Consider the following 144,179-nt stretch of genomic DNA (forward strand, 5'->3'; position numbering starts at 1 on the left):
TCCCAGTCAGATCTTGTGAAATCTCCCTTTGTACCAGGCTGTCTACAAAATGTACAGTGCCTCACACAGGGAAGACATGTGGAATGGGAAGAGAAAAGCAGGAAAAACAGCAGTTCCCTAATACCTCACAGGAAATTAGTGTCATAAGCAGAAACTGAATGCTGAGTCTTAGTCCCTGCTGAGTGCTTTTTCACCTGTTTTGTCATGACCTCCACAATCTGATGGTCATTCCAACATGCTGTAACAGAAGAAAGAAGAAATTCTACTACATGTGTTACTTTTGTTGTGAAAATATCATCAGTTCAGTTAACCAGAAATTATGGCCCTGCTGCATGCCTTAACGTCAGGCATTCCCTCCCTCCTGGAAAAAGTGCCTTTCAGAAGGATGGCTGAACAAAATGCCTGCCTGTCCCCAAAATGGCTTTTGTCAGCCAAGTGCCAAGGGAGGAGAGGAGCTAGAGCCACAGTTTGACAAGAGTTACGCCCATCCTTGTGGCCCCACAGAAATACTGGCTCCACATATGGCAGGAAATTCAGCGTTAGTTGAAGCTATCAGAGATGATTTAATTCTGAGTGCTCTTTGACCCCTTTCAGAGTCCCAGAATGAAGCTGAGGTCAGCGACTCTGACTGCCGGCTACTAGCCGTGCCATAGTTGCAGGAACAGCAGCTTATACTCATGTAATGTGGATCACTGAATCTCACCATAGGTCAATGATTTGAATCCATGTGCTCGGATTTCCCATCACCAGTGTCAGGGACTGAGATGAGGTATATATAACTGCATTGAAAGGGAAAATGTGCCTTTTGTGCAGTAAACTGATCTGCCTCTTCTGTGTGGACTTCTACATAGAATGGGCTGAATCACTTCATATTGAGCTAGAAGATCCAAACCCATTGATGACATTTCAGAGAAGTGCAGCCCTTGTCACAGTAATGGTAAAATCTCCACTGATTTTATGCATCTTCCTTGCAGAGCTCAGTTTATCAGTGGTAACTCTATCTCTGCTATTCTGGTGGTGTAGCTTTCACACACCTTATATGCAAGCAATATGTTTGCTGTACACCCATAACTTCATACAGTGAGGAAAGGGCTGGTCACTGGGAAGCCCTACTAGTTTATGTCAGCAAAGTATTTGGCTCTGTAAAGACTTTTATTTATCAAAATATTGACATTGTGTATGATTATCTTATATAGAAAGAATAAAAATGCATTTTGGTAATAATTTTCCTGGAATTGGTTTAGATATCAAGTGTTCACGGGTCAGTAATAAAATTTTGATCATTTCAATGTCTGCAGTAAATCAAAAGCTTTTCTTCAGAAGCAGCAGCTCAGATGTTATAATTTTAAATAATGTTATAAATGCACCCACCTTAATGACTGCAGCATGATTTCCTCATATACACAGAAAGTAGCCATGATGATCAATATTATTCTTTATTGCTTTTGAATTGAAATAAATTTAGAAATGTATTAATATGTGCTATTACAGCTCAATTATTAATATATTTTATGGCTAAAAGGGGGGATTTATATCAGTTTGTCTCACCTCTTTTACAGCAGTTTATACAGTTTCCTTACAGTAGTCTGCTCAAATAAGTGTATCTCACAGCTGGAATTTAGGACCTGTGTTTTATGTGGTCTTTACCTGCCTGTTTTTAGCAAGTTCCTTATGATTAGCCAATAATTTGTCACTCTCTGTGTTCTGACTAGCTTATGCCAAAATTTTTGCTTGCTATATTGACTCCACCAAGGATTCCTTGTACACTTTTCCTCTAAACTATGAGACAGGTATATGTCTTTAATCACAATATAATCTTCTTCAGTTGTAACTCTTCTTTTCTTTAGATGCTGACATGTTTTACATCAATGGTAAAACAATAACTCATTTCAGTATAGCCAAAATTTAATCCTAATTTGCATTAGGTGACCAGTACTGTTAGGCATCTGCATTCCCACAGTCAGGGCTTTCCACTAACAAAGCTAGTGAAGGCATTCAAAGGCTACATGACTGCATCAACAAGTAACAGGGATTTTTCTCTCAGACCTTAGCTACAGAGAAGTTTGTCATGTCATGTGGACATAAAGCATCTTAGTTAAGAATTAGGTTAGTCTCTTCAGTCAGAACTGGCTAAAGAATCATGAATAAATTAGACAAGCTCTTGGCATTGCAAGCATTTTGTCATTTCAACTGCCCAGTCCTGTTGCCACCAAGCTCAAACCTTTATGAGTCCAGGCCTCTAATTTGCTGTTTCCTTCTCCTGTGTCTCTTCCATGTGTCTATAACTGGGGCATATTTCATATATGCAGACTCGATTCTCCAGAACTTAAGCACATATACAACTTGATGTAGCATGGATTATTCCATTGACAGCAACTAGATATCTCATACATGTGAAGATGATTGTATCTGTAAATATTAAGAGAGGAACTTCAGTTTGGAAACTCCCTTCCTTTAGGGATGTGTGTGTGTGTGTCCATCCCTTCACTTTCATTAGTAATTCTTTCAACAATCAATTAGTTTCCCCATTATTTCATAGGGTTTCTATGATTCTATTCTGTGTGTCGCTATACAAGATGAGGTGACCACTAAACTTTTATGTAAGTTATAATACAATTAAAGAAAAGAGACCTGTTCTGTTCCCACCCTGCCATTCAGTGCATATTAGTCGTGTGGTCACTTTTGCCTTATAGAACATATATTTTACTTAATTAAAATTCTTTAGCATAACAAACCTATGTGGTTCTTATAATAGTGATTGTAGCTTCCCACATAGAAAAGTATTCAGAACTTACTCTGTGTCTCCACTGGAAAAACCTGTCTTCAGAAATCCATGGTGCTCTTCTAGCACTGTAATCCTAAGTAGCCCAGAATCTCAGGATGGAAAGGTGTTGCTAGCTGTATTAAATCCTATTAAAAAGCAATACAAGGAAAAATTAAGCATAAACAAGATTTGCAGAGCACTTTTACAGATTTTTTTTTAAGTAATCCTTATTCTATTCCTTATTCTATGTTTCTATGATTTTTACCATTAAGGCTACTTTTGTTTTGCTGCAGACTTTAGCATTGTGAAAATGAATTGTCAGGAAAGAGTAAAAAAAATGTCAAATTATCCAAGCCCTGAATTAGTGCCTTTATGGTTATAATTTCTTTTACTTCAGTTGGGTTTCCCTGGAACAGCTGCAAGGAAAGCTCTACCCTATTAAATAACAGAGAATCCATAGTACTAAAACCAAGCAGGTATGAGCTCCTCTCTCTATTGGCAAGCAACCCCTAAACTGTGCTAAAGAAGTCCTGGTATTTTGTTAATAAATATTTCTAGAATAGATGAAATATGCCATAATTTTGTAGATACTTACTAAGGGCACATACACACACACATACACACATATATAAAATATATATACACAATTACACATATACGTATGTGTGGACACCTTTAAACATCTGTCCCGGTAGATAACAGTGGAATTTGTTGCATTCATTTGTGACTCCTTTGGGGCTCTGGAATTTCAGGATCTGACTTCTCATGGGGAATCTCTAGATGTGCTGTTTCAAATGCTGGTGTAAACTTAAAAAAGAATAAAAAAAAGCAGTGGCAATGCAGCACATCAGTATAGTAGGTTAAATATAGACATGGATTACAGAGCCATTGTTTTCACTCCTGCTAAATAAGACAGCGCTCTTAATATGGAATGCCACTTGACCTTTTGTGTCTCATCAGTCTGTGATTGTATTTAACTGATGCAGGGAGGAAACATTCCCCCCCTGGAACTGTCCCTCGTTGATATGATGATCACTGCTGCTGGGTAACACCATGCACAGGGGGCAGAAACTCTGCACTCCAGAACACAAGGGAGATCCTGCAGCTCATGGAGGAGCTCCGTCCATGTCCCACAATGGCACACGCTCTTTTTTCAACTTCTCTCAACTTGCACTATCCTCTGGCAATCTCAAGCCACCACAAGTGCTCAAACATTCAAAAATCACTTACTTTGAAGTGGAAATTCTTGATGTGCAAAGCAAGAAGCAGATCTGCATTGTGGACAAGGTGAGTATATTATTCAGGAATAGTGGGGTTGTGCTTGGCTCACATGGTGCCAATTCAGGGACTCGGTTTTCACTCTGTTGTCTTATTCTGTAATAGAAATACTTTCAGTATTTTTTCTGGGAGATACTAAAACCTTCTCATTAGTCACAATCCACAGCTGTTTTTCTCCCTGATTTTTACAAATAATCCAAAACAGGTTTCTTTGAGACCTCCTGGCTGCTCTGTGGACCCAAGCTATGTCCTCAGGATGTTTCTTGACACTTAGATGGCTATTTCAGAACATCATACATGAACGTCTACTTCAGAATGGATAATGAGTTTTAATACATTTCTAAAGCTTAGCATCTCTGCAATGCTGTGGTTTCTCGTTAGTATCTAAATGTATTCTACTGTGCTCTACTTATCAGGTTGGGCAGGAACCTGGCAATTTTAAAAGGTTGTATTTTGAATCAAAGTGTTTTAGATAAAGAGGCTTTTTTTTTTAAATAATGTGAATTTGAAAAAAATATAAACTACAGTCTAATTGTGTAAGTAGGACGAGAGGACTGGGTGGGAAAGAAGTTTACAACACAGTAAAAAGCAGCTGAGAAAATGTTTCATAAATATTTTCATCATGGTTTTTGTGATTCATTGTCCCTCAGCAGAAGAGCTGAGCTCTTGCGTGCCATGAAAATGTGAATCCTAAACTATTTGGAATCCAGAAATTTTCAGTAACATGGTAGAGCTTTGAGACTTACTGTTTTGCTAGGAAAAAAAAAATAGTAAATAATTCCCTTATCCTCACTGGCAACAGCTGGAAACTGTAGATAAGTTAGCTTCAAATGTTGAATTTAATGCCTTTGAAATATGCTGGGTGGAAGACTCCCAGATTCCTAGTGTTCTTGACTGTTTAAAGAGTGTTTTTTTCTATTTGTATGCCTAAAGGTAAATGTCTCATTTGTTCATTCTTAATGGGGCAAAACAGTTTTTGAGAGTTTTTTTAACCTAGCCAAAAGGGAAACATGCACAAAATAGACAAACAAATATGATGACTATTAGTACCAGTCCTAATGATAGTATTTGCATTATTTAATTTATTGAGTGGTATTTACTCAGTTATTAAAAATGAGTTACCTAAATCCTATACTGAATATGATTTCAAAAAAACCCATAGACTGCTTCTTAACTCAAGCTTTCCTATAGTGTCATTAAAAGAAATATATTAAAAGAAATAGAAGTAGGCAAAGAGCCACATTTCAGGAATCCTTCTGTGATGCATGGGAGAACTGTAGTCTGCTGGGACAATGGTAGACCTGCATTTTAATCTTTGTTCTGGATTTTGATGGACCTGAATATTTTCTGCACCCTCTCAAAACCATGGACTCTGCCCCTGAAGTGGTAGAAAGAGAGTTACAAGTGGTGACTGTGAAGTACTCTATACAGAGGTAAAATACACACAGAGGAGCAATAACTGTAAACTGTAAGTGTCTGCTCAGGAATCTATGTTTAATTTACATGTTCATGGCCAGCAGCATGGACCTTCTTATTTTTTACCTTCACAGCACTAATAGATTAGTGCAAGTATGGTACAAGACTGAGATTTCCAAGACTGCCTAAAAACTTTTGATTCTGAATGCACATTCACCTGGCTGTATAATTCCCTTAATTTGCTGTGATAATCCCTTCCTAAAGCAACCCTGAAAGTACAGAAGTTCCTTACTTCCATGATCACTTGGTAGTATTGGTGAACTTCATTTCAGTTTGTTATTAGAGCGAACGAGAACATTTTATTGGATTTTGCATAATCTTCTGCTTAATTAAGTATAACACTGATATAGACCTAACATGGCACTTCTAAAGCTTGTTTTCTGTTTGTAACACAGTTATGAGAGTTGCATGTACTTATTACTTGTCAGAATTTAGAATAGAAGAGACTAGGAACCATAGATTTTAAAATGTATGTATTTATACTGTTATTGTATATTGTTAGTAGTTCAGATTATTATGATTTAGCAAATAAATTTACACGTATACATTAATAAGTCTAAAGGGGCAGACAAAACTGTAACAACAGAGAGAAGACTTCTTTCTTTCTACACCTAATAGAAACTCAGGCAGAGTGACTAGATGGTTGATGCTATATCATTAAATACCAGTTACTGCTTCCAGAGGGCTAGTTTCTATGAGACCCTTCCTTGCATATGCATATGAATCCTATTCAGATTAGTGGAAGCTTTGTAAAATCTGCAAAATGATGATATATCTAACTAGTTTTGGTATTTTGAAAAAAAGATGTTTTGTGCTCAGTGTGGTGCCAGGGATTTAAAGAGAGGTGTTTGGCTGTTTGATCTCAAGCAATCAGTTGACATCTATAGGCTTTGAATCGAGCATAAGTGACTGTGAATTAATTCTTCATCTGTAAAAGGAAAATAACATTATTTCCTTTGGCTTTCTTATCCATCTCATACTTTGGGGAAGGGTCAGTCACATTAAGTGATCTGAGTGGTTACCGTAAGATGCTGCCCATCTTTAAGATAGGCTTAAAGAAAGAGAATAAATACATATTTGCCAGGTTTTTAAACCTGTAAGGTACATTCACAGTGTACTGTGGGCTTTTCCACTGTCAGGAAAGGCAGTAAAAAGAAAGTAGTAGAAGAGGAAAACCCCAGACATTTTGTCCCATAGTCATTCCCCCTTCCCCAGGAGCAGGGTCCTGAAGCAAAATACCTAATCTTGTAAAACTTGAAGTAAATTCAGAAGAGTCAGCAACACTGGCAGTTCATTTTACACATGCGTGCTTTGAACATAAGATTATTTATAGGAGTATAATTGCTTTTATTTAATGTTGTCAACCTACTCTGGAGACTTTTTCTGTTATGGATATGACATTATGCTAGCAGTTTGGTGCACATGAGTTTTTCCAGTGAGTTACTTAAAGAATTTTAAAGAAAAATGAAATTGTGGCTGCTCCAACCCTGGCAGTGTTCAAGGTCAGGTTGGACGGGGCTTTGAGCAACCTGGTCTAGTGTAAGGTATCCCTGCCCATGGCAGGAGGGTTGGAACTAGATGATCTTTAAGGTCCCTTCCAACCCAAACCATTCTATGGTGCTATAAATAATAGCAGTATGAGATCTTTTTCCCTGCATTTGTTCTTGGTACAGAAATCAATTCTGAGGTGAGATGTCCTGGAAAAGAGGCTTCAAAATTTGGGGGATGGGGAGAGAAGGGAGGAAACACAAACATGTCTCAAAATGTTTTTCCAGTTACTCTACAAAATGTCCCTGGACTGCTTCTGGCAGGACAGCAGGCACCAGCGATTTATAGACAAAAGGGGCTACATTTAACAGCTGAAAAAAGGCACCAAAATGGAGTTAGTAGGGAAAGCTAATTTAAACCTCTGCTACAAGCCCATCCATTTGTCCTTAAAAGCGGTATATAAATGCTCAGAGGAGGTACACTGGGACTGTACTCAAGTGAAGAGAACCATCCACACTCTGATCTGATAGCAGCAGGCAGACGAAAGGCATTTACGTTTTGAGGAGTGCTCTGTGCACTGTCCATGAGAGGGCAAGAGTCTGGGTATGTGGGCCAGTTTGAATGAGAGAGTCCAGGGTCTTCCTTCCTTCCTGCCCAGGGATGCAGGCATGTGTCCTCGCACACAGCACAGCTCGGCCATACACAGAGCCATGAGAGCCTGACCTGAGATCCTTCTACAGCCCCGGAGAGGATTTCTCAGAATAGAGAGGTCTTTACCCAAGCTTGCACAGAGCTCACAGGAGCTGGTGGCTGAAGGCCACAATTACGCAAATTTAGCCAAGAAATTTGGCCCATACTTGACAGTCAGTCAATGGGTAGTAAGTAACAGCTGGGCATCTTCTGGGTGAATCTTCAGTCTCTTCAACATGCACATCAGTACTGCATTTTTTTTAACGTGTTCTGTAGTAGAAACATGAATCATACAGATTTCTTGCTCAAGGTATGAAAGAAGCATTTAGTAAGGAATAAATCTCTTCTTTGGCCAGTGTAAAACAGTAGGTGAGCCTAGATGATCACAAGTCCCTTTTTCCTTCACAACTTATTAATTTCTGTGGATGAAATCCCTGTCTGTCTGTAAAGAGGATAGGGCATGCAATTAGTGATTTCTTGTTAAAATATTTTCAGTTGAAGGGAGACACAAAATGTCTAAGGATTCTGACTTCTGTATTACTTCCAAAATGCTACAGAAAACAACATAACATACAAAATTTATTAAGTCTTAAAAATGAAAGAAAAATAATCCCTTTCTGTATTTTTTAACAAATAATCCACATTTTTCATCATCAGTCTCAACTTATAAAAAATACATAGTTACTCAAAATCTGGTTTACTTGTGCATTATTCCGAAAGCCTGATGTAGGTTAGTTTTAAAATTACTGATGTGCCACAATTTGATTTATAAATGCTGTTAAGGCAACTCATAACTCTTTCTGTTATAGCATTCATTGTATAATGTTTTTTTTTTCCTTCAAATTTTAGTAAAAAGTATTTTTCCACAAACATAGTGCAATGCAATTAATTTTACATGAGCTGCTTTTAAGGCAGAAAGTGTTACACAACATAGTTTTTACAGAATAAATCACCTTTGGGAAAAACCAGGAGGGAAAGCTTTTTCCCGTCAAAAGCCTTAGAGCTCAGTAGTTTCATGCTATGCAGTTTTGCAAGTTAAGCTATAAGCAGAAGTGCAAACTCAGGTTTTGGCTATTACGCAGTGGCTTTGCTTTCCAGAGCACTTCTTAAGACCTACAGAAGAGAGCGTGCTTCCCAAGGTGTGCAGTAAAAAGCTTTTTTAATTGGTGTTCTGCAAATATGATAGAAAGTAATTTCCAACTGTTCCTTAAACCAGCCCTCATGTACCCAGTGCCTTTTCCCATTGAAATCTTTTTGGAAAATCCAGTTATTGCTAATTAGATATTTCTGGTTAATGATATACTGTAGGAACATTTAACTACATGTTTGTGCGTGTAGATACGCTGTGCAATGCCTACAATGAAATTCATGTGAACATTGTTATTTTTCTCAAATTAAAGGACCCTTGCATATAGCCTGTGCTTTTGTTACACATTTTTTGTCACACCCAGCAAAACAAGTCTTTACATCAATTCAGTCACTTGCATATGTAACTCTTCTTGCAGTTAAATATTAATACATTATATGTATTACTGAATCTTTTGCCAAAGATGAATTAGGGCTTATTATGGTTACTCTGAAAGGCTTGACTGTTTCTGAAAGAGTTCACAAGCATTTTTGTTTGCAAAACATCTAAAACAAGTGTCCTTGTATCTGTTCACTATGGCTTCATAATACAGTGGTTTTACTCTGGAATGACAGCAAAATCATATAGAATTGATATCTCCAGTACCAGAAATCTATTACTCTTGCCTGTGGCTTGCAGCTCTGTCACAGAAAGTGAGCAGCTAAGAACAGTCATCACTATCTCTCTTTTGCATAGCTATCTCTAGCAAATAAAAATAACTTATCACATCATAACTAGGAGGTTAGACATATCACATTCATTTTAAGTGAGCAAATACAATCATTAAAATAGGTAATGTAACTCTGCAAAGGACCTCTTTGCAGTACCAGGAAATTGCCTTTTAACATCAGACTCCTCATTTGTTTCATTCTAGGGAAGTATGTTAAATAAGTCATTTCCCAAGAAATAAATTAGCCTTTTTTTTTTTGCCCTTTTTCTTTTTCATTTTGATGTTTTGGTTTGGTTTGTTTTTTTTTTTTCCCTAAATCTTGCAATTATAATATGTCACTTCACAGGACTCTATATTCTTCTTGTGAAGAATTCACAGAACCTGTGCACTTCCACAGTGACCTCATTTCATTGCATTTCATTTTTAAGATCATCATCTTTCTCATTCAAGCAATCTAGTATTAGAGATGTCCTGCCTCTGATGCGAAAGATGCCCAGAGGGACTGAATAACCAGCCGGGTTAAAGGAGGAGGCTTCCCTGGTAAGACTACATGTGGATGTTGAGTTCCACAGACTAGGAATTCCCACAGCAGTACGGGTAAAGGAACACAGACATAAAACTAGCTGGATGCAGGCTTATTGCTGTGGATGTCCTCTTTCTTACTTTCTTTTCTTGGTTTGTGTCTTTTACTGTATGTTTCCACAGCATCCAGCACAATAGGGATCTGGTTCCTGCTGGGATGCACTGCAAGGAAATTCATTACATGTTATAAAGTCTATGCATTTTCTTGCCCTTAAGAATTGAATCTTATGCTACCCCCAAGTGCTGGAGGTGATGACAGTACTATTTTCTTCCTCAGTTGTTAGTTACACTTGGTAAAATAGGTAAACAGATTCAAATTCTGTTAAAGCAATGCATTACACTCATTTCTTCCTGTTCTACTACAAATTTACATAATTTTAATGTCAATATAGCTACAGATTGTTTCAGATAAAGAGAGGCAACCAGACATACTCAATTCTGCTTCATCTTTGCTGTCACCATTCTTGTTTCAATATAGCTTTTTAAATGGAATACCTGAAAAATGGCCTTTGATTTATCCAGAAGTGAGAGACTGAGGAGAGGAGAAACTTTTAACTTTAGGGCATTTACCATTTGTAAAGGAGTAATTTGAAGAATTAGAAGCTACTACAGAAGACTAATGCTTCAGCTGATACTGATTTTCAAAGCTTAGAAGTGCCTTTAAATGACAGGTTTTATACATTTCTCATTTTAGATAGAAAACTCTAATCCTGGGGGAAGAAATAAATAGATATAATACATGATTAAAAAAAAAAAAAAACAACAAAAAACCAAAAAAACACCTTAATTCAAAGTTCAATGAAAATAAGAAAATGCATTTTTGAGAGACCAGTTGTGCTCCAGTTCTTCGTGAACATAAGCCTTTCTGGCCAATGGTAAAATCAGCTGTGCTACCAGAGCAGTGAATATTGCCAAATGAGTATCTATAGAGACAGATTTCCACCCAATATGAAAATGCCTTCTTTTCCAACAAAGTTATCACATTTTACCCCAGCTGCACATTTGCCTAATTTATTGCATCAAAGATAATTCACTGATTATTGCAAATTGTGAATGTACTGGAGCAATACAAGACCACAGGGAGCTGTAGGTGTTTTATTAGTCTAAGAGTTAGTCAGCACAATCCATGATGGAAATTTAGGCATATAATGGCATCTCATATAGGCATTATTGTAGCATTAAAATACTCCTGCCCATGATTTATTGGTCTGTCAGAACATGCTTCAGGTTATTTCTGAAATCAGACCTATGATTCTACATGAAATACCTGAGCCATGTAGTAATAGGCCTGTAAATGTCTAGCAGTATATATAAGTGCTATCTTTATAACAAATCTCCCTATGTTTAAACAATTAAACCTTAAAATGCAAGCTTTCATTTTTTAATACATACAGATCTTGTGTTACAAGAGAACAAATTGTGACAGTTGGGAAATCTGTACCAGAAGTACAACAAGCAACTCTTTATTGTATTTGATACTGTGAAGAGTACTTAGATTTCTAACCGACCTGATGATGTCTAATTGTTCTCATAGATCACCTTCATTTCCCATTCCTTTCTGCTTCTCAGCTTCCTGCTTCCCCTGGACCACAGGGCTTGCCGTCTTTCCATCTTTCCCTGCCTGTTCTTGCCAACATAACCTTGGACCTACAGGCCAAATACATCTGCAAGAAGGTTCCTGCTTGTTTAATGGCAGCTGTGTTGCACAGTTTTAAAGCAGGGCACACAGGGACAATGCAGCTTTCACCACTGCTGTATGCCAGCAGTCACTTCAACATGCACCTTCTGACCAGGTTGTCAGTAAGTGCATGGCAGCAATACAGGTCCTGTTTCTTGCCCTGTGAAAATATCACGGGACACAGGCAAGGTTATGGGGTGGCTGGAAAAGGCTTTGAGGTCCTTTATTACTAGAAAGTAAGGCTTTAATAACCCTGCTGCTCATAGGACCACTTGTTTTGCCAATTCATGTTCTCCTCTCCAAATTTTCCTTTGGGTTGATCTCACTCTTGATTTTTATTTTCATACAATCCCCTAAATAGTTTGTGACCATCCTGTGCTAAGTACTGGTTGTGTTTCTTAGGTGAACCGCTTGACTTTAAACCTTATCAGTCTGTGTACAAATAAAAAAGCAAACATGAATCTCTACAGGCATTTGATAGAAAAGGGAAGACAAATTCAGAGAGATTTCACAGCTAAGCTACATACTTAATCTTTGCTAGAACTGGTAATCAAAATCCAAACAAACCCCTAAACTTCTTCCTGAGAGGAACTGGTCAAATGTGGTGGTTTTTATAAAGTGTATATCCCAAATATTGTTTCCTTTGCAAATTACCATGAAAAAAGTGTATTGATTTCCCAATGAGGTAAAATCTGGGAAAGATTCTACTGCAAATTAATTTTGGAATACTTCAATCAGTTATGACACAATAAATATTTCAAGTACAATTTCTTTTAAAATTTAATAGTGCATTTATTTGAATATTATTTCCTATTGAGTTATTTTTCATGCCATGAGAGTCATGTGCTGTATTATTTTACACTATCATGATTGATGTGCCATAAAATAATGCAAAAATAATGAAAGTTCCATACTGGTGAGAAATAAAAAGAAATGAAAATAACACAATGAAATGAATTTTCAGTGTGTTCCTGAAGCAGGATTAAAAAAAAAAAAAAAGCCAAACTCCCCCCCAAAAAGCCAATATTTTCTAATAATTTTTAAAATTTGAAGTCAATACAAAACTACACGTCCAGAGTTTTGCCAGAACAATTCATTTTCCTGTAGAGAAGTGGTGTGACAGTGACTGGTTCCACTGTTAAAATGCTAAAGGTGAATACAGCAACTTTACTCATTTCCTTTTAAGAAAAGGTCAGAAGGCATGGAGATGTACCAATTCTAGTCAGATTTGTTCAGAAATAGGTGAATGTGATGAATTCTGTAAATTGAAGGATGGCTTGCACACCTTCTGTCTGCTAATGGTTTGCATTTTTTTTTGCTTCCACTCTCATCTTTAGCAGAGGTAGAAAAAGCTCCTTCTGGTGTCTGACACCTTTTCAGAAACTTTCTTGGAAAAAGGAGGATTTTTATATATATATATATAAATACCCAGCTAACAGTACAAAACCAACACAGAAGCTTTAGAGACAAACCTGGTTAGTGATAACTGACATGGCTACAGCCAGCAAGCGTATGGTTATGTGTATTCTTAGATAATTTGACCCATAATCATTGAAAGATTAGTCAGTTGGATTATCTCATATGCCAAGGTTCATGTGACCACATATTAATGTAGGAGACTGCTAAGCGACACATCCCTCTACTCACATAAAGTGGAACTGATGAGCTAAAACCATAGTTCTGAATATCTCCAGTTTCTGTGAAGTCTGGCTTGAGATCAGAGCCAGCTCTTTGGCAGTTCACTGCAGTCTACTGAGTAAAATATTAAATTCTATATAATGCCTTCATGTAGTGGCTGACATCACTTGTCTGCATGTAGTTACTTCTGTGTCATTTCCACAGTGAGCTCACGTGTTTGTATCTCTTTCAACATGACCAGCATACTGGTTTGCCAAGCTAACAAGAGTGCAGTGTGGGACATACTGAGGAAGTTTACAGTAAAACAATATTTTTAATACTGTCTTTGAAAATAAATTATAAGAAAAAGTAATCTGCTCTAGAAGCCAAATTCACAAAACATGGAGAGCAATTATAATGTTTTCCTGATTTACTTTCTGTGAAATGTTGCTGATTTGTAATAGTAAGGTATGGTCCCAAAGCAAGGACAGGGTACAAAACCAGCAATGATGAAGTATTTGCTGATTGCTGAATTTGGAAATTACCTGGCTTTCCCATTAGCTGGCTATCTGTATTGGGGTCAGACCCTCAGCTGCAATAAGCTGATGTCACCCTTTTGAACAAATTTACTCTGGCTGAAGATGGGTAATCTTCATTTGATTAATGAGCAGCTGGAGTGGCAGAATTTCTGGATTTCTTCAATTATGGAAAATGAGTGCCTGTTGGGAAGCAGGTGGCTCAGCAGTGCAGTGGTACCAGTATGTCACAAAGAGAAAAAAATATTCAAAGGGAAATATTGAGTGAAAGATCACTTATTTGCTAAAATTCTATTATTCAAATTCTTATTGATATTCTGCTAACCTCTAACCCCTAAAATAAATACTGAGTGCAAGAACTATGTGATGTAATTACACACAGATCATCAGATTTGTTATAATTCCTTGACTTATAAATGTGAAAGAGGTATGAAGTAGATAACTATCAGATTCACTCTTACTCACAAAAGGCAGTATTAAGTTCCCTTATCTTTCACTTACTGCTCTTCCTTGAGTGATGGCCTAAGTTACTAATATGGTATTTTAAATCTTACAAAAAAAAGTGATGCTTTGTGCATTGCTGCATAAAGGAAGGATAGAACTGGTATGGGTGACCCAGAAAGGTCCTTTCATTCTTGAAATCCTAAAAAAATGAAAAGCTGCCTTTAATAGAAAAGTAAATGTATTTTGCTATGAAGATACAGGAAAAATAGGATTTGAGGTTTTTAAATAATCCTTTTCTGAATGAAAAGTGCAGTGAATGCAACCCACACCTGTAAAATCTGCATTTCTTCATAACACTTTTTTTTGAAGAAAAATCACTCTTGAACCTTACACATGAGAACAACCTACTAGAAAGTTAACTATATTTAAAATCTGGTGTTAGAGTGAAAGTTAAGTTGGAGGAAAAATTGGCTTGACCATCAGACATAGAACACGTGCCAAGTAAGAGGGTTTTTTACAAAGAAATTAATCTTGTTTTAAATAGCTAAGGATGGTCTTTCACTTTGTTTTCCCTTTTCGTATTTGAAAAGTGCTGAAATAGAGGAAAAAGAAGGTTATAACACTTTCAGAAATAATTCAAATGAATAAAAGAAGAGTAAGACTAATAATTACAGAGAAATGTTCCAGGGTTTTTTATGCAGTTAGCACAAAGGGTAATAAGAGCAGATGCTGTTCCAGTCTGTACAATTCACTAGCTAGTATTGATGTACAATGAAAAGAACAAAAGATAATTAATGCTCTACAAAGAGGACACTCTTAGTAGTAAGCTGATGTCTCAGCATCCATCTTCACATTGATCAAGATTAGAAACCAACTTCACTGGTTGTTTTATGAGGTCTTTAAAAAAGGACACAGAATTATCAAGATCATAAAAAAATGTATTCCATTCTTTTGTGGCTATAGACTCATTTATTCTGCCTGGGAAAGGACACTGTGATTCCTCTATGTCATTGCCTATTGAAGAGGAAAGCATTCATGTTATTTTTCAACTTACGATCTGTGTAGTTTGTCCCAAGTGGAAAGGTCCTTCTCTAATCCAGCTGGTCCATAAAACAAATGTCTTCCTGCCCTCCTGGCTGGATGTGTGCTGCAGGCCTTCCTGCACATGCAGCCTGTACAGTGTGGTGCCATGCAGAACTGCCAGATTACGACTAACCAACCAAGCACATGTTCTGCCTGGGCCTTAGTTGGCAGCACCTAGACCTGCTCTAGCCTAAAGCAGCTTGGATGTACTCAGGCACAGCAGGGCTCTTGCTAATGATCTCTGCCTCTCTCATACATGTTGTACAGGGCACAGTACCCTCCCCAGCTGCAGCTACATGGTTCAAACACCAGCTTTGGACGTAGGGGAAGTGGTATGTGGTGGTTCACATCTCACCATGTGGATACTTTGACTGGTTTCTCTGCTGCAGCAGGCTTTTGTAAACACAGAGCCTGGCAGGCACTTTGTAACTTTTAAAGACCTAAGGCATATGAATGGTTCTATAGTTAGACCTGAAACCCAAGCTTAGACTAATTTTTTGACAGCTAAAGATGCCACATACTCAAAAGTACAGGAGATGGAGACCACAGGTTGTTTTGAGCTAGCACTCTTCTGTGAGCATGCTAAGCTTAAGTCTTACAGCTTCCCTTGACTTAATCAGATGATCAGTTCTCCAGAGCATGGGTTGGCCTTGGCTTCAAACTTTCCCAGAGCACATCATGGTGAGATCTCTTGTAAGGGATGCAGGCCTTGCAGTAATATGGCTTATGCTGTATTTAGAAAGCCACATCATTCTCCATCATGTTGGAAAAGACCATCCCTGTCCTTGAGCTGCAGCTCTGAAAACCTGCACATCTGCCCTGCACTAGGACACATGACACATTTTAGTCTGCAGTCTTGAGTGCTGTACAGTCATTGCCAGCTAACAGCATTTGCATCTGTATCTGAGGGATTCTAGGCTCCAGATCTCATGGGTGTGAGATTACAAGGTTCAATTTCAGATATTTTTAGAGGTTTCAAAACCAGAACCTGCCTCTGTCTCCCACATTCAAACCCACGGCAGCTGTACACATCAGAAGAAAAGACACATGTAGACTATGGGAGATGTGCTGTTCTACTGGATGTTGCATGGAATGGCTTAAGTACAGTGAACAGAGATAAAATGTTTTCTTAGCTTCTTCCATTATTCCCTGTAGGTAGGAAGAGATGAGACCCAGCTGGCATCAGGGACTCCAAGGGCAATGTCCCTTTCCTGACCTAGTACTGTTCAACATTGTTTGGGTGCAACACACATCTTGGTGCTGTTGGGAATGGGGAAAGGGTACATTTTTGGCTTCAAGGACCCCAGCCTTTGATTTGTGTGGAGTTGGTATTGCTTAGCAGCTGCATCAGAGACACAAGTCAGTGTTTAAGTAGAGATTAATCTGTAACAGTTTCTGCAAATAAGGACTTTTCCAGTGCCCACTAAAAACCTCTGTAACTGTGGAAAAGAAAGCATTCCAAACCCAAAGAAAAAGTTAGGAAAAATCTGACCTTTGCATACCATTTAGCACAGATATAATTTTACAGCTTTTAGTCATTGAAATCTGTATTGAGCTCTCCGCCTGTTCATGTTATTACTAGAAATAAGTTAGCTTACTGCTAAGCACTAATAGCACATATATTGTATAATTGTGTGGGGTAGCAAATTATAGAAGAGCAAAACTTTTCTATGTTAATTTGTTGCTTTGGAGTCAGCAATTTTATTTTCTTACATCAGTATTTCTCCTAACTCAGTCTTATAAGCTGAACCACCTATGTTAACATGCTGACTGATCACTACCAGCAGAATTTCTTATTTTTTCTGTACTTTTTTTTTGCATGGTTATTGTCACAATTCACTAATATCACTAACAAGTACAATAGCTTAACATCACTAAAAAGTACAATAGATTAATATCACTAATAAGACAATAGATAGATAGATAGATAGATAGATAGATATCACCAATCACATTTGGAAGAAGTAGGGCTACAGGCTAAAGATGGTGCCAAGATCCAAGCAAGGCTCACTAAGTCAATTAGTGCTTAACTGTACAAGTTCGAACTAATGCAATGAAACAGAAATTGGATTGCCCAGCAAACACCGTAGAAATCTTTAGGTGGGAAGATACAGACAAGCTTCTGCAGAGCAGAACCCCTGGGGTCTTCTGTAACTACCAATGAAGCAAGGCAATGTCAGGTTACAGACACATTCTGATTCAGCTGGGGGAATTTGGAGATAGGGTGACCCACGTGATGAGTGCCCAGACAGTGAAAATGGTGCTATGGCTGTTCCTCTACCTCAACCCAAAGAAATTCTGCTGCTCCTCAAGATTTTGCTATATGTCACCACCACTTCATACTGGTATTAGCCTGTGCAGGTGGCTAGTCTCCAAGGAAGGTGTTTTTCTGCATTCTGTTGTCTGACTGCAGCAATGAGGTCTCTTGCTAGAGCCAAAACAGATCCCCATACTTAAACCACACTGCAACTTATTTCTCAGTCTCTGTGCTTAAATGAGCAATACAGAATATTAAATCAGTGTCAACAGCAAAGGATAGTCTTGTTAAGACCAGATCCTTACCTCTTGCCACCTCAATCTCAAGCTCAACATGCTACTTCCTGAAATGTTCCATTGCCCTTCTTTGTAAATGCAAGGTACTTCTTAGTCTTTTGCTCTAGTAAATTGTAACTCTGTTCTCAGATACTTTCTACAAAGTGTATTAAGAAATCAATATACATAATAAAATAGAGCCTAAAAGGCCTCCAGACTACCATCTAACACTGTGACACCTGAATTGCTTCAGTGAACATGAATAACGGCGTACAGAAGCAAATTTATTTTAGGCGGAAAATACAGAACCTGCCACCTTTGCTACTGGCCCCTCAGGGAAACTCTTTCATGTCTCCAAGTGACATGCACCAGTATGTCCAAATCTAACTTTAAAGATAACCCTTCAAGTTTTTCTTCTGGTTTGATCTTGGGGACAGTTATTGCCTCAAGCAGGGCCAGCAGCTTTCCCTTGACCCTTTTATTAGACAAGCAGAGGTGGACAATTTTTAGTAACATATCAACATGTGAGAGCAAATTTGCTGATTTGCTTCATTATTGCCTAAGGAAGTTACAGACAAATTGAACCATCTTTTAATTAGAGGTGGGAAGAAGGGATGCCAGAGAGGAGAAGACAGACAAATTAATCTGCATGCATTTTGTTGTTTCTTTTCCAGGTACCTCCATCATCTACCCTTCTTGATGTGAAACACAAATTCCACAAAGTGTGTAAGTACGACAGCAGCAGGCTGGAGCCATGGCTAGAAGGTTTCAGCTTGGAGAAATTGTCAAATTTATTTTTCATTAAGTCTTGAAAGAAAGATGAGCCTGGCCTGACAGCCCTAGTGCTATGTAGGAGCACTGTTTGGGCTAAGGTTCTACTGTTAAGCTATCATAGATGTGAGAGGCTGGAAGGAGGGGAATGCATAATTTATCACCCCCAGCCCATTAGGGGCTATACATTTCTATCTTTTTAACATTACACAGTGTCAATTCAAAACCACAACTGCATTTGCCCTCCCAGTGTTATATTTGATAAGCTTTGGTAACATGAGGTTGCTTCAAGCTGGCCACAGACAAACCCTGTAAACTAAAAAACTACCGCAGTGGGAAACTCAAGCACAGAGAGATTAAATTATTTCTCTGGGACTGTGCAGGCAATCTGACAGGCTTCTCAACTGACTTAGCCATGTCCAGTTCCTTAATGGTCAGGGCCATCTTCCTTTTTCCTAGTACCACTTTTCTTGGATTTTGCATCCATGAGGTGGTGAGAAAATAGAAAGGGAGAGGTAATTTTTGCACATACAGACTGCAGACATGGGCCTTGTATATGAGAAGAGATTAAAGCAATCACACTCAAAAAATCCACGTTTTCTTCCTGCCAGAGAGCAGAGCAGTTTTGCTGGAGGCTTCCCTTTTGCCTCTTCCTAGTTACACACCTCCAGTTCTTACTGGAGGGAGGTTGTTGGAAAGATGGAAGGAGGAGCAATGGAAGTAGCTGAATGCCAAAGTTTGGTGCCATTTGCCTTTGTCTATTGAATTGCTAGTCAGGATTTTGAGGAGTGGGGCCAAACATCCCTGAACCCTGCCAGACATATACATGTATGCAACTGAGATCTGAAATGCTAAAATACTGCTGTATCTGCATATGTAGAGATCCTAAGTGTTAAACCCTTGCTCCTAGACTGTGAAATGTTTCTCCCACTTCTGCTTGTGGGAAGTAAGGTGTTACTTGTGATGAGGACTGAAAAAAGTGACTGTCACCCACATTTGAGATGTACAGGTCTATGCAAGGCCTGCTATCCTGAAGTGGGCTTCTTGAAATTGCAGGAGTATTTAGCTGAGCAGAAAAAGTGCAACAAGAATTGAGGGTTGGAAGTGAATGCCAGAGAAACCCAAGTTATGAATGAGGTAATGAGGCATTTGTTTCCAAGAGAGGACAGTTTACTGTTGGAGTAAGCATCTTAGATGATGGACTTTCATTATTTTTACAAAAGGGGTATATTCAACTAAAGGCTAGACGCATTTTATTAAAATAAGAAAAGGAAGGTGCTTAGGCAGACACTAATACTCTGGAGTTCAGAGTAGGGAAGTAGAAAAAATATTATGCTTCTCCTCTGTCCTTAGAATTTAATAAAACACTAAAGCTGAAGGCTTTTGTGATTGCACAAAGGTTCACTTGATGAAGCAAAAGGCTTTTGACCTGACTGCTCTCAAACTACTTGTTTTCACTCCCTGCAAGAGCTTGTTAAATGCAAAATGGTAAAAGTTAAAAAAAACCCTCACAGCTAAATATGAAAAGACTGAGTGCATAAGTTTTGATATTTCAGTAAGAGTGTGTCCTTCCATCAGTTTATGAAATGCAGTGCGTTTCTGACTAGACTCTCTTAAATCAATTGAAACTGGATTTATATTGATGCATCTTATATCAGCTGAAGATCACTGGCATAGAGGTTTATCCCAATTTAACTGTAATGAGGTTTTTAATGGATTTGGGCTAAAATGGTGCAAGTCTGTTGTATGAGACATTTTAATGGCTCTGTATTCGTATTTAGAGATATCTTACTCCCAGTGCAGTACGTGAAGCTGAGCATAAAGGAAGCAATACAACAAAGCATGGTACAAATTATGAACTGAAACTCTGACAGTGCAAGGTTTTACAGCACATGGAAGGACTGGCATGTGCCTCCAATACATTTACAGTTCTCAATTTTTTTAATATCAATTCCTCACATTCCCAGAGTACACTGTAGCAGTGTCCTGTGTCCTTCCTTTCCATTCCAGCTCATTGCTTTGATCTCTCTTTTCCAGTTTAGCCTGGAAGTTGTTGTCCCATGAGGTTCTCCCTCCTTCGCCTTCTTTCCCACTTGCAAAGAACAAGCCTTCACTTTTTTATTTTCATACAGTTTGGAGGATGACAGCTAATAGAATACAGTTCTTTTAGACAAGAGCTGATAAGGGGCTGAAGTTGATCTGTGGATGCCTTTGGTTAACATGTTATTTTGCACTAGCTCATGCATCCATTTCTGTCATTTCGTGTGTGCCAGACTCACATGTTCCTCTATAATCTCTTGCTGAAACACACTCCTACGCACACCCTTTTACAGTCTCCCCATTTTCATACATTCTCCTTTGATCACGCATGTAATTAAGCTTTCTGCTCAGCTGGTATCTTGTCAGCCTTTCAGTGAGAGGAACCCCTGTGCAGCCATTTTGCAAGCATCATTTCTGTCACTGATCAGTTTTTACTGCCTGACTGAAGAAAGGAGAAAAAAACCTGAATTATGAATTACTGCACAGGAGGATGCTAATCATTAAAATAAAAAACAAAACAAAAAAAATGCAAGTGGCAACATAATATATTACTGCCAAGTAGTGTTTAAGTCAGTCAAACATCAGTTTAGATCTGTGTTTGTATGAAAAGCAGAACATGAACTCAGAAGTCCAGAAACAAATACAGAAATACTCCTCAGCTTTTTCTTGACCAAAACTGTCTCTACTGAAACAACCCCAGTAAAACCTAACCCTGTGTTTTCTGTGGCACTGAGTTCTGGGGGGGAAACCCAGTTTTATCCCTAGAGACCTAGGTAATCCACCATCTAAAGTAAGCTGTCATTTCCATGGGAATTTAAAGGCTTTCTCTTTTTAAGTGGTTTTGCATCAACCACTGGTTGCTGTAGCCACTGCCCCTTTCAGGGTCCAGCAGCACCAGCTGGGGTCCACGCAGAACAGCAGTTTCCCTGTTGCAGCTTTCCAGCCCTTGGCTCTACAGGGACTTTTTGTAACAGATGTTAAATCCAGACTGTTGTTCTTAATAGCAATCATCACACCTGCCCACCATGAATCTACCTAATCCTTTTTAAACCTACTTACAATTTTGACCTCAGCGAAATCCTCTGGGAAGGAGTTACACAATATAAGTACATTCTGGACAAATGTCTATACTTCTGCTGCTTGATATTTTCTACCAGAGATTGAGTGGCAGCTGAGTGACTAAGTCTTACTGGCCATTACACTGTATTATCTAAGGTATGGTCAAAGAAGCCTCAGATTGGTGCTGTACACTAGGGGACTTTACTACTATTTTCCTCATTCTTTTGGCTAGCTGGCAGAGGTGAAACCAAGCCAAAACTTAAGTGTGTAAGAAGCAAGGCTCTTGTCCCATTTTTTGTCAGTTGCTTATAATGATGTAAGTACCTGGAATTTTCTTTATATTGTAGGCTAACTTTGCAAGCTCTTGTCCTTAGCAATAACTCTTCACCTTTAATTAATTTTTATCTTTTCAAAATGCATTGTACTACTGGGGAGAAAATCTTACTGATAGAAATAAAAAACTTTAATAATAATGCTAATTCAAGTATCAAATAACAAAAATAAAATACCTTTAGAACAGGTAATATAGTGAAGCCAGAGATCATTAAATACTTTCAAGATTATTGAAAAAAAGCTGCTGAAAAAGCTCTTGAAAGAAGAGGAAGAACAGAAAAGAGGGGGAAATAATATCTCAGCTATACCGTAACAAACTCATGGATGCAACCTGCACAAGGAGGTAGCAAAACCCTTTGAAGTCAGAAAAAGTGAGCTTAGAGAGGCCAGAAATTGCTACCTAGATGGAAGGAGCAGGCAGAGGAGGAAGGGCAGATGAGCGGAAGACTGGCGGCAGGTGAAGGAAAAATAGAAGTTGAAGAGAGAACTGAAAACACATGCAGAGTATCCCGATCTGCCAAGAGGAATGAGGTGCTGAAGTGCTCAAGCTGCCAGCTGTCCCAGTAAAAAAACTAACTCCTAAACCATCAGCTCCAAAATTGCAGGCCCCTCCAACTAAGCTAACAGATGTTATTTGGGACATTTAAAATAAAAAATGTCTATGAAATTAAATCACTAAGAAATTGTCAGTAGATGACACTGAAGAATAAACACCATCATTTCTGGACTCTATGAAACTTTAGAAGACTGCTATACCATCTTACAACTGCTTCTTACAGGTATTTCTATAGCAATCCTAAGAGCTACATTCCCTAGAAAACCACTGAGATATCTTCTGTTGCTTTCCTCTAGAGAGAAGACAAGGAGAAAGCCAGTGGAATTCCTTCTTCATGGTGGGAACCAATCTCTCCTTTAGGCTCTTCCTTACCAGGCTTGTAGGCTAGTATGTTAGGATGCATTAATCTGCCAGGTTTTACCTACTGCTCTCATCCTGCATGTTCCCCAGAAGCCATAGGAGAACTGGCAGGTCCTTAGATGTCATTACCCTGCAGACCTCTTGGTCACAGCATACCCTGTCTGACTCCCTGCACAAAAGCAAGATCAGAGGCTTCTGTGCAGCCCCGTCCAACACACCATTTCACTGAGTCTATCAAACACACACACTGACTTCCAAATGCCTTGAATATGATCTTTATAGCTTAATGTAAAGAGATACCTTACCATCTCAGAGGACAAATGTAAGCAGAAGTGCCATATCACACAATTCTTTTCCAGCTGCATGGAAGGCCTGTGCATATTCTCCTGCCTTCCATTTTCAAAATGACCCATTACTGCCTCCAGCTTGCTTCTTTCCCCAGTTGCCTGTCAGTTGTACTCAGCTCAGGCAGCACTGAGCAGCTGGAAGGAAAGCAGCATTTTGAAATCAAGAGGCTCCTGTTTGCCCAAAACTCTGAAGCAGATCTTCAAAATACTGATGAGCAGAAGTCATGCTGGACAAGTGAAGAGCAAGAAGAATCTTTTACTGCTAAGAAATCACTAGGCAAGCTTTGTGAGAGGAGCTTAAGGCACATGAGGTACTAAAGCTAATCCTTTAGTGGAGGAGGTCTTTTTCCTTTTTTAATTTTCTCTTTTCCAAAAAGTCTGCTATGGGTTTTCATGCTCTGAATCTGCAACTTTCCTGTTTTTGATGACATCTGAGAGCTAGCAGCATGATTCCAAGAGCAAGGGTGTAAGGAAAACTCATATTTTGCCAGGACTATGCAAAAACATAAGAGCTGGATGCATAGTTGTTGCTGGAAAAGATGACTGTTCATACTGCAGCACATAATTCCCTTCTAGAGGCTGGCTGTAATGTTAAACTTCAAGGCTCAGAGAGGTGAGAAAGGATGCTGAGGGGATTAGTCATTAAGAGCAGTACCAGGGAGAATGGTGACTGCTAAGCTAGTGCCCTGCCTACCAGCTCTATATAATCAGGACTGTCTGATAACACAGCCTTGCTGAGAACGTGCCGTTCCTCTGATTTCTCCACACTGTCTATTACAGCTGGATTCTCAAGTTGAAAAAAGTTAATGAAATCTGTCAATTTTGATGCCTGGAGAGACTCATGTGTCTGATGAATACACCTGCTGTGGACTCAGAGAAGCTGAATTATGCTATTTATGTCTCTCCCAAGCTGATGGCAGTCTTGGCCTGTCAATCAACTAGGAGCCCTTCATGTGTCTCACAAATTGAAGAGACCCAAATAAGTTATATCTAGGGCATAAAGCCTTGCAGAGGGATCTTTCTTCTGCCTTACATTAGGAGATCAGGGTTTGAAAAAGCCAAAACTTTTGAAAGAGGCCTCAGTCTGATCCTGCCATGAGTTGCCTTGAGCTGAGTGCATTCCCCAGGCAGAAAGGCAGCTACAAAGTCTATGGCTTTTAACAAATCTTAAACTCATTCCTCTCCATTTTTATCCTAAGTAGTGCATGCTAGCCCAGAGTAACAATTCAAATCCATATATGGATGAGTATTCAAAGGGACAGGCAATACCCAGCTGTGCAGGCTGTCTGACTGCGGAGCTCATAGACCCAACACTACGTCCCCAGTGCAGATTTGCAGAGCACACTGGGCTGGCAGTCACATCCAACTTTTGTTTTCAATAAATTTTCCCCTGTCTGCATTCATAACAACTCAATTGGAAATTAACAGTGAAGGCGAATCACTAGAGAGGAATGGGCAGATATTTCAAATGGGCAGTAAGAAGTACAGCGTTTTCATCTGGGTAAATGGCTTTTCCATCTGTCTTGACTTTGTAAATGACAATGACTAGATTAGGAGGAAACATGATGATGTTTATATCATCTTATAATTTATTTTTCCTTTGTCTTAGTCACAGAGCAGATAGTGGTAGAAGACTAGTTTACAGAGAATTCCAGTACCCCTCAAATGACACAATTCTAAACTTCTTTTGCTTCTCTATACCTGCCAACACAACTCAATTTATTACATGCTCCTTGAATTTCTTGTTACCACCACAATGAGGCCTGCATATACTTAAAATACTACTTTTTGTTTTGCAAGGCTAAGCACAAAGTAAGCAACAGCTCCTGCCATGAGTTTCAAATTAGTTGCACTATCTTCTTCCCCAGCTCACGATCAGAGATCTATGAGTAATAAATGCTTCCTGCCACTGCTGTGTGTGCATGTCAGAATAGCCCTGGCATGCTGCTTTAACCAAGAGGCCAGCTTGTCCAGTAAGCTTCATTTCTGATCTGTACAGGAGGAAGTATCAGGAGGATGACCTCCTCTCAGCTTATTTGTGACATATCTGTGCAAATCTCTCCATCGAAAATAGAAGAGTCTGCTGGTACGGATTTGTGTACCTTGAATTTATGGCTTAGCTGTCAAAATAATTGAAGCACACCTGTGAAAGCAGGGAATACTTTCACTTATTTTGTAACAGCCAGTCAGGAAATGAGAATGGCTTCATTGACTTAACACAGTTTAAAAGAAAAAAGACAAACTGATTTAGCATCATGATTTTAATCTTCAAAGTGACTAAAAATTTACCTTAGACTCCAAAATCTCTCTCTCTTCCCATCCCATCCCCTCCCCTCCACCCCCTTCTTGGTCGGAATTACAGAAAAACAATTCTGGCCAGTTTGCAAAAGGGACAGACAATGCATGGAATGCTCCAGCTGAAATCACAGTTGTGTAGCCATTGGGCAGCCCTCCAAAAGGTGCCATGCACTTCACAGACACTATTTTGCATCCTGAGTTGTGGTCATAACCCTTCTGTTCAAGCCCTGACTTGTGTGTCCCTTACTGACACTGCCAAAGCCCAGAAGTTGCATTTAGACATTTCTAGCTGGGTGCTGATGTCTGACTTCTTTCTCCCAGCATAATTGGACTTAATAATGAGAGCCAGCACCAGACTAGACACCTGCATTCACTTTTGCTGAGCACTTGAATCTCGTTATAGGTCTTGGAGAAAGAGATGTTAAATCAGTCTGAAAAGCATCTGATCACATATCCCTGGAGTTTTGCTTTCTGAAATGTATATGTGGTTACAAAGAACATTCTCCTTACGTAGTGAATTATGAAAGTTAATGTTTGGCTTACCTGGGTGGTTTAGAAGCAGTGCACTTAGTAACATAGTACCTTAAGCAAGTTTTTTAGGGTCAGATTTTTAAAACATTTTGGTCTTCTAAAGATAACAATAAAAGCCAGAAGACCAACTGAGATTTTTGAAGCCTCCTGATTTACATGGAAATGAGTGTTATTTTTAAGATTTAGGTCTTTGGGACTTGATTGAAACCCAATCAAAGTCATGATATTGACTGGGGTGAGTTGTGTGCTAGACACTTGCTCCCTTTTGAGCTTCATTTTCTCATCTATAAAATAAGAATAATTAGTCTGCCTTTCATCCACCTTGGGATCTTTTGTCTGCTTTGGCTGTGATCCCGTAAGAAACATCTGGGACAAAGAATGACTTAAATATATGCCAAATGACCTATTGAACCAGAGGGAGAAGGGTGTCTAAAACACAAAAGTCAGGCTATCCATTAAATGTTCACAGAACTAAGATGACCTTCAGAAAAAACCATAAATTTTTAGATCAGCAATGGAAAAAGTGAAGATCAAGTAAAAAACTTTAATGGAAAAGTACATTATTTCTCTTATTTTGGCAGCTGCTGCATCTGATGTTATTGCATTTCATTAGCAGGATTACAGATATCATTTCAGATGTGCAACATAATAAAAGAAAAGGCAGCAAATCTATTGAGATGTAGCTTGAAGCAGAACTGGCCCTCTCTGCTCTCTGGGATATTGTTCCCGGCTGAGGTTTACAGGGCTCTAACAGTGCGTCACAAATGACATCCTATGTAAACAACTGAAAAACAAATGTGAGATGCTATTTAAATGCCTCATTAAGAAAAGGAAATTTCATAGCTAGATTCTTTGCTTTTCTTGCTTTTGCAGATTTAATTGACAGATCTAAATGAGAAACAACAATTTTTTTTTACCAGAATTGCCTATTATTATTTAGAATGGGTTTTATATTAGTGCCTATGGCTCAACTGACAAAAAGGTGGTACAAGGCCCTGTAGAGGTAATCCAGGCCCTAGAGAATATCTAGTCTCATGTAAAATGAAGAATTAAAGCATACTGAACTATTAAGACAAGATGCTAATGTAGTTTTGTTTTTAAACAGCTTCTACATCAGTCTAAATGTGGGTATTACATTTTTTTGTCTGAAGGACAGTTAGACTTCCAACAGTAACTTGGTGTTCACGACCAGACTCATGTGGGTTTAATGTTTATTCAAGGAGCTCAAGACACTAAAAGCCCCAGCAGGTCTTCATGATTGTGAAAAGAATCTCATGTCCATTAAAAAGACTGATGCCTGTTGATTATGGCAGGGTCAAGATCATTTCAGGCCTTTAAATGTGCTTTGCATCTGTATCGGGATTTTCATAGGAGTCCCTGTGCTTTTGGACACCAAATTTGGGCAGATGGTTTTACAGAAGGATCCAATGGTTTCTCCTATGAGGAGCTGCATGAATTGGGTCTGCATTAAATGTCCCAGACACTTCTTGTGAAAGAAAGCAAACAGTCTCTAGATAACAGAAAGCAAGAGAATCTCCCATGCTAGAAAGAGAGAAGCTTACCTCCTTCTTGGAAAGCTCTGGGAGAGAAAAAAATGACAAGGCACATGGTGTCATCTCTGCTAGGTTAGAGAAGAGGCAGCAGCTTTAGCTGGTAAATTCAGACTTTCCACTAGGTCTTCTCTGCCTCATGGCTTCACTGGCTGTGCTTCTGAAGCCCCCAGCTTCCACAGGGCCAACAGGAGGTGTGACATAAAAAGTATCTGCAGTTCTGGGGGTAGGATCAGGTAAGCAGAACAAAAGCAAGGGAGGCTATTGAAACCTGAATGTGAAGGATGTCATTCTGTGATGATGACTTGTTTTGCATTTGTTTTCATACGTGTTCTCTCTCATATTTGTAGCCTGTTTGTTTATTTTTTTGGTTTGGCATGGGGAGAAAATAAACTCTAGGAACAATCAAAATTAGAAATCTTTCAAGCAAAACTTGGTATTTGCCACTGCTTCAAGTTAATAAAAGCAATGCATCAAAGACAAGAAGCTGAACAAATGATCCACAATAAAAATAATGTAGTAGAGGGGAATTCCACCTCTTTCTAAATTGTCTCCAAATTGCAGTGATATTGAATATATTTGCTGGAAATGATTCACCATAGAAATAATTGATATGTGAATTATAATGGATTTGCAGCTCATTCACAAGCTGTGCTCATGTAAAATGTGGGCTCATCTTGCCCACTGCCTGGCTCTCATTGCTGCTAGTGGATGTTGGGTACTTTAGTGCATCTACCTCTGTATTCCAGCTTGGTTATTTCCAGTCCCCCAAGCATGCTCCACCAACTGACATTAAATTGAAACTAATTCCTATGCCCAACAATGAGTCTCACAGTTTTCAATGAAGGACTAAACCACCTCATCTCCTCACTGGGGAAACAGGGACACAGCCATCTCTTGACCCCTCAAAAGACTATGGAAATAGAAGCTACTCAGTGTTTCACCTACTACCTTCCTTTTTTCATTATTTTGATCTCTTTTTTTGAATGTTTGAAAATAAGCAAACATACACAAATAGATGGGGTCCCTGAAAGTGCAGAAAGCTTAGCAGTATCTAGCTTAGAGATGATAAGAACTTCTCTGTAATTTGCTCATCTTTAGGAGAACAAGCTAGTTTTTCCTGGAGATAATCCCTGCATCCATTAGGTAAGAGCAGTGGCTGCTGCATTGCCATGTAGAAGGCTACCAACACAGAATCACAGAATCCCAAGGGTCGGAAGGGACCTCGAAAGATCATCTAGTCCAACCCCCCTGCAAGAGCAGGGTAACCTAGAGTACATCACACAGGAACTTGTCCAGGTGGGCCTTGAACATCTCCAACGTAGGAGACTCCACAACCCCCCTGGGCAACCTGTTCCAATGCTCTGTCAGTCTTACAGTAAAGAAGTTCTTCCTGATGTTAACATGGAATCTCCTATGCTCCAGTTTACATCTATTGCTCCTTGTCCTATCACTGGATATCACTGAAAAAAGCCTAGCTCCATCATCCTGACACCCACCCTTTACATATTTGTAAACACTGATGAGGGTTTAGTTTGGCCATTGCCAAGAACTGTCTTAATTTATACTCAGGTGACTGCATGGTGGCACCTTGGTTGAAGGAACATTTTTGATCTCTTAAAAAAGAAACAACAAAAACAAAACACTGAGGTTTTGAAGATCTGCCATAAAACTCCCAATTTCAAATCGAGTAAGTCTAAACAAGCACACTGGATTCACTACTTGCTAGATGCCTTGATATAAGGCAGGCTTTGCATGTGGCAATGTGTAGACACATTTCCTGTGTGATCGGAACAAGATTTACCACATAAAGGTGCAGGCATTGAAGCCCAGGGGAAAGGTGGCTGTTTCTGTATATACTTTGCTCCATTTTGGTTATAGATAAACTCTAATTATTTAGCATGCACCTTAGAAAGTCTTAACTTTTCCTTCATCTCTTTGGTTATTGCTTTTGTGATGACCTATATTGGATGCAGGTTTAAAGCTGCAATCTAGACACTATTCTCTTTCAATGCACATTTATATTCTGACTTGTTTTTTTGGGTAATATGGCTCATACTTTTGATTTCCTGTCAAAATGAATATAGGAGGTGCAATGTTTTCCAATCAAGATTTCCAGCTCAGAAAGCTAAGTCATGACTAGCATCAGTTAACAGGACTGAATTTTCTTCTTTAGGCAGGCAAACTTCATTTCCATAGCCTGGCAACCAGAAGTTACCAAAGCTTCTAAGTAAAGAAAGTTTGTAAGCTAAATTACTCCATAAATGTGGTTAGAAAGAAAACGTGGAGGCAGAAAAAGTAAAAAGACATCTGTACATGAAAAATCAGAGGCTGAAAAAGGACCAATAAGTCAGTCATGTAAAACAATACTAGTTGTTTTTTTTTCTGTGTTTAAAATATACAACCTCACATTTTCCATAAACAAGTCTGAATTCTGAAACAGAAGCCTTATTTCTACAGCAACAAAAACACTTGTGAAAACTTTCAGCCAATTCTGCTTGCAAATAAGAAGGCTAGCTCCAAAAATTTTTACTGAATTTTTGGCACTGAAGTAGAATAAAGAGAAGGTTATGCCAGTGGTTTATTTGCTTTGAACAATGCATATTGCTCTGGTTTAAGTACATACTAAAGGGAAGGCAGTATTTTTTTATATTCTGCTATTAGAGCACAAGATTTTGTTCACAAACAGTCTAGATGACTTGTGGCTTTAACATATACAGAGGAAAAGCAGTAGAGGTGTTCAAAGGCCATTAAGTGTTTGCTGTATGTAATGGGATGAAATCTCATCACTCAAGTATGAGAATGAGCATATTCACCTAGCACTATTGCCATAATCAAGTCCCACAGTGGTCATGACTGTGTAAGTGTGGAAAAGCAATTTTAAGCATTCTTTCTACATGGCTGCCTCTTGGTTGATGTGCAGACAGCCTGCCTGGGTTCATCTCCTACCGGGAGAGCTTTGGATGGTGTGTTCTGTGCTCTCCATGTGGGCTAGAGCATCGTTCACAGCATGCACAGGAGGTGAACTTGAATCAAACATGTTTGCTGTTTATTTAAGGAAAATGATTTGTCCTCTGTTGCAGAGCTGGCATGGGAAAAGCAGTTTCCCAAACACTGTGGCAGTGTTTCCGAGGCCCTGAAGCCTTTGCTCAACCTAAGTAACATGGTGGGATGAAAAATTAAACCAGCCCAAATAATTTCTCCCAGGAAGGACACAGGAACATGACTGAGATTCTGGCTTTCATGCTAATGTTTTATCTGCTGCCAAAGCAGGGCAGATCTGTGCTACCTTTTCTTCATTGCCTGTAGAGAAACTACAATTTAGCCCTGGTATTAGTGAAGATTAATTTTCAATGTGATAAATTTACCAATGAATCTATGAAAAGTTAATTTGCACTAAGGAAGAAATCATGTCAGTTCAAAGGTGTTAAGCTAACTGTTGATGGCATTGGTATGGCCATTAGATAGAAAATCCACACTGCTGTTGGGGTTAGTGAGGGAATGTATCCTGATTAGATTAGAGGCTAGAGAGAGTGCGATCCCCTGGACAGTCAAATACTGAAAGAAAATCATGCTTCATTAGCATGTTTTATTAGATAATTGACTAAAGAACACTTTTAATGAAACACAGCTAGAGCCTGGGGTAGGACTCTCCTCTGCCCAGTACACCTGTGGTGGAGGCACAAATGAGCTTATGAGCCATTTTTGCTGTGTCAGCTCTGATTGTTGGGGCGCCAGGTACTTTCTGATGCTGGAAACAGCAGAGCCCCAAGCCTACAGACAGTGCCGGGTATAACAGCGGCCTTGCCAGTTCTCTTCTCTGCCCCTCATGCTGCTACCTAAATGTGCTTAGCACTCGTGCTGAGCTAGTATCCAATCTAGAGTTGGGATACTGATTTCTGAAGTGAGGAGGCAATGACCTGTGTTATCAGTGTTCTGAAACACTGCCTTATCTGTAACACTGCAAGGCACAGCACTGTTTGTTCTCTCTGAACCTGGCACAGGCTGAACATGAGCTACAGTTTTGAAAGAAACATTTTAAAACAGGCCTTTATATCTTACTACTTGTGTTTTCTGGGACCACAAGGATAGTCAGATACTTGTGTTTAAATGTTCTGATTTGCTGCCTTTGAATCCCTTGTCTGAGTTAGCTACTGCCACACCAGTAGAGGTATTTGAACATTTAAAGGTTCAGGATAGAGAGCAACTGATTTCATAAACCACTAAACACTAAACTGCATTTTAAAAAATCCCATGATAGAATATGGAAAGGCAGATAAGAGAAGGAAGGATATTTTTAGTCCCTGGAACATATATTTAATTTGGCAAATGTATGCTCCTTAACATGCAGTTTCTCATGTTCTGCTCATTCTTTGTATGAAGGCTTCACTGACAGAGTTCATACTTAGGAAAAGAATCCACCTTGAATTCTCACAGCCCCCTCAACAATTATCTTTGTTACCCTTTCCAAACCTGTAGAGGCAGGAGAATCAAAGACAAAGATAACTTCCAGAATACAGATCCTCGTCTGGCATAAATTACACACCTCTCTCTTAATTGGGGTTGGCATTTCAGAGCCCAAACACAACTGTCTGCAAATACAAAGCAGACTGTGCTATTTTAGAGCATGGATCACAGGACACAGTCCTCCCTGGGAATCCCTGGTCAAAAGAATCCCTAAACCCATTACACAGAGTCCAGCTTCACTGACCAACCTGCCCACCACCCACCACCCCACTCCCCACAGTGACAATGCACTACTCTATGTGTCGCAAAGGCAGCAAAAGCAGCCTGAAGCCCACGCTGCAGGGAGCCAGGCCAGCTGCTGTGCCCTGCAGTGCCTGGTGCCCTCAGCACCTTCTCACCTTCTTGCACTGATTAAGGGCAGTCCCTTATGGGAATGATGCCTCAAGCTCGAGGCTTGTCAGAGTATCTGTTTACTTGTTTTTCTGTATTCTGCTCTGTGGCTGTTATTAATGAAATGAAAGGTGAGTCTCATTCCCTTTCCCTTCCCTTGCCCACGCACATTCATTTAAATGCAAATCCACATAGAAAGATCAAAATTAATTATACTTTCTGCAGCAGGCTACACAGAAAATTGAAATGCACACAGCTGAATTTTTCTTTTTCTCTCTCTTTTTTTTTTGAAGTAGAAAGAATAAACAATATAGCAAAAATAATAACATACAGATCTAAATGTTGTATTCTTGCTTGCTTTTAGTTTCTGATGCTTTTTGCTTGTCTGAATTTCCACAGTTGCTTTCAGTGTCAAGCTGTTTCAGAAGGCAAACTGAAAGCTTAATCTGCTAGTGACATAAATTGACCTCTAAATGACAAATAATATTCTGTTTACCACTAATAAAAATTGATCTTCATTAGGAAAAACTGCTGACTCTTAAGTAACTTTTCCATTATTGCTCAATCAGAATATAGCTGAAGTCTGAGATGTTTTCTTTATTTTTGGGGAAAAAAAAGGCTGGGGCAGGGGGGAGGGGTGTGTGTTCTGTTCCTCAAGTTGTTCAGGCATTTATAGAAGTTTTTTTTGCAGTGAAAATGCAATCAGATTAATTTGATTCATCTGAGATCTTCCCTGGAAACCTTACAAATTAAACAAATCAGAGAAAACAGAGGAAAAAAAGCTGACAAAGAAAAGGGATTTGTCCCTGGGTATGGAGCCATTAAAATCATCATCCATTTCAGTGCCCTGATGAGATTTTACTGAATATTGGATCTGCTCCTTTCGCTGACTGATAAAAACATGGATCTAGTTCAAGACTTTGCTACAGCTCTTTAAACACTCTGATATACCACATTATAGGTCCTTCTACAAAAAAAAGCAACAGCCCAGCTAAATGATCCTGGATCCAGCAAATACCTGCCTGTCCTGGTTTTAGCTGGGATAGAGTTATTTTTCTTCCCAGTAGCTGGTGCAGTGCTGGGTTTTGGGGTTTGGGTTTAGGGTGAGAACAATGCTGATAACATACAGATGTTTTAGCTTTTGCTAAGTAGTACTTACTCTGATCAAGCCCATTTCAGTCCCTCATGCTCTGCTAGTGAAGAGGGGCACGAGAAGCCAGGAGGAAGCAGAGACAGGACACCTGACCCAAAATAGCCAATGGGGTATTCCATACCACAGCACATCATGCCCTGTATATAAACTGGGGGGAGTTACCCAGAAGACACCGATCACTGCTCAGGTTGGGCTGGGTATCAGTCAGTGGGTGGAGAGTAATTGTATTGTGCATCACTTGGGTTTTCTGAATTCTCATTTATCTTTTCTTGTTGTTCCCTGTTATAAGTATAGTTATTGTTGATATTATTTCTATTATCACTATATTTTACTTAATTTCAAATTATTAAACTGTTCTCATCTCAACCTGTGGGTTTTACATTCTTCCAAATTCTTATCCTACCCTTATCTCTCCCGGAAAAGGGGGGGAAATGGAGTGAAATGAGAGAGGCTGCATGGTACTTAGTTGTCAGCCAGGCTTAAACCACGACACTTCCCAAGGCCAATCCTGTCCCCTAAAGGCTTAGTGAGAGCTGGAAGCAGCATACACTTTGTGGCCCTTGCAAGCACATCTGGGCTCAGGAGCTCAATATGGTGCCAGGCCAATACAGCTGGCTGGTAGCTAGAGTAGGCCTGGCTAGAGCTGATGTCTCAGCACTAGCCCTGAAAAAAAGAGACACAGGTGCTTGTGCTGGGTGATTTGTGGGTCAAAGCAACAAAACATCTTTAGGTGTGTGACCAAAAAGGGCCTTCTGAGTGCAACCTTGCTTGCCCTAGGCTTGCTGCTGCAATTCTTAAAGTGAGACAGCCGTTCAGATTGCAGTAGTCAGTAGCTGTCATTTATTACAGTGAAGGCAAAAATAGTAAGTAATAGCTTCAGATACTTGCTTTCTTGGTCTTATGGCCCAACTTAGTTTTACTGTGGTTCTTAGGTGTGTTTTGCTTACTGCCATCATGCTCAGGAATCACTCAAGTGGAATGACAGCACAATAAATCTCACAGCCTTTTCTTCCAAATAAAAGCAGAAAGCAACAGCTTCAAGTTGTTTCAGCATCCCACTTTTCCTGCTGTCAGCTCAGGATATGCAAACCTCAATCCAGCACAGGCTATAATTGTAAGCATGGCAATATCTCTATCCCCATTTTCTCAGAAGTTGTCCTGTCTAAAGACACCATCTCCACACATACTGGTACGTGAATCTTTCCTAGCAACCTCTTCTTATTGCTATACAGATATAAAAACTAACGTCTCATTAACACGAGGGAATGCATTTCAGCCATGCTCAGCTCACAGGACCAAATGCTGTGACATTTCTCAGCGAATGTGTAACATTTTGTGATCATATAAGGGATACTGGTGCTGCAGTGGTCCCCAGAACTGTCCATATTTCTGCAAATCTAAATTTTTAAACTAAAAAATAAAATAGTAAAGTTTAAAATTTAAGCTTGAAAACAACTTTAAACTTGCTACTGCTGATTGATTATAGTTATTTTGTTGTTCATATCATCCTATTCATACCACAGTGAGTATTGCTTGTAATTATTTAAGGCTGTTTGTCATTGCAGATGCATGGTTGCTGAAATACAATGAGAAGCAAACAATTTAACTGATAACAAAATTAGCTGATCATGGAAAGTCAGTCTGCTAATTACCACCAAATTGTGTCTGTCAACTCTGTTTTGCATTTCTTACACTCCTTACTCCCCAGAACAATAGCTTTTGCAGGGCCACATTCTAAGGAACACACTGAATTACCCAGTAAGAGATGCCATCATCATGTTATACCTTTGCTGTCATACATGTTCATGTAACTTCATAAATACATTGTGACAAATGTGCATTTGTGTAATTTACCACAGAACAAGCAATGTACTTAAGAATTTTTATCGAAGGCTCTTTCTGAATCTTAACAAAAATTAGACTGACCCCTTCAGTTTCATAACCATTGGAAAGTATCCGGTACTTAGATTCCTTATTTGTTAAATTTTCAAAACCTCTTGTGATATTTAAGTAGTGAAGCACACATGAAGCTCAGTTTGACTTCCATATGGATAGAAAGTACCTTTGGACACTTTCAAAACTGCATATGGGCTTTTAAAACTGTCCTCAGGTCCTGTGATTGACAGCCTGCTCATTTATGGAAATTCTAGTATAAATACAGTGAAAAAACAAACTGTGTGAGCAGTGGGAGCAGTAGAACTTGGTTTTCTGTGTATCTTTCCATAGCAGTATTGGCAGCTGGGCATGGTACTGATACTGTCATTGTAGCAAACATTTGTATGGTTATTTAATAGCACAGCATCTCTTTTTTATATCCAGTATCGACAGGTGATTTCATACTTATGTATAGTCAATTTAAAGCTGGCTATCAATTTTTATATATCCTGTCAGTTTGCTTATGTTTTAATTTTTGTTTTAAATAGTCGCAAGTATAACAAATGACCCATCCAAAATCAGATATTTTTCCTTATGTCCATTTTTAAAAAGAAATTATTAAAAGTGAACACTGAATCATTTTCCAAGAAAATACTCTCCTATGTTGAAAAATTGTGACACTTTAAAGGTATCAACATTAAAATGTTTCAACAGTTTTTAAGTAAAAGCATGGAGTTTTTCTACAAATTTGGAACAGATTTCCTACAGAGAAGATGGAATAAGGTAAAAGGTTTAAGACTTATCATGAATTGTTTACACTTCTTGACTAAATGAAGCCTGTACACATGGAATAAACATTGTCTGAACCATAACAGTATGAATCATAGAATTGTAGAACAGTTTGATTTGGAATGTATGTTCAAAGATCATCTAGTCTGCCCCCTTCCCCTGCCATGCGCAGGGACATCTTTCACTAGATCAGACTGCTAAGTGAAGATGTCAGTTAAAATCAAGGAGTTTGTGAGGAATGGGCAAAGCTTTCAGGTTCCTAAGTGCATGAAGTTGAGGGGTGACTGTATTAAAAGACCAAGACAAACATCAGGAGAAGGATAAGTTAGGAGGTTAGAAATAGTCAAACAGGAGATGGAAAACCAGGATATTTCAATATGCACAGCAAGGAAAGGATCTGAAGCTGTTCTACACAAACTCAGAAATCTAAGGAATGTGATGGAGGACCCACAGTATTGGCTAAACATCAGAGAATATAATATTGGCTAAATAGAGCTGTTGTTTGAACCAGTGTTTTATGGTCAAGTCTGTACCTGCTTTTTCAAGTGAAAGCTGGTTGGTGGTACAAGTGGGCTGAAATGTTATTTTTGCAGTCTTTTCCAAGTACATAGCCAAAAAACTATAGCCCTGCTTAAGGGAACAGAACAGCCCTGCTGATCACAAGGACTATACAGGGAGGTGATCTACTCAATACTATGTGACTGAGCTCTGATACACTATCACAATGTCAGAAAGTAAATACCAATACATGTCTGATCTTAGATACAACAAGATAAACTCAGTCAGCCACGCTCTTGGACTGACATTAATCTCTGCAGGAGACACCAATGGAAAGTGTTAATAAGAGTAAACTGGAAAGTAAACCATACTGAAAAAAAAAAAAAAAAATCTACAAAAGAGAAACCCTCCAGAGAAACCTTCCAGACTGGCAATGAGGGGAGCTTAGCCAGGTGTGGGAGTGCAGAGGAGCCTTGGAGTGTTGCACTCAACTGCATCTGTTCTCTATCTTTAGTGAGTACTTGTTTATCTGGGAGCATGCAGTCTCCACATGCACTTCTATACTCCTGCTGATGGCAGGTTAAGCTAATCTGCCAAATGATGCCTCTAGATATCCAAGAGAGCCATCAACCCCTTATTCTGACAAGTAGTAGCAAGAATTAATACAGGTGATAATTAGTTGCTTGGCTTCTTTTCACTATTAAAAGGAAGAAGAGCTCTTTTTCTATAGGAATGACATGAATGTGTGTTTGCCAGAGCCAGGCTGGATTGGAATGGCTTCCCACATTGTCAAACAGAAGTCCAGAGCTGTCCTAGTGTTCCCCATGGGAAACACTCAGTCACAGGAAGAAGGCAGAAAAATGCTGACAAGTGAGGCCACAGTCCCCTTGGCTGACTGCTATCAAGTGGTGAGCAGGCAAATCTTTGATGTTTAGGAGTGTGTGAGGTTTATGAAATGAGTCTCATCAGGCTGATGAGTCTCTGAGATCCAAGAAATAAAGTGCAATCACACTTCTCTCCAGAAAACAATATTGGTTTTCCCAGGAACCTAGACAGTTAAGGCTTAAGAAGAGCCTTGCTAACGTCTGCTGCTATAAAGACAAAATGGGAAACTTTCATGTTCAGACTAAACCCATGATATGTACAAAAAGAGATGTGTTTGGACTTTGTCCCCTACTCCATTTGCATATAATTTCCACTTGATGTTAGCTAGTGGCCCCCCACCAATAGTAAAAGCTGGGAAGGAATATCCCAAAAGCTAATTCCAGGTCCCTCCAGCAAAATACACGAAGGATAGTCTGGAAACCAGAGAGACACAGTGGTGTGATAATAAGGTCACTGCAGAGAAGCAGCAGCAAAAGCACAGTTCCATCTGTCTAAATCTTTAAGTATGCTTGAACATAATGGTGTACTGAGGCTAAAGGACTGGAAATGTGTGATGACGTGCTGAAACGCACAACCTCTGTTTGCCCTTGTGAAGATTATGAGCCATACCTAAAGGCACATTGCCACAGGATCAGGTAAATTGGCTTTTATTGAAACATACTGTAATATGGGGAGGGGAGAGCTGAGGAGAAGATTCCAATTTAACGCAAGTACATTGCATTTCAGGCACCCAAATAACTACTGATATCTGCTGTCCTGGAGCAAATCATATCTTCCTTGACAAGTCAGACAGCTGCTCTTTCTCTATCTTCCTTTTGTTATCTTTAATAGCCATGGATTGTTGTAATACCTGGAAAGAATAATGTTTGTGACTTACTTGATGGATATCTTGCCTTCTGCCATTAGCCCTGGTTCATGGGTTCATCTAATGCCTGTTCCTGCCTACCTACAAAACTCAGACCAAATGATTCTGAAATGAGAGTGTGCTGAGTGCCACTGCACAGTGGCTACGTTGCACATTGTATACTCCCTTTCCTTCCTACTCCTGTAGCTCCCTTTCCCCTCCAGCTGGCAGCTGATGGGGTCAACAATCTCTCCTCATCATCCAAAATACAGTAAAGGTAGAAGCAACATGTGGAGTTCATCTGCTCCAGGCTCCTGCTCAGAGCAGAGCCAGCTTTCAAGACCTGTAAGACTGCACAGGGTCTTCCCCAGCTGAAGCCTATTTCCAGGGAAGCAGATCCCACAGCCTTTTGGGCAAATGTTCCCATGTCTGATCACAGTCATTGTGCAGAATTTTTTTCCATTTGTTTGAGGTGCAGGAATACTGATATACAGGAATAGTAACAATTGTAAAGCAGGTCTAAAGAAAACTGTGGCTATATTTGACCAATTTCACTTGGACTTTGAATTAAAAAGACAAAGCAAATCTTTTCAGGCTATTGACTGTCCTAAGGTGTATCAAAGGAAATAAAGAAAATGCAGTAGAAATGGCTGGGGGTGGTGACAGTGCAACTGACACATTTATTACAGAGTTTTGGCAAACACACTAATAAATAGGATCCTCTTTACACTTCCCAATGATGCGCACACACACCCATTTGTGTGTGTGTGCTGATGGAGCATTCAGCATAGAGATTGGCCCTTCCAACACTCCCATGGGAAGAGGGGATTTCTGGTTCTGTATGTGTACTGTGCGCTCCTCCTAGCTCTCTTGAATTCTCCTTGTATAGCTGAGACTGAAAGAGAGGATTTATTTTAACCTTAAATTTGTAGCAATCACCTGAAAAGAATACTAATAGAAAGAGAAATTTAGATCCTCTACCATGAAATTAACCGCCATGCTTTGTGATTTTAACAGGTCCCCAGTGGTACCCTTCCCGCGTTGGCCTGCAACTGGAACGCAGTAAGTATTCATATGGTTGAATACAGCTACCTAATGCATTACTAATCCTCTGGCAAGTTTCTCCTCTTAACAATATCACTCTGTGTTATTAGGTGAACTGTTGGCACTTTTTCATTAATTGATATCAATGATTAACTTATTAACTTTCTCATTAATAATGGAATCTAATGGTTTTCATAACCACTAAGTAAAAATGCTTCAGGATACAGTATATGATCAAATAATGAAGACAAGGCAGTTTGAAAACCATTTACTCACTTCCCCCACTCACTGCATTATCCCTTTCAATACTTGCTCACAGCCTCATCAGAAGATGCAACAGGCATTGTTGTCAGTACACCAGCTCTTGGTGGACATGACAGTGGGAGATGAAGCTGCTACGGGCTGTGTGGCATCTGTTCTGTGGATGCAGCATTGCAGAGCCATAGAAAATGGTGGCTCAGCACCTGGTGAAAGTTAGCACCCTCGTGGACTTAAGCAGCCATCAAACATATGTTGAAAGGGAGACACAATACATAAAGTGGCTGTTGGGGTTTCCCAATATCCAGCTTACTGGCTCTATTAAAAAAAATTGCCATTTTATGTCTCTGTGTGCACATTCTGGATCCATCAGAACTGGAAGCAGATGCCTGAGAATACTGTGAAAAGCAATGTACTGCTCAGATTTATACATCTGGTCTGCTGAGGTCAGGCTGCTTACAAAAGATATCATGGACTGTGGGCCTTTGCTCAAGAAATTGTACTCATCATTATGGTGCCACTTATCATAAAATAGCTTGAGAATGAAGATGCTTCAGGAAAAGATACCAGTGAGAGAAACACCACATAACACTGACTTTCTCACTAGTCCTGCAAGACAGAACAAAAAGTGCTCTAAGAAGTTGTCTGTGTGATTCCATGGCATGTTTCTAATGGTCTAGATTAACAGAGATAGCACCATAACAATTGCTATGCATTACTGCCCAACATCATGTCAGCCTAATCTTGTTGTTCTTTTTAAATGAGAACAGAATAACTCCAATAGAAATGTTATAAATTGCTGACCTGGAGAATAAGTACCAAGTTACCAAAATAAATCAGAATACAAGCTGGGCATACACCTTCACCATTACAAGGCAGCCTATGTGTAATGTTCGGCCTCTGAGAGAATGCCTGGTGCTCTTTCCATCTTCTCTTTCCCTTTTGTCATTACAGATGGGCCCTATTTGAAGGATTGTATTAGCATTCAAAGCCTTGCTGTTTCCTCCATCATTACACTGTATTTTACAGACCTGGGTCAGCAGGTCGGTTGGACCACAGTAAGTATGTACTTGTAGCAATCAACATGGTACGTCTTAATGTATAGTGTGTTTTAGCATCAAATTACTCCAGCTTCCTCAGTCTGCCCTTTCCTATGCCAAATGGTGCAATTACTTTATCAGTAGTCAAACCAGAATTAAATAGACAGTGAGCCAAGTTATGAGTGTGCTAACTCTGACATCCATTTAATTAGAAGGTGGACATAACAATATTGCATCAGGGGAAAAAAAATTAATAACCTAAAACCAGTTTTAGCTTATCTAGGGTTTATATGTCTGTGCAGGACCTGTACCCAAATACATTAATGTGGTGCAAGGCTCCTCAGCTTTGAAGTGGAAATACACTAAAAACAAAAAATGGATTTCTGGTAACCCTGTTACTAATGCAGGAAAATTATTGAACAGGAATGTCTTACCCTTTGATCACCTGAAGAATAGTTTTGAGAGAGTGGTGAGGCCAAGGATTCCAGGCAGAAGATGCCCAGCCAGGCTCAGGAGTCACAGGAATTTTGAATCTCCGTGTAAAACAAAATCATTTGCTATGGGCAGCCATGACTGTCTGTTTAGTTCTGCTCTCAGTTGGACTTCAGTTATTTTACTGTTAAGCAGGTGTTGGAAGGTCAGGCTGGTGGGAGAGAGGCAACATTTTCCACTCAAATAAGGTTGGGGGGAACTCTAACTTTACAGACTCATCTGTGCAAGAAGGAAATGAAAGATTCAGTTCTTTCACAGCCCAACAGCAGAAGAGTTTGAAAGGACAGTGAAGGAATGGGAGATAAAGAAACCTTTCCAACATCCATGTATTGGGTAATGAGATTCCCAATTTCTGCAGTGAGAAACATGAGTAAGACATAACTACAGGTTCTGTAAGACATTAAAGCCATTCATAGCATTGGAAAACAAACCATTAATTGTTTGCAACTCCTTTAGTTCCTTGCAAGTGAGTTTCTGCTAACTGCTGTCATGGCTGTAGGACAAATGATTAGATTCATCCCTCAGACAGCCCACAGATCCCACCCTGCTCACATGGGGGTACAACAAGCCCACTGCCCTTCCTTAGCTGTGTCTGTAGGGGTAGAGCTTGTGAGTGTCAGGTCTTTAAGCAGTTTGCAAATTATATTACTGGTTCTTCTCTCCAGTAAGTCACAATGAGCTAGAAAACATAACTGTAAGATGCTAAGAAGGACATGCTCCTTTTTACAGCTCCTTTTCTGTTAAACAGTACACTCAAGGTGGGTGTTACTGCTAGCACTGCCCTTGACTTTGGCAAAAGTCAGCTTCTGAATCAGCACTGTGAGGTCATATATCCATCTTACCTCCTCAAGCTCAAGTGCTGGGAAGTAGATAGCCCTTAGCATCACAAACTTGGCAAGTTTTAGCCCCTGTGAACAAGTCCATGACCTATATATATCCTTCCTGGTTCTAACGACAGGATCAAAATCCCCAGGTAGTGACAAGCAGTATATTTCAGTGGAGTTAGAGCTGTTCACACTGTGACCTTCTCATTTCAGTAGAGGTCTGAGATTTTACCCCAGTGATCCCCATACTGATTAATGCTAGCTGGGGCCTTGTTTCCCCCCCCAGCCCATCTCCCCACCTTTTAACCATGGAATTTGCTTGCAAAGCAAAACTGCGAGTAGTACAGCCTCCTGTTTTCTACAATTAAGCAATCTGCAAGAATGTTATTTATTTTCTCCTTTCCTTGTGGCTTATGTAGCCTAAGACAATAACATAACTAAAGCTTAATATCCCATTACAAATAGTGCAGTTATGACTAGGTTGCCTAGTCATTTTTTTTATGATTTGATCTGTGTGTACAGAAAGTTAACTTCATGAGTTTCTGAATATTTATCTTATACCATTCTGTTCTGTATTCAAAATTGTCTCCATTCTCAGCGGCAGAAATCTTCTTCCTAGCCACATCATTTAAAAAGTCAAGAGATTTTTATGATAGCTAGTCTATAGTAATAAAGTTCACAGAACATTGTATTCTAACAATAGCAATTAAGAATGCATTTGTACACAGGACGTATAGTTTTACTCTCATTTTTACTGTGCTTAGAGCTCCCATTTTTCCATTTCCCTTGATGCTTTATCAGATTTATGCACATGGTGAAGGATGCTTCTGAATTAAAGGGTTGACATTTAAATAAGTGAGGCACAGAATAAAAATAGTCTTATCTCATCAGCAAAATGATAGCTGAGGCACAAAGGGCCACATTCAGACCTGAACTCCAAAAATAGGCACATAGAAAGACATGGCAATATGTCAGTGCTCCAGAGGTTGATGCACTAGGCACGATCTGTCTAGGAGAAAACTAAGCATAGAGGCGGGTCTTATAGGGCTTTGTCAACTCACTGGAGATCACACTTGAGAACAAGAACACTAAGGCCTCTGAGATTGGTTGACCAGATTTCAGGTCTAGAGGCTGGGATGCTCTGAGAGGGGAGGAGGAGAAACTAGGGTGAGGGATTTATAGTTCTGCTTCACTGGAGCAATCACTTGTCAGTCTCTTGTCAATAAGGCCCTTTCCTGGGGTAATGTGGGTAGAAATCTGACCTCACCTGTCTCTTGTAGAAGAAAGGACACCCACATTTCCAAAAGGAAATTCAGGGACAAAACAGAATCATTTGCTTAGTATCATGGATTTGTTAGAACTTTCTCTCTATTCTGTCTTCTCTAAAACAAATATTACTGGAAACACATAATTTACTTTTTGCACAAGACTTACCTGTTACTTTACCCTACCTGGAGGGAATAGTTGAGGTTTACTGAATGATGCTGCAGATATACTAATGAAAGCTGAGCTTATAGATCATTTCTATATAACTTTTGTAAAGATTGTACCCCCAGGAGTGTTTGAATTTCCCACCACTGGAGTCATGGGTTTTACCTTTAATCTCTGTCCAATTTTGGGCCTAAGCATGTTTGACAGAAACATCTTCTTTTCACATATTGCAACCTAGCATATGACTTTGTGAAAACATGGCTGGCATTTTACTGCTAAGAATACATACTGCTGCTGTAGTCCAAAGAAAAAAAATTCCTCCTGATCAAATTCAGATTTCTACTAAAGCTTTCCTCATTTGAGCAGCGATTGCAGTTTCTGACTTATCAGTTTCTGTTGTCTACTCGCTACCCAGGCAGGCTACCAGAAGGATCGAAATAGAACTAAGACAACAACATGAAACTGTGAAAAACATATTTTATCGCCAAGTCTGTGAATTTCATAAGATTAATTCTGAAACAGTACTTCAGTAAATATTTTTTGTGACTATGATTTAAAATTAGAGATCACTTAAACACTTTTGACTCCTGAGAGCCTTAAAATACTTAGGCTGGCAGCAGAACTGCTCCATTTCAAAGCTTCTGCTCGATTTAGAAATGTAGAGACTAATATTTATTTAAACCCAAGAACATCTTTGAAATCTGAAAATCCATGCTTTCACTAATTAGTCTGTTCCCTTCTGGATGGCAAAGCAAAATTATCATAGAATCATAGAATGGTTTGGGTTGGAAAGGACCTTAAGATCATCTAGTTCCAACCCCGCTGCCATGGGCAGGGACACCTACCACTAAACCATATCACCCAAGGCTCTGTCCAACCTGGCCTTGATCACTGCCAAGGATGGAGCATTCACAGCTTCCTTGGGCAACCCCTTCCAGTGCCTCACCACCCTTATAGTAAAGAACTTCTTCCTTATATCTAACTTAAACTTCCCCTGTTTCAGTATAAACCCATTGCTCTTTGTCCTGTTGCTACTTTCCCTGATGAAGAGTCCCTCTCTGGCATCCTTGTAGGTCCCATTCATATACCGAGTTAGACATTGTGGAAAACGAACAAGCCAAGAGATCTGTGTTTGAAGCTTTGCAGCTACGTGTAAGAGGTGTACACAGTGGGCAAGTGCATGCTGTATTGAGTAATTAGGTGCACCTCTTCTCTTGGGGGACGGCAGAGTTTGGGTCAACATGGTTCTCCCTTCCCATCTTACTGGTGTGCAAGTACCAGTTTTCTTCTGTCCTGTGGGTGTGAGTGGGTGGTGAATAGGGAAGGAACAAATTTTCTCTAACTGTGGCTGGCAGAGCTCACTCGACTGGTCCTGCAAATGTGGAACAATTCCATGAAGTCAGAGGGATGAGTATGATATGAAGCAATTAATGAGTATTGATGGGTTTGAAAAAGAGGCAGCCAAACTGCTGTGGATTGATTTTCTCCATCTTCTCTATCCTGAGGGCAGCTTTGAGCTTTCCATGGGGAACAACTTGAGATGTTTCCCATAATTTGGGAAGGGAAAAAGAGACTTCAGTAACCTGTTCAATAGGATGTAGAAGTACAGACAATTATAATAGAAGAAAAAAGACAGGATCTGAGGAATTTGAAGGAGAGGAAGAGCTGGGAGTCCCAGAAACTACTGGACCAGTGTGAAGAAGATAATGTAAGAAAACTCATAAGGTCATTGCTTTGGAAGGAATTTGATGTCAAGGTAAGAGAGAAAGCAGAGGATCTGTGGGATGCATCAGTGGAAAATGTCACTGAATGTATTTCTCAGTGGCTATATATCAAAGCTTGCATTCAAACACAGCTACCTATGGGAAAGGATCCTACAAATTGAGTACCTCTTTCAGGGAATTGTGGGTACATGAAAAACTTAACGGCAGTGCCAAATAAACAGAATGTGTGATTCTGTGTATATCTGTCACTAGTTAAAGAACAATAAAGTGTCAGAGAGAGAGAAATCCCCAAGTGGCTTTTCATTGCTGAAACTTTTGGATCAATAGGTAATTTGATCATAGAAGGTGATCTCCAGGAAAAAAAGAAGTCACTGTTTCCTCTACACACCTTTCCCAACTACAATTAATTGTAACGCAAAGTACCTCCATTTTATAGTTAACAACTTATACTTGGCAGGGGTTTCTTCTTCTTGAACGCACAGTGTTTCTCTGCCTTGGTACAGCTGGCCAAGTCTTGAGCTGATGCCAGTCAAATGCAGTGAACTTTCAAAGCATTATAACCTTCCACAGAGGCAAGCTACACACACAAGATGGGTCTAACTATATATTTGATTAATACTTTTTAACTTTCAGAGTTATCAGGACACAGCAGTTTGCATTTGCCTGTTTTCTTGCCATGGTTTTACTTGTTTGTGTCTTTCCTTGAGCCACATGTACTTTGGCTCTTTGTTACTGCCCAGTGGCAGCATGAAGTCAACTGATAAGGGAAGAGAACTGTGAAACTGCCCAGCTGGCAATTGGGATTCCTCAGACGCTGTTTCTGATAAGGCACACAGTGTTGCAATAATTTCTCTTGGTCTCAGCAACAAATGCCACTAGCTATGATGGACCATGCCAATGTGTCATCTTTTCCAGCGCCAAAGGGATTTAAAGAGCTACCAGGAAAATTGATTCTGAAGGGTGAATGCTTTAGTTGTTGAACACAGTACAGGCTGGAGAACCCATGCATGTGTGTTTATAGTAATACCCTTGAGTTTTTACCAATTCAACTACAAAAAGAAGATAGAGGGAATTCAGTAAGCATAAACAGAAAAAGCTATTTCCTTCAGTTACACACAACTTCATGCTTAAACCCTTCCTGTTACTTAAGAAGCAGAGCTACTTGATGTAAGCTGCTTTTAAGTGTAGACCCTTTCCTATTTGTATTTGGAGTAATTACAGAGGTCGACTATTTGTTCACCTACACAAATTTGAGAAGTTTTAGTCCCTCTAGAATGTATAAGCCCGTCAAAATTATTTTGTATGGGAAATTTTTGCCCAATCCCATACTGGGGGTGAGGAGAGCACAAAGACGAGAATGAGCCAGTGTTTGGGAGACTGAACCAGAGACTGAACCAGTGCTTGAGATGACCAGGTACCCCTTTGTTATTCTTTGCATAGCTTGTCTGTTGACCTTGACAAGTCACTGAATTTCTCTGTATTTCAGTTTCCAGATGTGCATCATGAAAATAATAGTATTTTACTCTTTGCAAATTGCTTTGAGGCTTCTAGATGAAAGGCAATGTGGAAGAGCTGCTTGAGGTTATTAATAATTGCCAGGTGTCAAAAAGAACTATCTCATTTAGGTATCTACATAGCAGATGATAAATATACATTTTAAAATGATACACATTATGTGACAGATTTCAAAATGCTGTCAAAGCTCTGTAGAGATTTGGCAGCAAATCTGAACTCACATTGGTGTTTGGTTACAAACAGAACTTGAGTGCTTTGCATACATTACATGTATAATATGCGTGTGTAAGAGAAGAGCATTAATTAATTTGCAGTAGTTTTCCATTTGAGTAAGAAACATGAAAACACTTGTGCTCCCAGGGAAGAATCTTGACCAGAGTATGAAGTGGTCTGACCTCAAACCAGTGGTTTCAGACAACTCAGTCTTAGGAGAAGAGACAAGAAGAAGGAAGCTGGGATTTCACCTCCCTTTCCCCAGAGGGAGCACAGGCCTGGATCAGGGACAAACAGCATCCCTCACTGTTCACTCACCACCTCCTGAAGCTGGCCTGAGTCAGCTGCAATTTTCCTATAAAATCTTATAGCAAATCTATCCCTATTTCTGGTATTTGCAGTAAATATTGAGCTGCAGCCTGAAATACTCTATGATAAGGGAAGTTTCAGGTGCCCCTGCTTGCACTATTTAAGTTTTTAGAATGGGTTAGCCAGTTCCATGAGAACTGGAACAAAAATCATTGGAATATTTAAGCAGCCCTTAAGATTTGTACTATCTGATGCAAAAGAGCTGCTGCTGTTGCAGTATTTTGCAAACATGAAAATACAAAGTTTAAAGAGGTGAAGATTTAAGAGAATGCTAAAATGATGCCATTATCATATCCAGGTAACTATATGGGCTTTAATGAGGTAGCAAGGCATAAGAAGTAGAGATTATTCCAGAAATTAATAACGTTCCTTAATGATCATTAGCTAAGAGCACTTAGGGCTGGGATTGTAAAGGGAGTCTATGGTAGTTAGATGCAATGTTGAATATGATTTGGAGACTTGAGGGTGTTCAACTGCCTGTTTCTCTTGGGTTTCTCAGAAATCCCAGCTGTGCTGCATACACTCACACATAGTAATTGCCTGTCTGATATCAGTAATGCTGCTCTTTATGCAGTGCCTACTGTCTCAGTCTGACCCTGGCTCAGACCTGAAACTGGTGCCTTTCTTTCACATTTACCGGAGAAACTGAGCTCTGTCTGATAGATAATTTATATACTGCAGTTGTTTTTCCAGAGTTACCCAGGACACACTCATGCTATTTTGTATCTCTCACTGTGCTGAAAGCTTCAGGCAATGACCAAAAGTCATTGTCCTGGCTGCAGGTATCATCCTCATACCATGCCCTCTGCTTCCCCTGCATGAACCCAGACATCCTGTTGGCAGTGGAATAGAAAACATCACAACCAGCACCGATGAACTGAGAAAGTGACCCTACATGGTATGGAAAGAGCTGCAGGAGGGGATGAGTATGGAAAAGACTGTATGGCCTTTCCTCAGCTCTGCTCTGCAGCTTGTCATAAATGAGATAATGTGAGATTATGCCAAAAGGCAACATGATACAAGATAGGGTATGTTGTGTGGTATTACTGAAAAGGTATGTTGTAAACATTACAGAGAGTAATTAGCTGATGCCCTTATGTGAAGACTGCTAATCCATGGACCATTCATTTGTAAAGATTCTGTTGGACTCCTTTACAGGCTCCCTCCATTCCACCCCCTCTGTTTATAGCTTCTTTTTGTCCTTTTCTGCCTTTTTCCAAGCAGTACACACAGTACTATTAACTCACATCAAAACCCCTTCTGTTCCCTGTAGCAGACCTGTTGGGATGGTCCCAGGCACTATGTCAGCCAGAAAATTCACCTCACATTCCCTTAAATAATTTTAGAGAGCTCCTTTCACCTCTGCTGCATTCACATCTCCCTAAATATATCCCCTGCCTCATAAGGTCTGGAATTGTAATTCCTGACCTTGGGGTTACTCAGTTCAGCAAGGTGTTACTGGCGTGATCATCTTAACAGAGAACTTAGAATCACAGAATGGTTTGGGTTGGAAGGGATCTTAAAGCTCATTTATTTCCAACCACCTGCCATGAACAGGCATGCCATCCACTAGAATAGGTTGCTCAAAGCCCCATTGAACCTGGCCTTGAACACAGATAATAGAAGCATGTAGAGTCTGGCTTATGAAAGATTAGATGCCTTGCTGGTTTGTGAGTTAATTATCCCTTCATTGTTTTTCCATTTGTCTCATCACCTCTTGAATGATGAAGACCCCTCCTTAGCTCTCTTGACATATTACATGGCCTGTTTTACTGTATAGGTAGTAGGGGTTTACAGTTTAGGTATCACTGAATCAGTTCCCCAAGGACCTGATAACTGAAACAGTTAAAGAAGCTTGAGTTTACAGCCCTTGAATGAGCTCATGCCTGGCAGAGGTTTGATTCAAGAACAGCACTTTATGCCACTAAGAAAAAGAGGTATATAGCATACATAATGCCAGACACCGGAGAGAAGAGAAAAAAGATAAAAGAACTGGACATCACACAAGTTATAAAACAGAGTGTACAGATGTGGAAAAAAAATGGACAATCTTCTATTTTCTTTCTTCAGAGAGTAATGTTGAGCTCAGTAGTTAAATTCTGTAGAGCTATGTACACTGTAATAGAGATGTAAAGCTCCTTCAGGAAAAGATCTTTGCTTTCGCTATGGACTACCATATTTGCCTGTACCAAATACATCAAAATAATCTAGGCAGACCCACAAGATGATTAAGAAAAAGTATTTTTTTCTAAATACTACATTAATTTTACATTTCTACAGAAGAAAAATACTGTTTTAAATGAACACTTTTTTTTTCTTTAAAAATGATATTTCTTTTGTCCACAAACTACAATATGTTATTATTTTCAGGGTTTTCTTTAATCTTTTTTATAATTTTTTTCAAGATATGTTAGCAGGAACTATTATCTTAGTAATTTTGGAGGGGTTTTTGGCATCTGTAAAAGTGATATAATGAACTGATCCTCAACACATCTAGTAACTCCCCAAGCCCAGCAATTAGTCAGCTATAGAATGAGTATGAAGGTACTAGGTAGATTTAATTGCATATATTCATTAAGAATCAATGGTAAAAGAATGGTGCTTGCCTTTGTTTCTCAGCAGTTTGAACTGATAGTAATTTTGTGTTAATTTAAGAGTACTTTCCCTTCCACCTGCTTGAACTCCTGGGATTTTTAGCAGAATTTCTCTGCCTACCCTACTGGAACTCACTTTTCATTTCTGATGAATTTAAAATCAGTGAGCCGGAGAAGGAGAGCAGAGATTGCAGCATGGGAGATGCAACAGAGGGAAACAGACTGAAACTCACCCAAAATGTGAAGAAAAACCTCAAAAACTCAAAATCCAAAGAAAAACACTATAACAACCTGAATTTCATCCTGTAAACCAGAATGCTACTGGATCTTAACTGTGTTCCAGCAGTGTGATGCAGTTATGACAAAGGCAAACACAGTTCTGTGCCAGACAGTCATCTGCCAGACAATATCTACTTTGATTGCAAATCTCACAGCTGACCCTGGGCTGCCTGCCTCCACACGGCTGATAAACACTTTGTGTTGGATGCGACTGACACACAGATAAGACAGGACCTCATCCCCAGCCTGTAAAGCACCCTGAGCATGCTGATGCTGCTCACTTCCAGAAACCCCAGCTCAAGAGCTGGTGTTGGTGCTCTTAGCTGCTTCTCTGAATCACTGTGATGGGAGGCTCAGCATCCCACTTCCTACATCAAAAACACCTCCTCCTCCAGTCACAAGTATTGAGGTACCACAAGGCTGTTAACCTTGGCTGTTAAAAACAGAATGTATTTTTTTACTGAATCCTGAAGCTGTCCTTCTCTTACAGCATCTGAAATCAGCCAGGGAGCAAGGGGGAACACTTGATGCAGTGACAAGTAACCACAGTTTGGTGCTAAGTCCTGCCAAACTTTTCCTGGCAGCTTTGCAATATGCTCATTCCAAACAGATGATAAAAGCTGGCAGTTACAGGTGTATTCTGTGGTGTAAGTAACAGCTGACAGGAAAAGCAACACTGAAGAAAGCAGTTTACTCCAAAACTCTTACACTGTCCTGTCCACACCATACTATCTGCATCTCTGTATTCTATGCCACCATTGTCTATACTTAGTGTATCCCATTTTCATAGGGGTGGTTGTCTCTTACCAGTGATTGCAGAGTGCCTAACACAGTGGGCTCTCAGTTAGGAACAGACCCATACAACTGCTATTAGGACAAAACTCTCGTAAGCCCTTGACTGTGATGTGTTCCACAACAATGTGGGCTCTTAGAAACTCTTTGATTAAATGTTTCCATACACACAAACCCCCACATTTGGGATCAAACAGAGCACAGAAATCATGGTGCCACATGGAAAAAAAGAGAATTTTACATTTCCCTGATAGAGAGCACTTAACAACAATACTTTTGGAGACAGTCCTGATATGAAAGGCTGAAATTTCAAAAAAGTTTCCTCTGTAATATAGGCAAAAATGGTACTGGGGGCCCCAAATGAAGGAAATCTAATTGCAGAATATTTCTTCAGGTAAACCTTTCTGTTTGAAAGCTCTTCTGAAGAGTGATTAGAAGAATAGCCTATTGGGATTCAGACTGCCTGCCAACTACTGCTTTTAAGAAATGTAGTCTAAATTTGCTGTTGCTTCTTTAAGCCACAGGTATTTATCCATTACGATTCCATAGCAGTGCAAATAGCCACCTTAAAGCCAAATGGCCCATTAGTTATGACTCTCTACCCCTTAAGCAATACTATGCGCTTGAGTTACGATTTGCCAGTTGCTGGTCTTTGTAAATATGTAGGACTACACCATTTCCTTTTTATTGTGAGATTCATTCCAGTGGGGAAAGATGATCAAATCCAGGCCTCATATTGCTCTAACCATGTTCTACTTCTTCCAGCTGTTTGCAGCTTAGGAGTGTGCCCTGACAAAAGGCAATACAGGCTGCACCAAATCAAAGCCAGAATGTAAAACTGAGAGTGGCTAATTGGCAGCACTATAACTCTACCTTCTGTCCGTGCCCCCACTTGTCCTCTTGGCTCTCTATGGCTAGCAGGGGTGACAATGTGGAGATGAAACTATTTCTTTGTCTTTTACAGCATAACTTACTTGCTGAGCCTGCCCACCACAGGATTATTCTTCTGTATAGGGATTAGTTCCACTCAGCCACTGAAGAACAGGCTCAAAGGGCCATACGCCAGGCAGGCAGGTCCTGCTCCTACACCAGCCACCAAATTTTAAGCAATGAACCCTCCCTTCCAGGTGACTCTGCTAGCAACCAGGATTCAAAGCTATGCTTGTGTTTGTCATGCTTGGCTGGGTTTTATCTGATGTAACATTTAATTGCAAAAAACACTGGTGGAAAGCAAGCTGCCTTCAGCTTTCAGACCACAATTTTCAGTGTTATTTAGATTCCTAATAGGCATCTGATGGCACAGCCAAAAATATAAAGAGGAGATAACAGTGATTGTGACCACCTTCCAGGAAGCACTCCTGACTGGGTTAATGTTCTGCACAGAAATCTCTTTTTAATTTTCTAGATACATGCAAAGGACAAGTAGGTGTTGCAGATAAGGGTATTCTTTTTCTCATGCCTTTATTAGTACAATTCCCTACTCTGATACATCTATTTTCTTTTTGATTTCTAGTTTTTTCTAACAGAATACACTGGGCCTCTTCTAATATATCTGTTCTTTTACATTCGCCTCTCAACTATCTATGATCATGTGGAAACTAAGAAGAACTTTCGGCACCCAGTGGTTCAGTAAGTGACTCTTGTGTGAAATACTTTCCTGGAGGATAAGGAGCCAAAGGGATGGAGACTGCATTTCCAGGGCTGAGAAGGTTACAGAGGCTCTGAGGCTGCATGCATGGTCTTAGAGGCAGTGGGAGTTTCAGACTGTTTTTATCAATAGCCATTTGTTATCCTAGCAGCACTCAAAAGCCTGACCAAAAACAGGATCCCAGTTGCAATGGTCACTGCACCTGGTCACAATGGAAGGTGTAGTATTTTCCCCAAGTAGTCTGCACTCTAGACTCACAGCATGAATAGAAGGTGAAATAAAAACCACAGCAGATAATCATCCAAAGTCACACTTGACAGGGAAGAGAGGACAAGACTTCAGGTGTCCTACTCCTAGTATCCTTAGAGCACATTCCCGTTCATAAGATGAGTAGCATCAGCATCCAGCACAGAAGATAATTACCTCCACATTAGCTCTCACCTAGGCACAACAAGGAGGAATTCTGAGAGATCTACATGACATAAGTCAGGACAAGAATAACTGAGAAACTCAAGCCCCACAGTAATTCAGAACTGGTACTTTGATTTTTGAAACTAACCTCTTCAAAATGAACTATTTCTATGGGACCATACTCTACATGTTTGTGTTCTGAAAGACTTTTCAGAAATAAAAAACTTAAGTGACAAACAAAAATAAGAGCTCACCTATCAGTATAAAACAGTGAAGAGAACAGGTTGTACAGAAACAAATCAGAGGAGCTCATATATAAGCATAAAACAGATAGCTTTGCTTCCTTCCATCACTGGAACAGTAATGCTAACAAGGAAAATAAAACAGCTCTGATATAATACAGCAGGAGCTCACCACAATGAAACACAACCTGCTTAGTCTGCTAGCACTCAAAAAATGTGCCAAAAAGCAATGAAGAGAGGACAGACAGCCAAAATAGCTTTTTATGACCTTCAACAACCCCTGCCTTTCCTAAGCCTTCTGTAGCACTCTGGAAAAAACAAAGCACACTTGATCAATGAGAGGGATTAAAAACCCTTACAGACAAGAAAGTGGCAATCACTACTCATGGGAACGCCCAGGGATAATCAAGGCACTTCCACCACCAACTGTACCCCTCCACAGGATGGTGGTTAATGCACCAAGCAGGCTGTGAAGTTTCACACTTAAGGAACTTAATTCCCTTCAGTGTGACTGTCTCCACTCTGGAAGACTAGTGCCTGGCAAAGGGGTGGAACATGATCAAGAAAAGCCTGTTGGCTGCACAAACTGGAGCACTGGAAATGGGAGGGCACACTTGCAGAATCAAGGTTGTTGGTATACAGCAAACACAGTGAGTAATAATACCTTTTACATGTGGAGAAACAGAGACTTGGAAGTACATTAAGGGAGTTAGTGGAACTGGGAAAGAGAACACAGAATAGCTGAATTCAAATCCAGAGTGCAAGACGCTTGACTTACTTTTCTTGCTCATACATTCACAAGAAGATAATTTCTGATGGCATAGAAGAGTTTGCAATACCTTAACCTTACTTTAAGTGGGCAAAGGATGTGTGGAATCCTTCCAGTGGCCGCCCCTTAATGGGTTCATCTGAGGTTGTCATCCTAAACTAAATTAATTTTAAAATTCCCAGCAAAGCTTAAAGTTTGCTCTACACTTTTAGATAAGTCGTTAATTGTTCGAAATTTTCTTAGTTCAATTCTCTCTGGTTTAATTACTTTGAAATTGTTTAATCTTTGACTCTTTGAGATTTCATATGCTGAAAACCACTTTTCATTTATATCTTATAATTGGTTTGCTGTGAGACGGGCTCTGGTAATACGGTAAATGTAACCAAGATAAAATGCCACCAGGAATCACTCTTGACATTTGTTTCTGAAACTCAATCTCTATGAGCTGCAGCTTATTCTCGGAAGCAAATCATCAACGCCTGTTATTGTTTCATAACCTTCCTCAAAAAAGAATCAGTAAAATAATTTCTACAACAATTACCTCATTTCATTGTAAAGTGCAACAAAAAAGCCATCAGCATAGATTAACTTTGCAACAAAATCTCATTTTGCATCCACAAGGAAATGAAATACAAACTACCTCCATGCAGCTAGTTGAGTTGGCAAAGGACAAAGAAACCATTCAGAAGATATTCAGAATGTTTTTAAATGTCAGATACATTCTACAGGAGCATTAAGGTGGCCTTAAAACATGGGAGACATCTTCTGGAAAAGCACAGCAGATGCCTGCTTTTATACACAGCTGTCCTGTTTTAATGTCTTGTCAAAACTATGTATCTCATTCAGAGCTCAAGGAACTCTTTAATTCAAGGCCAGTAAAAATAAGTTGCTTGTCTGCAAAATGAAAACAACTTTTTTATAAAATCGAAAATGATTCCATTAATCTTTGGATACAGATGCTTCAATTAAGACAATATCTTAATGAATTCAGTGTGACTGTGGTTTTAGAATATTAGTCCTTACTCCTTTTGTGACATTAAATTGTGAAGTAATAAAGAACAGTTTCCACTTACCATGATTTTTTTCCCTTCCAGCTTGGCCTGCTTCTGCCATTGTTTACACTACATCAGACATATTCTGGAGACATTATTTGTCCACAAGTTTTCGGGAGGACACACTCCTCTGAAAAATATGATAAAGGTGACAGTATGTTTATCATTTCCTGTAAGAGATAATATCCTCATATCAAAGCAGTCCTTGGAAGAGGACAGAAGAATAAAAAACAATTTATTTCTAGCTCAAGGAATTAGTCAAAATACAAATATAGGAAAAAATTCAGGGCCATGTCCCCAAGGACACGAACTGAAATCAATGTCAGCTTTTGCTCCTGCATGTCAATGTCCACTTTGACTCATCCACCCAAGGGACTGAATGTCATGTCTAGGATATTTGTCAGACTGAATACTATTTTATTGTGAGATATGCTGCTGCAACATCTAGTAATGCTGACAGAAATCACTCTCTGCTTCCTCAGTGCAATATAAATATAGAGCATGAGACAGCCTTGCATTAGGAAGTGAAAATCAAATTACAGGTGGAAAAAAAAAGTAAAATTGTCCTTCTATAGATGGATGCCCCGGGAAGGAAGATACTGAGGTGGCCTAATGCGTCTCCCAAAGCATCCTGAAATTCAACTGTGTGTCATTACTTACAGGCTCTACTTTCTTTTATTTCACATACTCAGTCTTGGTAATTTTATACCACCTCACCTCCCATCCCATTCAGTGTGATGTAAAGATCCTCGCTTTAAAAGTTTTGCAATACATTTAAGATTTCAGTGAAGGAGATAAACGTATGGCCATGGTAGGGGGCTTGACTCAGTTCCAGTCAGAAAGGAGCTAATGGGATGCACAGTTAGAGAAAGCTAAAGAGCTTTGGAACCAGAATGCCATTTCCAAAGTGATTCATGCATGTGGGAGTTAAAGACTCAGGGTTATGATTATCCCCTTGTGTACTGGTGGCATTGCATAAAAAGTTTAAAAGGAGAAAGCCTGACTTGCAGCCCTTCTTATAGAATAGAGCTGTATCCAGTCCCAGCACACTGCTCTTCCCAAGAAGATATTGAGCATGGGATCCTTAGCTTAGACACATAGAAAGGCTTTATCCAGTTTCCAGGGTGGTTTTGGTTCTTTGGCTGGTGGGTTTTAGTTTTGCCCTTGTACAAAGGATGAGAGCAGTGACCCCCTACACAGACCAGGAATATGATTGCACTATCTCTTCTTGGGCTTTCCCAATCCCATGACTTCAGTCATCAAGCAAAGGCAGCTGGAGTACTGCTTTTTAACAAGATGAAGTGGGCCTGGATCCATGGGAGTAGATGCAGCATACAGCTCAATTATCTTTATAGGAACTGTGTGCCCTTTCTTTTGCCAGGGTTAAACCAGGCCTCTTCAGTTTTACTCAGCTGGTTTAGCATTCTGTTTGGCTAGCTCTATATTGCTTGGAAATGTTGAGATTAAGGTATAGTAGCAGTTCAGCTGTGTTAACCAGCCATAGACTTTTAATAGTACAACTCTGAGAAATGTGCCCTTTAGCAGTAGAATTTAATAAGGAGAAAACAAATGTCAATTTCTACAAAAGGTATAAAATACATTTAACAATCCAAAAAATCTACACTGTGTGCCATTTTACTTTTTTTTACTGGCTTCATAGCATCTTAAAAAGATCTATATTCTGGGACTCAAAAAGCCACCGCAAAGTGTTTCAGCAGTCATCTGTGTTTAGCATTTACCAGAATTTACAAAGTTATGGTTTGTACTTATTTATTGCCCTAACAAAAAACCCAAACCCTCTCTTTTGTCCATTCCAGGGCTGTGCCTTTTACTGGGGATTCACTTCCTGGATTGCATACTACATCAATCACCCACGATATACGCCACCGTGTATGTATAAGTAGAACACAAAACTGATCTTGGTTTTTAAAGTTTTTTGCATGCAACTTTAAGTCCTTCAAAATCAATAGAAGGCTCTCAAATGAGAGCATATGACTAATCTAGCCAGAGATTAGCCTTTACTCCCTGTCAGAAGGAGGACTGCTGTGCCTAAGGCACTCCTGCTGTGCTACTGAATGTATGTTCCTATTCAGTCAGGGTCAATCACTGTCTAGTCTTGTGAACTGGAAATATTGACCAAGTGGAGAAAATGCAAAGATTGATATATTTTGCTCATCTTCACAATATTTGTATTAAGAATGTAGGATTGAAGCAGAGCTGGCTCCATTTTCATAGAGGAGATATCTATTTGTTAAAGGTACATCCTTTCAATGAAAATTAAGGTTTTTTTGGTGAGAAACCAGAAAAAGTTAATCAGATATTAATGCTGATAATGAAAAAAATTCTACGATTTTGCTTCCAGATTTCATTCATCATTTTGTTCCTTCTCACATTTCATTGTTACGCTGCTGTTTCTTTATGCCTTTTTTGTTGTTTACTCTTTGAACTTTTGCTGCTTTTGAGCATAATTGGTATAAATTTTATTTCCTGCTCCCTTACTTTCCTTTCTACACCTTAGCCTTTCTCTGCATCTTATTTATGAGCCTTGGAAACAAAAGGTTTGATTTGCCATTTTTCTTTACACTCAGTTAAATTACGATTTTTGTTTTCAATAAAGAATTTCTCCTATATGGCACTTGCTTTCCTTTCAAAATAACACACAAGTTCTATTTAAGAATTATGTGATTAAATGAAAGTTGAATTTGGTGTGGCTTTAACAGTAATGCTGCAAACAATGTTGAAACCTCCCTAGATACAGTTTTTAGCAGTCTAGGCCATCAAATCAGTAGGTGCAGCTTCTTTATAGAGAAGATCATTTATTCTGGACATAACTTTCCAACAGAGAAAGAATGCAGAAGTACTTCTAATTGTTTGCAACTACCTTAAAATGGCAATAATAGCTACATGGGACTAAAGCTGCAGCATCACCAGCCCTCTGGCACAGTTAGCATCTATGGTTTATTTTGGGTGCAGGAGAGGTTACCTCCACAGCCATATCCAGAGACTGCTGATTTGGGGACAGGTAAGGAAAGGCAAAGAGATAACTGCAGAATGCTATGCAGGATATTTAGCATATGCCCTTAGCACCTCAGAGGAGTCACGTGCCAGAAAAAGGGCTCTCAAAAGTAAGGGCTCTCTGAGACCTGGTTAGGGAAATGAGGTACATACACACGGTTCATGGCCCTCAGACCTGTGAACCTTTGGGGATGAACATGATACAGCACTGCAGTGGTCTGGGGACAACCGCAAAAAGGGGAGAGCAGGCAAAGGTCAGGTAAAAATTCCAAAGGCTAAATACATGTCTAGCATGGTGAGGCTGTGAGGCAGAAAGTGGCTATACAATAAAGCCTCTCTACTGCCTCACTACTGGGAGCAAAAAAGAAAAACTTATGGATAGGTTACAGCTTGGATTCTCTGCTCATGGAGATACAAGGGCCTATGGATAACGCTGTGATTCCTGGCCTGCTTCTGCCAATGACCTGGCTCTTCTACTTTACTCCTGCCCCTTGCCTTTCCAAGGAATTTAACACCACCAGCTGCTTTGACAAGAGCACTTTGGGTGTATTGAAGCTGACAACTACTAGAAAAAGTTAGGTAAAAACTGCCTTGAGATCAGTGCTGGAGAGACTGTAATTTCTTAAGTACTGTTATGTTTGCATTGTCTTCATGTTGTGTGTGTGTGTTAGTATCCACTTTTTCCTTCAGAAGCTGTCAGGAAAGAAGTATTTCTGCCCCTCAGCTCTAGATTAATTTCACCCATCAAACCATGTGCATACTGTAAAATGCAATTTATAATTTCATTCTATTTTCTAGCATTTGGCTACAGACAAGTTTCTTTTGCTGCCCTTGCTTTTCTGGTATGTACAAAAATAAAGTTTTATTAATGACTGTAAAATCAGAATTACTCATGACTTAGCAAAATGCAGTAATGCTGCTATGTGTTTACGTATTTTATATACATACATATATATATACATATATATATATACACACACGTGTGTGCGTTCATGCTCACAGTCCTGTTTCCTTTGTCTGGATTTAGTGAAAATCTGTTATGGTTTCTAGGCCATGGAGTCTCCTAGTACTATTTACCTGTAAAAGCTTGACGTGAAGTACTGTATCTGAAAGCCATGAGAACATCAGCATTATTACTACTCCTAACTGCATTTATATTTACATAGATTGGAACTTGCCACTTTTTAAAGGTATTTTAATACAGAATAATTACATCCTCAGCAGACTTTCTAGTAGTACTCTGTACCTAGAATAACTTAACTTCAACAGCTATAAAAACAGTAAAAGCAATCCCTGCCAAAGTGGGTTAAGCTAAGGGAAAGGACAGGTGACAAAGGATGGCTGAGGCTACTAAACCTGATATTTGAATGAATATAGCCATATAGTGAGACAGAGATTTACTAAGAAATTCTCACAGGGGAACATACATTCTCTTCCATCCTCCGTGGGCATTGCTCTTGGAAATGCTCAGTGCTGACTTACCCAAGCAAGCATGGGCCAGTAGCCAAGTCAGCCTTATTGAAAATCAGATACAGATCAGTTTCCAGAAATATAACAGGGAGATGGAACAGTAATGTGTCTAGGCTCCCTCAGGCAAATGCTATTCAGAAAAGCATTCCAACAACTTCTTAGCAATATTCAAATCCTTTTGTAAATCAGGACCCATAAAGATAATGGTTTTGGGAGTGTGTGTCTCTGGAATTGGCCATGGAGTTCTCAGCTTTTCCTGCCCTAATAAGGTATAACAAAGAATACTCAATCAAAAACCTACTCACATGAAGTTCATGCACTCTGAGGCTCTACAGCTGGAAGCAGTATTCCTGTACTGTGGAGACAGGAGGCTGTGACAGCGGTAGACACTGGGGTGCAGAGCACCTTACCGTCTGCACCCTTATTAAACTCAGGGGTTACTTGAAACCAAGCAAATCACCTGCCTGAATATTCAGTGCTACTTGTAAAACCCTGTCAAAACCTCTGCATAGAAAAAACCTTGTTTTCTAATGAAACTTCCTTGCCTCAATGCAACACAGCCTGTTATAGCTTTTATGAAAAATGCTGTCTTCAGACAAAGAGATGAATCCTGTTGGGGCTATTTGCTATAAAATATGGCCATCCCCTTCAGATCTGCATCAGCACCTCATCTGTGATATGAATTCCTCCAGCTCTTTTGATAACTTCCTACCCATGGGAACGCAAAACCTTTCCCTTTCAGACCTTGTTCTGGCAGTTCCCAGACAACAAACTTAAAAGAGCAACATAAAAAATAAAATAATTTGAAGCTGTTTTCACAGGTTTCTAAAGCATACAAATAAAATATTTGGAAGATTATTTTTCCCCCTTCTTTAAAAGATTGTCTGTATTACATACCCTGATTTAAGTGTATATACCTGCAGCTGCTGTAAACAACAGTACTGAACCACCTGAAGCATGTCAGTAGGCACCTCTGAAAGAGTCTCATATTTAGAGAAATTACTAGGCTTTGCAGGGATGTTTTTCTCACATGGAATATGAAGAGGGAGAATAGTATGTAGACTTCAACACTCTATCATCATAAATATGATGCCTTTTTTAGTATGGCTTCCCATAGCCTCGTATTTTACATCTGGGATACTAAGGACTAGTATATATTTAGCAGTACTTCTTGATATAGAGCATTAGCAGCCACATTTCTAAAGAAGGACATAAGAGTAGTTACAGCAGAATATAAAAAACCCTGCAGAATTATCCTTTGCTTGCTTTATTTGGAATTGATTATAAAATTAGTAGATGATAACTACAGTGAATCTCTCTTGCTCCACAATGGTGTGGGCATTGCACATTTTAGTGTGTATAGTGTTTCACAAAAATGCTTTTAACTTTAAAACTTTTTTCATTCAAATAATAGTAATCATAAAAGATCATGTTCCTAGCTCATAATTGGAAGCATGTAAATTAAAATTACTTCTACTGCTATGGCTGGAATTACAGCTTCTGATATGGTACTTTATAATAGAATTTCCTTTTCTGGCTATTTAGTGTTTTACATCTGGTGTTTATGATAGATGACAGCCAGTTAGTAATTAAAAAACATAAAAGGACTGCAGGGTTTGCTCCATGAATACATTTCCATGCAGAAAACAGTTTTGCTAATAGACCTGATTTAAACTTTCCTGACAAAACCCCCACAAATCTCTCTGCCAAAAAAAGGTAAAATTCTTCAGCAATGCTATCTAAATGTTCTTTCAGATAATGTCACATTTCAAAGTAAAATAAAGTTACAGATTCCTTTTAATTATTTTTAACTGAAATTTGTTACGGATGGCTTTCAGAATTAGCTCTAAAAAATTACAATTGTATTTCTTTTTTTTTTTCCTATTAATTTTATGACTTTATACTTTTAACATCTCTAGGTTTTAGCAATCTTCCTTTTTAATTCCTTAATTATTACAGCTTTCCAAAATTTAGAATGAAAAATGACATATGAAAACACAACTTTTTAACACTGCATTTTTTCAGTTTCAAAGAAGGCAGTCTTCAAACAGAGAAATGAATAAGACAGTTCAGTCTGAGATTGTAAAGTAAACTGCATTGTGGCTTTCTTCATAAAGCAGGGGGAAATGAAAACCATAAAATTAGATTGTTGTACAAACAGGCTTTCTTTTTCAGGAATTGAAAGTGGTTACCCTACAAGTTCCCACTTTAAGTGTGGTAGTAATTGGTTTTGATTCTATGGTAGTTGTAATTGAAGTACTGAAGCCATAAAGTAATCTGAAATCACACTGTATTATGTGCTGTATAACCAAGTGAGGAGACATGGTATCCAAAGTTTATGCCATCTAAATATTAAAGACCAAGTTTGAGAGGTTGGTTAGGGCTGAAGATGGCATAACCAGAGTAGCAGAACCAAGAATAATACTGACTGCCATAATTTACCAATTCCTGACTACTAACCATTCGACCAGTCTGATCTTCAGAGAACTGCTGCCTTTCTATTCACCCTATTTTAATTCCCTCTATGACTTACATAAAGAACTGGCTATTGTACTCTATAACCAGCAGAACAAAGATGTTATGCTGAACAGCTTTGAAAGCTTGTTTAGGAAGAGGGTAGGTACTGTAACTCATGACACCTTTACAAAACCAGCGGATTAAATCCAAATCACAACAATGATGTTTAATTCAGAAAGTACCTTGCTAATTTCCTTAGGCCCCAGGAAGCCTCTGTGATCTTCCCAGACCAAAATCTGTCATACATGCTGGGCATGGGAACCACAGGGAGGGCCTGCCTGTGCTGACCTCTATGGAGCTGAAAAATGAGCTTTCATACCTGGCTGTGCCTATGGTGCTCACTAGACACTTGTGTGTTTGACAAAGATCACAGAACGTATTTCCCATGGGAAAGTCATCTAGAAGTACACATTTTCTGTGTACAGAGACTAAGCTGTAATGGGGGGATTCTGGTTATGCACTGCAACGCAGTTACTGCCGCATTTTAAGCATACAACTGAAAATACTTTTTTAATGTCTTGCAGATGTGTGAAACTGGAAATCACTTTATCAATGCAGCTTTAGCTCACCAAAATCATTCAGGTCTGTCTTTGTTTCCTGTTTGTCTGTTTAAGACTGAAGTGTACTTAACCTATCCATCTTCTTCTGGAATACAGTAATTTATGTATCTACATTCACAGAATAAAGAAAGATGAAGTGGGTACCATGCCATTGGTATAACATTTTCAAAACAAATGTGGTGTCAAGGCAACATTAACAACACTGTTGTTTCAAAGCTTATGGCAAATTTGTCTTAATTAGGCACAATTGTAATTCAAATATGGATTTAAGCATGTAAGTTCTCTAAAGCACCCTGTTGACTGACAAGAGAAGGTTCCATTTTAAATAAGTTTCAAAAACTTTTATCTAGATTGCAGAGTTTTTAGATATGTCAACTCGTACAAAGATACACACGGAGGTATGTACACATACACAAAGATAGGCTCATGAATAACTACCTACATAGCCATCAATATATATATATGCTCTTAAAAGGCTGCTCCAAGCATGGGCTTTCAGTATCTTTTGTACCCTGAGAATAAAAGTTATACTATATATACTAGAAAGTAAAATATATTTTCAGATAATAATAGTATAATCTCCCACTATAACACCCTATTCAAGAAAATACTTCACCACAGTATGATCAACTTAGAAGTCAGTTTCTATTCTGGAAAGCTTTTGATGTGCATTGGTTAGGCAGGTGCTTATGTTGCTTTTTGCAAGGAGCCTAATTTAGTTTAAAAGCAGCAAGAGCCAGATAATTAATCTACATTCCCAGTGCCTACAAGTATTAAAGAGAGCATTGTTGCCAGAACATAAAAATGAAGTGTTGCATGTGTGGCATTTTGTGTGAGCATTATCATTGGCTGTGGAGAGTCATCCTGTTAACTCTGGAGGTTTTTTTCTGTTCTACCCTGGGATGAAGGATGAGGATGCAAAAGGGGACAAGTTCACATTGTTAAGTCAGACTAAATAAGATACAGCTGCATCCTTTATAACCCAGAAGAATGTCCTTAGCCCTCACCTGCTGGATAGTCTTCATTAAACTATATGTCTTTCTTTTGCTGAACAAAGTTTGCATCCTTTGGACACACCAGACTTTTGTGTAAAAACTGATATATGGTTCACTAAGAACTCAGTATTCTCACTAGCTTTTGCTGTCTGAAAAGATTTCACTGAAACTTTTCTAACAAGTTGTACTCTGGAAGCATGGGCCAGGGGATGGCTATTCCATAGGCCAGTTGTGGTTAAGGCTCAGTTACCCTCCCTTTATTGAAACTGGTTTTGTCTGAGTCTTTTTTTTAATTTTCTGCTGTTTTGCTTTCTTAAAGGAGGTAAATCCTGTATTCCAAGTCCAACCTACAACCCCTTCACATGGCTCTTCTTTCTGGTTTCCTGTCCCAACTATACATATGAGGTACATGGCTTTCTTCTGATTATATGCAAAGAGTAGGCAGCTTGTGTTCCAGCCTTTGCTTGCAGAGGGTCTGCAGTACCTTGATATCGTTCCCTCTGCACATCAATCATTATGTTCAGTATGTCAGAGTCTTTTTACTCTGGCAATTGTTTCTCCACCAGGCTCTTCTCTCACATCAGTATTATGACTGTTGTGTATATTCCTCTCCGCTACAGACTCCTTGGTGATCCAAAGATTCACCACCCATCTCTTCACCCCATCCAGCCCAATGAGGAGCTGCTTTCTAGCTATTTTTCCTCACCTGTTCTCAGTAAAAATATCATGCTCTTCTTCAAAGGGGAGCTTTTGAAAACTTGTCTTTTTGCTTTATAGAAAGTAAACAACAGTGACTTTGTCTTTACAACAGGTTGGGTCTTGGATTAGTTTCACAGTGATGACACAAACCCTGCCAGGTAAGTTTGAAACAGAATAAAGATTGTCTCTAAACTGTTGTTTGTGGAAGTGAATTCTGGGAATATAAAATTCATCCAAAATTTTATAGCATATGAAATATTGCTATCAAACATCTTCAAAGTGCAGAAAGTGAGAACACTACTGCAACATCTTCTTTTGATCAAAACCAGCTCTCTGCTTTTTGTGAAGTATTGTCTCTTCTGTTTCCACACTGAAAAAGCAGACTTTGAAATCCAGAAAAAAAAAAGTCAGTGTTTTTCATTTATGGTCAATCGTTTTTGATATAATAAATTTTCTTTGCATTGTAAACCTGGAAAAAACACTTCTAACGGGGAGAGGAAAACAGATGTATATAGTATTTCAAGAGATGGTTCCTAGTAGCATTTTCCTGTTTGCTTGTAGCAGGCAGCCACTTCATAGCAGCCTGCCTAGTAGCACTTTTGCAACTCCTGCTCAGTACTTTCCTGCATCCTCAGAGACCTAAATACCCATACAAATATGGTCCTTGGGACTGAGCTTTCCAAAACTTTCACTTTTTAATTATTTTTCCATTCCAAACCAGAAACATATAAAAGCTGCTTACAGAAAGTAACCTCTTGTGGTTTACAAATGAAAAGGGAATTTAAAAAGTGGATTAAACTGCATTATGCAAAAATAAAGCTTCTAATTTTGTTTGAAAAGATGCAACATTTATGTGCTTTATGCTCTGGTCTGGAAATAACCTGAACATTTGGAGACATTTTAGGGCTGTGTTTACAAGGGAAGGGAGCAGCAACATAAACGTCACCCTCATCCTTGCTGTCATTATCCCAAACAAAAGTTGAACAGATGTCACATGAATGTTTCTTATCCAAAGGATAATGAATTTGCAAAAAAGCACCTGTAAATGCATTCCCCATTCTGTGCCACTCGGCCCAAAGGGAGAGATTCCCGAGGGATTACTCACTGCCTCCTGATAACCACAGCAGGGGCCTGGGTATCTATAGTTGTTAGGCCTTGCAACACCTGTATTCATGCATCTATTGTTTACTTGCAGGGCAAAGCTCTTCCTCCATGCAACAGGAAGTTGCCGCATAGCTCCCTGCTATGGCTGGGAGCCAGGGGTAAAAACAAAGGTGGCCAAAAGCAAACCAGAAAAATAGTTAAGGCCGAAGGAGGCCTTGTGATTTGTAATGAAGCCATAGGTGATACAGGGTGTGTCTAATGTTCTGGACATCATCATCTGTGTGAATGCTGATATGGAAGCTGAGCCTCAGGCTAGAGTATATCAACAACGGCAAGGCTGAGAGCAAAGGCAGAGTTAACTCATCTCTACCCACAGAAAAGACTGCAGACTTTTCCATAAACCCTCTTGGTTTCACAGAAACAGACACTGAAGATGACATGTAATCCTTTTCTTTTTTTCTTTTAAATCTTTTTCTTTGGTAGTTGGTGTTTTTGCTTTCCTGATGGTCATCCAGATGTCTCTCTGGGCACAAAAGAAACACAGGCTGTACCTGAAGAGATTTTATCCAGAGGTGCGGAGAAAAGCAGCTATGATTCCTATCATCTTCTAAGCTCTTCTCAGGAGTTGGAGCCTAAGCATACAGTTCAAGAGCTAACTCAAGAGTAAATAAACCATTTCATTCAGTAACCAAAGTGGACTAGAGGAAGAATCACTGGGTATCTTTTTTTTCAGAAAATTAACAGTTCAAGAAGAAGAGCTTCTAATTAAGTGAAAAAATGTAGCTCTTGAATTCTTAGTTCCTACTAAAAGATATGATTTAATTAGATTTTCTGTAATAGAGCTAATTGGGAAGGGACAAGAAATTTGCTTATACTGAATGTTAGGCTAGATAGATAGGTCGTGTAAATGAGCACAGATGCTGTTAATTAATACAGCTCATCTTCATATATTCAGGTCTGGTGATTTTAAGGTCCAGTGTTAGAAGTTGACAAGTCTTGGATTTCTGCATCAGAAAATGTTTCACAGCCTTATTATTATTAAAATGCACAGGAACAGCATGTTCTGCCTCAGCTCCTCTAAAGCACTACATCAAAGAATGACCGCTATGCTGTTAACACAGTTTAGTTTAGCTTTACAAGATTTCTTTCCTTCTTTTTTTATAATTGAATCTCTTAACAAAATGCTCAATACAGATTGGCTTAAACGTATCAGAGAGGTCTGGCTTTCTTTTAATTTCAGATAGATGGATCAGCCCCACAATCCCAGGAGGGGACTGTTTGTGAGGTGCTTCTCACATTCCCACTAATTTGCAGCATAACCTTGGGTACTTCAGTCTTTCTCACATTGAACAGTTCTGGAAATAGCCAAAGACCTTCTGGACTAACAAGCATATTAAAACCCTTGTTCACTGCCCGACTGCACCCAGACACCATTCACCTTATTCGTGTAAAGCACTACGAAATCCTTGGGCACAAGGTGAACCAGAGAGCAGCTCATTATTGACAAGGATAAGGATCCTGCCAAATGCCTTTCAGTCCATATCTGACCTGCCTCAGGTGGACACTGCTGCTTCAGCTCCCCTTCAATGTGGTCTGTAGCTTTCCAGGACATAATTTTTTAAGGGATCCTCTGGGCTTGTTATTCAAATCCTGAAAACTCCATTTAGCTCCATTTGCAAATCAGTTGCATCTGTGTAACGCAGAAGCAAATGTAACCATTTTAGTTACACAGAGCAAAAGAACTAGAACTGCTTCAGTAAGTATTGAGATAAAGAGAGTTAGGGCATTAAGTCAAGTTTTCATTCTATTTCTGTTGCTCATTTATCAATGTCTTTTGGCTCCCTTAGGCTGGTGAAAAAGCTTGCCTAAAGAACTTTATAATAATTAGAGAGACACCAGAGCACACAAGCCAGGCAGGCAGTTTTCATCCTAAAAAACTGTTATCTTTGTGCCAGCTCAAGTGTTCTAACAAAGTTAATTTGCTCAGTAAATTGGGTTCGTATCACTCTTCTCATGTCTAGCTTGCAACACTTATCCTATTAGCCACTGTAACTCAATTTCATCTCAGTAATGTAAATAAATAACTTTCCATATTTTTAACTTGTAATCTGTGAACACCTAGAAGTTTTTATTGCTCTCAATGGAAAACCTGAGTCACAGCGAACACCCAGTTCTCTAACCCAGACTGCTAATAAAGACCTGTGTTTGAAAGATTATTTTCTGTACTCTTTAGTCACTTACACCTGACAACAATATTTTTGACACTCATTTTTTCCCCAGCCAGTGTTATGTATGAGTCCAGACTGTTGGCTACCTTCTAAATTCAGCAACTGGGACTGTTTTCATTTCACACTTATTGAGTATCTCGTTTTAGCAATCTTCAAGTTTAAAAACGTTCATGTGGGAGGGTAAGTTGCCAAAATCACCTACATATCTGTTAATCCCTTGATTAAAATGGCTGCAGCTTTAAGTCTGTTCAAGGCATGTGTTTCCAGAATGATTCCAGTTGCTAAGAACATGGTTTCTGTTCAGCAGTTAGCTCTGGCAAAGGACGTGTTTCAGGAATCATTTACTTTCCTGATTATTAGTTGGTCTTTAATGACATGGCCTGGGAGGGAGAAGGGTTTTGGTTCCTGTAGTAAATGAGGTGGTAAGAGTAAACACTAGGTAAAAACAAGTGGCAATACTTTACAGAAGGCTGTCTCAGATAAATATGGCATATATTTTGAGATTCACCAATGGGTTGTTGACCAGCCAAAACTGCTTTGAATGGTGTTAAGTGGCTTCATAAATAGCAATAAATTCAACTTCCCACACCTTCACAGATCTTTCAGTATTATTCCACCCTCTCTCGTTTTCAGGGCCAGTTCCATGTGATTTGAACAGGTAAGTTAAGTTCCTGGCATGGGTGTGTGGGAAAATAGTATAAATCAGAGACCACTTCCCCCAGTCTCTTGAAGTTATAATAAAACACTAAGGAAATCTTATGGTAAAATGGAGCTCCTGCTTCCTGGGTGGGATGTGGATGGCATGCATGGAATCTATGCTGTGATACTTCCCCAGCCAACCCTGCAAATATAGGAAGACACAGGGACATTGGGCCTACTAGACAACAGTTTTGACAGGGGCTGTGTAAAAATAACTCGGATGAACTCATGGCTCCTTCCTAGCCTGCTCAACAATGACTGTATGAACATCATTGTTCAGCCTGTGGGCTCAAAGCATATCTCAAAGTAGTCACTTCCTGGTAAACCTGCAGAGACTGCCCAACATCCAGATTGCAACATGTTCACCTTGCAGCTTGCAACTGGGTTTCTGCTGTGATCCTCCAGATGGGTGAGTCTCATCTTTCCTAAAGTATTTACAAGACTTTCAAATTTAGGAACCTAAAGTTAAGCCTTCAGACTCTGAAGCTCTGTGTTTCTGTGGCATTCTCTTGCTTGAAATGCTAACCTGTAAAAGAGCAGGTAGCAGCTCAGGCTTCCTGGTGGTGCATGGAGGCATTGTGGGAGAGAATCAAAGTGGCAGATGATCCCGTACACAACTTGGCAGCCCATGTCTGGATATCCAGTTTGGAAAAGGCCTTAAGGCTGAACCTTATAAGATCGCTACCACATCGTTGCAGCAGACACGACTGAAAATTATCTCAGTGATATAATCTTTCCATAGGGAAAGTTGAGCTGGAAAAGACACTGAAAGCAGAAGTGAATAAAGGCAGATGGTCATCCTTTTTAAAAAAGATGCTATTATCACCAAAATATCTAGTATTTTGTATCAGATATCTAGTATATTGTACAAAATATCTAGTATATGTATAAAGGAAGCGATTCTAAATTGGCTTTTATCACATTAGGAACAGAGATAAAACAGCCTGATACAAAAGCAGTTCTCTGAAAAAGAGCCTGCAGTGATAGCTAAATATAATAAAAATCAGTGAATGTGAAGATTTCTAAAGCATACCATAAGAAGAAGAAAGCTACAGGAAAGCAAGAGACTATTTATTTATAGTTTACAAAGTGCTGCTGAACTAAAAATTAATTCAAACTATAAAGAGTTTTCCAGCAAGCTAATATTTTCCACATGATGCTTTATTAGCTTTCCTTTTCTGTTTTCCTAGGCACAAGTTTTGTCTTCCAGCAATATTCCCTGTCATTAACATTCATGAAAGCTTTTAGAGAAACACACTGTATGCCTGTTCCAGTGTTCCATAGGTAAATGTAAATGAAGTGTTGTGCTGCCACTACACACAGATTAGTATCTGCATGAATAATGTTTTATTATGAAAACCCTGGTTTATCATAGGTGAGTGTGTAATGGCTGCTGTATATCTACGATTCAAGGCAATTTTCACATCACACATGTCTAGCACCATGGAAGAATGTTTATTTTAATGGTCTCAGCACATCCTCACCCATATGTGATTCCAACATACAACTCTATCTGCAGGTGTTGGAACCAAAAGCCAAGCTACCCAGGGCCTTTGTTGTGGCCCCAGTGTCTAGTTATTTATTTGTCTAGCACAGCAGAGACTGCCTCTCACCCATCTCTGTCTTGTGAGGACCTCTGAGAAAACACTTCCATACCCATCTCGTTCAACTGGACAAGCAGTTGCCCAGTTGAGAAGCATCAGTCACTATGTGAATGAAATAACGCACACTGAATTTCCTTGCAATGTAATAGTCAATCTAAAAGCCTCTTTACAACAGGAAAAGAGAGGTTAATGGGTCCTGATCAATTAGATTAAAAAAACTCTACCACATATTAACACTTCCACAATATCCAGGTTTCTAACATGTACCTGCTTTTATCTAACCTTGAAAGCCTTTGAAGACTGAAGAACCAATTAAGAAGAAATCATTTATAGTTAAAATAACTATATGTGTATTCAATAATACTAATGAATTCTTTATTTAAAAAAGCAAACTTTGTATCTTTTGTCAAAGAAATCTTTTTTTTTTAGCCAGCTTCCTCCTCATACACAGTATTATTCTGTGAAAAAATAATATAGTTCTTCCAGCAATCCCGTTTATTGTTCTGAAAACTCAGTAAGGAAGCCTTGAGTTTTAAAATTACAAGTTTCACCATTTGGGGGCTCTTTTAAAGCACTATAGGACAGGCTCTGAAGAAAACAGACTACATCAAACAGTCTTTTCCTCTTATTCATACTGAAAAGTTGATGAGTTTTCAGTTGACTGGTGAACACACTGTGACACTAAGTTACAAAATAAATAAATAGCTAAAAAGGTGTCTCTCTCCTCAAAGCAAGAATAGAAAAAAATTGTACTTTTTGTCTTTTCTATTAATAATAAGAGGCCATTTCCCAGGTGCAAGGGCAGCCTTGCAGAAGGAAACATTGATTAGAGAGCTGGAAGGACAAGAATGTGGTCACAGTGAGCTTTTAGGGATTAGCAGCTACGTCTTTTTGGAAAGAAATTTCACTCTTTCTGACAACTGAGCTTGACAGAAATGGATTAAAGATGACACATCTCCAATGTGGTATGTAATGAAAGACAAAGCACCTATTCTTAAACCAACAGGGAATATTTGTCACATACAAACCCTGTATTCTTCCACCCTCTGGTTTACATCATTATTTTGCTGAAGGTGCTTTGCTTTTAGACTTGGACATTTTTCATTCTAACTCTTAATTATTTACCTATTAAAGCTTTGATACATGCAGTGGTGTCAGAGGAAAACCAGCTGTTGCTTTCAAAACAATAAGAACAAAGAATCTATTTGTACACTGTTGACCAATTTCAACCCTGTCGGCCCACACATATGTGATTATTTTTCTGCCATTTTTTTGTTTTCAAAGAGCCATGTGAAGCATGATGCCGTGTTCAGAGACTCGTCAAACATCCCACTTTAATCCTCTTGCAGAGCATAAAGCTAAATCTTGAAGCAGTGAATTGCAATACTCGGCACTACCTGAGCCCTAACTTCAACCCGACTCTCCTTTCTTTTGCTCCTAATCTCTGCATGCTGAAGCTATTCAGGGACCTCTCCGCAAAAAATTCATGTCTAATTCTTCTATAATAATAGAAGCTGCAACATTCTCCTACATATATTTGAAATGTTTTCTTAGTCAGAGTGTCCTAGCAGGTAAAAGGAAAATGGATATTGTGCTTACAGAGATACAAAGACAAATTAAACAGGGCTGTACTAATCTGAGAGCTGGCATCTTCTCAGGGGCTTAGTGCTTTGGACATGTATCCCAGGAGAGGGCAGTGGAATTTAAGAAAGGCAATGCTGATCTTGATTATGGATCTGAAATTAAACAAACAGGTAATCTATTCTGCCATGCAAATATTTGCTGGAAGTTTCACCAGAAACATTTTTGCACTTGATTTGGAAATACCAGTTACAGAATAATTCTCACTTAAAGACACTACAAGCATTTGACAGGGAATTACTGCATGCCCTGTTATTATACATAGTTACTTGTCTTCATTTTCTCTCAAGGAAATTAAGTGCTTTTCCTACCAGAGAAATGGTGACAAATTTTCCTTATGAACTCCAATACCAGATCCTGAGGGCAGACATAACACTCAGTCAGAGTGTGTCAAGGGGCATGAGCTTCTTAGAGGGAGTTCAGGAGTCAATGACAGTTAGGTCATGACGGTCCCCATACACTGTCCTGCTCCAGTGTTGGTGGACCAAAGCCCATCTTGGCCACTGCTTCTCCCTCTGAGAGTCCCTTTGCCCAGGGCAGTGGCCCTGGCCAGCATTTTCAGTGCACAAGCCCACCTCAAGTACCGAAGTCGTTGTGACCCTGAGCAAGTCAGTGATGTTCCTCTCTCATCCCTTATTCAACTCTGATTCTTCCCAGCCTGTGCGTCATTAAGGCACCCATCTGAATCACTCTCAGTGGCAGAGGACTGCCCAGACCACAGAAGTGAGAGCAACAGCCATTGCCATCAAACACTTAGAAATATTACTACTTTTATTTACTGGCAAACAGTTTATATAAGAGCACTAAATCTGGGCAGGCACAACAGGCAATATGGAGCAATGCTGCTTACTGCAGTTCTGAGGCCTCAGTAATGCAGATGCACATACCATCCAAAAAGAGCACCTAAGAAATAAAAATGCCTCTTCTATTCACAAGGTTGTGTTGTAATTACATACAAATAGCATATTATAAAACATGATGACAAGATCCTGACTTCTCAGTAGCCCTTCAAGCAGTCACTTTCTAGATATCACTGAGCAAAGAGAAGTAAAATCAAATCCTTCAGTGCCCACAAATGTATAGTTGACATACACAATCAATAGGCTGTTACAAAGAGAGAAAAACTGTAGGAGTTTTCTTACTGGAGATAAGGAGTGTGGGGCTAACTAGTTTCCCACACACACCTTCAGCAGAGAAAATAAAATTGATTCATTGGTTATAATGTAAGGAGATGAGCATCTCCAGCAGAAATTAAGGGCACGAGCAAGGTCATGATACATAAGAATTATAAGCAACCGCAGACAGGACTGGCTAAACTGACTGCCATTTTAACTGCAATTGTCAATAAAACGCTCACATTAAGAGGCAGGCTGAAAGATGCTCAAAAGGTTAAGCCAAGCAGGCTGATAGAGAGAACATAAAAAACATCCACTGCCACAGATATCTGCAGATGGGGCTTCTGCTCCTGTCCTGATGAGAAGGGAAAACTCAGGGCAAGCAAGGGTCCTTACACCTTAATCTCAGACAAACCTTGCAGGGCTTGGTACTTGAAGCCAATGAAGGTTTGTGGCACCAAAAATCATGGCTGGTATTTATATTACTTCTAAAGCTTCTAATGAATTTCCCTGCAATGTTTTCTCTCTATCTCAATTTCCTTCATCCCCAGAGGATATACTATATGCCTTTATGTTTCTGCAAAATACTCTACAGACACAAAACATCTGTTCTTCAAAAGTAGTGTCTCAGCTCAGATTCTTTTTCATTTAGGGCTGTTTTTTTTCTTTTTCTTTTTATTTCCTAATGAATACAAGTAATCAATCAGCTTCCTTACATTTCACACAGCTGAAATACCAAGCATTTAAATATAAGGAGAGAAAAAATTCAATCAACCCAAAATCACTGTGGTTTGGGGTTTTTTTCTTCCAATTCCTGATTTCCAGAAAATGTTGGATATATATATGTTTACACCAGAAATCATGACATACTAGGTCTCACTGGGGACCCTCCTCTCCAATCTCCTTTTTAGGAATGAGTTGCTCACAGTGCTTTACCCTCAAACCAAGCATCACTTCACAACTAATTACTGTAAATTACAAGTGCAAGGGAGAGCACTCCCTTGTTTTCAGAAGACTGAACACCTTAGCTATAAAGCAGCCTTAGGGCAAGAAGGGCCAAAGTCACCAAAAACAACAAAGTATCCCTTTACTGGGCTCTAAGAAAGACTTATCTGGGCCAGCTAATATCCTAGAAGTTCTGCCCTGCCCCTCATGCTCCCCTGACCTCCATGATGCCATAGTGCTTTCCTCCAAAACAAAAGCTGCCCACAGTTGCAGATGGACATTGTAATCTCCATGAGTGACATAAAATAGGTGAATGCAAGCAGACTAATGATTTACTCTAGGACACTTGGTTATGATGCATTGAAAAGAACAGCTGGTTGTCAGCATCATATTTACCAGGAATTTAAAAGACAACAACAGCCATATAATCCAGAGGATTTAATGACAGACTGGAATGAATGCTGAATAAATGCTCCTTTTGATAAACTCACAAACATTTGGGGGATGCAACAGTGATTTATATTCTTCTGGGAGAAATAAACAAATTAAGGATTTCATGGCCTTGTGGAGACCAGATTTTGTAAATGTGAATTTCTGTGTACTTTCAGATTAACCTTTTCTCTCTTGGTACTAGAGGGAAACAACCCATAGAATTTTCAGCTTGCAAGAAGCTCCAGATCCTTAGTGTTCTGCTTGCTTGCTATTCTGCCCTCCCTAAATCAAGAAAGAAAAAATTGTTACAGTCTCAAAATGTATTGTGGAACATAATTTTGAACCTGCTCTATAGCAAAGCCATGAGATGACCATACCAAAAATGTACCATTGTGGATACCAAAAATATTTGAGTAAAAGGTTTAGTTTGCATAGTAACAGAATATATTCCTTGCAACATGGTAAAATCACTGCATGTTGCAGTACAGAGTGTGACTGTTGCATTTAAAAATGACTTATCCAAGTTAATACAAATAGGCAGTACTATTATGGATAAAATGAAACTACTAAAAATAATTAAAATCAGGGCTCTGTCTGAATTCAGCTGTTGGATATCTTCCTACAGAATTTTCAGATGTCAACAAATGAGCATTTTCTAACAAAAATAATTACAGAAATTACTTGGGCCAGCTGGTAACTTAAAGTACAAAGTGCATGAGTCTCTGGCCCTACTTGCTCTTGAGTATTGGACTCCTTGTGTCTGTTCTCCTCAGTCCTCACATTTCTATACTCTCCAAAAAACACAGCAACAGGCAGCATGATACAGCCTCTTCTGGCTGCAGCAGCAGCATACAGAGTTCTCAGCTGGTTAAGCTCGGGCACACAGAAGTTGCTCCCTCCATATGCACCCTCCAGTAACACAAACCATTAAGTTAAAGACTGGAAAGAAGCACCTTAGTAAATCAGCAGCCTAGGGAGCGAGTGCTGCATTGTGAATCATGGCCATCACATTCAGTGTATCAAATGGCTCTAACCCAGACTAAGAGATCTCTCTCCTATCACACTCTGTGGGTGCTGGCAGAATTGGAAGCACATCCTATGTGGATTCCCTGACCAGATCAGGCTCTCAAGAGAATGTCCTCCTCCTGCATGTTTAACTTGGTAAGGGGGACAGCACTGTCCAAAGGGCTCTCAGTGGCCTATTATAGGGTTGGGAAGTCCCATACTAGATAAGACCACAAATCAGACATTACCAAAATGCTGCTGGGACTTTCAGGCACAAACAGTACTGAAAAGATACTGCTATTTACTGACTAAATATTTTTCTTATTTCGTAGCATAAGATGTTGCTTTCACTGAAGTCCTTCCTGAAATGCAACTCCTTTCATCCTGCCTCATCATCAGACACAAACCTTCAGCTGTAAACATGCAGCATTTTTACTGTGCTATCATTGCTATCACTGTGCTGAAGGTAGTTATTATGTACCACCAGCACAGTTACTAATATGCACTACACAAGCATTCAGAGCTTTCTGGTTGCTATCCTGAGCCAAGACACAGGCACATACTTAACCTCGAGTAAATGGCAGGCTCCAAGAAATCAATGGGCCAAGACTCCTGCAGCCGTCAGTACCTGACACTTAACACAGAAAGCAGTACTAAAACTCTTCCCCTGCCCACAGTATTCAGCCATGTGAAAAGGCCATTCTTTTAGAATTAGCAAAAAAGTTTGTGAACTTAGCAGGGGAATAGTGCTGGAGTTTCACCAGGATACCTATTTCTTTTTCTATTGCCTGTCAAAGGAAGCAATGTTAGATATTTCCTACCATGTGCTCCATTCCTGCAGAGAGCTCATAGCCTCCTTCTGTTTTTTATAGTTGGACCTGTTGTTGCTTATTAGTTGCCACATTATCACCTGAAGCAAAGATCAATGTGCTGGATGCTGTAAGCAAAAATAAAAAGGCAAACAATACTACTCGTATCTGAGCATGAAGGGAGGTAAATAATACAATGAGGTATGAGGATGATAAGTTGAGTTATGGAGGATGATGTAGAAAGAAAAAAACCTTTGTAGATTTTCATTACCAAACTCATTTGAGATAAACTGTAGGAACAATAATTTCTTGGAGGGGAAACGAACTCTGTGCAGTTAAGTGTATGCTACCAAAGGCAAAAGATAAAAATGACCTTTGCTTTTAATGTATTTGTCTTTCATATCAATTCATAGACTGTGAACCCAGTCTATTAGAACTACTGGTCTAACACTAAAAGTCAATGTGATTTAACCATAGTTGCTGGCACTGCAAACTGCCTGCCTATCACTCAATTAGAAGAGAGACATTAGCTCAGGTGTTGCCTAGAATCTAGCTGCTCCCTCACCTTTGTCATGTACCCACCACTCAGCTTTAATTCAGTGTTCTGTAATCACCCGGGCTTAAATCAATCCAGGGTTGTCAAAAGCATATGGGGTCAAATGAAAATGTGAAATTTAAAATACAACTAACCATTGATGGTAGATTTTAACTGCTAGCATTGTACCATTACTGCAAAGTTGACATCATTTACAGCAACATTAAAGCAAGTATTATTAAGAGAAAATGAAACATTTGTCAATGAGTATTTTTACTGTCATTGAAGGTCTCAGAATTAACACACTTGCAATATTTTGACTAAAACAAAGCTCATTCAAGGGCTCTTTCTAGCACTTTAGCACCTCATTAGACTTTGGGTGCGTTTCAGATATTCCTTCCTTAACTAGTAAAGGAGGAAGCTGAATTCCAGTAAAAATCACATGAAGCTGTGGAAAGGTACTGTTTGCTGTTGCATGTACACTTTGAGATAAAAGTATTCAGAATAGAAATATCAGCCTTTTTGCCAGAAGATGTAAAACTTAATTTTCATGGTCCCAAAAGGAAATATGAACCAAATTCTTATATCCCAGCCATTGCTGAAGAATTTTTGATTATATTAATTACCCATTATCTTTTATAGGGCTATTTCTTCAGTCAGAATGCACCCGCTAAGATTAGAGTTCTGTCTCCAGCATCATAAAGCTAACACAAGCTGCTAGTGAATATCACAGATGGGTTTATGTTTATTATAAGAGCATTTTTTGAATATGCAATTGCAGGAGGAAACTTCTGAAAAGCAATCTGAGTTGTTTGCAGAGTTGTTAAAAATGTATTCCTCTGTCTTCTCCTCCAAACATCTATAGTGTTTTATACATACAGATATTTCAATACAGAAACACACACATTACTATGTCACATCCAGACTACCTCCTTGCTAAACCTTACAAACAGAAGAGAGATAATGTCCGGGAGAAGGTCAGGAGCACATAACGGGTTTGGGCACAGCTCTGGGCAGCCTGGACCAGAGCAGAGCACAAGGCTACAGTGGAGTTGCATCACATGGAAGGCCCACCTCACCAACTACCTTGTCTTCAAAAGCATCCAGAAAGGATAACAGAGGAGAAACGCAGTGACAAAGAGCTTGCCTATGCTTCATGACTGATTCAGCAGGTGTATCTATCCGGGCAGAAACAGATGGGCTGTGTGTATAATCCAAAGAGCCAAAGCCAAAATATTTCTGGGGCAGAAAATGCATAACAGCAACAGCACATGTACAGACTACAGTTGTCATACATCTGTCTAATTCACAGAGCACAGCAAGAGACAGAAAACTTGGTCTTACATCTATTTACCTGGTGTTAAGCAAGATATACACCTCTAACCATTGTATACATTCATTAGAATACAAAGCCCTCCTTCTACTATGCTGAAATGTGTTAAGAGGAACTACAAGTTTCTTTCACAAAGGGCTTGCACTCATGCTAAGTTATATTTACAGGGCCTAAGCAGCTTGTGCCAAGAGATGGGGCTGGCATCCTCTTTTATTGAAGCCCACATATGATGAGATATAGAGAGGCTATGAGAGTGCCCTTCTAGCTGGCTTACGGACAGGGTGAGATAAAATCAAAATGCATGAAGACTCAGGTAATAAGAACGAATGCTTTAAGGTATAAAAGGCTGCAATATAAATACAATTAGGTTGAAATGCACATAGAGCAGGCTCTACCTTGTCACTGTGAGTGCCATCCCCTTCACATGAGAAAAGTCTGGGCCTGTGGCTTCTTGCTCAATTATGAAGTTAATCAATGAACTAATTGAGCTTGGTCAGTTTGGTCTTTGGAGCCTTTCTTATGGATTAACTTTGATTAGAGATAACAGAGGACATGAGGAAGGCTGTAAAGGGCAAGGAGTTGATAAGCCTAGTATATGAGATGAATGATAGTTGTACAGGATATTTGTGAAGACATGAGTGGTTTGTAGGAAGGAATATGACAGAGACATGTACCTTTTAAAGCCCTATAACCCACATGGCATTAGAAATCTTTCTCTTGGTGTTTCGCCATCCCTAATGTGTATTTCTCTAACTGTGATTCTAGCTTTTCCAGCCTGTTTGCAACAAAACAATGCCCCACAGAAATGAGACATTGTATCTGTCTGTAACTGAAACTAAAAACTATTCCTCTTTTCTTAGAACAAAAGGATCTGAAGGAGAAAACACAGGCATTCATGTGATATTAAAAAAAAATCTACATATATAATATAATTTACATGAAAAAATATGACAGAAAGGGCCCAGCTTCTGTGCAGAAGCAGGATGATTTATTAAAGATGCTGCTAAAAGTGAACTTGCATTATTAGATGTGGGCTTCAAAATTAAGGCAATATGACTAAGTTATGTAGAAAAGTAGCAATGAGTTATAGTTCCTGGCACTTTTGTGCTACTTTTTCTCTGAGACTAATATGTAGGAAAGAAAATAATGTTCTATACATCAGAGCAATTAGAGTATTTATTTTTTTTAATTGTTTTGGAAAGCACACATTCTGAAAATGTTTTAGTTCATACTGGATAATGATGAGCAAGCTAAACAACTTCATGCTTTTAAAATGTAAATATTAGGTGTTCTTTTTCTAATGAACATCTCATGCTACAATTGCCTTCCTTTTGGCTATCTGAACAATATTATCTTGATGAAAAGTAAAAGTGCTTATGCAAAATAGCATCACTTAGTTACAGAGGAAGAAACTCTTACTTAATGCAGAGAAGCCAGGTTTCAAAGGGAAAAATATTGAAACTGAAGGTGTACCCTGTCTATATGATTTTTGATTATCTCTGCTCTGGTATGGAATGAAAGGTACAGACTGGGAAATACATGGCTAGTGTGAAGTTCAGAGTCGGGTGTTTGGGTGCAAACATTCACTTCTTGAAGCTGATGAAAAATAGGCTGCTTTGGTGACCCTGATTCCTTCCTCCCAGGAGAGAAGAGTATAATTTCACAGATAAGACAACCTGAGGAGACCTTGACTGAAGTTCAGGAGACGGTTCTTGTCAACTCGGTGCAAAACCATAAACCCAACAGGGCATGGGAGCAGGATGATCAAAGAAACAAAAGATTTGTCCCTTGAGACTGAACTAAGAGTGTTTGTCTTTCTTAATTTAGCAAAGCAGAGGCCAAGAGAGATCTGATTGAGCTCTATAAATACATCGGGGTAAGCATCAGGGAGCCAGAAGAGCAATTTAAGCTGAAGAACAATGTTGGCATGAGAACAAATGAGCATTAATTGGCATGAATAAATTTTGGCTGGAAAGCTATTTGAGGCATGATTCTCTAGAACAGCTTTCCAGTGGGGATACAAAAAGCAAAAATAAAAAAAAAAAAAAACAAAAAGCAAACATCAAGGCGATTTAAGGTAAAGACTGATGCATGCCTGACTGGGTTGTGACAGCATGGCTATCTGTGATAGCAGCAGCCAGAATTTAAGTAAGCCTCTCCTGCCCTACTTTCCATGTTCATTTTCTTGGTGGGATTGCCATTTACAGAAACTACTCTGCTTTGCAGTCTGGGTGTTATTGAGGCGTTCAAAAAAATGTAAAGGCATCCTGGGAGAGCAGATACTTGCCTTGATGGTACAAAGCTTCTGGATTTTGGACCAAATCACATACTCCTGCACAGTATGAGAGCACACCTTCTGCAGTGTACGTGATTTACTTGAACGTCTGCCCAGTACAAACCAGTGGTCCTGAGGTGCTAATGTCAGAAACAGAAATATACAGCTGGAGGGACAGCCCTTTATCCTTTAATTAACTCATACACTTTGTCAGCCATATTGTACATCAAGCCTGTCCATGGAAATGGCAATTTTATTGTGTGTAAAAAGAGAATAAAAAGAGAATAAAAAGATTCACAGAGATTGAAGATTCATTTATGGCAAACGTAAATGCCTTTCTGAGTGTACAACACATTCCAAATAGATACCTTACTGTGACCCATGAAACTATTTCAGTAATTTATTTACTGTAACTTTGAGTGACATTGCAACAAATTAATGGCTTTGTAATATGCAAAGGTATATTAGGTCATCATACAGTTCTTGAAGGGATTTTTTTTTGGTCAGATATGTGATGTTGATGTATAGTGAATGGCCACTGCAATTGTTTCATGTTCATTATTATCTACATATTGTTAGGACATAAAATGAGTGGATGAATACCAGAGTAATCTGGGCGATTTAGTGAAAACCTAAATAAGATATTTCTTGCCTAAACTTTTTACCCTGAAAACCTAAAAGACAAAATTTAAATGTGAGATAATTGTGACCAGTTAAAAAAAATAAAAAAATAAAATTTAAATTAAGATGGGAATAAGAATTTAAACGTTGTAATCTCTAAAGACCACTGGCAATCCAAGTCTAATATCCTCATATTGTGCTAGATAATGAAATACTAAGCTAGAGATAATAAGATTTTTTTCCACTGGATAGTCTTCAGCACAGTTAAACCTATGAATGAACAGCTGAAAAGTTTTATATAAGCAAAAGGTTATATGTCAAGGATTCTGAGGGGCAGAAAAGAAAAAAATAATCACAGCCCATTTACTACCAAGTAGATAGGCCTCACATCATTCACTCTCTTTTAAAACTGCACCATAATAAAATGCCTTTTAAGAAAGACAGCCTCACCACCTAGCACTGATGGGGACTGGGGAGAATGCAATGGACACTTTCTGCCTAGCTTCCTTAAGGAAACAAAGGCTAGGTAATCATGCTATATGTATGCATACATCTACGCCTTCATTTTTTCCAGCAAATTCAATTCCACTGAATTTGACAAGAAGGCAGAGATCTTAAAGACAGTAAATTCCTAAAAACTTTCAGAGATCGGGAAAGCTAATAAAGAGAGATATATTAGCAGCCTGTGACTGAAGGAACAGATGGGGATGAGTCACCTGCGTCAGACTCCAAGAAGTCAACACTGGCATAAAAAGTCGTAGAAAACTAAGCTAAGCTTCATCCCACCACTGATGGAGCTGTTGTCTCTATAACATTACAGTGATGTGCATTACCACCAAAAAATAACTACTTCCCTGACTGTGGTCATTCACCTGAGGGGTTTTATATTTAGAACTTCAAGGAGGGGATGAGTCCCCCATGCCCACTATGGAGCAGAAAGAAAAAATTAACTTGACACTGTAAAGAGAAGTGCAGAAAATAAATAATTCAGGTAGGACTTTGCAAACCCATATGGGACTGAGACAAGCATAGCTCAGTGAAACAGAGCTCCTTTAAACTTCACATGGAGATCCAAGACGATAATCTCCATAAAACATACACAGCCCTTGTGGATCAATTGAATCATCCAGAAAGTGAGTTCCTACTTCTGCACTTGACAAGAAGAAGCCCTTGCAGAAGAACATAATGAAGCACATAGGCAGAGTACCCATTCCTCTGGGACTCCCTCCTACTTTCTTGCAGGGTAGAGACTTGCATCCAAAAGGTTTTATATGATCCACTACAAGTAATAGCTACCGATGGACCTCTCTCCTGTCAATGTCTTAAATGCCTTTTTCCCCCAGTTCTTCTTTTTGACAGGCATTTGCTCAGCTTACAGAACTGGTATAGATGTTTTGCCAGTTTTCAGAAACTATTTTGAAACAACAGATCATCAATGCTATAACACCATGGTCTACAACAGCAACCTGCTGTACAATGAATGAAAATGAACTGCCTTTCACACCATTTTTCAAAGTGCATTAAATTGCTAATGCAATAAGATGAGCAGTATTTTCTCATGCAGTATTTTTTGAATGGATGTTCTCTTTTACATGTTTAAGAATGCCTAAGCTCCCTTTAACTAACACAGATATTCACAGCACATCTCTGCTTCATTCCAAATTACAAAATCCCATCAACTAATCACTTTCCTTCATGACCCCTTTTGTAGAAAAATTGTGGAGAGGCAGACTTGGTCACATAACCAACATCAAAGTCAGGGACAATAGAAGTTAGGTAGATTTTTTAGTTTCTAAAAAGAGATGAAGGTCATATAAACTGGTTGGGGAGGCATCACTGAAGTGCGGTTGGGGAGTTAACGCGTGGAACCACAGTAAAATACAAGATCAGACATGGAGCGTGGCAGCACAGAATGCAACACTGTGATTAGAGCATTGGATGCCAACATAAAGAACATCATGTCACAGACAAATAATACGCTATACATAGATTGCTGTGTGGCTTTATTTATCTTTTGGTTTTTGCTTCTATACTTTTTGTTAGGCAGAAACTCACAGAAGTACTATCCCTTGGCACATTAGCAAAACTACTGGAGAAAACGTGCACAGAAAAGAATGTGAATTTACACTTGCAGCTGAACTACATTTCCAGCAAAGGCAAAGCCAGGTTCTCTTGGGAACATGTTTGGTCTTTGCAAAACAGTGAATATGTTAGGATTTTTCTTCTCTTTCTAAAATAAACCACAGTAATGCACAGAGAAGGTGGCAGATGGCTGCTTCCTAATCTGCACATGAAATATCGTCCAATTACAGAATTTGTTGCTTAATGTCTCAAAGTCCATATTAATTATATACACTAACAGAGGGCCAGTACTGAAAATGACTGGATCTTATTGTGAGGCTGAACAGTCTTCAGCGTGGAGTTTAATTGTTGTTCCTCATAAAGCCAGTGAAAAGTTCAGACAAAGAAATTTTGCCAGATGGCAGTAGATAACACAATATGTTGTGCTGCTTTTTCTACTGCAAACTGCCAGGGGAAAAGCAGGCCTCAAAATCTCCTATAGGTTTGAGGATTTGGGATTTATTTTTTTTTTAAGCATGGGATAGAATTCATGCTTGCCTTTGAGGTGACAACAAGGCCTCCTGAGTACCTTGCGAGACTCCAAAATAAACTGTAAGCAGTATCTGAATGCCTTACAGGCCCTGTCGTGATCTTCTGCCAGGGTTAAATACTCAGTAGCTTACTATCAGTCATTGAACTGCAAGAAAATATATTTTCAATACACACATTAAGGGATCAGATTAATTACACACCCACACTCTTGTAAAGCTGCAAACATGCAATAGAGAAACCAACTATTTTCCAATGCTGAAAGGAAGAAAAATACCATGGCAACATTTCTGTGCTATTTAATCACATTTGCTGAAATTTTATTAGGTGCTTTTGAAGTAAAATGGCAGGAAATAATCTATAAAAAAATTATGTGCTTTTAAATGCAAAGGCCTTGAATTTGAGTAGAAAAAGGAAACCAAATCTCTAATTTAGTGGAACCAGTATGATTAAAAATAATTACATTTGTAAAGTGAACATTTGGAGGGAAAAAAAAAAAGATTAATGTGCTAAGTAATAACATCCATCTAATTTGAATAATAAGCATTTTCATTTAAAGCCATGTTTCCATTCAAAATATGAGGAGATTAAGAAGAAATATCTCAGAGTCATTAGCATCATCTCCCCATATTTACATGAGCATCCTGATTCTGAGTGTGACATGGCTTTATGGCTCTGTTTGTCATTCAGTCCTTACAAAAAAAACAAGAACGACAAGTTCTAATTATTTTTATTTTATAAACTCACATATATGCCATGAAACATTAATTGTGGCAAATCAAAAGAAATACTAGACTTTTAAATACTGATTGCTCGCCATGTCTGCAAAAGCACAGAAGTTAGCAATCTATATGGAGATAAATTAATATTTATTAAAGCCCTATTAACTTTCCTGGATAACAACCTTGGAAAATATTATTTTGCCTTTTAGTGTGCAGTTATAACTTTAGATTGTCAGTTTATTTTTTGTTCTATCCCAGACTGCCCCCTCTTTCTTTCTACAAACATCACTGTATAATAACCATTGCTGGATCATTATTTTTGTTGCAGAGTGCATGATACTGGATCATGAACCAATCACTATAGTTCCTTCAGTTAGCCTCTTAAGAGGTTTCAAAGTGAGAAGTTATTGCAGGTAGAGAAACAGATGATGTTGCTTATAATATGCCCCAAAAACCTGTAGCATGAGACCTGCTGTCTCAGAGTCCACCCTGATCCCATTTTCACTTCATGAGCCATCTCTTCCTCTTCACAACTCCAACACTTAGGTACTACAGGGAGATCAGTATGGCCTGGCAGTGGCTGGGCTAGCAAACAGAGCCCTGCTGAAGTAAAGAAGACACTGGCCAATGCCACCTCAGAAAATGTCTTGTTACAGTCTGGGGAATACCTATGTGCCCCTGCTGGGTGACTGATGCCATTTCCATCTCATGTACTGCACCCATACAGAGTATGGACACAGGTCAGCTCTAGCTCTAACTTTTAAATTCCTCCTTATTCCCTATAATTTAACTATTCCTATAACTGTCTCCCTGATCTAGCTCATTGCATTTCAGGTCAAATTCAAGAGAAGTTCCACAAAAAAAAGTGAACCTCATTTATATTACATCTTTATTGAAGTGGTTGGTTAGAATGACTTCATTCCCATGCACTCCCTGAAGGTTTTTCAAGGAAAATATTTTCCATTTGCTGGTTAAATGAATGGAGAGGAAAAGAAACCAGTTCTCATTCAATCCAAATTACTGTAAGGCACCATAAATGAGAATTCTGTTCTCAGTTCTCATTTTTCAAGGAGACTTCAACAAGAATTTAAAAGGTAATTCCCACAAACTTTCTCTAAGTGTGTCACATTCTGTTTTCTGAATGTTTAATAACACTTTCAAGCCTGCAGACTTATTAAACAAGACAAGGACATTGAATTTCTCTTGCATCTCTAGCCTTGTGTATGCCAGGAAAGTTTAAGTGGTTTTTATGTTGGCTGACTGAGCTGGTTATAACTGTCTGTGCTTCAAGCACTGAAAGACTGAATGTGTACAAGAGAATTGAAAAAATATAATCTTTATGTGTTAGATGCCCAAGGTCAAGGGTGCAAATCCCTTACTCTGAGTGATGCATCAATGGAAAATTAATGTTAAGAGGAGCTTTAGTCACATTATTGTGCTCGGTACTGGGGCACAGGGCTAAGATGCTGTCGAGGGCAAAGCAGATGATCTAATGTGTCCTCCTGGCCTTAAAATTTATGAAAATGAATAAAGCCTGAACTTAAACTCTCATTTTGGTATAAAAGTGCCAGTTTGAATCAAGTTGTGTGGAAATATTGCTAAGCTTCTCTGAAATAATAAGGCTCCAGTTTCAGCTCTGCAATGTTTTAACCATAGCTTACAAACACAAGAAATTTCTCACATAGACAAACCAGTTAAATCATTCCTTTAAGGAGCAGCCCTTTGCTGTTCAGGGTCTGTTCAACAGGGGTCTGCCCCAGCTGTATCAGACCAAGTTTAACCAGCTGAGCATTTTGGCAGATGAGGTGGGGTACTCCTCACCACAGTCCTATGAGTTGTCACAGCCTGCTGTCCCCCTGGGTTTTTGCCACGATCCTCCTGCTTCCCATGGGATGAGGACAACTGGCAAGCCTTGCTGCAAGGACATTATCTCTGTCAGAGACGAGAGAAGCAGCATCCCCCAGCCACTGCGAGCCTGTGAGACCCTGCAGGGTAGTGAGGGCACATCCACTTCTGATGGCCACTTCTGTGCCACCCCCTTGCTGCCAAGCCCCACTCCTCTATCTAAAAGGCACTGCTTTTAACTCAGTCTGTTTCCATGACCATTTCTGTAGTGTAACCCTGCAATGAGCAGTCCTGCCTCATTCTGAGGGGCAAAAGTCTGCCATGGTTGCAAGAGAGGAATTTCTTCCACCAGCTCTCCTGCTGCAGAAACAACATCCTTCACACGCATCACTACAGATAAATAGGGGTGCTTATTGCTGCAGAACCCACTCAAGTTTTTTCTCCTTTTATTCCCACTATCCTTTCATAAGAAGAGAGGGAAAATCCCAACACCCCCAGATCTTAGCTTCTGTTTCTGTTTTGCAAGTGTATTTCCCTTTAAGAAAAGAAAAAAGTCAGCCAGGTTAGGAAACTAGACTGTCATTTCTAAGGTAAGGCAATGAAGAATCTGTCATGGCCATTGTTGAACTAATAAGGGATAACGTCAACGACCTCATTCTGTCAAAAAACGTGTACAAAAATGACCTCTTCCTTCATCAGGAGCTATGGGATACAACAGCACAGCCATAATGTCTATGTAGATAAGAAAGCATCTCCCTGATGCTCCCCTGAACAGTGATGCATGCCCGTAGCTTTTTCTAATGTCTCCCATTTCTCATGTCTGGCATATTTTGATTCCGGTATTAATATTTTATTTGAATATCCTTGTAATAATTTACACACACACCTTACTAATAAGATTTAATTGTTTATGTTGGAATATGGCATTAATTTGGGAAGTGCTGGCAGTCCCATTTACTTAGGAAAGGACAGATGGCTAGTGTGGCCTCACTGCAGTTTGGCTGGGAAACGTGTGTGCAGGGTAATTGAACCACTCCATTGTACAAACTTCTCAGATAATTAGTAGTGGCTTAAAGCTTTATTATTGTAGTTCAGAGTCCATGACCTGCATTTCCAGAGCAATTAATAAATTTTAAGCCATTTTAATAAATATGCAAGGACGATTGTAATTTTACAGACTACTCCACGTAAAGCCAGGCCAAAGATCAATACCAAATAACCTCTGCATCGACCCCGTAATTCCTGACTGAGCACTAGCGATTGCTTTAGAGAGATGTCACAGAAGGAGATGGATCTTTCACCCCAGCTTGGGGTTAGTTGTTCCTTCCCTGTTGAACATTTCCACTTTATTTATAAACTGATTTTGGCCAGCTTCATTTTCCAGCAAATTATTTTCATGATGCCTTTTCTGAAGATTTATAGTATCAAAAACCCCTACTGCACTTCCCCCTAACACTGAAGCCACTTCTGCATTTCCTGTTTGTGAAAAGCTGTGACAAAGACATCATGTGAAATCAACGAACTCCAAATTGCCTTTTTAAAGCTTCTCTAGAAATCTTTAGAGAAACCAGAGGCATGTGCAAAGAATCCCTTCACAGTTTTTAAGTTTAATTCCTTAATGTCATCCTCATTAAAAAGTTTTTCCTGCCAAATGCTGTTTGCTTACGCCTTGAAACCGTCTGCACTAATGATTAATAACTCTTCTGCAAGGTATTTACATGTTGCCTTGTCACTGCCACAGACAGCAATTTTATAAAGTGTGAGAAAAAGAAAGAAAACTTGGGGAATGAATTCACAAATTGGGACTCTGCTCACTGTAAACAACCATGCGATACTTCAGGACAAATGGTTTAAGCACATGGTTCAGGAAAGCATCCCTGTGGGCCTGTTATAATGATTTTGCACATGTAGGTTTTTGCAGAAGTCGTCAACTCTTATTCTGCTCTCTTGTGATGTTCAGTTCCTATCGTGAGACACCATTTTCTGAGATATTCAACACCATCTAGTCAGCGGGAACTACATTGTGCATTCCTGGATGCATAATCCTGTGTTGACTGTGCTAAATCAGTAATTCAAATCAAAATGGCATAACATAATCTCACTTGCTGCATAAAACTGTTGTTCCCATTGCTGTTGTTCACTCTACTAATTCCATTTACCCCCCCCCCCCCCCCAGCAAAGCTAGGCAGTTTCTTCTAGACCACAAGAACAGATAATGTAGACTAATCAGTCCACAAAGCTTCATAGAGGACCTATTAGGTATGTGACCATTTTGTTGCTGAGTCCCTGTTTACTAATGCTTTTAGGTAACTATCAATAAACACACTTGCAATTGGTTTAATAGCAGAGAGATGCAAGATGAATGAAATGAATGCCAGCATTCTGCAGAAATCTACAGACATGCTGACATCGTGTATAACCATGTTCAAGCTTACTGTCAAGCGCAGACTTGCTCTTCTTCCCAATGCTAACAGCTTTTTCAGCCTCAAATCCGAAGTTTTCTGATTTATGAGAGTCAAAGTCACAGTGAGCTAGATGTGACCAAGCAAGGAACAGCTCAGTTCACTGTACTTTGATCTACAACACTGTTCAAACAGATAATGTGAGCAGCAGTGTAGACCATGGAACTTCACAAGCTCATGCCCATTTCCACACCTGCAGCCCTTCAGATACTCAGAGATGCATCTCCATGCTCCTGCCTTCCTCTACCTCCCTTCTCCCTCTAGTACCTACCATTCCAACTCCTAACATCACACAGGAATTTCCTTCTGTTTCTAGGGGGCCTTATAAGACCACAAATGCTCACCTAGCACATCTACTGATCAGTTCAGGCCTTGACTGTCCCAAAAAATCTTGCCCACAGAGAACAAACTACCAGTCACTTGTGAAATGAAAGATGTAAGCTCAATCTTTCCCACTTGCACTCTGGTTGTACTTTATATTAAATGTCTAGTGAATAAGCTATACAAAACTGAACAGTGCTTGGAAGACCACATACAGACCGGAAAAAACAAAGCCAGTAAGTAAGCTGAAATCAATTTCTTTCACACCAATTATAAAGCTCTATGCCAATGTTCAGTAACAACAACAGGTTGCCAATTACTCACATTTAAACAGTGAGCAGGAACGGAGGATGTATCTTTTACAAGGCTAGATGTAAAAAACACCCAACGAGGACCAGTGAATACAGTGAATATACAGGCTGTGTGTGTTGCTGGCACAATTTGTTTCCAGTAGTGCACTAGACAGGTAACATGTACTTATGGCAGTCACAGTGTCCCTGCTGACCTGAAAATCTGTGAATTAATAGATACCTGGAGAGTGATTATTTCGGTTGTTGCGCCATGGATGAAACTGCACTGTAACTTTCCGGAAATTTGTCTTTGCCAAGCAGAGACAGGAAGCACCAGGTTTATAGTAACGCGCATACAGACCTGCCTGCCTGTACACATGCTGACCCCACACAGTGCAGATTCCCCAGTTTGGGCAAAATGAGACTGATCTGGAGCTAGCAGCAGCAAGAGTTATATCCTACAGACAGATTCCCAAACTTCAGGGCTGTATCACATTAACTGAACAACAAACTCTTCAAGATGAAATAAACTATCCCTGCAGGGTGCTGCATGGTAGTATAAGCATACTCAAAGATTCATCAGGCTTTGAGACATGCTCTGTTCAGTATGTACGTATTCAGGGTAGACATAGCCCCTCTCCATGGAAAAGCAGGGGATAGATAGAGAGCTGGATGGACATATAGAAAGACACTTGGCTGGAGTGTGAGTGTACATTTGTTCAATGTACATTTGTATATATGTTATTCATCCCACTGTTACCCTTTAAAATTGAGTACATTTGGAATGCAAGCTATGAACCACCACAAGCCATGTGGAATAAATTCTGAGCAAATGAATTAAAAATGCTGTTAATTTTTCCATGGGTTCGAGCTAGACTTTACTTGCTATACAGATTCCCAAGGAGACTCATTTGAGAGAACTAATGAAACATTAATGCCTGCAAAAGATTTTTAAGAGTGGTACTTTAGGAACTATTTGGCTTTGATGAAAGGTTTGACTGTCTGATAACCCCACAGCCTGCAGTTATAGTACAATATTTATAAATGGAAGAGACATTTACAGCCTCATAAAAGCTGCTGTTTATTGTTATCAAATTGCAGTGTTGCACTGAAACATTAATATGTAGCTTAACCTGTTTCTTGTAGCTTTGTTATGAGAACAGATTAGGCAGCTGAGCAGGCATAATGGGCAGAAAGCTATCAAATGCCAAGTGACAGGGATAATACACGACAATGACAGAGGACAGTTCAAACACTGCTACCAAACCTGTAGCACAGGCAGGTTGCAACTTCAGGGCAATGTTTCCCTTGAACAAGAAATTTCTTTACTCTGACTGAATCCTCTGAGGCTCTAGGACACTAAAACAGGTCTGATCAGAGTTCTGGGGATTAACTGGACCAATACATTCCCTGGACATCCTCTTGTTTAGCAGATGTTGGACTGTAATGAAAGGACAAGGGGTAATGGACTGAAACTTAAACAGGGGAAGTTTAGATTGGATATAAGGAGGAAGTTCTTTACTGTTAGGGTGGTGAGGCACTGGAATGGGTTGCCCAGGGAAGTTGTGAATGCTCCATCCCTGGCAGTGTTCAAGGCCAGGTTGGATGAAGCCTTGGGTGATATGGTTTAGTGTGAGGTGTCCCTGCCTATGGCAGGGGGGTTGGAACTAGATGATCTTAAGGTCCTTTCCAACCCTATTTTATGATTCTTTGTTCATGCATTTCTTCCTTGGCCACAACAGTGACTTTTTCAGATGCCCTGCTCTTCTTCTGTTTCACCTTCCAGTATGTACAACTACAGGGACTGAATAAACCTACAAGAAACACAATCTTATCTGACTGAGTAGTTTCATATCTGGATCCTGAAATGGGTAGGGTTTGGGGTGACAGCTGGGTGTCAAACTGTCCTGAATGTCTTTGAAAATTCCCAATGCTCGGGCAAGTTTTGGCTAGGAACAGAGTGCTTTGGAAATGCAGCAAACAACACAGCGGGACAGGAGGAGGATAGGGCCATGAAAGTTTTTGTTTTCCCTATTCCACTTGGTTAAGTAACACATTTGACACAGAACAGCAGCCTCTTACGCTCTGTACAGCTGCTGGTGAATCAGAAATAGTGTGATATTTTATTTTCCTCTCTGATGGATGTATACCCATCGCAGTCTCCGAACAAATGTATTTCAATTTAAAACTTTATGAGTTCATAAAAAGAATGCAGAACTGACATTGATGCCTTTATTGTCAAATCAGCTCCGCATATAACCTCTCTCTGTCAGAGAAAGTCTTGAGCAAATAGACCTCGCAATGTGATGTGAAGGTTAATGGGCATGCTCCTTGTCTGGCTAAAACTGGCAGAAAAACACTACAGTGGTTGCTTCTTCCTTTGAGATCCCTAAGGTGTCTTGTAGAAGGCATACTTCTTTGCCCTGCTTACAGCCCAAGCTCCTACTATGATCTACATCTACCCTAAAACACTGCGACTATGTTGGTGGCAGATTGTGCTGGACAGTTTGGTTACATGTATTTAGCACAGTGTCTCCTTGGAAATACAAGTACTATCCAGATGGAAAGTGCTGGAAGCTCAAATTACTTGAAGAATGCACATCTTAACCTCTAATTCAATTAGCTTAGAATGAAACTCTATAGATCCCTACAATTTCAAATGTTGAAACCTTAAACCAGTCTTTCTAAATCCCATAATTATTTTGGAAAGCCTCATTTTGCTTGTTTGATTGTTTTTTCCTACCCATTAAGAATAAAAATCTGGCCTTCCATATTTTAATTATTTTGCTACACCTTGTTAGGCAAAACATCAGTGAGATACTGTAAAGGTCCTCAAAGTCTTTCCAGCATATCCATCTCAGGGCCTTTAATACAGCTAGTGTACATGCTGTGGAAGCATTCTAGGTTCCAAGAAGCAGCAAGTTTTACACACCAGAGATGTAACACTGTAGAATTGCTCCTAGTGGGTATATATGTAAAGAGCTGAGCAAGGCACCATTACTTCTGCTGTCACACACCACTGGGTCCCACCAGTGGTGGTCCCACCATGGGTGTGGATAATCAGAATGGGTTCTCAGACTTGTAGGGCAGCAGGAAATCAGGCCAGAAGAAGCTCCCAGTGATTGTCTATTCATCTTCCCATCCATCTTACAATCCTCCTTAACTATGAAATGTTTGTCTCATGGATGTCTTCATATTTAAGGCTTAGTAACTTTTCTTCCCTTCCTTAAGAATCTACAGACTTAATACAAGCCATTTTTAAAAACAGAAAAGATTCTTTTGACAGTGGTAATTCAGACACATAAATCTTAACTGCTTTTTCAATTCATGCACTGCATCCTTTTAGACTTGCTCCCTGCTGAAAGCAGCATGATAGCTGCAAATTTAAAATTGGTTCTTAATTTGAAGACCTTTGAGTTTTGATACTCTAGACTTGCATTTTCAAACTTTGTGACATTTGTACCAAGGCATCAGGGTTATTTGAACATATTTTTCATTATCAGTAAAAGAGCCTTCAATATACTGTGTCATGATTAATCTGAATGCAAGCCTCTGAAACAAAAGAAGGAGAACTCTTATAAATCCTGTTTTATTGCTAAGCATTTTTTTTTTAATAGAAATATTCTACCTTTTCCACAACCTCCTTGAGAATTTTAGGAAGATAAAACTCTTAATGTCCTTGTCCATTTAACAACTTCTCTGATCACCTCACACCACCAAAGGTAAGGTTAGGGTTAGTTTATTTCCTAGTGGCCAAAACGTTACAAAGCTGAGGTTTTATGAACGTCACCCCTTTTCAATGCTGATATGACACTTTGCTCAAAACAGTTTGCAGTGAAGACTAAACACATCAAACTTTACTTCCAGCTGTTAGTACAGTTTCCATCTAGTGTAGACCACAACTGAAATGCATGCATGGACTGCCAAGAGATGCTTTCTTCCAGTTCTGACTATTGATTTGATACTAACTCACTGTGTGTACCAGACCGCTGTCATGGGCACATAAATATTTGCCATTTGTATTGACTGTAATTGCATTCTGCATTTTTCCTTCCCTGACAGCTCTGGGGATGCCTTCCCTGCTGGAAAACACTTGTCTCCCCAGCACAGGTACCCCATCTTTGCAGAACATAGAAAACATCCCTACTCTGGCACTCCTGGCTGAGGAAACCAGTCTTTGGCGTTTGCCTCCTGCTTGGAATGGGCCCTACATGCAGTGCTAAGCCTGGGTGACAGCAGCAGAGACACAAAGATGTCACACCTGGAAGGTAGCTCCATTGCTGTGCTCATTTCAACAGCAATTGCTACCACCAGCCTTGTACCACATAAGCTGGCCCCAGAGAGCCATACACACAGCACAGGAGAAAGCTCTGCTAGCAGCAGAGTGAGCTGAGACCATGCATGGGCCTTGGAGACGAAGAATACAGATAAAACAGGCTCCACCACACAAATTCTTCCAGCAGAAGTAGGCAAACAATTATTGCAATTTACAGCTGCCAGCCCCAAACATGATGTGCAATCACAGTCAGACAACCACCTTAGGGGAGAATGTGGTCTACTTACCTCACCCATAGTAAAGAGGACTTTATTTTTAGGGATCACTGCTAATGGCAGACAGTTTCTGGGGGTCCATCAGGATTTAGGCAGATGCGGGAGCAGATGGAAGGACAATAATGTTTTTTTGGATGATTGACTAATACCTTTTACCAAATGCCAGTGATAATAAAGATATTTTGCCCATCTTAGATCAAGTGACAAAGAATTTTTATTCCAAGAGGTGACAGGAGTTGAATTCTGCTTTTCTTTGTTTGTTTGTAAGCACCAAGAAGTACCCATGAACTGTAGTCAATAACACTTTTACCTTCTTTCCCTCCATTTAAGAAATTGCAGTTCTTTATATATGAATACAAATATTTAATCAGTTTTGTCATGTCGACTCTGTTGAAAGCAGGATGACATATATACCAAAGCAAGGGAGTAAAATCTGTCCAGCAGAAGGGAAAATTTATGGCTGCAATTTTGCAGAGGGGTCCCTATGATGCAGTAAACTGCAAGAATGAAGCATGAAGAGTTTATTAAAGCCATAAGAATCCTGAGATGAGATTACAGCCTTTATACTCTGCCATGCTTCAGATTTGATAACGCATGTCTCCCACCCACCCCCTCCCCCTGCCAGCTCTGCTGGAAAGGCAAAGAGAGGAAAAAATCCACAGTAGATTGATTTTGATTTCACATATAGCATTCTCATTAATTTTCAAGGCATCGGCTCACGCAGATCAAAGTGGCAGAAGATGCTGACATCAGCTTTCATATCTGAGAGGCTATCACTCCCTGATGATAAAATTGCAGGATTATCAAGGAGTGTATCTGCAAGTCTATAGCTACTGTAAAAAGCATTGTGACATATAAATGCACAATGTGACACCATTACTGTATCATCTTTACTGGAACACTTAGCAAAACATTTTCAGTGTCACTAAACGACAGTCGTGCCGTTGATTCTATTTCTCAGGTTTTTAACCTTGGAAATTATCATTAGGGGGATAGTACTTTTTGTTTTCTTTTTCCTGGCTCTTCCAGCTCTGGCATGACCCTCTGCAATGGAAAATGTGCCATGAAAGATCTGAACCAGCATGGCCAATGAATCCTTCACCTTTTTCAGACATGCTGATGGAAGGTCATTGTGACAGCAAATGATCCCTTAATACTACCATTAGAAATGCTCATTTTATCATTCCAATTTTTGGGGTTTGTAATTTTTCTTTCTTTTTTTTTACACTTGGTTTGCTCCTATCCAGAACCTCAGGAGGAGTAAGAAACATGGCATTCTGTGGACTTAATACAAGCTCTTGTTTGCTTGTTTTGTTAGCAGGGGAGACAAGAAAAACACTGTTATCTCCCTTCTGTTTTCCTCTCTAATGCAGAGGACTGATACAGTCTTAATAGTTCTTAGGGCATTAAATAAATGGGAAAACAACTTCCCAATAATATAGAGCATAACATCCCTAGTACCTGTTTTTTGACAGCAGAGATAAGGGTTGCAAGTTCCCTGTTATTCAGGGATAACAGTTACATTTGTAGTCATTGTTTTTCCCTCTTCTGCGTTCTACCATCCAATAATGCAGTCTTGGGGATGACTTCACAACAGGAATACAGGTGAAGGAGTATCCAAAGCAGCTCAGGTATTTAGCTAGATATTATACAGGAGGGCAGATCATCCTTCCTTGAGAATTGTGGTACTGTCAAAATGTACCTCACTCAAAGTCAAAATGTGTTTATGGATTACAAAGACTGCAAAAATAAGGGTAGAAAGCACACTTGTAGCACACCTCATGTAGGTTTGCTTCTTAGCACTGGCGTGGGGAGTGAGGGCGAAGGGAAGGCTATGCTCTTGTCTACCACAAACCCAAATCAATACAGAAATCTTCAGTTAGAAATACTGCATGAAGACTAAATTTCAAAACGCAATACCGATATCAAACTGTTCTGAAGCAGTTAATACGCAACCCTCACCATCAAAGTCATGTGCGAGGACTACCAATTATTTCTATTTTTATGGCTCTAGCCTTAGTCATGCCAGTCCTTACAGCTTACCAATTCTGACTTAGTGCACATCTGCCTCATACAGTTGCCTCTGCACAGCTACGTCATGCAAAGCACTTCATGTCCACCTGCTGCAGTGTTTTTCAGATTAAAAGCACTATCACTAGTTAAAATGTAGATCATCTGCCTCATAATGAGAAACTAGACATGTGATTAGGTTTATCCAAGACAAAAAGTATAATTCACAAAGGCAAGTGTTTGCCATAGAAGAAACAGATATTAAAAGTCATGTCCTCAGGGACAGGACAAATACCACCTGCAAATGAAGGCCACATGCCACTCCAAACAATACGGAGTAGGATAAATTACAGACCAGAATCAATAAAATCACAATCACTGTCACAATAGTTCACCCTGATATTAAAACGACCTTTTACTTTGTGAGCAAGTGCTATCAAGGTCACTGTAGAGAAGCTACTTTTGTTACTGACAAGAGTGTGTAAAGTCTTCAAGCTGACTGTAGACTGCAGAACAAACTCAAAGAGTACACACATCCATATGCCCTGGATGTTAGTCCAGACTGAACTCCATAGATGTTGGTTATGCTGCCTAAACTTGCTTTTACCTAGCCCATTCACTGTATCTGCTCCAGGTATCATAAGAACTCATTTTGATCAATGATAAGAACAAGCCCTTTTTCAAGGGAAGGAACTAACCTCAACAATCACATAATCACAGAATCCCAAGGGTTGGAAGGGACCTCAAAAGATCATCTAGTCCAACCCCCCTGCAAGAGCAGGGTAACCTAGAGTACATCACACAGGAACTTGTCCAGGCGGGCCTTGAATATCTCCAACGTAGGAGACTCCACAACCCCCCTGGGCAACCTGTTCCAGTGCTCTGTCACTCTTACAGTAAAGAAGTTCTTCCTGATGTTAACGTGGAACCTCCTATGCTCCAGTTTACACCCATTGCCCCTTGTCCTACCACTGGATATCACTGAAAAAAGCCTAGCTCCATCATCCTGACACCCACCCTTTATGTATTTGTAAACAGTGATGAGGTCACCACTCAGTCTCCTCTTCTCCAAGCTAAAGAGACCCAGCTCTCTCAGCCTCTCCTCATAAGGGAGATGCTCCACTCCATCATCTTTGTGGCTCTGCACTGGACTCTTTCAAGCAATTCCCTGTCCTTCTTGAACTGAGGGGCCCAGAACTGGACGCAATATTCCAGATGCGGCCTCACCAAGGCAGAGTAGAGGGGGAGGAGAACCTCTCTTGCCCTACTAACCACAGCCTTTCTAATGCACCCTAGGATGCCATTTGCCTTCTTGGCCACAAGGGCACATTGCTGGCTCATGGTCATCCTCCTATTCACCGGGACCCCTAGGTCCCTTTCTCCTTCACTATTTTCCAGCAGGTCAACCCCCAACCTGTACTGGTACATGGGGTTGTTCTTCCCCAGATGCAAGACTCTACACTTGCCCTTGTTGAATTTCATCAAGTTTCTCCCTGCCCAACTCTCCAGCCTGTCCAGGTCTCGCTGAATGGCAACAGAGCTTTCTGGTGTGTCAGCCACTCCTCCCAGTTTAGTGTCATCAGCGAACTTGCTGAGGGTACACTCAGTTCCCTCATCCAGGTCATTGATGAAAATATTAAACAGCACTGGTCCCAGCACCGACCCCTGAGGGACTCCACTAGTCACAGACCTCCAGCTAGATTCTGTGCCATTGACCACAGCTCTCTGCCTTCTTCCTTTCAACCAGTTCTTGATCCACCTCACTACCTGACCATCAAGCCCACACTTCCTTAGCTTATCTATGAGGATGTTGTGGGAGACAGTATCAAACACCTTACTGAAATCAAGAGACAAAGAGAAAACCCACCTGGCTGATCAATGAGAATATCAGATTTGTTTCTGATTAGAAATAACATACCCACCAGAGAGAAAAAGAACAACAACAACAAAAAAAAAACCCACCAAAAAATAAGCAACAAAAAACCAAACAGCAGCAAGTGCTATGCTAGCATAACCTGAATAGAAATTGCACAAAATGTCTTTTTTGGAAAGTCACTAACAATTTGCTTTATATAGTGTAAGGTCATGGTTACCAGTACAATGAATTATGCTCTATTTTTTTAAAGCAAAGAAGGAGCCTGTGATACAAGAACAGTATCATGACTACTTGAACAAGTTCTAGGCAGAACTCAGGTTGAAGACATAATGAAGAAATACCACCCAGTAGAAGTAATAATACATCCTGTCAGTACTTGTAGCAGTCCAAAAGTAATTTATCAACTAGAATTGAAAATACTTTCAGTGGGATCTTCTGACATTTTGAAATGCATTTGTATTGTAAAATAGCCCAAGAGTTGAGATTTCTTGTGAAACTTTAAAACTGTGGAATACCAAAAGCCTGTTTTGATAATGCTGAATCTATTTTCTTCTTTTTTTCTTTCTTTTTTTTTTTCAAGGAGGGGATGTTTTAAATCAACACTGGAGCAGTATTCAAGAAAATAAAGAGCATTTTAGCATAAAATGAATGTTACAATACAGAAGTCTCAATGGAATTAAATGAAATAGCATGAAAATTAAATGTTTTAACTTATTGAGACAAGCAACTCAACATTACTGAAGTGACATTGGCAAGCTATTTGCTTCCACCCTTTACCATTGAAGATGATATGAAAATGTAAATGTTCCCATGAAATGTCTGCTTTTGATGAAACTGCAGTATTCCAGTGGAAAAACTAATTTTGCCACATTTTTCTTTGCTTTTATTTTTACACATAGAATATGAAGTCTGCTGGAAAGAAAAAAAAAAAAGGCTCCACTACCTTGTTCATAGGTAATCAAACTGGTTATGATAGTGAGAGCCCACTTTTTTTGCAGCTCCTATCTGAGCAGTGAGAGCTAGTAGATGGTGAGGTCTTTTGAAAACAATGCCCATTTTAGCTCAAAGTATGAACATTTGCCAAGAAATCTTCAGATCACGCCCGTCAAATTTCTCTGCTTACTTGAATTTTGAGAGCTACAGCATATTTGATGGGATCAGGTGTGACAATGGGTTGATCAACACCATGGGCTTAGCAGTAACATTCCTAGTTACTATCACTAGAAGCCCATATCAGATTGTGACCTTCCCAAATTCAAAATATACATTATTAAGCATAACACAGCCAACCATAATGCTCTTTTACAATCTTTCACAATCTTTTAAAACTCCTTTTCCAACTTGTCAACTCAAGTGAGGCTTTTTGCAGCTACCCAGTGATGCTCCTCTGATAAATCCAAGTATTGATGTTAAGTGGTTTCTGTCTGCAGAGCTTCTAGCCACTTTGACACACAAGCCAGCATGTCCTCCCATTTGGCAAAAGGATTTCATTGTCAGCTAGGGCAAGTGAGGTTCTGCTAAGCTGAATAAGAAGAAAAGCTGCCACTGAAGGACACCACTTGAAATTTTAAAACCTAGATCATTGCAAGTCTCTTCTACCCATTGAAAGGTTATTATTTAGCCAGCAAAATGATGTGCAATTAAAAGGTCAAGCTTTTAAAGGAGTGCACGTTTTAATGCTATCAGTAGTGAACCTGTTGAGTTAGTGCCCATATTAGGTCACAAAGTCAAGTGTTCTGGCCTATTAATATTTATAGCCAAGCACCTACATGGTGCACTACTTGAGTGTACTCTGCGTGCAGGAGGAAATGGCAAATAGCATGACTTTTCATTTACAGAAGAAATACAACAACATGCAGAGAGGCCTCCATCTCATGATGCTAGGAACTTGACTCAGCAATCCTGGCAGCTGCCCCTTTTGAGACACAAACTCTTAGCCTACATGCAGCCCTGACCTGGATAGCAAAAGAGAGCTTTCACATCTCCAGGCATGTTTTATGGAGAAGATTTAGGTGAGAGAGCTTGTAGTATTACCATGGACTGATTCCAGGAGAGCAAAGGGCACTAAATACAGCAGACAAACATAATTACCAATACTAATCACTATTTTCAGGGGGTTTATTTTACACTGATGTTTCACCCACAAGTTGTGACTTTTAAAACACACTAATAATATAACAGTTCTTACACAATATTGTAAAGAGTTTGCTGCTGTGTTAAGAGTAGAAAAGGTTCATTCTGACCATCATGGTTGTGACCCCAAACCAAAGACTTCCAATTCCATGTTGCAACTTTTGTTCTTTATGGGTTACTGCTTCCTGTCCTCCTCTCATGTTAGGCTTAATTTTATAACATCTTTAATGTTTAAAATTGGATTAATGACTAAGGAACCCTCCTATTTTTTATCCTATGTGAAAATTTCCAATTTTTTGGTTAGCTTAGCTATTCTTGACAGGATTTGTAATACATATATGTTGAGATAATTCATTTGCATGGTGTTAGATGCTCTGTCTTAGCACTGTTTCTTATAATTACCTCTAAAATCATAAATCTCTTCTAAACCTGACTTTTGTTTTCATCTTGTTGCCTGTTTGAAAGCCATTCACACAGAAATGATCTCATCAGCCTTTGCAAACTGGGGAAGAAAACATTCTCAAATGTATATTTAATCATCTTCTGATCAAACCATGTATTTCTAAAAAGGTTCCATATTTTTATCTTTTTTGCTTTGCAGAAGTTTTGTGAACACCTGTGTCCTGGTACAACACTAGAACTGCAGCCAACTTATACCACACTTCTCACAGTATAGCCCTAAAATAGTTTAATTAGGATCCAGTGCAAATATACCACATTACAGTTGAAAATCACGAATAAGATTGTATAGTGGCCTCAGTCACACACAGAGGATTGCTCAATCCCTTCAAAAAGTATGTGGAGGTACAATGCAGTGTCACTCTGTCCCAACAGATCCATCCTCTAGCCCTTCAAGAAGGGCTGCTGAATTAAGATTCAGCAGCCGCTTGGCTCTGCAGGCTTCGCCTGCAGCAGCTCCCTTACCTCTTTGGGCTGATGCCACAGGATAGGGAAAGCAAAATGACAGCTTGATTCCCATCTGCTGCAGAGACCCACCTTCCCTCCAAGCTGTCATGTCTTGTGCTGCACCTTGAACTGGTGCTCCATGAAAGACAGTAAGACATGTACTATTTCTCTGACCAGCCCACACATATAGGATGTCATATAGCCACACATACCAAAAGTCAGATCAAATTTAAAAGTAAAATTTTTCAAGCCCCCCATTTTTCTTGGCCCAGAACTGCATATGAGTCTGTTTTGAAGACTGTTGGAATGTCAGCTGGAACCAAACAGTCTACCTGAGATGCAGCTGACTTGACTCCTTAAGGGCACACATATGGACATTTAAATGAGCCTGCCCACACCCCAGACTGTATTTGCAGTTGTTACATTATGATATAAAAACAAAGAATACAAACATTGGCTGTCTTTGATAATTTCTTTTTTTTTTTTTTGTATATGAATGCACTCATTCATGGCATCTGATGTCCCCACAGATCCTAGAAGAAACTGCCAGGAAATTCTGCTTTCAGAGCTTATGTAGTGGGACTGACAACAATGAACTCATCTTTCACCAGAGAAGGGCTATCATATGGCCTCTGATGAGGACTAACTCTGGATGTACAAATACATAGTGGAAAGAGAAAAGGATTACTCTCATGCTGACCTGATACCAGCCATTGTAGCAAACAGACCATCAAGTGACAATACAGAGCTGTTCCACCTATCCTTCTCATTTATGCTTGCATTTATAGCCTCAGTGGTATCACAGCTCCAATGCAGGATAAAGCAGTATGTGGAATTTCTGCAGAGAGAGAGCCAGGAGATGATGTTGTGCCTCCAAAGCCAGCTATCAGTGCACAAAAGAGCTCCTTGTAAAAAGTCTCAGAATTTCCTTACCCAGGCAAGCCTGCTGTATATTACACATAAATTTACAAGCATAAACTTTAGGCCTACTGTGTTTTGCACAGCAAATGTATGCGTGTGCACTCATTCACTCCATTAATATACAACCCTTGAGCATACTGTCACAATGTTCCTTTTTCCAAGTAATTCACATCTATGCTATTGCCCCTCCAATAAGAAAATGTCACCCAGAAACGATACAGCTTTGTGGTAACTTCTGCTTCTTTTACACTGAGGAAAATCCTAAGCAGAAACTCTTTGAAGCAATATAAACCAAGGGGTACACCCACACAACATACTGACCCCCTGTCCCAGATCTCACACTGATATGGTAAGGTAGACACCAATCACTACTGAATGATGGAAAAAGCAAGATGCAGCTTAGGCTCAGTGAAATGAGTTATCTTACTGTCCCTGATCACACACCAATAGAGAAAATAGCTGATTATTGTGTTTTTCTGTATGTAACCAGCAACACTACAGTGGGATTGTTTGACTGAAAGGTAAGTTGAATGCATGCTGGTGGGAACTGCCTACCATTATTTATTATTTAGCAGAGAATATAATTAATATCACAACCTAATTAAGGGATGACATGGGCTTTTTCACCATTTGAAGCACTTACATGAGGATCCAGCGTCTCCTTTTAGGAGAGGCAGTATCTCTGCCAAAACTACAGGCTCCATGTAGGATTTATGAGCTCTGACCTATAAAGGTCAGAAAAGAATCATCTATTTGAGTTTGAAATCTTGAATCTAGGAATAAATAATAGACCCACATCATCATACACATTCTCTATTCATCTCCATTATTTTCCTCATTCATTTTCACCTAGTGACTATTCCTCCTTCCCTGGCACACTAAAAGGATCAGAGAGAGAGGAGAGTCGGCTTGCTGCTCCCGCAGCACAGTCTCAAACATATCAACACTTTCCCCATCCATTGGAAATCACTTGCGAATCTCCAAACATTAGCTAATATCACATCCAAAGAGGCAGAAAAGCAGTCCTAGCTGTGTAAGATTTACAATTTGTCATGAAAATAAAATCTGCAAGAATGGGGCCATTTCTACCCAGAAAAAGAAGAGGAAAGGGCTGCCCCCTCCATTTGCACAGGAGTCCTTAACAGAGCCAAAATCTGAACTAATGCTGTATTTTCAGGATGCTATTTATGTGTGGCTAACAAACCTGCAGTATTTCCTACCCAGGAATGAAGAGGCTGCTGTGCAGATGTATAAGATAAAGGTACGCTTTTTCAAAAGACTTTACATTGCAGCAATAAAGAAATTCAGATATCATTTATGTGTCCTAAACAGGAAAGGAAAGAAAGCAAAAAGAACAAAAAGACGATGACTTTATTCCTGGAAGCAATGCTGGTCCATCTACTACAAATCAAAGCCAAAAAAGTTGACACACACTTCAAAGAATAATTGATGTACAGATTAATCCATTAATTCTATCATGCTGGTTTCTACCTTCCTGCATTCAATTTTCTTTCTCACCAGCTCTCATTTTGCAACTTTTTTTTGTTCAATTCAAGAATTATTTCATTTATTACTAAGACGTGAGATGCCACATGACAGACAGACTGCAGGACACACTGAGATATTTCTGGAGTCAGTGCATTCTTTGAACAACCAAAGTCCAGAGGAGGTCAGTATGAGTAAACTCTGCAGAAACTTAATATACATGACTATCAACATTTCAGATTTGCAGAAAGATACCTCACTGACAACAACTGATTTGCAAAGGTGTTTGGGACACAAAAACTGATCTCCATAGGGATTCCTGGAAAACGGGTCTTTTAAAAAAGCCTGTCCTTGGGGCACTGTACTTGTTCAGTTACATGGCAAGCTTCTCCCATCTCCTGGCTGCTGCCAGGAGATGAACAGTTTCAAGAATCAGGCCACATAAATCCCCAAATATTGAAGTTTTAAAATATATTGTAGGCACAATATAGAAGGAAAAAAGTAATATTTATTTCTGAAGCCAGAATAAATCACGCTATTCCAAACAACTCTGTAAGTTCTATTTCCAATCTAATCAAGAGCTAAAGTCACCTCTTCCTCTTTGGGCTTTTGGATAACTTCATAGCTACCAAGAACTGATTTGGGTTACAAAACTAGGGTTTAAATAGACAGCACATAAGATCTAACGTTCATTAGAGTTGTCACAGTTGTTACTTCTCTACCAGTAGTACTGTGGCTGCAAATGGAAATCTATACCTTGATTTCATTAATATCACACTATTGACCATCTTTCCCTGCTCATGGTAATTGATAGTACCATTTTGCTGCTTTATTACACTTCAAGTTCAGATGACAAACTGCAAATAGTGACTGTGCATCTGTATTACAGTTTGCATCACCCAGAATCACTCGCTCCCAAAAGTTTTCCAATGTTTGATGCTCTTAGCTGGCCACTGTGACATCCACTGATCAGTTACACACTCAGGACTGAAATTTGTCCCTTGTTAACTGGCTGCAAATTTTGCTGCTTTCAGCAGAAATTGCAGCTGGTAAAATTGAAGGACGCATGAAACCAAAGCCAAGCCTTTATCCAGGCTGTATACAGACATAAAACCACATATGTAACTTAAAGCAGTGAAAAAAAAGCATTAAAGGACCGCCTTCAGCATTTGTTAGATGAGAAATGTTAACAAAAACTCTGGGGATGAACCATCTTCACTCAGAAGTGATGTATACAAAATCTTATACTGGAATTTGGACATAAAATTATTCAGTGCCCTGAGGTGCTGAGAACGTGCAGCAATAGCAGCACAAGTTTCAGACAGATGCATTTTGAGTAGTGATGGTGGTGTTAGGTTTTGACTTTGTTTGGGGTTTTTTTGTTAGTTTTGTTTTTTTAAACAAAACATGAATCAGTGTTTCTGGAGCACAGTGTTATTTGAACAAACACCTCAAACTAAAGTAGGAGTGGATTTAAAATACAGATATTTGATACATTGAGCACTTGTAAGTGAGGGCATTACCTTGGGGGGTAATCCCTTCTCCAAAGCTTATTACATTTCAAAGCAAATCAAATTTGCTTATTCTATAGTTAGCATCTGCAATTAATGCAATTTTTTCCTAAATAAAGATAAAATGTCATGTACAACAAACTAATGGTTCAGAAATGGCTTTCACATTAACCACCCAGGTACCAAATTTAAGCTAATCCATTTATCTTGATGGTGATACTTTCAGAAAAAGGATAGATAGATAAATAAACCACCACAAAATAGAGGTGTCTAGCTGGAGCAGAATAAACTCCAGTGTTGGTGAAAAGGAAAATATGAAAGAGGCTATTAAACACATGCTCACATAAATTTATTTATGCTTAAAGAACAAGGGAACCATTTGCAGTAATTAAATATAAGATAATTTAAAGTGGGAATTACAAATTAGAATCTATATATTAGCAATAACTAGTTTTTAAAATATGGCAATGCTGAATGTGCCAATATTACAGCCTGTTTTATTTTTCAAGCACTGCCATTTTTAAGAGCTCTGCACAAATTTTTTTAGTGTACAGCATAGTTCACTGCTTTCTTATGAGGACAAAACACACTGAATTTCCCCTTGATGCAAACGTCTGGTGACAGGCAGCACATACTAAGTAGCCTCCCTTCCAAATGCTCCTCGTTTTCAGTGTATTGACCCAAACTTGCATGCACAAGTCAAAAGTTTATGACTGTTTGCACAGGTTGAGCATAACTTGTATCACAACTACAGTAATATAGCAATATGGTGTTAAACTACAGTGCACCTGCTGAAGCAATCAGGCCTGATGGTTGCTGGCTGGTGCCCAAAGATATGGGCTCCCTCTCTTACCTGTCCACATTCTTCAACATTGCCTAACCCTTCAAGATGTTGTGGTTTTTTTTCCATGGATCCCTTTATAGTCCTTAATATCAGGGGACACTTCCAGTATAAAAAAAATAAAAAAATCAATTCTTCATTTGAAATCAAGCTACCTGAAGACCTATTCAGTTGTGCTAAGCAGCACCCAGCCCCTGTCACAGACAGGGCCAGCTCTGAGTTCTACATATGCCATCAACAGACTACCGAGAAAATTGATGTCCCTGTCAAAAGGATCTAGAGCTAGGGAGCATCAGGAGCAGGAGTGAGAGTGGGTAAGTGACACACAGGTGCCTTCCCTGTTATGACTGAAATTGTGGGATCTACAAGTGCTTCCTGGGTAGGTAGGGCTTGCTCAACCCTGCTCAGGAAGGTATGGAGAAAACAGCATACCCTGCATGCAGGTCACACAACTTCTCTGCTACAAGCCCGATGTATTGAAAACTGCCTTCTAAACAATTACTCCTTGTTTCTGTGCATCCTTCACACACATCCCTCCCCTGAAGCCTAATCAGAAGCACAAAGAACAGTGGAAGATGCTGCCTGTGCAGCTACCCACCACACTGAGGCTTATCAGGCTGAGGATAGCTCAGCAACAGGACAGGACAAGCAGGAGTCATATCCAGAGACCAGGTAGGTCTGCAGCTCATCTCAAGCATGGCACCAGGCTCCCAGAGCCCTGCTCAGCAATGGACTGCAAGATTACCTCCCCTCAGTTCATAAGCAAATATTGTAAGTAGAATCACCTTGTTAAACAAACAGAGTCTCCTGTTCTTGTGGGGAGAAGAGAGATAAAAGAGCATCAGGTGCTGGCTCCTTTTTGCATGAATGTAGTCACATGTATCTTCCATTAGAACAAAGAGCTTTACACACATATACACACTGAGAAGATACTCTGTCCCTGTACCTCTACTGAAAGGAAAGCAAAAGTACAGAATGAATGGTAGGTCTAAATACAGCGGTTAAGAGTATCGTGTATTACTGACGAGCAAGATAATATGCCTGAAGCCAAAGAAATACATTTTTATTATCAGTAGGTAAAAGCAAGTGGATGTAGCGTTTCTTACAAATTCCTATTTACACATTTCATAAACCCTTGATTCCCTGTAGCCCTGTCTATAAAAGTACTTCAAATTCATTTCTGCTAGTAACCCAATTCACTGTTATGACAGCAGGCTTTAGTCCCTGCAAAATAACAAGACTGAAACTATTGCAGAGTACTTCTGCAGACGAAGGAAATCTCATCAATGAAGATTGCTAGGATGGCAGTCCCCATGATAGCACAGGTACATATGAAGATGATGACAAAGGTCAAGCAAAAAACACCATGGTAAGGCTGTTAGGAACAGCAGAAAATTGTAAAGCTGAGACAAAGTTCTTTGCCAAGAAATGATAATTTAGCATCTTTCACAAATATAATGCTGCCACCATAGCAGCATGCCAAGGCCTCAGTGGAAGTATGTGCTGCAGGTTAGGAGGATTCTTGATCCCAAAGATCTTGTAATCTAAAGGTCAGGAGAAGAAGCTGGTTATTTATGGTTATTTTACATACAGCCCAAGCTGCAGAGTGTCCTGGGTGCAGGCTTAAATATGGTGTGGTCTGCAAAATAATAAATACCTGCTCCTGATACCCACAGACTTCTTGAGTGGTTTGGCCATGAGACCATAAGGAAAGTAACCTTCACAAGAAATAGGACTAGTTGTATTTATATAATTTAGTACCTCAAATCAATGGAAATCATTGTTTTAGTTTTAAAGTAATATATTTTGGAGTCTCTGAACACCTATATACCTTTTAGTATGGGCTGGGTAACCATACTGTCTCCTCTGTAAATCACTTTATAAAACTTTGTCCTATAATGTTTTTGTCAGGATAAAAGCCTTCTCTAAGGCTTACACTCTAAGCTTTCAAATTTCTCCAGGACCCTTTCTGTGGCCTCATATTTCTTCTCCTTTCCTCTGAACTACACTTATTTGCTCACAAGCCAACCCATGACAACATTTGTCAATGAATTTAATGCTCCAGTTAGCAAGGAAGAAGCTTGTTAGCTAGCATTTATTATAAATACTCTTCACTCAATGGGCAATGGACTATACAAGACATTTGACTAAGATTTAAATTGCAACAAATAATTTCAGGTACTTTTTATCCACTAGAAGTAGTCAATCTGAAATGAATGCAACAGAATAATTTTCATGGCAACAGCTGTAGCAAAAAGGCTTCTATAAAAGATATATCTGTGCATAAAAAATAGTTAATAGAAAGTGCTGCCTGTAGACAGAAAAGGATATATAGCATTGTATAAAGCTCTCCCATGCCAGGCAAATGGCTGCAGGTCAGCAGCCATGTGAATGCAAACCTAGGAACATCTGAAACATTTCTAACAATGAAGGAAGGAAAACTAAGCTAGGCAGTTTACACAGAGCACCTATGGAGATCTGGCCTCTAATTCAGACTGAAATAAAGATGTTAGGCTGCTAAAACACTTTTGAAAATCATATTAGGTATAATTCTGCTTCTCAAGGGACCAATGTGGGCTGTGATGTCTGGCCCTCGAGTAGGTCTGTAGTTTTCCTAAATCCATTAAGGACTCCTGAATGTCTCCGAATATTTCTACATTGGCATTTTCATAACACACTTCCTAGAGGAAGCTCTGACTCAAAACAACTTCTGCTGGAAGCAACAAAAGCAAAACATTACTATGATGCATGGAGCATTAGTCACACTGCAAAACGAAACAAAATAATGGAATCACACTGTAATGATTTTCAAAACTATTAACTTTGTTAATGAGTCATTAAAAATTTACTCCCTGCACTGATTCAGTGAGAGAACACAGTCATTCATTAAAACCTCATCCGAAAGGTTTTAATTCAGCTGCCTCTTGAAATGTGCGGACAATGCATATGTTTGGATTTAAATTACAAAAGTTTGCAATGTGAAGAAAAACAGGTTTTTAAAGTATTATGTAAAAGTTTCCTCAAAGTATTTACTACGGGTTTATTGCAGATGTGTAGCAACAGTCAAAAAAAACCAAGAAAAGATGCGAACGCACATCTATAGGACTATGGTATACATTAAATACTCATCTATTTATCAATATTGAATATGTCTGCTCTGCTGCAAATCATATATTTAATGCAAAATAATGAAGCACAAGCCTACAGGGCAAATGTATTAAAGGACACTGATATTTAATTTTCCAGGAACACTAGCCAAAACTTTAAAGTAGTAGGCAAAGGACAGTAAGTTTGCAGTCCTGCCAGCTTCTATGATTTCATTACAAATCCAGTGACATTTCATGCTCAAGTTGTGGCTCCTGAAGCCCTCTAACATGATAGAAATTCTCAGCTTTTCTATTATTCATAAGCAACTTGCCCTTCAGCTGGCAGTGGAAAGCTTGAAAATGTAACCACTAAGGAAATACCCAAGAGAAACACACATGCACACATCCTGGAGTCTCAGGATTTTAAGGCAATCTCATAATTTATGGAATCTCTGCTCACAAATTCGCTACTTTGGCAAGTATTGAACTCTTCTGAAGCAATCCATGAATACAAATATGCAATTACAATATCAAAACCAGGTGCTATTGTATTTTAAATTAGAACATTTTCCTCTGAAATGAAGTGAACTAATACACAATGATACTGTAAAAAATGTTGCTAGGGAATAAAAAGCAGGCACTTCTCAAGAGCGCACCAGAGGGAAGGCAGCCAAGCTTCAGGTTTACTGTCCTCTATCATGCTGTTGGCTCTGTTTTGCTAGGTTTAGGATCCTAGGTCAAAAGTCCTACCAAAGACAGAACTGGAGCATCTGCTGATGTTGTCTAGTTAGACAAGTCAAAGGAGATAATTTGGAAGGAGAAAGGAATTGAGACTTTTAAAGCCAAGAAATGGTAAAGACAAAGATAATCTGTAAATCATTATTGTGCTGAAGCAATAAAACTAAGAAAGAGGATGAGATGCAAAACTGCTGGAATGCTCTTTCCAGAATCAGTCTAGGCTCGCAGTCACAGAACCCTCACTACCCTCCCAGCCTTCTCCTAGGTTTTTAAACTGGTTCTGTCAGGATCCTCTATAGGCAAGAGGCCACTTTTCAGTGAAACCTCGTGAAGCAGGATTTCAAAAGAAATAACTTTAGCTTGGTAGAAGAGAGAGTATGAATTACTAAAAGGCAGGACATTTTTATATATTAGTTCAATAAAGGACTTGTAGGTGGGTAGAGAATCTGATTAACCTACAAGAAAAGCCCACAATTTTCAATATGAGTTTTCTTGCGGTCCCCAGAAATTCTTCCAATGCGAACACTGAATGATTCTACATATTTCCCATAAAAAAAAAAGAAAAAATCCTACTAAAAGAATACAAGCATGGAGAAAAATATAAAGGAAAATATTACATGTCAAAGGTTGCACAAATCTCATGGAATAGTAGGTAGCATTAAGTGAAAGAAGTACTCCGGTTACCTGAAGGTCAAGCTACACAGCTGAGCTGCTTTAATCATCCTGACAAATGGATAAACTATAATTAATTACCCATCTCACCAGCTCAAGCCAAAGATGAGGAAAATAATAAACTTTGCTAAAGACCTTCCCAGTCAGATCACCAGTAATGTTGATTAATAAAGTTCATGTGTATGTGTGTGTCCCTGTCTCCTGGCTGTTACTTATAGGGGCCTAAGTACATTTATAGCAGGAGGGTTAAAGCATAAGCACTCCTGCTGCTATCATCTTTTTGGGCCAAGAAAGGGAGAACTTCAAAACGGTTCTATATCTGTGCTCATGTTATGGGCCAGAGCATATGACTGCTGTGCCCTTGGTCTTCAGAATACATTTACTTTTGTTAAACAGCTGCAAAGCAAAATAAAAACTTCATGAATTTCATTAAACTTTTCCTGCCATGGCCTTTCCCCTGGCTGCTGTAAGAGTCTGTAAACCGAAGGCCATAAAAGTAAATGTAAACCTTTCTAAAGCTGTCATTAAAATTAAAGTCAGGGCCATTAACAGGGTATCTGTATTAGTATAAGGCAGTATGAGACTTGGATACTGAGTTGAGATGCAGATAGAACTCTAAGGTCCACTGACTTCAGTAAAACCCAAATTTCGCCACCAAATGCATTCTTGTCTCTGACACTGGGGCCCTGGACAAGTCATTTCACTACGCGTTTTTTACCTCCTCTATGCAGATCACCATGGGAAGGGACCATCTCTTAGTTATGCTTGTACAACAGCTAGCCCAAAGAGCCCTTGAGCTCTACCCTCTTCCTATCAGCAGTGACTAAACATATTTAGGCTTATTTAGGGCCCTTCAAAGACAGCCACTTCCATACTCTTATTTTCTGTGCCCCTTTCTAGGAGTAGCTTGTGAGCAGGAGGGCAAGGTTTCAAAATACAATAACCTTCATCCTCATCACCAATGTCAAGAGAGTTTTTCCCCCAGAGCTGCACACACTTTCCAGCGTACTGGCACTCTCCCAGCTGCTGATTTGTTTTGTGATCTTCCACGATAAACAGATACAAATGTGTAAGCACATTCAAGGAGACATTTTCCCAAAACAGCAAATAATCACTGGAAACATGGCAGCAACCATGTTAACAAATCATGGTTAAATGCTCTCATCTTTACTTACCACATTTTCCAATAGGTTTTATTTTCATTTGTCGTATTTTCTACTCCTTTGTGTTGTTCTCATCGCCAGTACATGAACTAGTTTTGTCAATGACAGGTGGGATAATCCTGGAAAATGCTTAGTGCAACCACTGAGGTGCTGGGTGCCTCTAGTTTCCACTGCCATTGCATAGGAACTGAACAATCTGAACATGATGTAAGATGATGCCCCAAAAACATTTTGGAAATAGATGTTTCTTCTCTGGCATCCGGCAGGGACTGATAATCACTTTTTCATTACTCTGAGAGCAGTTTCATCCTTCTTTATTTTCCTCTAATTGCCCTGACAGTATTTCCTAATCTGATCAGAGCGAAGCAGATTTAAAAAATATACGTCGTCCCTTCTCACATACTGTTAATTGTTGACAAGCCTGAAGCAGATTTGTTATGCAAAAATGACCTCTAGCTCTGGACTATTTAAAAAATGTGAGAAACACAATGTTCTGTGTTCTGATTCCTGTACACATGAAGGATAATCACAAGATTAAAGTATCCTACCAGAAATCAAGGTCCTAGAGTCTGCCTCAGGGCTGTGCTTGCAATTCCATTGGTAATCAGAAAATATCTCTTAACTTCTCCCTTATCTCCACTGAGCAAAAACAAAATATATTTTCTTTCTCTTGGTATTTTTGTCTTTTCTACTTATATTAGCACATCTTCTAGGATGGGAATTTCTTGCACTTTGTGCACAAACAGAACAGCATTACACAATGTAGCAGATCCTGGGGCTCAGTCAGTAGCCTTTGTCTGCTAGGGTAGTACAAAGAGTGAGAATCACTGGCTATACCTAAATGGCATTTGAAAACTGATCCTTCTTTAACTCTGCTGAAAACACCTACTGCTTCTGCATTAGAATTAGCTCATCATCAGATATATTCCTCTTGAATTTTTCATCCCAAACTACAATGCATAGTAATTTCTTATTGCTTTGTGTTATGAAGGCTGCTACATTAGCCTCAGCATAGACAAAAAAAATGAGCTTCAGTCTATGTCCCCAAAATCATACTCCAGATGGACTTCCATTTTAAACATGAGAAATGGATGTCCACCAATATCAAAATGACAACTACAAAGTCACATGGGAAGCAGAAACAAAGAATGACTGCTTTGATATAAATTGATCAGCATAACATTGCTTCTTTGCACTGAAATTCTCCCTTTCCACCCCTGCACACAACACTGAACTTTGGGTTTAGCACTGTTTTAACTTTCACAAATGTCAGTCTTTCACATTTTCATAAACTTTATCTCAAGATATGATTTTTAAACAAGCAAAATATTTTCTCTTTGAAAATGCCACCTTTATTTCAGTAATTTTAATCAAAAGGGCAAGGCAGAAAAAAAATATTAGCAGATTCAGGAAGCATTCAGTGGGTACCTACAATTAACAAAACCCAGCATTTTTTCATCAGATAAACTATTCAACAAAAGCAGTGTGCACATATCTGATGTGAACACTTTAATTTGCTGCTTCTTTATTTGGTTTTGGAAGGAGTTATTGAGTTTCCTTATTGATTTTTAGTGAGTGAAGCAGTAGTTTTTGTTGGGATCTTGACTGAGCTAATTGATAAGCTCATGGTAATAAACAATAGCAGTGGCAAAAAGGTAAATGAAATGCAATCAATGCAAGTCAGAGTAAAAAATACGTCTTCAGAAACTTGCAAAATGCTATCATTATTGCTACAAGCCAAGTGTTGCTGCAGAAACACTTGAGAGCTGTTGGAGTAATGAGTGCTACTGGAAATGTAATGGCTGCACACTGAGTAATTAACGTGTTACATGAATTACTGATACATCTAAGGATGCATGTTTATTTTAGCTTGCTGGGCAAGATTAAATAAAGTATTCTACAATTTACTCACTATGGAGTTGTTATTTCCTACAGTTCAGTTATAAGTTAAAATTGAAGATGTAACTGCAGACATATACTCTGCATGCACAGTTAAATCAGTAGGGTTCAACTTAAAAACCCTATCAAAGACCACAGCCTGATCTCTCATTGCAAAATATTAATAACTATTGATCCATTGTTCAAAAAACTTGTAAATGGCATAATACAGCAGAAGTCACTGTATTTCATTGGTCTAATGCCTTCTAAGTCACACCTGGTGCAATCTTAGTCAATTCACTCAACAGCTAAGAAGAAAAAAGCCATGGTTTAAGGTGAAAATAGTCACTTCACCCAGATAATCCAGATATAAAGCAGCGGTTCAGCTAACTGGAAGAGAGTGCTTGCTTCCCTCCCTCCTCAATACACATGTACTTTTATTAACAGACATTATGAAACCCCTACAGGTGACAGTTCAAAAACTTAATCCATAAGGTCAAGGAGAAGCTAATGCAGTTAGTGTGGAGCATGACAGGCAGATACGGAATTCAGCCCTCCCAAACTGCTGGATAATAAAGTTTATTTGTGCAATGATGTAGGCAAAGGCTTGAAGGGGAGGAGAGAGCACCTACAAAAAAAAAAAACCACACACACAAAAAAAACCTCAACCACTTCAGGAAAGCATTTTTCACTGAGAACAGTTCCTTTTTTTATGGAAAGTTGAACACTGACAACTGTGAAGTGCCACAGACAGTTGGAAATACTGCTGTGGGTCCTCATAGGTATTTTCCTCATGAGGTGCCAGAGCCTCTTCCCCTGCAAGTCAGAAGCTCCTGAGCCCACTAGATTTTCCACAAGATGCTAAAAGGTTTCACCTAAGAGCTCTGCTTGAGATATGGTGCAGAGGGGAAGCTCTGTCCCTGTGAGCGAGAGAGAAGCTCACTGTCACCCTCCACAAGAGCTGCAGTAAACTGTCAGAAAAAAGCCATGCCCTGCCTCTCACCAAACCTCTGTCCCTTTGCAACAAGACTTCTCTCAGACCCAAACTGCCATTTTTCCCCCTTTCTACATTTTTAACTTTGATGTTGCTTCTGCTTACCTGAGCTCAATTAAAATATTCAAATGGGTGCTTCTCCTGAAACACTGAACACGTTTCATCTCACCTTAAATGAGACTGGAAAAGGAGGCGGCTGATAAACACAAAAACAATGTGCTTGACAGAAAGACCCTTTACCCATCTCATGAATTGTAGCAAGGAAGGTATCGGGAAACACCTCCACTGAATTCTGCTAGCTTACTTGTTTGTATGGAAGCCACTCAATTTATCAAGTCAGATTGCAAAATAAGAAGAAAATATATGCAAGAATTAGTCTATTTTCTGAGCACAGCACGAAATGACATCCTCACACTTTTCACGAAGACAACCGGCCAATGGATTACAGAGTATGTTGAAACCACCCAAACCACCACACAGATCCGTATAGACCAGCAAATTTAGGCAACTTAATTTGGAAGGGAAAATTCCTCTTAACCCCTTCCAGGCACCTGTCTTACTCAGCCCCCTGTTTACTACCTAGTTTGAGACACGAGGGGCTGGAATTGGAACAAGTTGAAAGAGAAATGTGAAGTAGAAAATGGGTTGAAATGGGATTTGCCATTAAAAGTGCCAGTAGGTTAGCAATGGGAACATGGAATGAGCATTTTTTCTTTCATTTACAGAATATTCCAAACTCTTCAGTTAAAAGCAGTAAGTGCCTTTGCTCTGGCACCTTGCTGCAGCCTGTGCTATTATAGACCTGCATAGGTCAGGTAAAGCACAGCTTCCTGACAGAGAATAAAAGATGGCTTCATTTGCCCATATTTGAGAGGCACCTGGAATCACTGCTCTCACCTCATGGAGAGGAGAGACATTTCAAGCTTGCCAAGACAAGTCAATGGCAACTCACCCTGATCCCAAAAAGTGGCTCTGCCCAGGTGTACATACGTAACCCAGGCTGTTGATCTGAACAGGTTCCCAAACATTATACTTAAATTCCTAGAAAGGAAGGCACATAAGAAACTTCAGCTTTACCCCATAGCCCTTTGAGGGCTCCGTACACCCCAAACCTTCACAGAGTAACTGCTCAGGAACTCCCTGGGCTGGCAGTACCTGGCATTAAAGAGTGGGTAGAAGTTTTTGTTCTACAAACAGTGAAGGCTTCACCCACAGTTGAAGCAGGATTAGGCATGACTATAAGCAGAGCTGGCTTTTAAAGCAGCTGTTCAGCTAATTGCATCCTAGGTGAGACTTTGAGGTTTTAAAAAATATTCTTAATGTGATCTGTCAACTTGCAGGGAGAAGGAAAATCAGACAACTGTAACTATGGCAATAAGATCATTACTGGTGCGGAAGATCTAGCCTTTCCAATGCTCCAGCACCCTTCATGCATGATGCCAATTAGACAAATTCTTCATGATTCCTTCAGACTTGAATACAGAGGTTCAGCCTCTAACAAACAAGATTCACTTAAAATTATGTGACATAACCACTGTTGTAAAGTATATTATATTACAATATAAAGTATATTGGCCATTTTTTTCTCAGGCTGCATATCCTTTTCCATTTCAGTACTGTTTTCAAAGACTTACAGATAGTTACTGAAGGTTGAGATAAATGTTTTTGTTGTAGTGGGTCAGAACATGCTCTGTCAGCTCACCCACCCTGTGCATATCTCTTCATGATGTTAGGAGAATAGGAAGTTCTCAAAGAGTGACAAGCAATTCAGAAATCTGGTTCCTTTGAGTGCAGAGCTCTTTAAACAATCATCCCTGGTCTGAGTGCTATAGATATCTGAAAAAAATCATACAAGGCAATTAATTGGATGGGTATTTGTTAATCCCATGGTCATATCTGTTCATTCAATCTTGCAAAGACTGGGTGCTAATTCAATTTTCCTACCATGAATGATTTCAGTGTTATCATTTTGGTTATTCCTTAGTGCAAATAGAAAGCATATACAAAAATCTGCGAAGGCTTATAGCTAACATTGGACAGTTATTTTTTCAGCAGAACTATTCCCATTAGGAACAGCTAATGGCCAGAACTAAAAGGCTTTGTGGACTTTGACCCTTTTGATGAAGTATGATCACTCGTTTTTCTCCTGGCTGACTGGCTTCCCTTACCAGATCTTTAGAAGACCTCCTGTGAGCTACTGTATTTCACCTTGTACTGGTTCTGGCTGGGACAGAGATAATTTTCTTCCCAACAGTTGATACAGTGCTGTGTTTCGACTTTAGTCTGGAAACAATGGTGATAACACACCAATGTTTTAGTTGTTATTAGGTATTGCTTACCCTGATCAAGGACTTTTCAGTCTCATGCTCTACCACTGAGGAGGAGCACAGGAAGGCGGGAGGAAGCAGAGACAGACAAACTAGCCAAAGAGGTATTCCATATCACAGCACATCATGCCCAGTATATAAACTGGGGGGAGTTATCCAGAAGGGACAGATCACTGCTTTGGTCAGGCTGGATATCACACAGCGGGTTGTGAGCAACTATACTGTGCATCACTGCTGTTTATTTTTCCACTTCCCCCTTTGAATTTTGTATTCTCTCCACTTGTTATTTCCCCTACCATTATTGTTACTAGTAGTAGTATGTTGTACTTTAATTATTAAACTGTTTTTATCTCAACCCATGGGGTTTACATTCCTTTGATTCTCCTCCCCACCCCCTGCCTAGAGGGGGTTGGGGTGGGGAGGAGTGGGTGAGCAAGAGTCTGTTTCGTACTTAAGTTACTGGCTGGGTTTAAACCATGACACCCAGCTCTCGGCCAACTTTCAAGGACCCCAGATCCTCTCTGTGGTGCTACTTATTGAATTCATCAGCTAGCCATCCTAAGACTTTATTTCTCATAAGCTAGCCATGGCCCCAGAGCCAGCTCTGATATTCCCCAAGCACCTCTCCATTTTCTAGCTCAACAATGTTTTTTGCAGTCTCTGCTCAGTGCCCAATTTTTTATGGCCTCCAAAGCGCTATAGGTAAAATAAGACAGAGGTGAGAGACAGGGTGGTCTTAACTGCCTGTGAAACACTAGTCATCGGATGAAAGACAACTTAGGAACTGAAATATAAAATCAGAAGGAACCTTCTAAAAATGTTTGGGTTTTTTTTTTCCTGTTTTGAATTGGGGTTTTGTTTGTTTGGGTTTTTCTTAAAGGATTTCTCCCAAGCCCCTGCAGACAGAACTTGTGCAAGGCCAATTCACTCTGGATGGGGCAGAGTGAGGCACCACTCCATGGAAGAGACAACAGCACTGCAATAGCAGTTTACAAAGTTATGAGCAGTAGAGATGGCAATCACAGAATCACAGAATCCCAAGGGTTGGAAGGGATCTCAAAAGATCATCTAGTCCAACCCCCCTGCAAGAGCAGGGCAACCTAGAGTACATCACACAGGAACTTGTCCAGGTAGGCCTTGAATATCTCCAACGTAGGAGACTCCACAACCCCCCTGGGCAACCTGTTCCAGTGCTCTGTCACTCTTACAGTAAAGAAGTTCTTAACCAATGTCTTATTTGTAAAGCCACTGCCCCCATTGTTTAACTCTTCTGAAAGAATTCCACAGGAAACATGTTTGAGCAGAAGTGGACTAGGAGGATGAAGTGGGTATGATTTAGTTACAGAACAGAAATCTAGTTCTCAGCAGGCTTGACTATATTACTGTGCCATCTAAGACAGGGGAATTATTGTGCTGGAGTCTGGAGCAAAAAGAAGAGGAACTTGTAAACATCTTGATATTAAAAAAGCTCCATTTACTGCAAATCTCCTCGAAACAGCTTCATTATGTGCCTTGCACCACCAGTTTCAACAGTTGTTCTTATTTACTGTCACCTACATTCCCTTTTTAAAGTAGATTATTACTCTTACCGATCAGCTCATCTTATTGTGTAAAAGTTCCCTGATGCAGGTAAGGTAGACTTATAAAGTGTTTTTTGTAAAGGTTTCTTCTTATTACTGTTTGACAAGCAGCTGCTCATAATCCCAAAGCCTAACAGCTACATTAATTTTAACCTAAAAGTTGGAGCCATACATTTTCTCAAGTATTTCCTACAGCTAAAGAAACTCAGTAAACAACAAAAAGAAAACACTAATGATATTTCATGACTTCTTTATTTTCTTGTCACACATGCTTCAGTAATGTACAGAAATAAACAAGTACCTGCTCTTCATATTTTATTTTCTATGCAGAAATCACTGTAGGGCACACAATAAAACTTGATTTTTGGCTTATGCCTCACAATCGATAGTTAATCCTCAGCTGAACATTTGGTACAAGGTGCTCTACTTAACCTTTTGTCTGCTGTTTCTCCTTTTTGCATGATGTTTGATTTCAATTAAGTTGTGGCGGAATATATCACCCTTGGGTATTATCTTTCCTTAAATTAAGCAGTGCTTTGTTTCATGATCTTAATCAGAGTTCCTCAAGGAGGAGTTTCTGCTGTTGTAACTGGGCACCAAGTCTTGCCTTTGCAAGCACCTCTGAGTAGAGCAATATGTGTGATAGATCAGGAGGAGTCTACCACATGCAAAAAAAGTGATCAATCATTGACAATACCATGAATACCAATGCCAAGAATAACAGCCTGTTCTAGAGTAGGATGGTAAAAATTCAGCTTTCAACCAACATGGAACAAATTCGTTATTCAAAAGCTCAGTTTAGATTAATTTGACTGCCTGTTCTATCTTCTTTAACTAAAGCTTTCTTTAGTTTCATCTCCAAATTTTCAGAAGCCAAGGGCGAATTATAAACATATAGTGTCTGATATTTCAATTTAAAAAGTGCTAGGCAAAGTACCATAAATTTATCACTACTGTGAAAAATGGTCTACCTTCTGCCAGTCCCCAAGTTAGTACTTCTCTGATCCTGAAAAATTACTTTTCTATGGACCATGAAGTGTGTGGGGGTGCCACCAAAGCAGAGAAATGCAGTTTTTGTAATGTGACCACTTATTTTGAACAGGTCCATGGAAATTTGCTTCTAACAGGACTCAGTGAAGATGCACTGTTCAGATGGAAAGGTTAGCCATCCCTAATGAGAGCTCCCAATGTTTTCATCGCACCCAGTGTCACCCTCCTTAAAATTATAGAATCATAGAATAGTCAGGGTTGGAAAGGACCTTAATATCATCTAGTCCCAACGCCCCTGCCATGGGCAGGGACACCTCACACTAAACCATATCACCCAAGGCTTTGTCTAACCTGGCCTTGAACACCGCCAGAGATGGAGCATTCACGACCTCCCTGGAAAACCCATTCTGGTGCCTCAACACCCTAACAGTAAAGAATTTATTCCTTATATCCAATCTAAACCTCTGGTGTTTAAGTTTCAACCCATTACCCCTTGTCCTGTCTCTACAGTCACTAATGAATAGTCCCTCTCCAGCATCCATGTAGGCCCCCTTCAAATACTGGAAGGCTGCTATGAGGTCTCCACGCAGCCTTCTCTTCTCCAGGCTGAACAGCCCCAACTTTCTCAGCCTGTCTTGCATGCAGGAGATGCTCCAGTCCCCTGATCATCCTCGTGGCCTCCTCTGGACTTGTTCCAACAGTTCCATGTCCTTTTGATGTTGAGGACACCAGAACTGCACACAATACTCCAAGTGAGGTCTCACAAGAGCAGAGTAGAGGGGCAGGATCACCTCCTTCGACCTGCTGGTCACACTCCTTTTGATGCAGCCCAGGAGAGGAAGCGCACACTGAAACTGGATCATGTTCATTTTCTCATTTACCAACACCCCCAAGTCCTTCTCTGCAGGAATACCATGAATTTCCTTCTCTGCCCAACCTATAGCTGTGCCTGGGATTGCTCTGACCCAGGTGTAGGACCTTGCACTTGGCATGGTTAAACTTCATGAGGTTGGCATCAGCCCACCTTACAAGCATGTCAAGGTCCCTCTGGATGGTATTCCTTCCCTACAGCATAACAACTGAACCACACAGCTTGGTGTCATCGGCAAACTTGCTGAGGGCACACTCAATCTCACTCTTCATGTCACCAACAAAGATGTTAAACAAGACCAGTCCCAACACTGATCCCTGAGGGACACCACTCGTTACATCATGACCCATTTCAGAAAAGAGCTAACTGAACTCTTTAAAAGTGTTTAATGATTGTGTAAGTTCAGATCTGGTGCAGTTTAAGCAGATTTATAGAGAGAACCACCAGCAAGACAGACATAGTCAAACTACCACTACAGTTGTTCTTTTCTTCTTCTATAACCACACAGAACTACACTATATTTCTGTTAAGGTATTCAGAGATATTGCCAACCTGAAATCCACTGAGCCCATACTACAGATTCTTCTAAAAATGCTGTAATTAAGTAAGCACTTGACTTTAAGTAAGCCTTTCAAGAGTTGCCAAGGAGCAGCAAAGGGTTATTCACACAGCCTGTGTTAAGCAGCTACCTTCAGAAGCTTAAGCCAGGAGCCTGGTCTCAGGCTCCTTTAACGTCAAAGGAGAGAAGCTCAGATGGAATGACAATACGGTAAGATTTAGCTATACTTCCTTTTATGTCTGTAGATACGAATGCCACAGCAGGTGACTAAGAAAACAGTAAAAGAGCAAAAAGAGTCTGAAAATCAATGTTGCCTCATGTACAATCATTAAACTTCACAGACCAAATTGCAACATGTCAAAATTACCTTCAAGCATGTTGAAAGCTGTTACCACAGTAAAAGTTTCCAATTAAGAAAAACACATCGATTTAGGAATGTATATGAATTTTATGATTGATTTTGTCCATTTTGGTTAAAATGAGATAAAAAGGTGAGGTTTTAGCCAGCTACTTCACAGGAAAGTGGATACTGCTTCTCCTGCCACACAACTCGCATGATCTGTAGCTAATAATTCTCTGAGTTGCTGTAAAGGAGTGCTACAGAATACTGCAACCTCCACAAAACAGACTCAAACCTGGTGATGCTATGGACAGGCAGTGTTGCTGTGAACATGAAGTTCTGAATTTTTTGTGCCCATTTGATTGCACAAACAAAATAACAACAAGAAAACCGTAAGAATAAAGAGGCTGCCACTGAAAAGTGTCTGATTAGCTATAATGGGATTTGAAAGATGCATGCTATGTGTTTATCTATCTGTCAAGTCATCCTCGTTGCCATACTCCTTACAGATCAGCAGGGCAAGACCACTTTCCTTCTAAATCAAATATTTTAGATTTACTGTAGCCTTAACGATTTGACATTTCATGGCTTTTATGGGAACATGGGACTGTAAGCTTGTAAGTCAGTGCCCTTTTTGAGGTAGCACAAGATGCTCCCTCAGTAAATCCTGCCTCCATACACAGACAGCCTGGGTCCTTAATGTCATATTTAAGAGGTGAACATAGGCATATGTAGGGATTGCATCCTTATGCAATGAAGCTGAAGTGGGGTTGCTAATTTCAAAAGAGATGAGGGAAAGCCAGTGGATCCCCAGAGGCTGTGATGATTCTTCATGGATTCTTCCAACCTTTCCTGAGAAGTATCTGCTCCCCAGATCAATACCCGGTCCTGTTATACTGTAATCCCCTTTTGCATCTGAATGCAAATACAGATGCACACAAGTATGATTGCTTTTATACTGTAATTCAAAATGTATAATGTTCACCTGTATTTCATAAGTGGAATAGAAAATACTGAACAGCTCTGCTCCTCAATATGATTTTGTTTGTTCTTGGGAAAATACTGTCTTGAGAGGCCATCATTCAAGCATGCATTCAGCATCCATTTTAAGGGTACAGGCGGCAGAAATAGGGATATGGCTTTGTCACATGGGCTTTGTGTAACCATTCAGCACATATCCGTTCTTGGGAGCATACAGTTTACAGCTACCAGGCAAAAGGTGCCTCTTCCTTCTTTTCCAAAGTAAACTGCTTAGCAGTAATGTTATTTTAGCCTCAGTCTTAAGTAATTTACTAAATTTGTGTGTGCTCATATTTTTGGCAGCTGAGTTTAAATCTCCCTTCTGACAGAACCATACTGTGGAAACTTGGGCACATCTGGTGATCTTTACATCAGGTCCTGGAGATAGGGATGGTCATTCCCCGGCCTCTGTCTATCACAAGTGTACACAGCTTAGGGATAAAGGTTGTCTTTAATTATTAATGAATTCATGCTTCATGCACCAATAAACTACTCTCATTTGAGATCTTAAAACCTGTTATAAACAGCTGAGGAACAAAAACACCTTGTGCAAAGAATTGGTTAAAATATTCTAAACGCTGTGGGTTTTATGTTCTCCTGTACTAAGCCTTCTGACAGGAACAAGATGGTATTTCTGCCTGGAATAGTCTTCTGCCTCTAGTTTGAAGTGGCAAAACATTAATGTATGCAAATATGCAGCCTACAGCTTGTTCATTAGGAAACAGAAGTAGAGGAGAATATGAAGGCTAAATGTCACTAAGACATATAAAACTCTTTGTGGCTATATAAAACTCTTCACCATACTAGAAATAGGAACATGCAAAGTATAAAAAGAAGAGAATATGCAACTGTTCCACTCCCAAATGCCTAACAATGGGTGTGACATAAGACAGAAGCACATGGAGACCATAAACTTCTGTGAAGAGATCCTTACAGAAAACCTGAATGTATTAAGAACAAAAACTGCCTGCAAAACTTCCTTGTTTTGTATTGACTCATGACTCAGAAGTTTGTTCTATCTGAATGTATTTGTTGCATTTTGCAGTGCCTTGGCCTAGTCTTCCTTTCTCTTCCTCTGTATACATTCAGGTTTGCTCTCTGTTTGTAGCCCTAACAGCATTGATGATGTTGATATAAAGCAGAGACAGCATGGCCAAAGAACTAAGAAGGTGCAAGGAATACACGTATTCCAGTCCTGGTTTACTGTTTCAATACCAAAACCTTCAGCTTCGCTTCTTCTCTTAGCAGGTATTTGCTGAAGAAATTATTTGACTTTCCTCCCATCATACTAATCCACAGTTTCCTACTCCAATCAACACCTTATGTGTTTTCCAAGTTCATGGCCACATGCAATACACAAAATAAGATCTGCAAGCCAGCATCTCTGCTAATTGCCAAACTGGGATGTAGAATTATGTGTCTCTACATTATTAAAAATAAGAAATATGTTTTTTTGAATGTATCCAAACTTTACTAGAAGGTAAGTCAGACTCAGAAGGCCAGGGCTAAGACAGAGGGAAATAAAGCTGTCAAATTTTAATAGTTTTAAACAAATTTTTCAATTTACAATGCAATTAAATGGTATGAACTAGCTGAAAGTTTCAGTAGTGCTGTTGTATCATTTCACAATAGGAAAACAACAAAGAAGCTAATTTTCAGCTGACCTTACACAAAGCTATACTGATTTCTCACTGTCCTACTTCCGGGCTCTCATGTTCACCCAAAGATAGAGAGGCAGCACAGGTCCCTTCTACAACCCACTGCTGCAAAGTCATTTTCTTTATCACCAAAAAGTTGCTTCATCCACTTGCATCATTTATTATGCTGAAAACATGTAGCCATGAAAACATGTCAGCCGCTGTCTGAATAGAAGAGTTTTTTTGACCTAATTTTTTGTTTTTTAAAAACGTGATCAAAATAAAAACAAAACCTGCCAGATCTAACACTAATTTTTGATGAAAAATTCATTTCAGAATTCTTTTTGTTATCCTGCTTGGAATAAAAATAATTTCTGACTACAAAACCACTTGCATAATAGAAAAGCTATGCCAAAAACCTTCCTAACATAAGCAGATAAAAAGCAATGAAGCAAGAATATACCCACAGTTAGCACAGGACTTCTAGCAAAACATGTTATTAGTGAAGAATTAACTGCATGGGACAGTCAGTGAGTATTCCTGGTTTAGAGCTGGCTTGAAGCTTTGTTTCAGGGGTCCTGTGTTGAGTGTTATAAATGAGGAAGGCAATACAATATTTAGTCTTCCTCATACAGCTTTATCTACTACTCTAGATATATGGCTGGAGTGAAGGGAAACTTTACACATATATATATGTCTCTGTGTGTATATATATATATATATATATATAATTTTTTAAAATATGTTTTTTAGCTGTGATGATTGGAGAAAAAAAATGATATCTAAAGTCCAGAAAATGGGAACCCCCAAAAAACAGGAATCAAAAGATGTCTTCTCTTACATACATCATATCTGTCTTAAGGGAGCTGACACATGTCTGTATGTCTGGTGCTATACTTATTTTTTTCACTAGACAACAAGCAAAAATCACAGACAAGATATATTTCAGCAGTTTTGTCTTATTAATCTACAGAGCCACCAGATGGAGCTGAGGTTATGTTTTTAACAAAGGGGAGCACAATTAATTTCTGGAAAGATTTCAGTGAACAACGTGCATTTGTATAACAGACAGACATGCTGCACTCTGTATAAATTAAGTATATTTAAGGTTTAAACAAATTATTTGAACAAGCCATAAGAACTAGTAAATCAGGTTCACAAGTCTCTCTTCTGCATGCTTTCCAAGTGTGTAATGAGGGGTTAGCTCTTCTTGACTGTGGCTATTCTATGAGCCACTGATACTTAAAAATTTGTAGCAGTGCAGTCCCTTTGACACCGCTGCTTCTTTTCCAAATATAACTGAAATTGGACAGCAGCTTCAAAACCTGTTACACTAAACAGACAAATACACATGTCCAGACAGCAGAATTATTTAAGCCCCACTACCTGCCTTAGCATCCAGGGTGTAAAATACTTAAAGAGATTTAGGCACTAAAACCCGGGCTTATGTTTCACAATACTTTGATTATAAGAAAATACAAGCTTTACCCTATATATATATATATACACACACATATATAAATATGCGTGTGTATATATATATATACGTATATGTACATACACACACACACAGAGGGAACTAAGTACTGCAAAGACACAGCTAAAGCATCGGTGTGACTCTAAGGAAACCATACCACTTCCTACTTACATCCACACAGAAGATGTGAAAAATGCCAGAAGACCCAGACTAAATTACTGGGACAACAGGAAGTGATTCAAGTCAAAAGGTGTAAATATGTCAATGCCATTTAAAATTACTTGCTAACATATTCTCCCACGGCTTTCATGATGTTGGCTTGAATCCCTGGAGTTTCAGGTTGTTAGAACTCAAACATGTCAAGCTTATTACATATACAGTCATTGTTAATGTCTGCTACAAGATACGTGGCCTGAATTAGTACTGTAGTAGACCTGGAAAACCTGATGACAATTACTATTCCTTTCTTCTTCACAGTTTACACAGGAAAAAGTTATTTCCTGAAGGGATTTCACCCTAACCAGAAAGGATTCAGGATAGGAGAAAGACAGTGTCTGTGTTACAGAGCAATTCTACCACAGCCAAAAGTAGACTACCTAGAAAGAAACTTCCAAAAAACAATGAACATTTGGGCTCATTAACAGCTTTAAGATTTTGAATTCTGAATTCATTAAGAAGCAAAATTAAACAACATTCTTAGAGAAAAAACATTGCTTTGAACTCATCTGACATTGTGCTATGAAATAATTTAGACTGTATTTATACATTGTTATAACTTCAAAATGATGAGATATATATATATATATGTGTGTGTGTGTGTGTGTGTAAAACCCACAAAAAAAAGGAGTCTCAAGCTCAAGCTTTTTCTCACACACTCATTCCAAAGTAGCAGAACAGAAATCATTTCACTTTCAGGAAGTATTTGGATTGTGTTTATGTCAAAATGAGTACATCAGTTTCACCAACTTTTCTCCAGCCAACCTCATCCTAATAGTTAGTTCAGTGCTTGAACCTTCAAAACTCAAATCAATAATATATTTTACCAGGAGTAGAAAGGTTGCCCAGATGTCCTAAAGCCTACCTGCATTGCTCCCGGTGGCCTAAACTCTGAGATATATAAAGCATTCAGACACACAGGATTCATCACCCATGCTTCTCTGCCCTGTCACCATCAAGAATTCTCTTTGCCAATCTTCTGGAAGTTCTATGCTCCCTTTGCAGTAACTCTTTGTTTTTTTTCTTTACCTCCAAAATATTTCCTGATCATTCACACAGAGCTCCATGTCCAGCCAGACCTGTTCCATCCCACAGTTAGTGCCAGGGTGACAACACAAGTGCTACTGATTGCAAAGGAGGCCTAGAACTGCAGCCTGTGACTGGAAAAACATAAAACAGCCAGCAGGGAACAACATCCCCTGGGAAATCTTTCTTTTCTTAGGTGAGAAGGTCATGCCCTTATTAGCTTCCAAAGCTGATGTGCAATTCCCCTTCTTGGCTGGCTACTCACACCTATGCAGTCATGGCCTTTTGCTGCACAGCAGAGCCAGCTATTGAAGTAAGATCTCCCTCTGTACTAACATATTCATGCTCCACATAAAAGGAGGATATGTCTCTAGGATGAGACATGTAAGGATGTGCCTCCAGGAGAAAATATATATATTTATTTTATTTTTTCAATTTTATTTTTTTAGCCTTTGTTCCCATAGTCACTGTTGTAGATAATCTTTATCCTTTCCTGACCTGGGACAGAACTGTTGGTGAAGGACACTTTTACAGCTTGCATGATCTGAAGCTGCTTTTGGCCGACAGGTGTCTGAGCTGCTGAGATAAGAAGAGTCTTTGCCTGCCAGTCTGTTTCCTCAGCCCAATGCCTTGACTATCATGGAGTACAAGGTGCCTTCCTACACCATCCCATGCAATTTGTTAAATATAGTGGGCACAAGAGGTGTCTACCAAGCAACTTACTGATACTTAGTATGAAAATGAAATGCCTCCACTACAGAACTGGGTTTAATCATAGTATCATAGAATCACAGAATAGTTAGGATTGGAAAGGACCTTAAGATCATCTAGTTCCAACCCCCCTGCCATGGGCAGGGACACCTCACACTAAACCATATCACCCAAGGCTCTGTCCAAGCTGACCTTGAACACTGCCAGGGATGGAGCATTCACAACCTCCCTGGACAACCCATTCCAGTACCTCACCACCCTAACAGTAAAGAATTTCTTCCTTATATCCACGTCCTCCTGCCCCAGAGGTTGCACCACAACATCTATTTACCCTGTAGCTCTGACAGCTTGTGAGAAGAGAGTCCCTGCTGCCAGCAGTGTTCAGTTGTTAGGTGCCTATTTACTCCCAGCCTTAGGAGGCACAAGATAAGCAGACAAGACAGAGGCTGCATTCTTAGATGTCTCATGACTTGCCTGTGAAATACTAGAATCAAGGCAGTATTTCTAAGGGCTTTAGCAAATCCACAGTCTACACTCTCATGGCTTAGCTCCAATCTAAGTTTGGAAGGCTCTATGCATTATGCCACAGATCTTTGGGAAGAACACAGCTGTCTGAAAGAAGAGTTAAGAGGCAACGTAGTCTCAACATGGGTTTCTATCGAAGAGATCATTTTGTTCTTTTTCTCAATACGCTAAGCATGAGATGGATAAAAAATGCAGACCTGTAGATCTATCACCTCCTTTGATTTTTTCATGTGAGATTTTATCATTAGCTGTCCAAAGCAGGCAGTTTTCTCAGCTTTATAGCTGCTTTAATACAAAGAGTATCTAGTGTACCACACCTAACTATCACTCAATAAAACTTGACATCACTGGTACATACTTCACTTGTATGAACAGGCAAAGAAGTAGACAAGAAATTGAGGATAAGAGTCAGGATACAAGGTAACATATCAATACACGTAGTTAAAAATCATAAGTCAGCAATGTTGGTGTCAGGTCCAGCTCTTGATCCATAAGAAACAAAAAAATGGGCTAGAAATGTGAGTGCCAGCTGAACTTTCAAGCCCCATCAGCTTTAGATATACTAAACCCCAGATGGGACTAAAATCCCTTGAAACAGTTTCCCACTGGAACACTTCCCATCCTGAAGGATGCACAAAGCCTGATAGAACAGAGAGTTCAAGGTCACTGGAATCCAATTCTACATTAAAGCAGTTTCCTTGGTAACGAAAAGTCAAAACAGTCTTCAAACAATGCAAACACACAAACCTTTCACTCCTTATACTTTTCCATTAAGGAAGGATAAACATACATTCAAATTATGATGTGATAAAAGCTTTCTAAAGTGTTCAGCCCAGTGTAGCAAGCTCTAACTGCAATATATCTCTCTTAGATAACAATACTGCCTGCAAAGTTTCAAGTATAACCATATGACATAGTGCAAAATAAAATGAATAACACAATATGCTTTTATATTACATTCAGTGCAAGTACCACAAGGTCTCTATTCATGACTCAATGCCACAACTGCCCAATCAGGACACACTAGAGAGGCTACTGCTCCAGTTTTTGACCTCTGATGATAATGTGAAATCCAAGCTCTCCATTTCCTTTAAACAGACACTGGTCTGATGCTGGGCACAGCAGTAAGTTCTAGAGCATCCTGGTCTGTGCATCCACAGCATTAAGGTTCCCAAAGGCAGGTGAGGCCATGCGCTAAACTTTGAGGTGGAGCCTGTGTAGCAGCAGCAAGTGAGGAAGCGCTCAGTTCACTCCTTCTAGACCTAGGGCCCAAGACAGCTGAGTAGTGCTTCAGGGTGGAAACATAAAGTACCAGTACCACCTGCTACCACCAGAGTAAAGGCTCATTCCTCCATTTCATGATGCCTGTGGGGAGCTGTGGGTTAGAAAGAAGTGCTCTGTTGGCAACAACCTGCTGTGGCAACAGAAGAAGTTGCCCTGGGGTGTAACATTCTGGCTGAGCAGCCTGAAATTCAAGGAGTAGAAAAGGCAGAGTTGTGGCTGACAACACAGCCTGAAATGATGATGAGTGAACCTCCCTGATGCTAGAAGTGTTACAGCTTTTTACACCAGGGATGGGCTGAACAAGCGTGCCACTACCTCTTTATGTTGCCAAAGAAACTCTGAAATTGAGTCCTTTGCCTTCAGTGACAGTGTGGGGTATACGATTTTGTGCTCTCTGTCCTGTCATTGCAGAATATGGGATGTTTTCTGCGCAGATGGGTTTTCTTCAGGTGCATACTCTTAAATACCAAGCCTGGCGAATGAATTGGCTGGAAATGCGGACACCCATGCATGTAATAAATACAGGCAATTTGCTATCAATGAGACAGGAATATTCAGCTTCACAGAGAGAACATTTCAACTTGATGTTCAAAATTTATCATTTATAAACTGAGGGATTAATGGATTATAAGGAGTAGTAACAGACATGCTTTAAGAATAAGGCTCACTGCCATGATTAAAAGGCATTTGCCTGATTCCACAAAGACTTGTAGTCCTCTGTGTGCATGCATATGCAAGTATAGTCTCATTTTTATGGAAGATCACCATCTTTCTCTTTCTAAGGGTTTCACAGCTTTATGAACATTCTCGTTACATTGAAAATCTGCAATAATGTCACCAATGAAATTGTCTATGAATAATACATTACTGCATCACATAAACCAGTCAATGATTTCTTGAGGGATAATGAAAACTACTAGTACTTACTGGGTGTTCAGGTCAGGCAGTACATTGCTAACTAATTTATTTTAGTCTTTGTTAAATAAAATATACAATTCATTCATCTCTAGTGTCGTATATCATATAGCACCAGAGAAAAGGGGAAGCCGATCTGAGCACCCTGAATGGTATTGATAGGCCATAGCTCAGCTCTGCTGCAGCACAATTACAAGGGGATGCCGAGGACACATTGGTATTCTGCACTGGAAGGCAGAAGCCACTGTTCAGCTTTCAGCCTGATACTCATAAAACCTGGTTTTATGAGCAGTGCAGAATCTAAAACAGCTACAGTTGTGCCCATTAGTCAAAAGAAATAAGTGAACAGGGCTAATCGGACAGATCTTTGCAGGTAGTGGGTTTACATTCAAACACCCAAGCTGATTTAGAGGAAAGCCCCTCTATTGGGGCTTAGAGCTGTTACTGACTTTCAGGTCCTGAAGAAATGACAGGATGCCTTGCACAGGAGAGATCAGCCAGAACCCAAAGACACAGGTACTGTACAAATACAGAACAAAATCTTTCTCTGAACCCTTAGTCTTGACCTACCAATAGAACACCTACAGCAATATTAAATCCTCAATATTTGATTGCCAGATATCTGAAAATATGCAGACCTTTCCCATATAAAAGTTGGAAAACAAAATGCCAGCAGACCAAATAATCTCTACTTAGTCCTCCCTTCAGGGAAAACTGACATGCTGACATTACACTGACTACCAGACTGAAAACGGGGAATAATTATCCATACTCTTCACATACTATTCCATTTGCTTACAAAGGATCAGAGTGTTTTACTATAAAATATATTACAGTCTAAGCAACATTACCTTATTTCCAACATAACCATCTGATACACTTCTGCCTCCTTTGCTTTACCAATAGGTAGAGTTGTCTAGATTGATCTGTAGGTAAAACCTTCTGAGAATAAAAGCAAGTTTTTCAGTGCTAATATTTTTATTAAAGAAGTTTTCTTGTCGCTCAAGTATTTACATATTTTTAACAAATTATTTCAAATTGAAAGAAATTCTATGCTGATACAAATCAGAAGTTAACTTCGGTTTTCAGGTTTTGCATTTTTCTTCTTTCCCTGTCCTCTCCTTTTTGTCATTACAAAAGTGGACTGAGATAACAGACAAAAATTAGACACAAGGAGTAACAGCGTCAGGGAGAAAAACCAAAACATGCCATCCGTCTTCAAAAAGCATCTAGATGAAAATGATTAATTTATATTTAACTTTAAACCAACAGTTTTCACTTCATTCCCTCAAAGAAACAAGGAAAAAGCCTGACAAAATCTAACTTTTTTTCATAGTGCTCTTTCTTTTTTTTTCCACAACAGTCCCACCCATGTTTTAGGAGACCCTATTAAGAGCTTCATTTCTCTTTTAGTAACTGAATAAACTAATACAGTGCCTCCAGCTGCTCCAAATGCACTCAGATGTGAGCCACCAACAAAATGTGCTTATAGAGGATATATAAAAATTTTGTAAGAAGTGAATTACTGATGTGGAGTGGCTTCCTGTCATCACTGTTTTGTTTTGATACCAACTGAACTTCAGGTGCACTGTAATCGCTCAGGGGTGGGACCCACTCCAGAGTGGATTCCTAAGGAATCCAGCAACAAAGACAGATCTGTCCTGAACAGGCTAAAGCATTTGCAGAACTAGCTAGGGTTACTGTAGGAGGAGTGAATGCACGTATCTTTGGTCAGACCACTTTGGTTACACGTATGTTCTTACCCTCCTAACTCCTGTCATAGCAGCAGAGTCTATGTAATTCCCTGTGAAGCTTTATATCATGATTCACATAAGACGTCTATGAGCTGCCTCTTGGAGGAAAACTGACCACTGTAAACAATCCATTGCTGAGCATGGTGGAAACAATCCGAAAGGGTAAAAGTAGCTCTTAACAGCACCCATGAAGTCTAGGTTGTTCAGAAACTAAGACCCCAAGCCCAGGCATAACGAAAACTGCTTCCCTTCCATACCTTATGCAGATGACCTTTCACAGCCTGCTGCCATTCCCCACCAGCTAGGATAAAGTTGGCAAGCAAATTCCAACTTCTAAAACACCAACCCAGCTCTCAGTTCATAAAATAAACACAGGAGACTTTTATGGGAAAGAGAAAGGGTTCTGATCTGATTAGTGGAACAGCAAACTTTTGTCTCCCTAAGAACAGGGCTGAAGAAGGAAGGGAAATATGCACCCAGACTGATGGTATGCAGGCACCTGACTTGAGCAATTTATTTTGAAGATACAGGAAATGCTTTCAAGTGTATTTCTATGTAGTAAAAAAAAAAAAAAGAAAAAGAAAAAAACAACCAACAGCCAAAAAAAAAAAAACCAAAAAACTCCTCACAGACAAAACCATTAAGTTGAATAGAAAACTAATCCCCCAGATAATGAATGCCAAAGCAGCAGCAAGTTCAACAGCAGCGAACTGATATACAGGATTTCATCCATATGAAGAATGATTATGATCTTTCTTAAGAAACAGCAAAAAACCTCTGAGTTAGTAACTTACTAAACTCTGGCTGCCAGGGAAAATAACAGCAACTGATTCCAGCATTTTCTTCTGTAGACAGTCTCTATGATTCAAGGGAGGAAGTGAAGAACAGCAACCAGAATGCTCATCTGATCTATTTCCATTTCACATTATTATTCCTTCTCTGTACTGCTGTGTGGATGCAATCTCATTCCCTGGGAATATGAAACCTGCAGCCACTATTTCTTAAAAGGCAAGCTTCTAAGCAGTCTAATCTCATTGCCCTGCTTTATGAATGTAATCTCCATTTCTCTAGGTATTACCTATCTGACTCTTTAAGCCAACAGTCTTTGTCATGAAGTTGTGAGTTCACCAAAACTTTCTGCTTCCTGTGAGAATCACCTGGCTCTATGTCACTGTACAAGTTCAAACACAGTGATCCCCAACACTTTAAAAGGAACTTTTGTTGGCTAGTGACTCTAATGTTGAAAACTAAATGCTAGTGGTCTGCCTTACACTGCAATCCACAAATCCCCCAATTTCCGTCAGAAATTTGGTCTTTCCTGCATAAGTCTGAGGCTCAGAACAGACTATGATACAGCAAAGGAGCAGAAAAGTGTGTCATCTATTTGGGTTTTAAATACTGATACCTGAATGAGACATGTTTTGAACTAAAGCTTAACAACTGTAGCAGCAGCACACGGCTATTTTAGCCTTTCTTCCTCAGGCACTTCTTTTTCACCCTCTGAGCAAAAGGATTCAGTTGTCCTATTTGGTAGGCAGAGAAACTGGAGTGCATTAAAAAGGACGTTTTGCCCCTGACCAAGTGACAAAAAAGGAGTTAAGATCAGCACCAGGTGCCCTGGGCTCCAGCCTAATCTGCCATCTCAGGCAGACTGCACTAACATACCAGAGCAATGGTTAAAGTACATTTAATCCAGTAAATCCATCTGGGGTGGCACTGCGGTAGGGCACTGGTGGGAGCCCACTGGAAGAATTGGCACTTCCTGAAGAAAGCTTTTTTTTTGTCTGATACAGCTCCTCAGGAATATATTTCCATGAGAAATCAATTTGAATGCTTTCCAAGGAAGTGTGATACTGCCTGGCTCTACACATTTCAGCATGGCCTCTTTGCTGTCATCTTCAAAATCAATTTCTTTCACTTGGTGCCAATGCAGCACATTAGTTTTAACTTGCCTTCTCGCTGAATAAGATATGGCAAACCTGTGAATTTTATTGGTTTTAAGAAAGCTTTGAGAGGGAGAACAGTAGAGAGAAATATCAAAGGGAGACTTCAGACCATATATTGCTTTTTCTTTCAAGCGGAGGGGGAAAATTCATTCTTTATCTTGTAATGTGATTCATGGCTCTTTCCATAATGCATTGGTAGTGCAATTCATGAATTTGGCATTAGTAGCCTTCACTGATTTCTTTTGTATATATTCCACTCCTATAAGCCTGTCAACATATTAAAAAGTGTCCTGCCCTAAATATATTAGCACAAGAGCAAACCTCATGTAGTTGTATGGGACAGAGGTGTTTTTTGTGAGGGAAGTTACCCACCATTAGCAGATGCAGAGCTAACTACAAACTCAAGGAAATGAGTTTAGAGTTTTGGGGTAGCTTTTTAATTCACTGCTTTCTTGTAATAAAACTTCTGTTTTTGAGAAAAAATGACTACTCCAAGGTTCTTTTCTAGCACTAAGGTTTCATGTTATATTTCTGGTCCAAAAATAAGATTTTGCGATAACAAGCAAAACTAAAAATGTTAACCAGTAGACAACTCCCAAGCACTTTACGGAGAAAGCCAGGCCATTGCCTGCTTTTTTAAATACAGCCATATGCAGAAACTGAAATACAGCAAAATGAGTCACTCACAGCAGTCTAACAGCTATGGGAAACCCCACATTTCACTGTTGTGCCCACTAGCCTGAAGTCATATTCTTTGGGAGTCTAAAACTGACATTAAAAAAAAAAGCATCAGATTTACACTTTTGTTACAGGAAAGGGGAATTAAGATAATATTAACTGATAGAGCACTTGAGTGAGCTAGTTTTTCACCGTAAATTCAGATTCCTATAGAACTGTGTAGGATTATACCAGCCTATAAAATAGCCTTATAGAAAATGGCACATCCAAAGCTGCATGCCTCCAACCCTGCAAGTTTAACTGATTGTAATTCTTAAAATATCTAGCTCATATTTTCAAAGGGCAGAAGACATCCAGGCATACATTTCCAATCAACTTTCTATGAGAAGAGCCTGACCCATTTCTGCTTTGATTTTATTTTAAATGAGAACTGCACTTCACATTTTGTGTGAACAGGCTTGACTCACAGTCACAGCCCTGTGATATTCCAAGCACATACAACTGTGGAGACCTATAAACATCATTTGATGACAGTTTTCCCCCTTATATGGCAAGCAAGATATTTAACACAGGGATGGACATGATTATGCTACATTGCCTCCTTTGCTGACTGGTGACTTGTAGCTGATATTAGCTGCAGTGGATCATAACCTAAACTTTTATATTTTTAAATGCTTTGAATATGCACAATGGTGTGTAAATGCCAAATAACACTGTGTTATTTTAACAGCACTTAGCACTATTCGTGCACAACTGACTCTATGTAAGAAACAAAAGCGAGCAGTTAAAACAGCAGTTTTCACAATAATTAATATTACTTAATTTCTAGCTAATTCTAGCAGACTTTTTTTTTGTATCCACTATTTGTGCCTGACGGGAAAACACAATGCTGCCTAGCACAAACATATTGAGATAATGTACTGTAACAAAAATACTGAAATACCCAATGGCAGGTGTTCAAGGCTTACCTTTATTTGCCACTATTATTATGAGCGCATATCCAATATCCGTGCAGTGTTCCTAAGCACTGCATTTGCGGTAAAGTGTGTACTAAAGTTCTTTGAGTTGTTCATAGTGAATCAACTAAATATTATAGGACATAAAACAGCTCCAAAGGAAATAGAGTTTTGGAAGAAATAACTTCCTTATCTTCTTAAATAACCTACATTCACTGCAAAAGTGCCTAGAAAGCACTGCCATCAGGCACCAGTTACATTGCTAACTGATGTGGCTTTAACTACTACATTGTGTTTGCAAATGTCTGTGCTATGTTACCTGCTATTCTGCACTTTTCCTCATATTGCATCATCTGCTTGTTCACCTGCTTCATAGTGGTGGGATCCTAGAGCATGGGCTGTTGGAGGAGGAGAGCACCCTTGCCCTGCCTGATGGCACAGCATCAGTTGCTTTGAAATGATAGGGTTGCCTGGGAGGCTGCAGCACTCACAGTGTGTAGGTAACAACAGCATTGTGACCTCACATCTCAATACAAGATCAGCTTGAATCAAACGCATGAAGTGCAACAGGGCTGCTCTGTGAACAGATTAAAACACCTGCAGGATCTTTGTTTTGGTTTCCCTATGGGGCCCCTAGGCCAAGGCAATTAGCAGCAAGTTTTAGCAACTCATGAAACATCAATGTAAAGCTCTTCTTCAGAGTCTTGTAATCATGACAAGCTAAGCTACTCTGAATTGTATATGTACTACTAAAAATACAGAGACCGTAACAGACCAATAGGACCAGTTCTTCCCACTTCAATATTAGCATTCACATTTTTTCATACAATCATAGAATCGTTTGGGTTGGAAAGGACCTTAAGATCATCAAGTTCTAACCCTCCTGCACAGACAAGAACACATCGCACTAGACCATGCTGCTCAAGGCCCAGTGCAACCTGGCCTTGAACATTGCCAGAGATGAAGCAGTCACAACTTTCTCATTCAAACTGTTCCAGTGCCTCACCACCCTCACAGTAAAGAACTTCTTCCTTTTATCTAATCTGAAATCCCCCTATTCAAGTTTAAACCCATTACCCCTTGCCCTATCCCTACAGTCCCTAACAGAGTCCTTTCTGCCCCACTTCAGATACTGAAACGCTGCTATGAGGTCTCCATGGAGTCTTCTCCAGGCTGAACAGCCCCAACTTCCTCTGCCTGTTTCTTTATTAAGCTCACATTCTCCAAGTCTTCTATAAGACTAAGGCACTCATTTTTTACTTCCCCACATACATCAGATTTAACTCACTGCTAAACTGTAACATGCAAGCCAGATCTGAGCCATGCAGCCCAGGCCAGGTACTGCAAGCATCTGGATTGTGATCAGTTACATATTGTATTTATCTAAGCTACACAGGATATATATATAAAAGGGAAGAAAAAACAGCCCACAATTTTACATTACTGTAGCTTGTCCTGAGCCAGCACGGCTATCTTCATTGTACAGAAATGGGCCATGTAGAAGTACACTAGGGGGGGGATTACTCCCGAACTAATGTTACTGATATATGAGGTTTCCTGTTCCTACAGACAGCTTCTGTCAATAATTCTCCCTGCTACTAAAGATTCATAATTTAAAGAGAAAAGGTAATTAATATTTTCTGAGGGTGATATTTGTGAAGTAAAACCATTTTTTTCATAGTAGAGTGGCAAACAAAGGATTATTTGTCAACAAATCTATATGTGCTCCCATGGGGTCTACCCACTGTAAGCAAAAAACAAGCTCTTTTTTAAAATTCAAGGCAGCCAGCACAGCTCCACCAAGGGCAAGTCCTGTCTGACCAACCTAATGGCCTTCTATGACTGAGTAACTACATTGGTGAACAAAGGAAGGCTATGGATGTTGTCTATCTGGAGTTCTGTAAAGCCTTTGACATGGTCCCATAACATCCTTCTCTCTAAATTGGAGAGGTATGGATTTGATGGGTAGAATGTTCGGTGGATGAGAAATTGGAAGGATGGTTACATCCAGAGGGTACCAGTCAATGGCTCAATGTCTGTATGGACACCAGTGACAAGTGGTGTACCTCAGAGGTCTGTACTGGGACCAGTACTCTTTCATATCTTCATCAGTGACACAGTGGAATGCAGTTGACACACCCAAGGGATGGGATGCCATGCAGAGAGACCTGGACAAGATTGAGAATTAGGTTCATGAGAACCTCGTAAGGTTCCAGAGGGCCAAGTGCAGGGTACTGCACCTGGGTTGGGGCAACTGCTGGTACCCATACAGGCTGGGGGATGAAAGGATTGAGAGTACCCCTGAGGAGGAAGACTTGAAGGTGCACAAATGATTGAACACAAGCTGGCAGTGTGCTTGCAGAGTAACCTGAGGTAGCTGATGATATCACTGCTCATTGCAGGGGGTTGAACTAGACAACCTTTTGAAGGTCCCTGCCAACCCAAACTATTCTATATACTATGAAACATTCACACCTAGAGGCAAAGAGAAAGAAATATTTACTTGTTTTCCTGAAATGTTCATAGGTTGACAGACCTCTGTTAATGAGACATTTGCATGAAAAGGATATTTTGTTTATACAGGGACACAGCTTTTTTCTAATATCCTCTTTCTTGTAGAGAGTGGCAGAGAAGAGCTTATCTAAATCAAGGGTTTTTAAACTGTGTGCCATAAACCACTGATTGTCTTAAAGTTTAAAGCTAAAGAGTAACAACATTTCTAAGTCATTAAAAAAAACCAAAAAAACCCAAAAGCATCAACTTCCCCTTTCAACTTCAATGATAAGGAGAACTTTAAATGTGCTTCCCCCCTTCCATTGCCACTTACTGGAGGACAGAAGTATATCATTTCACAGTCAAATAAGAAATTATCAGAGAAGCCCAAAATAGCTAGAATTTAACTCCTCACTCTTCTAAACAAGTCTTTGATCTATCTGCTTTTTTTACTTGGAAAAAAGGCACTTAGGCCTTTTTGTTTTTTCTTTATTTACCACTTGACCCTCAGACCGGACTTCACCATCCTCACTGCAAATCACATGCTGGTTAGGGGCTTTTCACTGGCTCAGATCTGTGCCATCACAACTGTCAGTTTGGCCCAGTGTATTTGGGGTAAGATAGATGCCACAAAAAAGCCATGCTGTAGCCTTATTCTGCCCCAAGTCTCCCTGGCATTATGAGAGCAGCAGGAAAATGCTGGAGCAGGAAGCTAGGATGTGGCACTGAACACAAGATTAGAACTGTGAGCCCACTCAGTCTTCCAGTAAGGAATTTGAGATGGAATACAAACAGGCTCACAGTGACTTTGCATCGTCTTAGGTGGAACTTTACTAACAAACAGCTTGTGACATGCAGGACTTCACTACTGAACTCCATTTGCTTGCATGAGCATACTGGCAACAAGAGTTCTGGGGAAGGATGCATATCAGAGAAGCCCTCATTAGAGGCTACATCCTAAGACTCTGCTCAAAAGATTTGCATTCGTATTTAATTGAGCAATTCCTTCCTGTTAACTTGTAAGAAATTCTCCTGAATTTTCTTTCTAACTTCCTGTGCAACTGAGTCACCTGAGCTAGAAGTTCACATGCACTGGTGTCTGCCAGTAATGAGCTTTCATTCATAACAGATTGGAAAGCACTTGGGGATTCAGAATTTGATGGTCCATTCTATCACATCACCTCTCTAGCACTCCTATACCAAAGTCATCCATGGGCACACTAGCATACAAGGAGGACAATGTAGTGGAAAATAGGGTCTGTAAAGCACTAAAGATAGTATTTCCTGAACTGGGCTCTGTCATGTGGAAATACACTTGAGTTTAGATATATAGCTTTTAGCATTTATCGCAACTGAAAAAACATACACATTACTGCTAAAAAAATAATCAATTTTAGTCTAACAGGTCCACTGGTGGATAATGTCATGCACAAGTTGTATTGCTGAAGATAAATGAGCCAGATTACCTAGGTAATATCTCATCCGAGTAAAGGATTATAAACGGTGCATAAATATGTGTAAAGCAAAGTGACAGAAGTACACAGTCTTTTTCAGAAAAGGAAAAAGTAATAAAATAATGTTATACCCACATTCTTCCTAACACAGCTCAAATTAAATGTGGAATTTCACTCTGTTAGGATTTCCATTATACACGTCTATTTGGAAGGGCTAAGAACTCGGCTATTAAAATGCACTCTTGGATGAAATTTCACAAGTAGAGCATTGCAGCATGGAATAAAAAAAGGGGGAAAAAAAGCAAAAAGCTAGCATTATAGATCAGGAAGAATAATTGTCATTTTTATTTCAGAATTTAGTACAAAACATTTTTTCCCTTTCTTTCAACTAAAGCATCAGATGCCTGTGTTCTTAATAAAACTCTTAATGAATAAACTATCAGCATCTAATGAAGTACACACCAAGGCAGACATTGCAATTACCACAGATGTTAAAAAGTTCTCTCCCCTCTACTACACATTTAGTTCTTCCAAGTTTCAGAAGGCCAGATTAAAAATAAAAAAACCCCAGAAGATATGAAGACATGTTCTCTCTCTTGAGAATCAAGATTATGGCATCTGTTGTCTTCTCTCCTCACAGAGCACAAGCATTTGGGAAAATCTAAAGGGAGAAGTTGGAAGAATACTACACCTAGTCTATCTAAAGTCAGGTACCATTTCTTATTTATCTATTAGCACAAGGATATTGCTACAGCTTCAGGCTTCACATAGAAGGTGTTCAAACCCTAACATAAAGACAACAAACCCATAAAACACAGCAAATCCCAGTCCTCACAGCATGGGGTGCTCAGCAGAGCTGCAGGGTGCTGACACCTGCAGAGAAAGTGCACACAATATGGAGATTATATAAAGTGTGGGGAACTGCCTGGGAAGTTTGTTTCCAAATACTGGATCAGCTTTAAAAGATGAGCTTGTACATGACTTTTTAGTTAAGCAATAAGAAATATTAAATACCTCTACTGTACCTTAAAATTAAAAATCTTACAGTCTGCTTATACTATTATATGCCAAGCTATTCAAATGAAAGCAATTGTCTGGTTTAAGCCCATCCAGTAACTCAGAACCACGTAGTAGCTTGCCCACTCCCCCCCACTGCCTTCCCCTGTTCCCTGAGGGATGGGGAGGAGAATCAAAAGAATGTAGCTCCCACAGGCTGAGATAAGAACAGCCCAGTAACTAAGGTATAACACAAATCACTGCTGCTAACACCAATAAATAATGATAAGGGAAAAACAAGGGAAGAGAATACAACCTCTCACCACTCACCGACAGATAGCCAGCCCTACTGAGCAGTGATCAAACCCCTCTAGGTAACTGCCCTAGTTCTACATCCTGGGCATGATGTGCTTTGGTATGGAATACCTCTTTTGGCCAGTTTGGATCAGGTGTCCTGTCTCTGCTTCCTCCCAGCTTCCCCTCCTCCCTGGCAGAGCATGAGACTCACGAAGTCCTTGGTCAGAGTAAACATTACTGAGCAGCAACTAAAAACATCAGTGTTATCAGCGCTGTTCCCAGGCCAAAAGTCAAAAACATACCACTGCCCCAGTTACTAAGAGGAAGAAAAATGACTGATACTGCTGAACCCAGGACAGCAATAAAGACAAATCTCATTTTAGTAGTATCCTTTTAATTAGTCTGCAATGAGCTCTGACCTGTTGGAGGTTTATAGCAGATATTGTGGAAAATTCTCTGTGCAATTCTATTTAGTCTCACTCCATCCTATACAAATATCTCATTAAAAAAACCTACCATTATAAGAATGTGCCATTCAACAAGTCATAATACTGAGCTGGCAGTGCTCTCACCTGGGATAACTGCTGCCCAAACCACCAATGCATATAATTTCCAGAGGCTTCTGCAAGAATGGGAGAAACAGCTAAACACAGGCTGAGCTCCTATAAATAATAGGTTATAGGTTCAATGTTATGGTCATTGATCTGGCTGTATGCTGATTTAGCCTCCAGTCTAAAAATATGTGGCATGGGATCAGTTATGTTCATAGTTTATAAGATAACCCCATGTGGTCAGTGAAGAACAGCAAAGGCTGCATCACAGAAGAGAAGAATAAGACTTTTAAAAAGACATATATATTGCAATATATATAAAATTCAGGCCACTTATTTCAAAGTAAGTCTTAAAATCTCCCCAGCAGACAATCCCTGCTTTGTGAAAACCAAAGTGACTGTTAAGCCTCACAGCACTTATTTTTTCTCCCACTTTTGTCTTTTAACAAAAGCAGTAAGAACAAAAGTGCTAATTCATAACATCTTAACTCTCATGCCAAAATCTGCTTTGTATTCCCAGGCAAGAAGGCCCCAGACTCCAGTGGGAATGGCACAGAAGCATCTGAGGATACAGTTTGCCTCCACATATGCACATTTGTCGCAGAGCAGAAATATTTAGTTCTCAGCTTTTATGGTTGTTTGAAGTGGTGTGTCTCTAGCACTCAAGAGGAATTGGGAGAGATTGTAAGAGTATTTGGATCTTACCTTCTAAATTTAAACTCCTTTCTCTATACATCCTGACACTCAGCACAGAGATAATAAGCCATTCTTAGAAATAGCACTGTATGATGAGCTACACCAAGCAACTTAGCACAGAAGGATGCCTGAATATTACAGCCTGGGGTACAGAAAACTGCAAATCACAACAGGGGGGGAAAAAAAGGATGGGAAAGGTGATGCCAAATCCTTTACAAAGGCAGTTTATTCATCCTTACAAGATGAGATAACCAACTGCTTGATATCTAAATGCTGATGTCCATTAAAATCACAACAATCAATATAAGTCAACTGGTTTTCTGGCACATACCTGAAAACAAATTTGCATAAAATCAGGACATAACTAGAAATTGACTCCACTATGTTAAATTACAGCAATAAATAGGAACGGAGATAGATAAATTTGTGCCCAGAAAAGAAGCCCTGCAGGACACATTGATTAGTCACTGTAGAAGCAGGTGTAAAACAGGTAGACTGAACAAACTTGGAGAGAAGTGTCTATCCATGAGGAAAACCAAAGAAAAACTGTTGTTCCAAAGCAGAAGGGATAGGGGCAATACTTTGTTTCACTGCTGACACAAACTGCAGTTGTTATTCTAAGCACCTGTAGACCAGACTTTCAGCGTGAAACTGAGAAGCAGGTTACTGCTGCTGCACAGACTCAAGGGAGAGTGGATGGGTTAAAGTGGGAACAAGAGAAGGACTGAGAGGTGGGCAACTGTGCTTGAAGAGAGTATCACAGAGTTTCTCACTGGTCAGAAATTTAGTTGACACAGAAGGCAAAATCCACACTATCCTGTCCCTTTTCAAAACACAGCTGCAGAAAATTTTGGACATAAAAATTAGGCTCCTTTTACTGACGCACTAATAAGGGAAGCAGAAGTATTATTTAAATCTTACCACTTTCACTAAGTTTTCTGACAGTTCCATCTATGTCTTGTCTATTTAAGAGCAAGCTTTCTCAAGGGTGTAGTTCCCATAATTCAAAATCCTATGTCAGTCCACCTTTCTAACCACAAACGCAGGTCCTGAAAAATGACTCCTTAAAGACCAGGCTGGATGCTGTCTACTCCATTCTAGAAGATAAAGACTTAACAGCACTGAATTTAAGGCTATCAAAACTGGGGTGAAAACTGAATCTGCCCAACTGCAGCAGAACTCTTCTTCTAAAGAGCCCATGGCTACTCATGCAGCAACATTCAAAATATCCTACCAGTGATACTACCTGTTCTGAAAGAGCCAGCTTCAGAGCTGCATAAAAACCTTTTACTCCTTCACATGCACTACAATCCTTATCGCAGAAGTTAACTGAATTTTTTCATTATCTGAATTTAATGCAGTGTTTCCAAACATGCGTAGACAGATGGTACACTTAATCATTGTCAATAAATGGCATTAAAGAAAATGGTTTGGCTGGGGCTACTGCCTTTAAAAAATTGCTTAAAATGTATTTATCTGCATTGTTGTTCCTCAACAGTCATAAAACAGGAGAAAAGACATAATACAACCAACCAGACAGATTTAAAGGCCTCTATTTTAAAATGTTGCTATTTTTCAATGCTACTATGAAGGTTGACAGAGAGATAACAAAACCAGTTGTAGCAAAATCTAATCCAAATGGGTAGCTGAATAAAGAAATATACTATGGGTCACTTGAAGACTGGCAATGACTGGTTTTGACAGGAAAGATCTCAGAGAGAAGTCAACCTGCCTTATTTAAAGGCACAACAACATTGTAAATCATTTACCTGAAAGTGGTGGCGAGTATTTGGCCTTTAGCCATTGCAGGAGAACTACATCACAGCTTTGTGAAAAGCACAAAATTCATTGCAGAACTTCTAACTCTGAAACAGCTTTTTAAGCCATAGTCCCTTCAAAATGATCTTTTCAATTGCTTCAGACTCTCTTCAAAAGAGTTTTAGACTTAAGCTTTTTATGCCCAGAATTTTCAGCAGAATCAAGAGTTCTCTGTCCCCACTATAAATCTTCTGGAACCACAGATTTCAAAGGAAAAATTCTGCAGCTTTATTCCTAATCCATCAGAACTACAGTGCCCAATACAAATAATGCTCTTATAAAAAAGGGCTACAGTTTGTTCTCTGTCAAAGAAAGAAAATACCATCTCTTATGAATCTGTTTTCCCTTATGTTACTGTTAGTACTCTGCTAAATCATAATAAATAGAAATATCAAGGATGTTTACAATTTTTTTTTGCAAGTGACAGCTTTTTCAAAGTAGTTCTGCATACATCTCTTTTTTATCCCTTCCTCTTCTTTCTCCTGGAATAAATGAATAATCAATACTTAGCAAAATGGAAGGGCAGGGAAATTGTCAGAAACATAATGGCACAAATACAATCAGTGCACTTTACCTAAGAAACTCACTGAATGGTTGGGCAGAGCAAAGCTGAAGGATTTTTTTTTTCAAACTATGATACCTTACTCAACCTGATATGCAGAAAAACTTTTGCATTCAGTTTTGTTTTACAGCATATATGGAAATCGACATCCTTGAAATTAGCAGAAGCATTCAAGAACACATGGTTTTGAAGGCTGAGCAAATAAGTTAGTCATTTGAAGCTTTACTTAGTAAGTTAATGTGGACAGTCATCCTGCAAAACTGATTCATGGAAGCAAAGTAGAATAACCTAAGAATCACCTTACCTAGAGTGCCTTAAAAACCACCAATATTTCCTAAACAGACTAAAATAAGCTGTATGACTGTAAGCCAGATGTGTTTATCAAAGAGTATAATGAAATTGTTGTTTATAAACATTGTCATTTTAATGGCAGCTTTTACAAGCAGCATTTTAAATTGCTATGAAGTTTTCATATG

General features: G+C 39.4%; 1 protein-coding gene across 1 annotated transcript; it reads left to right on the forward strand.

The window, feature by feature from the left end:
• The first annotated feature begins 3,776 nt into the window (after positions 1-3,776).
• On the forward strand, positions 3,777-66,378 carry TECRL (trans-2,3-enoyl-CoA reductase like). Its single transcript, XM_005148610.4, has 12 exons — positions 3,777-4,051; positions 18,639-18,690; positions 39,728-39,772; positions 40,967-41,070; positions 52,799-52,914; positions 55,450-55,555; positions 57,225-57,297; positions 59,221-59,264; positions 62,934-62,991; positions 64,284-64,369; positions 64,776-64,821; positions 66,251-66,378. The coding sequence occupies exons 1-12, from the start codon at positions 3,818-3,820 to the stop codon at positions 66,376-66,378; spliced, it is 1,092 nt and encodes a 363-aa protein (XP_005148667.2). The 5' UTR covers positions 3,777-3,817.
• Positions 66,379-144,179: the final 77,801 nt, after the last annotated feature.

The sequence above is a fragment of the Melopsittacus undulatus genome, chromosome 7, assembly GCF_012275295.1.
Source record: "Melopsittacus undulatus isolate bMelUnd1 chromosome 7, bMelUnd1.mat.Z, whole genome shotgun sequence".
NCBI lineage: Eukaryota > Metazoa > Chordata > Aves > Psittaciformes > Psittaculidae > Melopsittacus > Melopsittacus undulatus.

What these genes read in the sequence shown, in the direction of transcription:
- TECRL (XM_005148610.4), top strand. Translation starts at nt 3,818, where the DNA reads ATGCACAGGGGGCAGAAACTCTGCACTCCAGAACACAAGGGAGATCCT. An exon ending in AGCAGGTCGGTTGGACCACA is followed by an intron (nt 41,071 to 52,798) that starts GTAAGTATGTAC and finishes TTTGATTTCTAG; the next exon opens with TTTTTTCTAACAGAATACAC. An exon ending in TTTCGGCACCCAGTGGTTCA is followed by an intron (nt 52,915 to 55,449) that starts GTAAGTGACTCT and finishes TTTCCCTTCCAG; the next exon opens with CTTGGCCTGCTTCTGCCATT.